This window comes from Sceloporus occidentalis, unplaced genomic scaffold (genome assembly GCF_023333645.1).
Source record: "Sceloporus occidentalis isolate IW3139 unplaced genomic scaffold, rSceOcc1.0.p SCAF_55, whole genome shotgun sequence".
NCBI classification, from domain to species: domain Eukaryota; kingdom Metazoa; phylum Chordata; class Lepidosauria; order Squamata; family Phrynosomatidae; genus Sceloporus; species Sceloporus occidentalis.
In genome coordinates this window covers 4,712,415-4,856,593 of record NW_028317035.1, presented here as the reverse complement: position 1 = coordinate 4,856,593, position 144,179 = coordinate 4,712,415, and the positions used below count along the sequence as shown (strand labels likewise).

At 40.5% G+C, this 144,179-nt stretch overlaps 1 protein-coding gene and 1 pseudogene across 1 annotated transcript; one reads left to right on the top strand and one right to left on the bottom strand.

The window, feature by feature from the left end:
• Positions 1 to 19,535: 19,535 nt before the first annotated feature.
• Positions 19,536 to 19,654, top strand: LOC149287966 (5S ribosomal RNA; annotated as a pseudogene).
• Positions 19,655 to 55,915: 36,261 nt separating this feature from the next.
• Positions 55,916 to 100,799, bottom strand: LOC149287965 (transcription factor HIVEP3-like). The gene is made up of 8 exons (XM_089492301.1): positions 96,030 to 100,799; positions 95,506 to 95,517; positions 92,335 to 92,468; positions 87,926 to 88,101; positions 87,638 to 87,736; positions 86,672 to 87,462; positions 85,670 to 85,837; positions 55,916 to 56,071 (listed from the first exon to the last, which is right to left on the bottom strand). The coding sequence occupies exons 1-8, from the start codon at positions 100,797 to 100,799 to the stop codon at positions 55,916 to 55,918; spliced, it is 6,306 nt and encodes a 2,101-aa protein (XP_089348427.1).
• Positions 100,800 to 144,179: the final 43,380 nt, after the last annotated feature.

Genomic DNA, 144,179 nt, shown 5'->3' with positions numbered 1-144,179 from the left:
GTAAGAGGGACAAGATTCTTACAGTGCTACGTGTCAAAATGATATTTTTGGGCAGGACCCAAGATTTCCCAGCAGGAAATTGCCCAATACATCGCACTGCCTCCGCCAGCTTGCCTTCTTCGCATAGTGCATCCTGGTGCCATGTGTTCTCCAAGTAAGCAACACACATGCACCCAGACGCAGCCCCATACACAACATACTGAGATGCACTGTGTGTTTTTTTTTATCAGGACCAGCATTAACTTTTCAGCAATTTGAGCTACAGTATTGTGTCTGTTGGATTTGACCACAGTCTTTGCCCCCCACATGCATCAATGAACCACTGTTTTTTTCATTTCTTAACAATAATTCCTTCCTATAATAATAATCATAATAATAATACTAATAATAATAAAGGGCACAAATCTCACTGTACTTAAAGGGGAACTGCTAGTGTTTTTTGGGGGGGGGTTTGCATGTGGCATATCAAAACCGTCAATAGGGTACATAACATTGTGTACTAAGTAGGTTCTGTTTATTGACGCAAAAAGGCAGGAAAATGTACGTAAAGTTTTGCATGGGTGTTCCTTATTTCATGGTTTTGCCAGTAGGATTTACATTTAGTACATCCCTTGTTTGCTACAGTTGTGTGTTGCCTTTTCTGGCTGTACTTCTGACACTAAGGTGCGATAGTAGCCTGAGATGACATCAGAAGCACAATATGTGAACCCAGACTATTATTGCAAAAACAGATGCGTTTTGCTATTTTAGCAACAATACATGGCTCATGTAGGGCATTTGAAAGCATTTGCAACATAAAAGCGATTACGTTTCACCCTGTGTCATGGGTGAGTGGATTGTGGTCCAAGAAGCTACTAGATCACAATAACTAGCTTTTCAAATACATAGAGTACTCATTTGAAACATTTATGGAATGGCAACTGATGCAATAATAGAAATGTGATATCACAATGGTGTAACTGGACATGTAAAACTAAACAACATAATATGTAATGTCACCCTAAAATAGGCACATTGTTTAAAACTCACAGGCAGTTCCTAAATTATCATTTAAGCAACAACTATTATAAATATATATTCCATATGCTCCGTAGTACAATAAAATAAGAATACAAAAGTATGGTGTTTCCCTTCAGAGTAAACATATTTAGTGATATTTTGGTTATTTATAAATTATGCAACTAAGCATTTATGTTTGGCATGGCCATCGCAAACTGGATAAATAATACCCTCACTTCAAAATCAGGCATAATCAAGCACATTATTAACCCCTTCACATCCCTGTTGACATATGTCCTGTCTTTTTTGCAGCCGCAGTGATATCTCCTTTAATAATAATAGATTATACTATATTCAATAAATAAACTGGGAGCCCAGTGATGCCACTGTGACATACATGATATGACGAAAAGTATGAGGACACCCTTCTAATTATAAATTATTGATAAGTGTTTTAGCCACATCCATTGCCAACAGATGTCTAAAATCAAGCACATAGACATGCCCTCTCCATAGACAAACACACAGTAGAATGGGCCGAACTGAAGAGCCCAGTGATATCAAATGTGACACTGTCATAGGATGTCAAGTGGAAGCATCTAGGAGTAACAACAGCCCAGCCACAAATCAGTAGGCCATAAACACACACAGAGTGGGGCTGTTGAGTGCTGATGCGTGTTGAACTTACAAATTGCCTGCCCTCTGTAGCATCACTCACTACAGAGCTCATGAAATGGGTTTTCATGGCTGCGCAGCTTCATACAACCTGAATATCACTACACACAATGACAAGTTTTGGCTGGAGTAAAGTAAACGGCACCTCCACTGGAAACATGTCCTCTGTGTGATGAATCATGCTTCAATGTAGAAGTCTGATGGGCAAATCAGGAAATGGTGGATGCCATTGTAAAGATGCTCCTCCTGGGAAAAAGGTCTCCAAAGAACTGCACCACCAGTCAGACCAGCAGTCATGATAGAAGGGAACACACTGGGCATAGTTTACAAAGGGAGGAACAATTGACAAACACAGGAAAACAGGAAATGATAAACATAATTAACATATAATACAATGACAACGGATCACGTTAAAAACATTGGCACCAGACTAATCTCATCACTGATGATGAATGATCAATGATGAATATACAACCAAGGTAAAAGGACTAGGAAAGTAATACTTAAACGTAGACTAGACTGTGCATTATTCTTAATACACATAGAAATAAAAAATATTATAATATAAAATTACAGTCCCGATAAATCTTCCTTAAATGGCAGTCCAGCATCTGTTACATTTCTCCCCCTCTGATGACAGATCTTAAACCAGAGTTGTGACACATCCTGTAGCCAGCTTTTGCTACAAGAAGGGTGGCGTTGATGACCAGGGATGTCCCTTTAGACCCCCTGGCTCCAGTTATACTTGTGGCAGCGGTGGGATCTGATACTCCTCATAGGCTGTCCAAACCACCACCCAGGACACTGACAGAGTATGGATGAACCCCCAGTACCTCCAATACTACTATGAAACAGACATATTTTCTGATCCTGGAATCCATGCTCACAGAGGGACATTGTAAATCAATTCTGGCATTACCAGGCCCAGTATGTCCTTTCTCTGATGTACTTAACTCATGTAGTGTGATGCCCTGTATGTCGGACAATTGCCGGGAATGAGGCTCCGGCACCCTGCATCCTTGCATCTCAGATTGCCTCTGTGGCTGTTCTGATGTTCCCCATACAGGCACTTCTGACTGCTGCTGGGGATGAGGCTCTGGCACCCCACAGGGTGTCTAATAGGATGTTCCTGGTCATCACTGCCCCACTTCCTTGTTACAATATGCTACAAGATGGTTGCCGCTCCAGTTCTTAGAGTAAAGGTGGTTCTTGCCAGGGTATGGTCCTCCAACAGATCTCCAGAGAGAGTCTTCTGTCCTGGGCCACTCTCTCTAGCTGGTTCTAGGTGTAGCCTATCTTTTTGGTGTCAACCTCAAGGTTGTGTCACCAGGGGTTTCTTTGGCAATCTATTTTCTGTTTGCCTTGAGCGATCTAGCGATGTTGGTTGGCTGCTTGCATAGATTGTGCCCTATCAAGCCCTATCTTCTCTTCCAAATATGGGTGTCTGGCCAGAGAATCTAGAGAATCATTCTGAGACCTTCCTGATTGTTGTTTTGGTTGTCCTCGTTGTTTCAGCTCCATACAGTACTGACTACAGTTTTCTGGAGCTCCAGATGTTTTTGAGCTGTAAAAAGGTCGCCCTTGCTTTGCCAATTCTTGCCAAGTCCTTCAGAATGCTTACATTGTACTTTGCTCTTCTGTCTCTTCCTGCTAACACTTGGCATTGTGCAAAGTGATCTTCAGCTTGTGTGCAGCTGCTCAGACATGAAAACCCTTTTCGTGAAGCTCCTTGATGCATAGTGCTTGTCCTGATCTTCTTACAAAAATACAAAATAACTGACAAGAAATATATGTAACAAAGTAAGAATATACGTATAAAAGATACATCTGGCAGAAAACACCACCATTTTTGCAATTGTCAGTTTAGTTTCTCTTATGGTGTGGAATAAAATTACTTTTTTTTCTCCCAATAATTTGGAGAAGAGCTAATATTGGTGTTAGTTCTAATTTAATTCTCAAGAGCTTATTTATGTGTAGGGAAACTTTAACCCATCATTTTTGAGTGTCAGACAATAGCCACCAAATGTGCATGAAATCACGAGGGTACAATCCACATGCTCAACAAAAATAGGACATATCTCGAAACATTTTAGATAACCTTGTTGAAACCAGATGCCATCTATTAGGTAATTTGTAATGAATTTCCACCAGATTTAAACAATGAACTGTGTTATATTACAATTTTAACAGACTGTTTCTAATCTTTTATGGAAATCTTTCTTTGTATATATTGTTCCCATTTACTAATGGCTGAATGTGTTATTTCCTCTTTACTTAATTTAATCAAGTCAAGGCATTTGGATACAAGATTTTTACACTAATTTTGCTTTAGTAATATTTCCCAAACCAGAGAGTTTAATAACTCTCCCCGTCTACTCATGCACGCTGTCTTGGTGTCACCCTTGACTCCGACCTTTTGTTCACCCCCCACATTCAGTCTGTATCTAAAAACTGTCGTCTCTATCTTAAAGACATTGCCCGCATCCGTCCCTTCCTAACACAGAACGCCACTAAAGCTCTTGTCCACTCCCTGATTATCTCGCATCTTGATTACTATAACTCTGTCTTAGCTGGTCTCCCTCTTAACTGTCTCACCTCTCTACAATGCACCATGAATGCTGCTGCCAGACTTATCTTCCTCTCACATCGATTTACTAACGTCTCTCTCCTCTGTCAGTCTCTTCACTGGCTGCCTGTGCGCTTCAGGGTTCATTTCAAAATCCTCACTCTTTCAAAGCCCTTCAAAGCAGTTCCCCTCCCTACATCTCCTCACTCATCTCTAAATATACTCCTAACCGGTCTCTCTGCTCATCCAATGATCTCCTTCTATCCTCTCCTCTGATTTCTAGCTCTCATGCACGCTTACAAGATTTCTCCAGGGCTGCCCCTATCCTCTGGAATGCCCACCCCCGGTCTATCCGTCTCTCCCCCTGCCTTTGGTCCTTTAAATCCCTCAAGACCCACTTCTTTAAGGATGCTTACAACATAGCACACTAACACCCTCCCATTTTCTTTTAGCTCACCTCTCCTAGTCCCTCTAATGCAATACTTAAACTAGTGTGGCGGGTCCATCCCTTACAATGGCACTTTTACGTATTGTGTAATACACCCAGTGGCGTCGCTACAGGGGGGCAAGGGGGGGCAATTGCCCACCCTGTTGCCCCCCCGCCGAATTTGGAGCCACCCAGGACAATCCCCTTGACTGCTAACGATGGCATGGTGCCGTCGCTAGCAGTCCCAGTCAGGTGCTAACGACGGCACCATGCCGTCGCTAGCACTATCTTACCTTGATGGAGGTCTGTGGACCCCCATCACCACCTACCCCGACGATCTGCCCCTCACACTGAAGGGCATCACCGGGGCCACCCGATCCGGCCGGTGACGGCACACGCAATGACGCGATGACGTCACCACGTAACTTTATTAATAACTGACAATTGTCAGTTAAAGCGGTATGGGGGCATGCTGCTTAGATGCCTGTATCTCAGGCATCTAAGCAGCTACAGACCCCCAACATATACCGTTGGAAAGGTAATTATCTCACCTGTCCAACGGCATATAGCTTGTAAAAAAAGAATTAAAAAAAATAACATTAAAAAAAAATGTAAAAAAATGATTTAAACATAAAGTAGTTAAACTTTAAAAAAAAAAAAAAAGTTTAAGTATTCTAGCTAAATGATCACTGTGGTAGCCAATGTTACCACAGCGATCATATAGCTATAAAAAGTCACATTCCCTTTTTAAAAATGGCCGATACTCATTTTTTATCCCATGATCCCTTTGATCATGGAGTTAAATTTAGCCAACGGTAGAGGGAGGCAATTTTTTAAATCCTGATGAACCGCAAATATTATTAAAATCAGCCATTTAGCCTGTGCGGTACGTGAGTAACCATCTCATCCCTGGAGCGCCTTGCATTTTTACTGCAAAACTTATTTTTGCTGTAAAAGTGATTTTTTTTTCTCCCTTTACCATCATTTCTTTGGGATTGTAAGGGGAAAGAATGGTGTGTGTGCTTCTGTGAGTGAATGTATGGAAAGTATGGTGTGTGCTTCTGCGAGTGAATGGAGATATGAAAGGCGTGTGAATGATCAGTAATTAGGGTTGAAGCCTTGACGTGGTATTACTACTCATGTAGGAAGTTAAATTATGGCACAAAAAGTACACATTTGCAAGAACTACACCCCTTGGCGCAACAAATGAGGGGCTGCATGTGTTTCTAGTACAAACCTGGAGTGCGCAAGACACAAATGAACATGTCGCTAAGGATAGAAAAAACATATTTTCTAGCCAAAGCGATACATTCCATCATTATTTGAGCACTCAACTTTTGTCCTAGAAATACATTTAGCCCCTCATTTGAAGCTCCAAGGGGCGTAGTTTCTTAAAATGGATGAATTGTCTGAATGAGGGAGAGCATGAGTTAATGTGTGGATGAATTGTCTGAATGAGGGAGAGCATGAGTTAATGTGTTTCTGTGTATCATAGATGTATAATTGTGGAAGGGCAAAGATGGCACTAGCAGGATGTTTGAGCCTTGGGGACCGAGATGGCACAGGCCGGTATATATGGGACAAAGATGGCAAATCGTATGCGTGTTATCTGGGTGCTGACCAGGTTCTATGTGGGCAGTGTGGACGCCAGGGCTTGCTTTGGGGTGTGCAACCTGTGATCTATGCCTGTAATTTAGGGGGTTTTAAATATACCTTTAATGCTGTGTTTTTATGTGAATTCCAATTGATCTGTACCTGCAAAGCTGGGTTTCTGTGTTATTCTGTAGATCCATATCTGCTATGCTATGTTTCCATACATTATTTATGTATACCTGCAAATACAGGGTTTGTATGTCTTTTTCAGTTGATTAATACCTGCAATGCTGTTTCCATGTATTTATTTGATCTATATCTGCGATGCTACGTTTCATATATTATTATTGTATACCTGCAAATACAGGATTTGTATGTCTGATTCTGTTTATTTGATATATACCTTCAGTGCTGAGATCACAAGTGAATTTCAATTGATCTATACATGCAAAGCGTGCAAATTGTGGCTTCAGGCTTCCCATGTTGAATGATCAAGTATTGTATTGTCCAAAAACAAAAGTATCATTCCATAGCACATTACTTTTGGCAATGTATATATATATATATATATATATATATATATATATATGTTTTTTCAGTGGTATGATTTAATGGTGGAAATTATTAATGCCCCCCCAGTTTGACTGTGGTATCTTGTGTGCCCCCCCTATATACTGTTTTTAGAGTCGCCACTGAATACACCCTAAATCCCTCTAGATTGTAAACTCGTTTGAGCAGGGCCCTCATCACCTGCTGTGTCTGTAAATCAATTTGTTATGTTACATACTACTTGTTATGTCCTGTCTACCCATTTTACATTGCTATGGAGTTTGATGGCGCTATATAAAACAATAAATAATAATAATAACAAAATGAATAAACTTTAAAAAAAAATCTTTGTATGTAGTTTAAATTCTAGCTGTAATCTGTGGAAGGTTTTCACTTAAGAGCCATTTAATAAATCAGATATTTTACCTCTACCATTCCTAATCCATAAAAATAAGTCCATATTTCCTATTAAGTTTGTTAGAATCTTAACAGGCAAAACAAATAAAATACATAAAGAAATATTGCATAGATAAACTATGCTTTAAGACTAAGCTATCTGTGTTATTTGTAAGTTGAGGAATATTTTCATTAATAGTCCAAATTCTAGAGACCAATACTTCCTGGTGCCTCAATTTTCCCTTTTATAGTTTAAACCAACCAAACCAAACTATTTTGAGTATTTATGGCATGAGCCAACATATTGGCGTCCTAATAGTTTTTATAATTCAGGAATCCCCAGCCCTCCATTTTCTCTTTTCTTACAAAGCAATAGAAGACTTAAATGCTGTTTTTTAACTGACCATATCAACCTAGAACATGTTTGGATCAATTTTAACCAACCTGGTGAGACACTCATTGAGATCATTCTGAACAGATATGTCCATTTAGGAAGAATGTATGATGTTATCATATTAATGATGAACCACCAAGCAATGGCAATGTCAAGATTTTTCTATTCTTTAAAGTACCTGCTGATATATATATATATATAGATATATATATATATCGTGTTGTGATCACTTTAATGTATGTGACTCCAAGAGGTTATTGCACATAGTTGCATTAGAGAGACCTGGATTAACAGCCAAATCACTCTGTCTGCTGTTTTGTTTGTGTTCCGATAAAAGCTTGTATCCAGTGACGTACATAACATTGTCAACATCAACCTTTCTCAATGCATCTGGGGGCAGCGTGGGCATGTATTATCAACAGACAATGCTGTGAAAGGAATCCACCTTATTCTGTGATGTTGCAATACAACACTGATACCAGTTGCTTCCCTGTTCTATTCGCTCCATTTGTTGTTTTTTTTCCCCAGTGTTGAGGGTATGGCATATTATAAGAGCGGACTACTACAGCCTACTGAGTAAATGCATCATCAGCAAACTTCAAGAATCATCCTAGCAAGACTTCTCTCGAGGTGTCATGTATGTTCTCTAGTTTGCAGATTCGTAGATGACCTCAAAATGGGTGTTTATCTTGGCTAATAACTACATATTTTATGTTATTGGAGATACTCATACACTGATATGCTTGTGACTGAGTATATTGTACATAGTAACAATACTGGCCTGTACTTTTAAACAATTGCGCCAGAGAGAACCTAATCTGTATTCTTGTTTTTTTAAACAGCAATCATTAAAAACATTATTTTTGGATTTTCTATGTTGTCAGGCTTGACAGATCCAGGCAATCATAAAAAATAAAGTTATTTTCCCTATTACCCTATTTGCTCAATTATAAGACGAGGTTTTTTTCAGAGCAAATGCTGTCAGATATTTTATCATAGAAAACATGTATTTCACATATTCTGTATTTTACATGAACACAAAATGGAGTCAGATCCATTTTATTTTACTTAATCATGTAGTGATTATTTCTTTTTGTCCTTGTTCCCTCTATAATTGAGAACAAAGGAGTATTCATGTATAATGATGTTTCAGCGTATATATGATACAATTAATGTTATCTTCCATGAGAAAGTTAAGGAGTAGACACTGCATATCCTTAGGAATGTAAATTGGAATGGGGGATACATGGTAAGACTACCAAGGCCTGAGTTACTATCTAGGAGGTAACACCTGGCGATTAGGGTGACCACGGATAAATTCCAAACACATATGTAATGGTTTTAAATTAATTCTTAGACCAGAGCGTCTCTCACAGGTAAATTAAGAAATTACAATGGTGTAAATATGAGTAGAAATCCTAATTTTAATGGGTAAAACCCACCGTTATGATTGGAGAATTGCAATCAAGAGGTGGAGGCTATGATAATAAGCCCTGTCTTTAAAAGCTTATGTCTTGAATAAAAAAAGAGGGACCTTAAAAAGATCGCACCCTGAAACAGACAGACCCGGACGGACTTATTCACCAAATTTACCCTAGAGAATTCCCTGTTTCTGGGAAGTACTATATTGCATTATTGTATATGACGGCTTGTGAGACTGCAGCTTATAACCCGTGATAATAACAATAATGAAAAGGTATTTTTACCTGTAGATGAAGTTTGACATCATTTGCATCTATTAGGAATTTCACTAATACTCGTAGATATATTAAATTACTTTTTAATTTGTCATATTAGTTAAACTAATATAAGAGAGATATCTTTATTACTGCCCTGATTATTATCAATTTTTGGTTGCTGAGTGGACTGGAAATTAATTGTGTGTTAGACTCATATAGTACTAATTCATATTGATAACTATCGATAATATATTGTATTTGAATTGATTCATTTTTGACATGTTTTAAGAACGTTGTGTTTTATATTATGCACTGTGTGACTCATACATAGATTTTATAAATTGTATTCACAATAAATAAATATTTTTGATTGACTATCGTGGCGATATCTATCTAATTTGAATTATAATTTTCGGCGATCTGAAAGAATTTAGGATCGGAGATAAAATATAGGGTATCTCCTTAAATTAATATTGTGGATGTGGTACTACAATATTTGGTAGCGTCGTTATTTTGTGTGTGTGACGAAATATTGGTTTTGCCTATTTTGTCTCATTAATATCCCTAACAATGCTCTGAAAAATACCCCTCGTCTTATAATCGGGGTCGTCTTATAATCAGACCTCAAATAGGTCTGACTATGAGACGACTAAGATCCAGATCCCCCGCAGATGCAGGGGACCTGGATCCTCCTGTCCCCCCCCCCCGCCCCACTTACCGGTACTTCTGAGTCCCCGGTGTGTAGCTGGGGCAGCGTGTAGATGTCTACGCGATCCGCGTAGACAACTTCCGCTGCAGCAGGAAGGAGGTGTGGCTAGCAGCGGGGGTTGTCTGCGTCCATCGCGCAGACCTTCCCCGGCTGTCAGAGATCAGAGTTCCCCGCGCCGGTGCCGCACCCTCTATACGCCACTCTGCCTCCTGAATGCCTTAAACCTCCCTATATGCCACTCTTCCCCATAATATGCCTTTTAACCCTCTAAATGCCAGAGTGGCATATAGGGGTATAAGGCATTTCTGGAGGCAGAGTGGCACATAGGGGGTCAAAAGGCATATCATGGGGCACAGTGGCATGTAGGGTTAAAAGGCATATCATGGGGCACAGTGGCATTTAGAGGGTTAAAAGGCATATCATGGGGCACAGTGGCATTTAGGGGGTATAAGGCATTTCTGGGGAAGATGTGCATAACTGGGGGGCAGGTTGGAAAATAGAAGGAAATAAAACCAAAATATTTTTCTCAATCATAGCTTTTATTAAAAAAAATAGTTTAGATGAATTAACATTTACTGGTAAAACTTTTTTCCTATAGGGTCGTCTTATATTCAGGCTTTTTCTTTTTTTCCTAAATTAATATTCAGATTTGGGGGGTCGTCTTATAATCAGGGTCGTCTTATAATCGAGCAAATACGGTACGTTTCATGTTACTAATCCCTCTAAAATAAGGGGTGGTTCTATTTTACTCCATAAAATTGTAGCGTTCACATTACATACCAAATATAACAATTCAGCTATCTAATATTTATCTGTTACCAAAACAATGTAGAATGTATAATTGTAAAGATTTATGCTCCAACCGCTAGTCCTGTGTCATATGTCATATGTTAGTAAAGGTTTTCAGTCCTCTCAGAAACAAAGAAAGTGCTTGCCCTCATATTCCAATATGAACTATGTGACACTTGGAAAGTTTACCATCCTTTAAATAAAGACTTTGCATTCTATCCAATGCCCATATGACGTACTTATGAAAATATTACAGCCGAGTAAGTCAATAAGGCACTATTGCAACAAGCAGGCTGGGTTTTCCAATTATATTAGTGAGTATTTTAATATGAACCTCTCCACCAATCTTTTAATCAACCATCTATCAGGTGCACAAAGGCGTTTTAAGGAAACAACATATCGAACATGCAGCCACAGTTAAAAATATTGGACTGAAAATGTATCGTCCTGTGTACATAAGTTGCAACCACCAGAAAGAAGGCTCTTCAAATACTAGTGCTTAACTGCTTCCGTACCACAGCTATTTTACACTACAGGACCAGAGCAATTTTCATGTTTCTTCAATCATAATGCATCTCTTTCTCAATTAGTGTAACCACACAGATTATATATTGCTTTTCTCAGCGCGAGTAGGGCTTTATTTTGACACCATAATCAGGCCAGGACTGGCACACTGGGTAACATTGCTACACAAACACGGGATTCAGTGCCAGATTGGTGCTGTAGTGTTGCGGCCACCAGCTTAAAAACATAGCATGTGGCCTATCAAATCTGGCCGTGCTGATGTCATTAGGCTGAAGGTCTTAATGTGCCAGAGCCACCTCCTTATTCCCAGTCTGGCCCTGACCCAATTTATATATATAGCATCTCACAAAAGTGAGTACACCCCTCACATTTTTGTAAATATTTTATTATATCTTTTCATGTGACAATACTGAAGAAATGACACTCTGCTACAATGTAAAGTAGTGAGTGTACAGCCTGTATAACAGTGTAAACTTTCTGTCCCCTCAAAATAACTCAAAACAGGCTTGACAGATCCAGGCAATCATAAAAAATAAAGTTATTTTCCCTATTACCCTATTTGCTCAATTATAAGACGAGGTTTTTTTCAGAGCAAATGCTCTGAAAAATACCCCTCGTCTTATAATCGGGGTCGTCTTATAATCAGACCTCAAATAGGTCTGACTATGAGACGACTAAGATCCAGATCCCCCGCAGATGCAGGGGACCTGGATCCTCCTGTCCCCCCCCCCGCCCCACTTACCGGTACTTCTGAGTCCCCGGTGTGTAGCTGGGGCAGCGTGTAGATGTCTACGCGATCCGCGTAGACAACTTCCGCTGCAGCAGGAAGGAGGTGTGGCTAGCAGCGGGGGTTGTCTGCGTCCATCGCGCAGACCTTCCCCGGCTGTCAGAGATCAGAGTTCCCCGCGCCGGTGCCGCACCCTCTATACGCCACTCTGCCTCCTGAATGCCTTAAACCTCCCTATATGCCACTCTTCCCCATAATATGCCTTTTAACCCTCTAAATGCCAGAGTGGCATATAGGGGTATAAGGCATTTCTGGAGGCAGAGTGGCACATAGGGGGTCAAAAGGCATATCATGGGGCACAGTGGCATGTAGGGGTGGTTCTATTTTACTCCATAAAATTGTAGCGTTCACATTACATACCAAATATAACAATTCAGCTATCTAATATTTATCTGTTACCAAAGCAATGTAGAATGTATAATTGTAAAGATTTATGCTCCAACCGCTAGTCCTGTGTCATATGTCATATGTTAGTAAAGGTTTTCAGTCCTCTCAGAAACAAAGAAAGTGCTTGCCCTCATATTCCAATATGAACTATGTGACACTTGGAAAGTTTACCATCCTTTAAATAAAGACTTTGCATTCTATCCAATGCCCATATGACGTACTTATGAAAATATTACAGCCGAGTAAGTCAATAAGGCACTATTGCAACAAGCAGGCTGGGTTTTCCAATTATATTAGTGAGAATTTTAATATGAACCTCTCCACCAATCTTTTAATCAACCATCTATCAGGTGCACAAAGGCGTTTTAAGGAAACAACATATCGAACATGCAGCCACAGTTAAAAATATTGGACTGAAAATGTATCGTCCTGTGTACATAAGTTGCAACCACCAGAAAGAAGGCTCTTCAAATACTAGTGCTTAACTGCTTCCGTACCACAGCTATTTTACACTACAGGACCAGAGCAATTTTCATGTTTCTTCAATCATAATGCATCTCTTTCTCAATTAGTGTAACCACACAGATTATATATTGCTTTTCTCAGCGCGAGTAGGGCTTTATTTTGACACCATAATCAGGCCAGGACTGGCACACTGGGTAACATTGCTACACAAACACGGGATTCAGTGCCAGATTGGTGCTGTAGTGTTGCGGCCACCAGCTTAAAAACATAGCATGTGGCCTATCATATCTGGCCGTGCTGATGTCATTAGGCTGAAGGTCTTAATGTGCCAGAGCCACCTCCTTATTCCCAGTCTGGCCCTGACCCAATTTATATATATAGCATCTCACAAAAGTGAGTACACCCCTCACATTTTTGTAAATATTTTATTATATCTTTTCATGTGACAATACTGAAGAAATGACACTCTGCTACAATGTAAAGTAGTGAGTGTACAGCCTGTATAACAGTGTAAACTTTCTGTCCCCTCAAAATAACTCAAAACACAGCCATTGATGTCTACACCTTGGCAACAAAAGTGAGTACACCCCTAAGTGGAAATGTCCAAATTGGGCCCAAAGTGCCATTATTTTCCAGCACTGCCTTCACCCTCTTAGACATGGAGTTCACCAGAGCTTCACAGGTTGCCACTGGAGTCCTCTTCCAAGGCAGTTTCAAACTATAAAATGAATACTACAAAATCATCTATAATGGGATTAAATATAGATAGCGATAACAAAGAAAAATACAAATTTTTCTGGGTCAAAAGAGACTTTTATTTACCTAGGTATTCATATAATTAAGATATTTTAAGAATCATGGAGATAAATGGTGGGGTAGGATCAACACGCTGAATGCATATATCATACCAAAATGGCTCTATTTCAAATGCTGCCTTTTATATCCGAGATAGCTGATTATCATTGATTCAATCAAGTCTCACAAATGTTATTTGGTTGGGAAAAAGACCAAGGTTAAGTCAGATTATGAGTCAGACAGATTATGAGTCAAAATCCAACTAGAGGTGCCTTAGGAGCACCTTTAATAAAACAATTATATCTTGCAAATATGATAGTTTATGTCCATAGACTACAACCAACTCCTGCCTAATCAGAGATATGGTATGAAATAGAAAAAGAGGGGGCACGTTGCTTTGGAACATAGGAGGAACCAATAAAATGAAAAGATTAATGAAGGGAATTTGATTTTGTAGCAGGTCACTAACAATTTGAATAAAATAAATAAAAGTCTTGATATGCAAAATAAGATACCCGATTTCTTACTCGTTGAAATATTAGAAGGGGTTATGAATAAACAACTATGTAATAAAAGAGGAGATCAAGCCCTTCTCCCAGATCCAACAAGAATATATGCTTCCTAGCAACAAAGTATTTAGATACCTTAGGGTTAAAAATGTATTGATCCAAAACATAGACTCTTCCTAAAGTTATCAGATTTTTAAACGAACAGAGTATTACGTATCAATACCCTCAAATAAAAAATGGGAAAGAGAACTATCAAAAAAAATAGAAGCCGATGAGTGGTGCTAGGCCTTTTTACGGTCTGACTAAGTCTGTACACAATCTAAATCTATTGGAGACACAATTCAAAGTCTCTAATAGATGGTATTTGGTGCCTACCAGTATATCTACAATGTACTCTGATAGCTTCTCTATTTGTTGGAGATGCAACAAACCATATTTACATGTGTAGTGGAACTACAAGGATATTATCCAAGTAAAGAAAACACAAGGAGTGGCTCTAATGCATGTAAAATTGCCTAAAATGAGAAGAACTGATCTACAATTTATTACCCACTGCCTAATGGCTTTAAAAATAACAGTCGCGCTAAATAGGAAACAACCTCACCAGCTGCTTTGGTCTACTGCTATACAGCAATTTAGCCTCTAGATTAAAATGGGAAAATCATTGAGTTGGCCATACTTAAATTCTCCCAAAAATGAAGATGAAATAGACAGGAACATTTCGGCTGATGCACAAAACTAGTAATGACTAGCAAATATTAGCTAATATAACTTTGGGTAAAGCGTTACCACATCTGCGATTTTCCTCCATGCCTTGTGAATCCACTGTTTGTTCTTTTTCTTTCTTCTGTTATTTTGATATTGTTTGAGTTTAAGTAGTCAATACATGATATATGGTATTTCTGGTCTTACATACAGCACCTGGAGTATTATATGAGGTTATCAAAAAAGTCATTACACGTGTTACAAGCATTGAGTTAGATAAGTACAGACATAGGTACATTCCTATCAGCACTAAAACTGAATTTTCAGACTATAATAGATTTTTAGTAAGTATATTTTTATGTAATCAAACTAACAGATGTTTACAAATTAACGATTGGTAGTAATCTCAAACCAAGGCAACCAATTCCGGGCAGTGTCCTTAACTGTACTTCCAGGGTTAGGCAGGGTTTAGTGCTAGGACCCACGGAATATTGGAGTACTTTGGCGTAGTTGTGGGCTAAGCATACTATGGCCAAATGATGTGACGGAATCTCCAATTGTTGTCACATAGTCCTAGGCTAGTTCTTGTATTCATTTTTGTCTATCTCTTATGTACCCTTGCCCTCTTTTCCCTGAATCATCTGAGGATTTCGGTTCCACTCTCCTCTCCCCATGTCCCAGTTAAGATATCGTATCCTAAGATATCGGGTTCCTTGTTCACTGTCCTTTGTTGTGTCCTGTACATGTATATCTTGACTGGCTATGTTTATTGCTCGGTCTCCCTGTTCAGTTGCCCTTGCTCGCTCTGCCCCCCTTGCTTGTTATGTTTCAGCTGTTACTCTGCTTAGCTTCCATACTCCTAGCCTGCAACATCCTGCACATGATTCTAGTGCTTTCTCTCATGCCTGCTCCAGAGTGCCTGCAGGATATCACCAAGTTCTGGTTTGTTCTGGACAACATCCGGTGCTATGTCTGGGCCCTGGTATGTGGCCGCACAACCCTAGATGCCCACCTGGGAGAGTGCTGTCGCCCTGCACCAGGCCCTGTCCATCTCTGCTACTGCGCAATAACTCCCGAACACCATCTTTGGGCGCTCTGGGTCATTACAGTAGCCTGTATGGACCCGTTCGTGACAATAACAATGTATGAGTTATTATTCCCTTACTTGCGATAATACAATATGTAGACCAATACATGGAAATACAAAATATTAGTGTTGCATTATATTAGCTCCAAAGGTTTAATAACAATTTGATTATATATGTTAAAATGAAGCTTTTAAACAATTTTCATCTCTCATATACATGTAATCCTATTTTGGGGGGAGGCAGTAATACCTGAAAGCTGTTGTAATCGAAAGACGGGAGAGATAATATAGATCGCTGGTTGCCTGTGCAAAGAAAAAAACAGTTTTTCTCATAACTTATCTCATGATGTTTTTTTGTTTTGTATGTCTTTATTTTAATTTTTGAAAACTGAATAAAGAAAAGCATAACTACACGTTTGTCTGTACTGAACTTCATTTTCCAATTGCCTGCCCGGGACCTACTGTGTCTAAGTCCTCCTCTAGAGAAGTAACATCAAGGTTAGACTGTATCACTCAACCTAATTTTGTATTATCAGCAAACACTGAGACTGAGAGATCATTAATAAACAAACTTTAAAAAAAGAGGACCCAGGGCCGACTCCTAAGATACTTCACTTAATACCAGTTTGAGAATTTACAATCACTCTTGCATTCTATCTGTGAAGGCCCAGATTTAATAGGTGCCGTCTGTGGTAGTTATTGTCTGAATTCTGTATGTCCCAGTATATGTGTGATTATTGTTATGCTTTTGTTCTCCCATCATTTGTTACCCTGTCCATGTGCCACTTGCCCTGCCCAAGGACTTTAACCCTGTATAGCCTGGACACCATCAACCCCACTGGAGCGCCCCTTTCCTGGAGTTAACCCACGGAGGGGGAGGTACGGACCAGGGGTGGTTCGGAGAGGGAGCCTCCTACAGATCCCTGGTCGCTGGGACCTCCAGGAGAGCAGAGATCAGCCGGCGCGGTTATCTCGTTGTCCGTCACGGGAAAACTTTGAACTGCTGCCACTCGGGGTCCCTTCGACCGATCATGTCTCTTTTTGGACAGGATATCCACAGGACTCCGAGCTATCATCGGTATCCCGGGATTGCCGCGGCTCCTTCGGGATCACCCCGAAAACAACAGTTTAAGGTTGTACGGACATTGCGGGGCTTGGTGGCCTAAGTGTGGCACCGGACTGTCTGGGCAGGGCGGGAAGATGTGGACATTATTTATGGCCTTTTTCTCAATTAACCTATATATATAAGCACGTGTGTTTCCCAAATAGAGTCCCTGTTTTACCTCACCACGAGTCTCGTCTTGTTATTGAGGTAAGCCTCAATGCTGCCCTTATCAGGGTGGTAGAGCGCTGTAACGCTATACTTCTGTATACTACAGTGCTGCCGAGGTTCCCGAAGAGCCGTGGCTTCTACTATGATCACTTATTGTCCTTTCAGGACAATAGCCACCCTGTGTAGCTCAGCGTCGGCTAGCCACAGTGTTAAAGCAGCCCCTTCTCTCTGCAACGCTGGTTCTGTCTGGCGGTGAAAGGGTTTATCTCTGGTGTCCTGGGAGGTGGAAACAACGATTAGTGGGAGTACCCATTCGGGTACAAGTCGTTCCTGTCACATTATGAATTTACAATCACTCTTTGCATTCTATCTTTTAGGCAGTTTCCAATCCAGGTATATACATTTGCCCCTAAACCTATTTCTTACTATTTGTACATTAATGTTTTGTGTAGAACCATATCAAAAGCCCTGACAAAGTCCAAATAGACCACACCTACTGCCACTCCTAGATTTATATTTTTACCGACCACTTCATATTGATGTAATGTGATGGGATTGGGACTACATCAGTACACTAAAAAAGTCATTCATGGGATTCCATGAAGCCACAATTTAGTGCCTAATCCTTTTAATAAAATATGCAGATTAAAATAGAGAAAACAACAATACCTTTACTTTTCCTCTCACTGATTCCTGGACCTAGAAAGTTTTGTCCTCTGAAGTGACTACAAATTCAGAAGGCCTTTTTATCTTGAGATAAGTAAAAATTAAATAGTTCAATTTATTCCTATAGTAAGTAAAGTGCCAGGAAATAGGTGACCAAATACATGCACCAGGACAGGCTCTGCCACACCGACACCCAAACACACACACACCAAGACAGGCTCTGCCACACCGACACCCAAACACACACACACCAAGACAGGCTCTGCCACTCCGACACACACACACCAGGACAGGCTCTGCCAAACTGACAACCACATCTGGATGGGCTAAACTACAACAATAAAAAAACATGTATTTTCCCCATTGCTTTGTTGTTGCCCCCCTTTTGTGTTTTTGCCCCCTTGTGTATCACCCACAGCCTGCCCCTAACTTTAGTATTGATTTATGTAATGGCCACACCTGCCCCTCTTGTGTATTGATGCCGCAAGCACAGATAAAATGCCGGCCTGCAGCATGGGGGATGTATATGTGACTAGTTGGTTCCTTCCATAAGTCTATTCATCCCTCATACGGCAGGGAAGCATTTTATCTGGCCTTGTCAGCAATATGTAAAAGTTATATGTGTCCTGGAAAACATGGCCAAAGTCACCCTAATGCCCCCTAACACCCTTGAGTATAGCCCCCAGCTACCCCCACATTGTATATTTATCCCACCACCTAGCCCTCCCTTTAGTATTGATTTATGTGATGTCCCAGCCAGCAGCACCTTGTGAATTAATACCCCCTTTAGTATCATGTCAGCCCTGGCATCCTGATGGCATCCACAGGGTCTGCCCAACTCGCTCATACATTCACCCCCACCCCCTTAGCTGAACTGCAGATCTCTCTGTGCCGCTGCTTTTCTCTGCATTGCTCTTGTCCCGCCTAGGGAAGGCACATTCCTTTATCTTGAGCCTCTTCCCCCTGGCCTCCTACAGCCATAACCACGCCTATTTTCTAACTTAAAAACTAGCTTCTCTTATTCCTCTTTCACCTCTTGTAGCTTTCCTGAAGCTCAAGAGCAGGGCCTCACAAGCCCACCATTCCTGCTAGGAATTTTGCATAAAGTATCAAAAGGCTAGATGGCAAGCTCACAGGCAGGGTTCTAAACTCCTGATGTGTCTGTATGTATTAATGTATATTTGTTATGTATGTGTTAACTGTCCCAATTAAATTCTACAGTAATTTATTGGCACTTAATAAATAAATGATAACAATAACAAACATTGGAGGCCTGGAAAAAGGAATGTTTTTCAGAAGAGACCATAGGGAACAGCTGAAACTGGTTATAAAGAAGGGTGTCTAGTTATAACTATTTGAAACCAACCCATGTCCTACATATTAATACTGTGTAGGTTCAAGTTGTTACCTTCTAAAGTAAAGTACAGTTATTCCATTTGTAACAACCTCTAGAAGGTTTGTCACCAGGGAAAGTGGAGAGACATTCATTCACCTACATCTTTTGAATGTCGCTCCACTTTCCCTGGTGACGGTCCGGTTGTTGTGCTCAGAGCACCCTATACATTTGGCCATACCATCCTGAATGTGCCCGATCTAATTTGATCTCGGAAGCTAAGCAGGTTTGGGTATGGTTAGTAGTGGGATGGGAGACCGCCTGGGAATACAAGGAGTTGTAGGGCGCTGAGACACTTCTGGGTTAGTCAGTTTGTTTTATTTTTTGTATATGTATGAATTGTTTGTTAGTCATGTGATTTTATGTAAAGATGGAGATTCCATCTTATTGGCGTATTTTGGTCATGTGAGCACATTGAGGGGAGGAGACTATCGCTTATAAGGAAGCATATGGACACTTTAAAACTGAACCACTCTGGATTTGTTAAGGAAGGTGTTCTATGTTATATCTTCGGGCAAGCTGCAAAAGAAAATCCTGATTCATCTGCTGAGGAAGCCGGTTTTCCGGTGAAACGCGTTGAGAGAGAGGGATATATTGGGAAGTTCTTGCTGCTGGACGGTGGACTTTCCTGTGCCTGGTTTTAAGCTGATTACATTGTGCACGCGTTTGTACATTTCATCTGTTCTACGAAGAATTAAAGAATATTTTATGATGAGCTCATTTATGTCCTTGGAAATGTGAGTGCATTACTTACCTGCAATACTGCTAAGCCTGATTTGCATACAGAGTTACATTATCTTTTGTCAAAAATCTTTTTTTCCCCTATGCGGATATGTGCCCCATCTGGAAGAGTTGCATTGTGACAACATGGGGGTACTGCAGGCAACTAACAACCTCTCTGCCTCCTCCCTGGCCCTGGTGAAACCTTTGAGGCATCTAGTGTTGCGGGGTCTGTGTACGTATATTATGGCTATACGTATTCTGGGTTTGACGGTTCAACGGCAGATGCTTTGTCCCGACAGGAATGGTTGCTATTTCAGCAGTTGGCTTCAGGGGTGACACTGTAAGGAACTACAGTACCCAGATTGGCAGCGGACATTTGGAGAAGCAAAAAATGATTTCACCGTTCCTTGGCCCCCCACAACCTGGACGGCCTACAAGAGGGCTTGGATGGAGTGGGAGGCATTCATGGTAAACATAGGCAGTCCAAACTCAGTAGAGGAAGGGGCCAAGGGTCTACTGTGGTACTTGAAGGAGTCTTTTAAAAGGGAGCATCATCATCATCAAGGGTTAAGAGGTTTGTTGTGAGTGCTAGCCTTTTATCGCAAATGAAACAGCAGGTTGATTTACCAAGGGTTTTATGGTCCAACAAGCTCTGAAAGGTTACAGATGGTGCAATAAGTCTGTTGACAGAAGGTGTCCTGTTTTCAGTTGCTAGGGCAATTGCAGAACACCTTGGATTGGGAGTGTACATCACCTCCCCGGTGTTAGCCCCCCATATTAAAGAATTTTAACAAAAGATAATTCAATTTGTTAGATCAACTGTTTTTTTGTTAGATCTACTCTAAAATATGCAATATTAACAATCTTTTTCAGGGGGCTAACCCATAGCCAGCCTCCCTTAACAAAAATTTCAACAAACTATTTTGTGTGGGGGGGATGGGAATACATACAGGTTTGCCCCCTCAACTGAAATGTGGAAAAAAAAATATTGATTTTGGTAGATACAGTATTCATTAGATCTGGTGAGATCAACTGTTTTTTCGTTAGATCTATCACGTAAAATTTATCTCCAAACCCCTGAAGCCAGTAATATTAAAAAATACGTAAAGCACAGATGTCGCCCTCTGGAGCATTACAAATATGTATGTGTTGTATGACTGTTATTAAAAGAAGGTCCTACTTCTCCCGAAAAAAAATGATGTATGATTTTTGTGGGTTTATCAAATATAGAAAAAAGGGGAAACAAATTTTGAATTTTAAGCAACTGAAACACAGTCACACTATGTTCAAGCCCAGTAGAATGCCTAGTTTTATGACCAAGGTCTATCAATGAAGATGAGGTATAATACATGATAAGATGGAGAAATAATACTAAATACTTTCTGTTGTCCACAAATTAGAGGTTTGGCTAGTAGTGTAAATGGGCAACTGTCTTAATCAACTAAATTCTGCTCAGGAACAGAACAGTAAACAACTAAAACACACTGTGTGCAAGCACAGTCAAATGTGCCGGTCCAGGTGGGAAGGGTCCATTCTAAACTATTTTGAACGGGTACAGGAACACAACGGTGTCAGGTTACGTGACCCTGCTGTGAAACCAAGGCTGCCTGCACACAGTCCAAGCAGCCGGACAGAACGCTGCAGATGAGAAGCGGGTGCGGACTGGAGGGGCTTTGTATGTGTGTGAGCATGAATGTCTATGCATAAGTGTGTGTGAGCATGGATGCCTATGTCTAAGTGCGTGTAAGCATGGATGTGGAAGTGTGCGTGTGGGAGCATAGATGTGGAATTTGTAAGTGCTGTAAGATGGAGTGTGTGTGTTAGCATTAATCGTGTGAGAGGAAGTGTGTGTGTGTTGCATAGTGAGTGAGTGCATACGTGTGTGTTAATGAGTATTATTAAGTGTGTTAGCATGTGTAATTTTGTGTAAGAGGTTTGGTGAAAAGGTGGTACTCACAAGCTGTTTGGGGCAAAGATGGAAATATGGGATATGTTGCTTGGTAAAGTTTGGGGGGCCCGGGACATACACTGCCCATACACACCTGCCCATACACATACATATACACATACACTGCCCTTACACACACACCTGCTCATAAACACACATATACACATACACTGCCCTTACACATGCCTCTCCATACACACTGCCCATAAACATACATATACACGTACAGTGCCCTTTCACACACACATATATATACATACACTGCCCTTACACACACCTGCCCATAAACACACATATACACATACACTGTCCTTACACACACACACACATAAACATATACTGCCCTTACACACACATATACATGTGCATTGTGCTTACACACACATATACACATACACTGCCCTTACACGCAGCTTACAAATACCTATACTGCTCTTACACACACCTGTCCATACAAGCTTACAAACACATACATTCATATACACTGCAATTACACCCCTTTCTCCCCATCTATTACCTCTTCCACCATCCTCCTTCCTTCATTCTTCATCCTCCACCGTGTGGTAGGAGCACGAGGACTCTCACTTCAGACCTCACTTTACTGCTCCCTCATCACTACGTGCAGGCTATTGCTGCAGAGTGCAGGGATGATGGCATATCCCCACGCTCTGCGTTATTTGCCGGCGCGTAGTGATGAGGGGGCAGTAAAGCGAGGTCTGGAGTGACAGACCGCACGCTCCCTAATGTTGAGCCGACTCCAGGGGAGATCCTGATCTCCCAACTTGTCCTGCAGGTGCTGATCAGGCGGCTGTGCACCCCCCCCCCTGCAGCTGCACCTGAGGTAAGAACGGCTCTAGCCTCACCCTACCTCTGCCCCTGCAAAGCAGGACAAAGGTAGGGATAGCCGGGACAGCGGGACAGAGACCCAAGGTCGGGACTGATAGGCGGGACAGTTGGGGATATACGCACACTCCCTTCCTCTTCCATTATCTGTGTAGCATGCCATCTCTTTTACACCCCCCTTACTTTTCATTGAGTTTGGTCTTTACTGCAGCTTGCACTTTATGTTAGATTTTATGAGGTGCTGTCGCCCCTACCACAATGGAGTTGTGTAACACATGTTACTTGACCCTGAGAGATGTCTTGGCTACTGACCACCTGTGTGCTATGCATTTGCTAATTTTTCCTATTTTTTATTTGCTGCAAAGTTGAGCTTTCTTTTGTGGCCCTCTTTCCTAGGACTGTTTAACCCTAAAGTAAATTTTGCCTCAATTATATTCTTTCACAAATAAGCAGGCACTGATAGATTATTGCCATAGAATTGGAAAATGCTTGATAAAAGTTTCTGGTTCTTTCTTTTATGTGAGATTATTTGCTTCACATACCAGAAGGTACAATAAATGTTTTATCTTTAGTGGAATCTTAAATATGCATGTTTGCATAGCAATTCTAAGAAGTTGAACATTGTTTCACAAGCTGCAGATTGCGTATGCTATCTATATCTACCTACCTAAACCCTAAACACTAGTCCCCAACTCACTAACCTCCCCCCACTAAAATCCCCAAAGTTGGTCACTGTGTTTAACAGACAAAAATCATGACGGAGCCCTTCTTGAGAGTTCTGATTCCGGTGACTTCTCCCTGCAGCATTCACATGATCAAACACTACACTGTGCTCCAACAGGTAGTGATGTGCATGTAACATGATGTTCCAATCACGGAGAAAGAGAGGTGCAGGAAGGCTGACCCATCTGCATTATTCTAACCTTTTGAGTACTTCTACAAAAAGGCATAGTAACGGTGCAGCTCATGGCGGCAGCCTCTCCCTCTTTCCTCCAGTAGGGGGAGAGGGTGTGTTTGAAGGCCTTTTGCAGAAGTGCTCTGGGATGCCAAGTTAACGGAGCGGATAGCATGGAGAAGCTGACCAATAAAAGAAAACAGAAGAAAGAATACAGAAGACAGCAAGAATAGGCTTGACAAGAATAGGAGCTGTGGAAAAGGAGATAAAGACGTAGAAGCTGTTGGTAGAGAATGTAGGGAGACATTGAGAGAGAGTGTGAGAGTGTGAGTGAAAAAAAAACAACAAAATGCAAACACGCTCTCTGCTTCGTCTTCCTTTGTTTGATTCGGGGTCCCTCCTCGGACATTCATACAAATTAACCAAATTGGCAAATATTCAAATTTGTATTTATACAAATCCGAAATCTATTGCACATCCTAAACATCCTGTAAGCTTTTTTTAAGCATATATTTGTTTAACCATAATTACCCTTTTTATTTCTTTGTGATTAATATTTCACATTTTCAGGCCTGGACTGGGAAGGAAAACCTGGAAATAATTGAATACAGCCCAATATTTCATGGTGCCGTTATTTTGCACACAGCATATACGCTATGTGGGGTCCCATCCATATTTGTTCAGAATAGTGTCAAACCATGCATTTTAAAGTATATTTGAAGAGCACATTAGTCATAACATATGAAAACACATAGTTCCTCATATCACTGTGGCCCATGTCATCAAGTAAGGGGTTGGCCAACTGGGAAAACACTGATATAGGTTGAATAATGAGAAAAAAATATATTTTTATGTGCGACCACACACTAGGGGATGGCTGGCACCTTGTGGCCTTGGGGGCAGATTAAGCCAATTGGCTAACACATACTTACACACAAACACACATTCATGCTACACACACTTACAAACTCATGCTAACACACATGTATACATATACACTCATGCTAACACACACTACACACTCATGCCATTGTACACACTTATACATAAACAGTTATGCAGGCCCCCTAACTGTCCCAATTTAGGCAGGACAGTCCTGATTTGGGGGCTGTGTCCCGCTGTCCCGCCTGTCCCTACCTCTGTCCGGCTTTGCCGTTCCATGGTTGGACCGGTGGAGCACAGAAACTGCAGAAGCAGCCGGCATGTGTTCCGTTCCTTTGAAGAGGCAGTGCCACGCTACAGGGGGCCGGCTCACAGAGTCAATAGAGTTCCCCATGTGGCAGTCAGTCCCGTGGAGCAAGCAGGAAAGTCAGAAAAAAGGTATTTGGCTGGCTGGGGGCCATGAGTACTCAAAGTGATGGGGGTAATAGGTAAAAGGCTGGAGCATTGTATAAATCAGGACTAAAGGGGCTGCTGGCTGGAGGCATACATACAAAGTGGGGGAAGGCAAGGGACACAAGGTTGTGGGGGCATTAATACACAAGGGGGGCCGGCTAAGGGCATCACTTACATCTATACTAAAAGGGGGCTGGCTGGAAACATAATAAGGCCTGACTGGTTGCAATACACAAAGTTATGGGGTCACCAATACACAAGAGGTCAGCTGGGGCCATTACATGATAAGTCAATACTAAAGGGATTAATATAGTTAAAAGAATAGGAGGGAGGCTAACATTAGAAGTTTTTGTAATTCTAAAAAAAAAATCTCTTCTGCTGTGGACTATTCTTCCAATGATGCTTAGCCAGCATCATGGTGGACACCTGGTTGGCTAAGCATCATGGGAATTGTAATTAACATTTGCAGCTTTTAACTGCATTTCCCATGATGCTCAGCCAGCATGGGTGTGCTATCTGGGTGCTGGCGGGGGCATTGCCTGGATGGGCAATTTGGATGTTTGGCAAGACCTGTGGGTGCAAAGTGGTGTTGCAATCGGGTACTGTGGGTGTAAGCGATGTGGGGGCAAACATGTAAGGAGGGCAGAAGAATTCAAGTGAAGGGCTCTGATATAGATAATACATGTTACTGTGTTATATTACCTGGCTGGGGCTCTGATATAGAAAATGCATGTTACTGCGTGATATTACCTAGTTAGGGCTGTGATATAGATAATGCATGTTACTGTGTGATATTACCTGGTTAGGGCTCTGATATAGATAATGCATGTTACTGTGTGATATTACCTGGCTGGGGCTCTGATATAGATAATGCATGTTACTGTGTGATATTAACTGGCTGGGGCTCTGATATATGATAATGCATGTTGCTCAGAAATATTTTTTATGTTAAGGCTGATATGCCTTTGCTGTTGTATTAGATTAATTTAAATATTTTTTATTTTTCTAATAAATTGGTTTGAATTCAATGTGTTGGTTATTTTTAATATGCATGACTGTGATGACAAAAATGAAGCGTCTTTTAAGTGGCGATGTGAGCTCGACATTGTAAAGTGCAATGCTTGTATTGGTGAGTTCCGCGAGAATGATTTAAAAAAAATGTCCCTCTTTCACATGTTGAAATGTTGGGAGGTATGCTTATGCTAACATACATACATGTACACAAACGCACTCATGCTAACACACATGCCAAGTATAGTTTTCACAACTGTGCTTTCACCTGCATTCGCTGCAGAGGACAAGAGGCAGTGCCGAAAGTTGCAGTGACTAACACTAGAGACAACTGAGCATCTTACTGAGTGTGTCAGTATTTTAAATAGTGCCCCAGGATTCATAGGGAGGCTACCCACCAAAATTGGGTTCAGGTCACTTTAACAGACACATGAGCATGCATCACAGAGACTCACTGAATACTGGCTGTAGTGTACGGACTGCGTGGGACAGCTTCAGGATGCCAGAGGACCGCTGGTCAGCAGGGGGGGGCAGAGGGGGCCATGGCCCCCCTACATCATGCTGTGCCCCCCAGTGTCCCCCCAATTGAAACGCTTTTTTATTATTATTATTGCTCAACCAGAAGAGAGAGAGGCGCCAGAACAAGGTCTCTGTCTCGGTGCCGGCATTTCACGCTGAGCGCCGGAATACGACGTCATATTCTGGCGCTCAGCAGTGAAACAGCGCACACCGCGGCCGAGCACAGAGACCAGTGGCGTCGGGATGTAGGCCCCCCCTACATCGTGCTGTGCCCCCTGTGTGTCCCCCCAATTGAAACGCCATTTTTTTTAATTATTATTGCGCAGCCAGAGGAGAGAGAGAGGCGCCGAGTGGTTGCTCAGGAATAAGTTTTCAGCAACCGCTCGGCACCTCTCTGCAAGGCCTCTGTCTCGGTGCCGGCTTTTCACGCTGAGCGTCAAAAAGGCAAAGATGGCACAAGCGGGGTGTTTATGGGACAAAAATGGCACAGGTAGCATGTTTATGGGACAAAGATGGTGTACGCTCGGCTGTTTGGGGACAATGTTGACTCATGCTGGGCTGTTTGGGGACAAAAATGTCACATCCTATGTGTGTAATTTGGGTGCTGGTTAGGATCTATGTGGGCAGTGTGGATCACAGGGCTGGCTTTGGGGTGTGCAACCTGTGATCTATGCCTGTAATTTAGGGGGTTTCATCTATACTTTAATGCGGAGATTTTGTGTGAAATCCAATTGCTCTATAACTGCAAAGCTGGGTTTTTGTGTTATTCTGTTGATCCATATCTGCTATGCTATGTTTTCATACATTATTTATGTTTACCTGCAAATACAGGGTTTGTATGTCTTAGTCAGTTGATCAATACCTGGAGTGCTGTTTCTATGTGTTGTTTATATACCTTCAGTGCTGAGTTTACATGTGATTTCCAGTTTATGTATACCTGCAATGCTGGATTTGTGTGTTCTGTTAATCTATACCTGCAATGCTATGTTTCCATACATTATTTATGTATACCTGCAAATACAGGGTTTTAATGTCTTATTCAGTTGCACGTGCTGTTTCCATGTGTTATTTATTTGTTCTATACCTGAACTACTGGGAGTAGGTAAAAGAGAGGTATGGTTTAGTGAATGGGGTAAAAAGGGACTCTGGGGATGATTACGGAGGAGAGGTCCTCTCAATGTCACGGTGCAGTCAGAAGGAGGGAAGACTGTACTGACTCTCACAGTCTTCCCCTAATCTGCAGTCAGTGTGGCAAATATTTATTTTTTGGTGTGATAGCGGAGGGAGTGATTGCATGCCAAGGAAATGCTTGGGTAGGGTCCAATTTTTTCACTATAAAATATATTGGCAACAGGGTCTAATATTGATATATATATTAGCAGTAGGGGCAAATATTTATATATATATATATATCAGCAGCAGGGTCTAATATGTAACGGCAGCAGGGGCTAATATTAAAAAATTAAAAATAACTGCCAGTTCAGCTGTTATTTTAAAATCATATTTCAATGAAGGTCTTTACTTTAAAGAGATAAGTACATATTATGGATGTCTCATATATATATATATATATATATATATATATATATATATTGTACATTTAGCATTTTATAATTGCCCCCCTACTTTGGTCCCTGTCCCCCCATGTGCCCCCCTAAATATGAAAGCTGGAGACACCACTGCAGATGACCCTCACCAGACATGCAACAGACTCACCAGGACGACGGAGGACTCATTGAGGGAGCAGCCAGTGACACAATGGTAACACTGCTGTAAGGGAATGCCTGAACAAAAGTTTGTGCACAGTTTTTTTTTTCATTAAAGTAACACAAAAGACATGTTTAAGACATTATTCCCAACAATGAGCACCGCCTGCCATACGGACCAAATCCACTAAGAGCATTGTAGATATGGGAAAACTCTTTTTCATATAAGGGTAAGCCTCCAGATACCAGCATTTTTACATTGAAACTAGAGTGACCATGTGTCCCTGATTTCTCAGGACAGCCTGAGGCAACAGAGCTGACAATGGAGGGGTCTGATTGGGGACAGAGGTGACACTGGGAGGAGCTGATTCCAGTGTCAGCTCTGTCCCCAATCAGCCCACTTTAAGATATGATCCTGGTAGGGTACTCATATTAGCCTTTACAATTTCCTTGCTGCTGTGTACTATACTTCCCATAATCCTCAGCCAGTATCATGGAGGGCATTTAACTGGCTGAGCATCAGGGGGACATTAGACGTGCTGTACCACCATTTGTGTCTGGATCACTATATAATGATATGAGTTATACTGTACCACTGTTTGTGCCTGTCTTGCTATGTAATTATAGGAGTAGTGCTGCACCATCGCCTGTGTGCCCCTAAAGTAAGTGCCCCTAAATGGAAATGGTGTCACCCTAACTGAAACATTACTCAGATTGCACAGAGACATAAACAAAGGTATGACTACTCCTTTAACTGGTGGCACAAAAAAAGTGTATAGTGCACAGCCAGACTGTAAGAAAAATGCTTATGTTATCGTAAATATTATTGTTGACAAAGACATAAGGAAGTAGAAAATGTCTAGTCTATGATATATGCACAAGTTTGCGCCAAGACGTCTACTCTATGTTATTATATATATATATGTGCAAAGGGTCAAGTCTAGGCCATTCTTAATTATGCAGCTTAAGAGGCGTAACCTGCTTGAAAAGTAACCAATCAGAATATATATATATATATTATTAGAAGTAGATAAGATGCTATATAAACCATGTAATCAAAATATGTAATCAGACAATGCTTCGACTTTTGTTTGTTGTGTGCCTTGTCTCGATTATGCGCATGATCTAAATAAAGGAAAACTCTTTCTGAGGAGAATTCGACCATTATTTCAACCAACACAGACTGTAGGAATTGTTGTAATTGTTTGCAATTGCTGGTAATTTAAGAACAGCAACTGGCAAAAGGATGATTCTTCATTTCCCCATTTACTGTCAATTAAAAAAGCACCTACATAATTAATTTGCTATTGTAATAATCAATATATCTGTACATAGAGAGCTTTTATTTACTGTTTTGTCTGTGTGTGCTGAAATCAAGTTGGTATTTTTTTATGGACCATGAGTTTAATGGAAGACCTGGCAACGATTCTTTAAATTTTTAATTTAGTAACTTGGTTTATAGTGTAATTGTAAAACATGCTTCAAAAATCAAGGTGCAAGGTTTATAAAAATAAATGGAAAAAACACAAGAGGTTATCAGATACATTTATTATGTGTGCCTTTCACAAGGGTGTATGCTTTCATGCCCATATGTGTTTCTCTAAACCTCCTTCAGAATTTAGGCAATAAATTCCCAAGCAGAAAATATTATAGAAAGTGACTTATTAAATACCTGCATTTCAATACAACTTTGAAAAAAAATCCACCTTGTTTAACTGAGTAGTCAATATGTTATTTATTTGGCTCTTCAAAAATTCAGCAAGCCACAGCAGGGGGTATTGGAAGTCAACCTCACAAGGATTATAAAAGCAGGAAGTCAATTTAGAACATGCAATGACGAAACATAGAATAAGCCATTGGATACCTAGGTTGGTAAGTGTATATTTTACCTTTTGTTTTGTAAATAAAAATCACAGTTCGACAAGGTGATTTTATCATAATCACCTTTTCACTCACGGCCAGGAATCTCCAAACTGAGATTGTAGGATATGAACCTGATTTTTAAGGCCTACATGTTGGTTTCTTAATTGAGATAAAAATGTTTGTTAATTATGCTATTTTATTATTTTAGATAAGGTGATTATTACGATAACCAATAGTAGTTTGATATTGTCTGCTTATTGTGATTTTAAAGTTTTGGTATGTATGTGTCACAGCAAACCACCATCTAAAACCAAGCACTTGAGTTTGATACTTTTGGTCTTTAGAGCCTGTCGCTCATCCACCGATCAGCTATAACATTAAGATCACTGACAGATGAAGTGAATAACACTGAAAAGTCTTGTAATCATGGCACCTGCCAGTAGGTGGGATAAATTAGGCAGCAAGTGAACATTTCATCCTCAAAGCTGATATGTTAGAAGCATGAAAAATCACCAGGCATAAGCATCTAAGCGCCTGACTGGGCAAGAGCGTCTCCAAAACTGCAGCTCTTTTGGGGTATTCCCGGTCTGCAATGGTCAGTATCAAAAGTGGTCCAAGGAAGAAAATGCGGTGAACCGGCAACAGGGTCCTGGACGGCCAAGGCTCATTGATGCACTTGGGGGTGCAAAGGCTTGCCCTTGTAGTCAAATCCAACAGATGAGCTACTGTAGCTCAAATTGCTGAAAAGTTAACGCTGGCTCTGATAGAAAGGTGTCAGAAATGGGGCTACATAGCCACAGACCAGTCAGGGTGCCACATGCTGACCCCTGTCCACTGCCGAAAGCACCTACAATGAATAAGAACTGGACCACTGAGCAATGGAAGAAGGTGGCCTGGTCTGATGAATCATGTTTTCTTTTACATCACATGGATGGCCGGGGGCTTGTGCGTCTCTTACCTGGAGAAAACATGGTACAAGGATGCATTCATGGAGGCCCGATCTTGCAACTTACAGGACTCAAAGAATCTGCTGCTAACGTCTATCACAAAGTAAATGGCAATTGGGAAACATAATGATCCTCCAAATAACTGGAGATTCGTTGAATGAGGAAGGCAAAGAAGAGGGGTGGTATCCATAATTGCAGAAGAAGGGAGAATTTTTAGAGGCTTCATGAGTTGTGTCCAGTCAAACTGGTGATCCCCTACAAATATCTGCATAATCTAGATAAAACTAGGACTCGTACAAACTTGCTTTTTAAAAGAAAATTGACATTTCGTTCTAATCTCCGAAAACGAGGGGGGGACAACGCATTGTAAAATTGCCAAAATGTTAAATTAATTCATTTGTTTGCTTGCTATAGATGAGCTATCACTCCATATACAGGCTTAACGAAGCTATGGTTAGTATTTTTGGCAGCATTCACAGAGAACGTGGGTGAGGTTCAAAGTGGGTACATGTGTCAAGCATTCAGAGCCCAATAAATCTAACAGGTGCTGCTTATAAAGTATTAGCAAAGGCAAACCCCACAGGAAATTATCAAGGACAAGGTGCAAAAGGTTACCTACAGAAAAAGGGGTTAACAAATGCAGTGCCAGATATATATATATATATATATATATATATATATATATAAATCTCAAATCACTTTCAAATGAAGCTTTTAATAATATCTTTAAAAGCAGCTTATATTAAAGAGGTGCAAAGATGAAGAAAAGATCTATCAATCTCAAGATTCTTCTCCTGGGAGACTGTTCAACATATCCACCACCCTTCTATTAAAGTTAGTCTTCCTTACATTAAGGTATACTTTATTGCATAAAATAAAAGTAAAACTCTCAGGAGAAGCCTAATTAATATGCAAATGACAATTAACCATTTCAGCGCCTGTGAGGAAAGATGTGCATTAATTTATCTCTACAGACAAGCAAGGTTTTTTTTTATAAATTTAGAGCAGCTTTTATTATAGTACTATGTGTGTGTACTACATGCACCTCCCCATCCCCATTTCTGGGGTTTCCTGCTAATTAGCCAGCCCCTTCTGCTGTGCTCTGAGAATCTGTTTTGGCTCCTGATTTCTGGAAGTTTATTTTGACTACATCTCTGGATTTTGTGATTACTTTGTTATTTAAATGTAATAAAGGTGTGATTATAGTGCACTGCATCTGCCAAGAAATCAGTGGAGATAAGAAAACAGCTGGAGGCAGGGCCAGCCCGACAATGGAGCCGAGTGGGGCAACAGCTCCAGGCGGCACTTTTGAAGGGGCGGCACTTTGCCGACCCAAGCATTTTTTTTTTATTTTTTTTTTAAAGCGAAAGAGAGAGAGAAAGGGGTGCCGAGTGGTTTTCGCTTACCAAGCGCCCCTCTCTCTCTCCTCTGTGGCGAGTCTTCCTGTTCAGTCTCAGTGCCGGCTTGTAATGCTGAGTGCCGGAAGATTTCCGGCGCTCAGCATTACAAGCCGGCACCGAGACCGAACAGGGAGACTCGCCGCAGGACTGCTAAAAGGTGAGTACAAGGGGGGGCGGCAGGGAAGGAGGGAGAGGAAGGGTAGATAATGGGGGGGGCGGCAGGGACGGAGGGAGGGAGAGGAAGGGTAGATAAGGGGGGGGCGGCATTTTAAAATTCGCCCCAGGCGGCATTTTGCCTTTTGCCGGCCCCGGCTGGAGGAGTCAGCAGGTGGGGCATAGATACAAAGCATGGGGAGGGTGCAGGGGTACAGACAGCACCGGGGGACCGGGTGATAGGTGTTATGCTGTACCACCATCAGTGCGTGCCTCCGTTTTTGTCTAATTTTGGTGTGTTACTTACTTTTAATAAAAGTGTTTTTTTTTTGTTTTTAAAGGTGGGGGAGGGTCATTTTCCGTTTCGGCCAAGTGAATGCTGAATTTTCAGTTTTGGTACAGAATTTTCATTTCGGTGCATCCCTACAGTATACTAAACCAGACACTGAAGTGGTAGGCCTACACCACATCAATGTTTGGTTTAGTATATAGAGATAGGGGTTATGCTGCATTATTGTCAATGTCTGGCTCAATTTATAGTGATAGGGATTACATGTACCACCGTCAGTGCATGCTTCAGTATATAGTGATAGGTGTTATGCTGTACCACCATCAGTGCGTGCCTCAGTATATAGTGATAGGTGTTATGCTCTACCACCGTCAGTGCGTGCCTCAGTATATAGTGATAGGTGTTATGCTGTACCACCGTCAATGTGTGCCTCAGTATATAGTGATAGGTGTTATGCAGTACCACCGTCAATGCGTGCCTCAGTATATAGTGATAGGTGTTATGCTGTACCCTTGTCACTGTTTGCCTCAGTATATATTGATAGGTGTTATGCTGTACCACCATCAGTGTTTGCCTCAGTATATAACGATACCACCGTCAATGTGTGCCCCAGTATATAATGATAACAGTTATGCTGTACCCCCGTCAATGTCTGCCTCAGGATATAATGATAACAGTTATGCTGTACCACCGTCAATGTTTGCCTCAGTATATAACGATAACAGTTATGCTGTACCCCCGTCAATGTTTGCCTCAGTATATAATGATAACAGTTATGCTGTACCACCATCAATGTTTGCCTCAGTATATAACAGTTATGCTATACCACATTCAATGTTTGCCTCAGTATATAATGATAACAGTTATGCTGAACCCCCGTCAATGTCTGCCTCAGTATATAATGATAACAGTTATGCTGTACCATCGTCAATGTTTGCCTCGGTATATAATGATAACAGTTATGTTGTACCCCCGTCAATGTCTGCCTCAGTATATAATGATAACAGTTATGCGGTACCCCTGCCAATGTTTGCCTAACGATAAAAGCTATGCAGTTTTAAAGTGTGTTGGGGGGTGGTGCCACATACAGGATCTGCCTCAGGTGCCAAATACTCTAGGTATGCCAGTGGGCGTATCCTAAAAGGAGACCCAGTTTTAAGTGACCAAATAGAGAACAAACCCCATGTTGTCTATTCCAGAGCACCAAATTTTAAGAAGATTCTGGCTCCTACAAAGAGATTAAGATATATTTAGAGTAAAGGTATATTATTAATAAAAAGGGAATAAAAAGATGTGGCCATTGCATGGCTGTAACAACAAAGCAAATATGCCCTTAAATAACCTTAACCCCCTTCGCGACCTTTGCCGGTTCAGGACCGTCATGACAGGAAGGTCACTAAATGACCTTTGACGGTCCTGAACCGTCAAAAAATTAAATAAGCTTAGGAAGTGATCAACGATCACTTTCTTCGCTTAAACGGCGTTACTGTAATGCCTCGATGTCGAGGCATTCAGTAACGCCGAGATCGGCATCGGGGGCCATGTCTGGCCCCTCCCCGGGGCGTCAACAGCCGCCATACATTGTATGGCGGCGGACGCCCGTTTTAAAAGCGTTTAGGAGGCGATCAACGATCGCCTCCTAAACTTAAATGGTGTCGCTGGAATGCCTCGATCAGGAGGCATCCAGCGACACCAAACACTTACCTTTGGATGGGCTGTGACCGCTCCGGAGAGAGGTCACAGCCGCAGCTGCCGGTGATCTTCGCCATCAACAAGATGGCGGCGGCCCGGGAAAAAGAATAATAAAGAAGAAAGAGTTCGCTAGACGGTCTCCTGACCCTCTAGAGAACTCTGGCTCCACTTGCAGGTTGAATACAGGTACTGCATTCAACCAAGCAAGTCAATGGAACCTAGCATTCTAATCACTATGTGATTAGTAAAATATTAAAAAAATAAATAAAAAAATAAAATAAAATGTGCTAACATTTAAAAATTATTATGCAGTGATGTCACTTGATGAACCATCCAGTACCAGCAAAATGTGTAAACAAAATATAAGTATTAAAAAAATAAAATAAAATAAAAAAATAAAGTTTATTATTTTGAGCAAGTGCTAAAATTTCTCAAAAATCTCAACAAAGAGTTAAAATAAAAGCACTTCAAATACCCAAGGGGTGTCTAATATATAAAAAAAATGGCTGATGGGGTAAATTGGAGTGGCCGAGCTCAAAGATAGGGCATAGGTACAGACTGAACAAAATGGAGAAAAAAAGCGCACTTCCCAAATGTGGCATTTTAAATCTCAAACAACCCGACAAACCCATGCATGTCGGGTATCACTGCACTCAGGAGATGTTCCTGAACACACATTGGGGGGTTGTTTGACAGTGACATATACCAGAACCTGTATATCTATAACTAAAGTACAATTTGTGTGGAAAAAAAAAATAAAAAAAATTACTATTACAAAGTTTGACAAAGTGTAGTTCTATAATTGGTGCATGGAAAGGGTTAAAATAACAGCATTTGGAATACCCTGGGGTGTCTAGTTTTCAAAAATATATGGTTTGAATGGGTCAAATTGAGTTAACCGGCTTCAAAGATGTTCCAAAGAGGAGATGGAGGCAGACTGACCAGATTTGTTAAAAAAGATTTGGAAATCATAAAACGCTGCTTGTACTTATTGCCCTATAACTTACAAAAAACAGCAAAAAAAACATAAAAACATTGGGTATTTCTAAACTCAGGACAAGTAGTAGAATCTATTTAGCTTGTTTTTTTACTTGCTTTTCTTAGGTGAGTAAAAGATTTTTCAAATAAAAGTCATAAAATGTGGGTTTTTTTCAATTTTTCACCATGTTTTTTTTATTTTTTTTATAGTAAATAAGATGATACGATCAAAATAATGGTATCTGAAGAAAGCCCATCTTGTCCTGAAAAAAACAATATATAACTTATGTGGGTACACTAAATGGGTGATGAGAAAATTACAGCTGAACACAAGCACCACAAAAGTGTCAAAACAGCCTCGGTCCCACAGGGTACAAAACGAAAAATGAGCCCGGTCCTTAAGGGGTTAAATTAACCTTTAAGAGCAAAACAACCCAAGAGATCCATAAAATCAAGGATTTCACGTCTTGTAATTCAAAAGGAGTCATTTACCTCCTTACCTGCCCTTGTGGGTTGCAGTATATTGGCAGAACTAAAAGGCAGCTAAAGAGGAGCCTCTGGGAACATATTATTTCCCAACCTGCCCGTCAGTTATGCACATCTGCCCACAGGCTTGCCACCCTGATTTGCCACTCGGCCCCCTGATAACCTTTATACCTCCTATATGTCACTCTGCCTCCCTGATATGCCACTCTGCCCCCAAGATATGCCTTATACTCCCTATATACCACTTTGCCCCCCACCCAGACATACCAATGCATCCCCAGACTTGTCCCCTGTGCATCAGACTCCCTGGTGTCAGCCGGGGGATGTCTGCTCAATGCCGGCAGTTCCGTTGGGGCTTTTATGACTGATCACCGGAAATTCAAGTTAAGCTGGCACTCGGAGGGTTGTGAGATTGCAGCCAGGGAAGGCCCAGAATGTGAGGAAACTTCGTAGAGGGGATAACACAAAAGGACATGGACTCCTGATGAAGCAGACCTATGCTGAGGAGTAGAGGTGAGGCTTGTTTGGTAATAGTAGCCGTGTGTAACAGATATCCATCAGTAGCAGAAACAGTAATAGGTGGAAAAATGGTAGTAAAACGAATATGATTTTCTACAACAGATGAAAAACCAAAGATAGAAGATAAAAGACAGAAGATGTAGAATATGAAGAAGCAGAAGTGGTTGGCAGAGAAAGTTAGGAAAATATTTAGAGGGCATGTGAGAGTGAGTGGATGAGAATGAGTGTGTGAGAAAGGGAGTGAATGCGGGCACCGGGCAATGAACTTTGTTCCCAAATTAAAAATGCCCCCAAATTTTTGGCGAACCGAATGGGCAGGGAAAACGTTTTTGGCCCATTTGCACATGTTTCATATGTAGTATAATGTAACATTGTATGCTAGTTCTGTTACACTCTACAACGTCTAGTTTCTCATTTGTCTTTCCCCTCTCTTATTGATTAAGTCTTTGTGTTAAATTCCCATTTAACTTTCCTGCCTTTTTCTTCCTTCTTGCATAAGAACTTGTATTAGATATGTGCTGGGTTTTCTTGTGGCCTATAATTAAGTTCCCATTACATAAATCATTTTTACATAAACTAATCTTTATGTAGTAACTTTCATTGAACCCCTTTCTGTGTAGGATGATCCAGATTATCTGTGTGCTGATAATAAACATTTTCTTACAAGTTCAAGGCCAAATAAAATCCAGTACATGAAGTTCACATTTGTAAATTTTATTCAAATTAATAATTAACTTCCTCAGAACTACATATTTATAATATATTATGTAATTTCAAAATATGCTGCAAAGATTTTAAAATCTACCACATACTCTTAGTGCAAATCAGTGCAAATTACTAAATAAAATACAAAATAATTACATTTTATTTAATCTTGTCAATACATAGGAATACATTAATAATTAGTATGAGACAGAGATGTCCCTCGGAGGCCCTAGCGAGGTATCTTATCAGGAAAATTACAGTGATAGGACCAGGAAGGTGTGGCCTGCTGTAGCTGATGCAAAAAAGTGACCTCTGACCTTTTCCTCCAACTCAGAAAGCCTGCAAGATGCATGACAACTATTTTATCAGAATTTTGACTGGAATTAGAAATAGCTGTAATATCGTGTTCTCTTAAAAAATTGCAATGTCATATATTCTGGTATTTACAGCAACCTTGGGTGCCAGATGGATTATTTTTACATAACCTTTTGTTAGTCACAAAAGGAAGTAGAGACTTGTCTCTGTAAGAGGGGGCATTCGTCTGCCTCATTAAAGAGTAATAGCCAAACCAATGGCCCAATTCATGCCATATAAGGTGAATAGAACCCTATACACCTTAGCCACCTGTTGGTAGTTGCACAAGTGAGAAATATTCACTATGGCATCCTAGGAAGCAGTTGTGCACCACTCATTTCTGTATCTTCCCTTGGCTATAGAGATTTAGGCCCAGTCCATACATTTCTCACTTTCTCTTTTCTGGAATTAAAATTTAATAAGGCAGCAATTTTGACTTGCTTGTTCCTTTCTTCCCACAAGATAAGGCATTTGCTGAATAAAGCTGCTATTTAGGTTCACACACTCCTTAGCAAGTTACCTATTCCCTGAATAAAAACTGGGGGACTAAATTGGATTCAGATGTGCTAGGCCATGCTCTGATTTCTAAAGTTCTGTCCTTGCACAGCTCTGCAATTTGTTTTTTGAAAGCATGAAAATAATAGTTTTCTATACTTCTGCTGAAGCACTTCTGCTGCTTAATGTGGTCAGTGCTTCTACTCATTTGACCTTGGAACATGTTGACTATAAAGAAGAAATCGCAAACTTAATCCTAACTCCAAATGTCTTATTATCAAAGCTACCTGTAAGAGAACTCTAAGGGAACAGATATGTAGTCATGGTTATGTCCACCATTGTATAGCTACCCTGCCTTTGTAAGGTCAAGGAAACCATTACTCTTCTCAAAATGGCTGAACAGCCTGAGATGGTCTTCCATGAAAGAATGCTTCCTTCGCACTGCAGGAGTTGAAGTCGTAGGGTGACTGATATCTCATCAACACTAGTATGATCATCACTTTTTATCTCTTCTTCTTCCAGGTCACAAAGTCCAAAGACACAGAAGGGAAGGTAGTTGAAGAACTTTGACGAGAGTGAGCAACGCCTATATTATGTGCTATAGCATCACTGTGGAAGGACAAATATAGCTATTAAAGGGGAAACAAATTCAGTAATAAAAGTACCTACTTTGTGTCTTCTATTTTCTCAATTAGTTTTTGAAATATGTAGCTAAAAGTTCACCTTATAGAAGCTGCACTCTGTCTCTTAGATAGGCACAATCAAGCACTATTTAATCAATTTCGTCTCATCAGTCCTCGTCACATACCCTTACAATAGCTACCTGAACCAGCTGACAAAAATCAGCAACTTAATAGGGTAGCGATAAGATAATTAGTTAAATAATTATACAGAGTATGAGAAAAGAATGCTAGTAAATTATTTCAGATGTTATACATATGTATAAGATATACTGCTTATTTTAACCTGTAAACACCTTTACATGTAGTGTATAAAACGAAACTGTAGGATTTGAAAAAAGTTACAGATCTGCTTTAAAGTTTGAAAGGCTCAGCTGTTCACAGTCTTTCCAACAGCAAAAGCCTCTGGGTGGAAAATCTCTTATCCTATATCTAGTCCTTTACAATCAAAAAAGAACTTGCTCATCTCTTTCTGCAATACTTAGTCCTTGAGATATACACCAAATGAATTAAATCTCTTATTTGTGTACATCTCTTATCTCTGCATTTTTTATAGAGCAATATGTGGATTTCAGCCAATCCAGTGTCTGTAAACCAGGGAGGATCGGAAGGTAAAAGTTAAATCTAAGGTGAGGCCACTAACGCAAACAGCAGCACTAAGCCATTTAATAGCTTATGTAACTTTTTACCGGCCACTTGGTGACTTAATTTGTTGTTGATCTTGTGAAGTTTTTTTTATCATCGCAGTGTGGCGAAAGTGACATTTTAACCCAAAGAGTACCAACGGCATAAGTGATACTTTCTTGGCAAAGTAGACACAAGGAGCCAATCACTTACATTTAATGTAGTTGGGCTGCACATTAACTGCAAATCCAGCTCTGGTGAAAGTCTCTCATGATGTAGTATACAAGTGAGACTTCCCATATAGGTGTTGTAGGGAGAAAGAATGCTGCTGAGCAGTCAGCGTCCAATTATCAGCTTTTCTATGTGTAAAATAATTTAGAATAAAAAATATCTGCCTGCGTGGAGCAGGGACATAAAAACAATGTCTTAGTTGTTGAAATCTGTAATTTCTACCTATATATTGTTTCTTTACTATATCTATGGTGAACATTATGTATGCCTACTTTGGGATATGTTTGTCACAAGTTAGGAATACATAAGGTACAGTGAATGATATGTACTGTCACCTACATGAATGTATAGACAAAGAAATTGTTTTATGGAACCATTGTGCAAATGAACTGAGAGATACCTAGATGTACTTTGCTGTCTCCAATCCTTTTAATGTCTTGACCTTTTGGCCTATTGATGTTTAATGTACATTGTAATAGTCACTTCTCTTACCGAAGAATATACAAGAGTTGAACTTGAGATTTCTTTACTTTTAGGAAGTTTTTTCTTTGCAGCCAAGTCTGCTCTCCTGATTTATCGTCAGCGGTGTCCCTAATGAAGATACCAGTTAAATAACATTTGCTGTTTCTGCAGATTATCGGAAGAGCAGAGGGAAGGAAAAAGCAAAGGTTCAAGCTGTGACGTTCATAGATAGATCCCTCCTTCAGTTAGTCTTTCATAGATATAGAGGTCATATATTCATTTGTCTATGTCAGTTTGCCAAGTGGAGCATGTTCCATGTTGTGTCTTGTTGTGGTTAAGTGGTTAAATCTGTGGAATGTGGTGTTGTTCTTTCCATTTTAATTGCTTTATTATGCTTTATTGGGGCAATAATACATTGGCATTTTGGGCCTTCCTTTTCTGACTCCTCCTTTTAGCTGTGTCAAACAAAATTATCACAATCCTTTTGGTGAAGACTGAGGACCATGTTCAATGGCTTTATATTGTTTTACAAAAATGTAAAAAATTAATAAATACTTGCACAAATATCCAGGGGAAAATAGGACAATCTGGTAGTGTTGGTAAAACGACTTGTATAAATAAAGTATTTGGCAGGCTTGTCTCTCTTCATGTGGACAGCAAATTTATTTGACAAAGGAAAGCATCCTAGACCTTCCAACTCACTGATTGACACAGATGAGAGAGATCTACTAGGTCATAAAAACAAACTCTCCAATCTTCTCTAGTATAACAACGTTTTACACAAATTTACACCACTCAGCCTCAAATTGTGCAACGGAGTAGATATTCCAGGTCGACTATGACTAATGATTTAGGTGGTTATACTATCTTACAGATCTATGGATAGACCATAAATAGGGTATTGTGTACAGTTCTGGAGAAAGTTCAGACAAGGGCTACCACAATGGTGAATGCTATGCAGGATCAAAATAGGAAAGAATACTACTGAGAGAGTAGATAAGTGGACCAGCCTTTCAGCAGAAGTTGTAGAAGCTAATATAGTGCAGCAATTTAAAAATGCATGGGATAGGCATATTGCTATCCTGAATCTAAGACATGACCACAGATTTATTAAAGTTTCAGTCTTTACGTCAGGAAACGGGATTAGACTAGATGGGCCAAATGGTTCTTATTTGCTATGTTTCTATGCAAAGCCCGTTGGCTGTACAATGTTTCGCACAGAAAACATTCTAAAACATGGGCAAGGATTTCTTTCCACGGTACAATACAGTAATTTGTCTATTATTAACTCTATATATTAACTAAAATAATAATGTTGTTGGGTTAATCCTAAATCATGCTACAAGGACACATAATTACCCATAATTAGCAAATCACCAATGATATGGCGTTTTTTTATTTTATTTTATTTTGGGAAGATCACATAAGAAGAATACATGACACATAATGCACAGAAATCATATCAAAGTAATTATGGAGTAATCAAGTTGTTACCATAGTGACAGACTGACAACTCCATGGAACAACTCTAAGCATTTGTCTCTAGGAATTAGTTAAAACCTTCATATGCACCCTACACAAATAGTATTTTCCTTTTTAAAGAGACAGTGATGCCTAGGTTCAGCATAAAAGACCATAGTACTGTGCAAACGTTTTAGGCAGATGTGAAAAAATAGTGTAAAGTAAGAATGAATTTACATTAATAGTTTATTTTTATCATGAACAAAGTTCAAAGTGACTGAATCTACAAAAATCTGGATAAAATCAATATTTGGTGTGACCACCCTTTGCCTTTAAAACAGCATAAATTCTTCTAGCTACGCTTGCGCAAAGTCAGGGATTTTGTAGGCATACAGTTAGGTGTATGATTGAACAATTATACCAGACAGGTGCCAATGATCATCAATTTAATATGTAGATTGAAACACAATCAACACAATAGGTTGAAACATAACCAAAACTAGACGTTCTGTCAAAGGTCTTTTGAAAATGCACAAAGGAATGAGCAATGTTGAGGACCGTAGATAAAAGTTGCTCTGGATTGATGAGTGAAAATATGAAATATTTGGCTGTAGCAGAAGGCAGTTTGTTCAGCGAAGGGCTGGAAAGCGGTACAAGAATGAATGTTTGCAGACAATCGTGAAGCATGGTGGAGTTTCCTTGCAAGTTTGGGGCTGTGTTTCTGCAAATGGAGTTGGGAATTTACTTAGAATTAATGGTCTCCTCAATGCTGAGAAGTAGAGGCAGATACTTATCCATAATGAAAAACAATCAGAGAGGAGAAACTGCTTGTGCCCAAATCTATTCTGCAGCAAGTCAACGACCCCAAACACACAGACAAAATTGTTAAGAACTATCTTCAGTGTAAAGAAGAACAAGGAGTCCTGGAAGTGATGGTGTGGTCCCCACAGAGCACTGATCCCAACATCATCAAGTCTGTCTGGAATTACATGAAGAGAGAAGCAACTGAGGCTGCTTAAATCCACAGAAGAAATGTGGTTAATGCTCCAAGATGTTCCTTAAAAAACTGTGTGGAAGTGTACCTAGAAGAATTGATACTGCTTTGAAGGCAAAGGCATCAAATATTGATTTGATGTAAATTTTTCTTATATATATATACACGTATGCAATTGACCACCTACCCATCTCTGCGTGCTGTTTTATACAGAATCCGCACAATAAGGTATTAAAAACACTCTAAATACAGTATTCTTTATCAGCACAGTTTTCTAACATCTATTCGGTCTTACCTTGATTCAGGTTGACAGAAGATGGCACATCTCCTATCTTTTATGTCCTCACACTGACAACGTGGTGGTGTTCCCCTTTTTCTACGTATTGGTGGTCTCCCTAATCCATATGGTACAGTTTGTCTACACAAAAAAATAACATGGTTTACAATGTACTCCATAGGGTGTTTTTAATGATGTGGCATACATTTATGTACAATAACTGTAGAGCAACATATTGGTAACACAACAATTGGCAGTTGCCATTCTACAGTCTGTTTACCAGATTTAAATATTTAAAGTCTTTTCTGGAAATGTTACCTATTTAACAGTACGGTGGCATCACATAAATGCCAGGGCTTCCTGTGAGACTTATGGTGGGGCCACTTGTGTTGAGGACTGGTACCTTCTGGCTCAAGGGACAGGTAAAGCCAATTTGCCCCATCAGTGCCCCCCATAACTCAAATATGCACTTGCACACATATTTAAACACACACTTTTAGACATACATTAACTGCCTCTCTAACTCCGTAACCTTATCACTTTCTTACTCCTTCACTCTCTTATCCCCTTACCCTTTTACCTTGGCTGCAGCATCTTTTCTAGCTGCTCACACACTGCTTCCCGCTTACAATAAAAAAAATGGCCCTGGGGCCAAATTGTTATTTTTTAGACAAATCATATTTGTCGTATGGACAAATATGATAGACTTGAGCTTCCATAGCCATCATCAAGCTGGTTATTACTGATCTCCTAAGTGTATACTCACTATTTTTTCCTATGGGTTGATTGGTTTAAGGCTATAGAGTGTGCTTGATTTTTATTTTGTTTTTCTTTTTTTTATCGACTGTACTCACCCTCCAGTGTTCACCCAAATAATATCCAGGTGACAGAAGTATACACACTCTTTGTCCTTCCAGCTATTACAGGAACATCTCTTACTGCGTGTGTGCTGGTATTTTGATGGAAGAGAAGATACCCCTGGGAAGGAGGAGACCTGTGTAACTGCAGAGTTAATGTACTTAGTATCTTTTAATCTATACAGGGCAGAAAACCTCTTTCCTAAAGTATTCATACTGATTAAACCACAATCAAAAGGTCTGTAGACTACTGTACTTAAAGTGCTAATTAAAAATGTTAATTCAAAATAAACATACATATAAAAAAGTTGTGTGAAAAAAGAAAGTATACCCTCTTTGTATTCTATGGTTTTTATATATTAGGTAGACAAATTAGGTAAATACAACCTCAGATGAACAACAACACATGACATATATGTGCCATGATTTAATCAACAAAACTAAAGCCAAAATGGAGAAGCCATGTGTGAAAACCTAAGTACACACTTACTGCTTCCATATGAATAAAGAGGCTAAGTAGCAGACAGGTGCTGCTATTCAAACGCCCTTGATTAATTGATCATCAGCAAGTGTGACCACCTCTACAAAAGCCGAGGATTAAGCATTCAGGTGTGTGTTAATACAATGTCAAGGTGGAAAGACATCAGCAATGATCTTAGAGAAGCAATTGTTTCTGCCCATCAATCTGGGAAGGCCATTTTCAAGCAATTTAAAGTCCATCATTCTACAGTAAGAGAGATTATTCAAAAGTGGACCCAGCAAATTCACCCAATGTCAGACCATGCAATGGTCAGAGAAATTGCAAAAAAAAACAAAGTTACATCTCAGACGCTACAGGCCTCAGCATGTTAAAAAAAAGTTCATGACAGCACAATTGGAAAAAGAGTGAACAAGTATGGTTTGTTTGGAGGGTTGCCAGGAGAAAACATGTTCTCTCTTAAAAGGACATGGCAGCATGGCTTAGGTTTGCAAAGTTGCATCTGAACAAACCACAAGTCTTCTGGAACAATGTCCCTTGGACATGCAAGATGTTTGGCCATTATGAACAGCACCACATTTGGTGAAAACAGCAAAAAAGCGCAAACACCTCATACCAACTGTCAAGCACGGTGGTGGGAAGGTGATAATTTTAGCTTGTTTTGCAGCCACAGGAGCTGTGAACCTTGCAGTTATTAAGTCGACTATGAATTCCTCTGTATGCCAAAGTATTCGAGAGTCAAATGTGAGGCCATCTGTCCAACAGCTAAAGTTTACTAAAGCAAAATTGGGTCATGCAACATTACAGTGATCCCAAGCACACCAGCAAGTCTGCAATAGAATGGCTGAAAATCAAGGTGTTAAAATGGCCCAGTCAAAATCCAGATCACAACCCAATTGAAATGTTGTGGCAGGACCTTAAGAGAGCTGTGCATAAACAAATGCCCACAAACCTTAATGAACTGATTCAACATTGTAAAGAAGAATGGGCAAAAATTTCTCCACAACAATGTGAGAGAAAAAAGTCACACAGAAAAAAGTAACTAAGTTATTGCTGCTAAATGCTGTTCTACAAGCTATTGAAGAGTAGTTTTGGTTGGGAAAATATTGTAGGGGAGATTTGGGGCATAAAAAAAATGTACTGTCCTTTACTGTCCTTTCCAACCTGCCCCTTCCATATGACATCAAAAGATGGAGTGTTAAATCAAGTGTAATGTGAGTAAGACCCCCCACATTAGTGGTATCTATCATATGATCATACTATGGAATTACAGACATGTGCTTTACTATCCCCACAATCAACAGTGAGATCTTCTGTACAAACACATGATGATAATCTTCTATTTGCAACTAAATAACAGGGAAATTACTTCCTGACAGTTACTGGTTTTAAGCACGGACACATCCGCTTTCAAGTCAGCCTCTGTATGACAAGCCTGCCACAAATATCTGAATTATGTAGAATACCTCTGAGATGTCTGTCTTTTTAGTATACACAGCAAACCATTAAATTACTGTAACAGAATTAGTTGTGATGCAATATAAAATGTGCCAATCCCTCGTGTTTTATTCCATTCTCCTTACCTGTTTTTATCAATTTATCTATAGCCAAATACTTTATAAATTACATATATATATATATATATATATATATATATATATATATATATATATGCTACCTTCAAATCTTTGAAATGTCCTTGCAAATGACTACTGTAACTTGAAAAAGATTATTTTTAATGTAATATTTTCATAGGCGTACAAAGGCCCTTCTCCATCTGGATTAAGTTTCTAATGAACTAGTAACTAAACTGTGGAGCATGAACCACCATTGGTCCCCAGAATAATTCATGATGCTCCTCAGTATGGTGAAAAGTGTGTGAAAAAAAAGAATATACTCTTTCTATACTTGTCCAGAAGTAAGGAAAAAAGGCAAGCAGGAGGAAAGAATTTATTAAGTAGACATTTAAGTTTTGAATTCAACTATTGATACACCATCGTATTTTATTTTTGTTGCTTTTAAGTGGCACAGTATGGGGAGATGGTCCTTGGTGTCCAAAGCCATTTATAAGTGGTCCGAAAATGTAAGACATTGGAAAACAACAACACCTACTGATGATATTTTTATACATAGAGACTAAACATATTTTCTGGTAGTAATGATAACATGAATACCACCTGCATATGCACTATTGAAATAATTGGGAAAGAGTCCACTCTGAGTAATCTTGGGTATAGTTAGCTGAATCTGAAGTTCAGCTAACAAGCATTTGTATTAATCTCATTTGGGTACTATTACCTGTGGACTTCTTTCAATTGGGACCTGTAGTTCTATTAGTCAGAAATTTGGGTTACTGTACATGACCTTTAACATGGCTTCCAAACTTGTTCCTAGAGGAACATAAATAGTCCAGTTTTTATGACTCTACCTATTGGATTAAAGTGGCAATAAGTAAATATTGCTCCTATATAATGCTTACTATATAATGCCCCTAAGGACTGGGGTGGAAGCCACTGACCTTCACTACACTTGCAAAGGATGGTTATTATTTAACTTTAACACTTCACACCATCCTCTACATCTCTACAACAGTATCCCACAAGCATTTGTAACATTGTGAACTGAGTTGGAGAAAAGAGTGTTAGCTGGTAGCATCCTTCCTGTGCTCTAGCAGTGCACACAACTTTATATCTCATTTAAATATTTTAAACATGCAGCAGGTACACATGTCACAGTTCACTGTACAGCCTGCATTTATCAACTCAATGTTGATGAATATGTAAACTTATGTTCTCATCTTCACTAGTCCTCTAACCTAGAGAACGAGCAGTCATTTAACAGCGAGTCAAATAACAGTTAGCACTCTTGCTCAACCACAGCGTCGGTTGAAGCTGTACTTCAGGTAGGCTTAAGGGTTGACTGTCAGCTACCTGTGTCTTAGATGTATAATACATATACCATTCCTCCTTCATGCCTTCCCTCTCGGTCAGGATGACAGAGCTACAGAGAATGGTAGTGGCCTGTGCGCTAGCTTTGTATTCCAAATTAGAATTATAATCACTGCCACCTCAGAAATCCTATTCTACTTTTTTATGTCTGTGTACAAATTAACAAAAACACCTTCTTCACATTCATTGAGATGGAGACCTAAACTAGCTCTCAGATAATCTGTACATACACCCTCTTACAATGTCCACTGAATAATCTGTTCATTCCCTTAATCTTCCTTTTATTTCTCAAAACATTTTGTAATATGAGTTGTAAGGTTTTATACACAAGCATGAAAAGTACAAGACTCACCTGCCACGACAATACAGACTATAAAGAGTAATCCCTGCATCTTGTGTGTTAACAGGTTCTGAGTATTATAAACCTGCTGTCATCTCAGTGTTTTATACCCTTCTTTCATTCCACACCTTTTTGTGTAGTACAGGTGAACGAACTCCTCCTAGTAACTCCCACAGATAGGATCAGCCTGCCTCTTTCTTGAGAAAAAAGGCCTTATCGGGAGTGTTTTGTTTTTTAAAGGAGAAATCTAAAACACAGAAAATAGAGGACTTAGCTCTGCTGAGGGGCAGGCATGGGGTTGAGAGAGGAGAATATAAATGATGGAAATTTGAGAAAGTAAACAGGTGATCTCATAGTTTACGCATTGCTGAATATATGTACTCTGACACATTGTATAGTGATGCTATGTGAACAAAAATGGTGCATTGTAATTGCCAAGAGCCACTTATGCCCCCCGCAAGGAACAATTTCTACGTGCTACAGATCAACGAATATACAATGCTGCCATGCAGTATGTTATTATTTATTGATTATACTGCATACCCTTGTTTCTTTCCCTGAATGAGGCTGAGATTGCACTTTAAATTGAATAGTGAATACTCTGACATTAAAATCCCAAAACTATGGCAAAGAATAGTTACCTCAAATCCAACCATCTAGAACATCTTTTTTGGTGACAGGGGGGTTTATTATAGTGTGAGACATCAGAATGGGTAACAAAATGTACAAAATATTGATACACAGAGCTAGTTTAAAGATAAATTGAAGCATTGATAATAAAGTAGGTAAGACTGCATATATTATATTTACTGTAAGCCTAGAAAATCTTAATGTTATGGTTGGACAGAAATGGGCTTGACAATATATTTTAAAGGAGTTCTCATTTCTTATTATGGGTTAATTACAGTAATGTGTTGCAGTGCCCCAAATTGTGTACAGTGAAATAGAAAAGATTAATCAACATTCATATAGGATTGTATTCTAGGCTGATTTCAATGGGCTATGGCAAGTCTTACACACAAAATAATGAAACACATAAATGTTAGTGTGCCACTAACCCGGTATTGCCCATTTAAACATGGTTAAAAATAATTAGATGCAACAACTTTTTTTCACATGCAAATGTTGATTGGATCTTATACAAATATAAAAAAGATCTCATATGATCTAAATAAGATCTTAATTCCAAATTTAGAAAAAGTGTGTCTGTAAATGACTGTAACATAAGTTAACTATGCTTGGCTGAAAATATGTATAGTGCCCTCCACTAATATTGGCAACCTTGGGAAATATAAGCAAAGACACATAGGCCATATTCCTTTAGTCATTCATCATAATGCAGAGGCGTCCAACCTGCGGCCCACCAGCTGCTACAGGACTACATGTCCCATAATGCTCTTTCAGCTAAGAGGCTGGCTGAGGAGGATGGGAGATGTAGTCCTGCAGCAGCTGGAGGGCCGCAGGTTGGACAACCCTGTCATAATGGGTAAGACCAATGAATATACTGTAGCTGTGATGTGCAGCAAAAGGTTATTGAGAGGTTATAAGAAAGTAACAAAAGCATCAGGACAATAATTAAGAAGTTCTAGTCAACTGGAAATTTTATGAATCAACCCGGAAGAGGACGTATGTCTATGTTGTCTAAACACACTGTGAAGAGGATGGTTTACGTGGCCAAAAAATCTCCAAGGATCACAGCTGGAGACTTGCAGAAGTTAGTTTTGCCAGACACTACTGGAACTTAAAAATATGTGATCGGATTCTTTTTGACAATAAATACCAGATTTGGCGCACACATATTTGAGAGGTAGCCATATGGAAAAACACATTTAAATATGATGGTGGCTCTCTAATGTTTTGGGGCTGTTTTTCTGCCAGAGGACCTGGACATTATGCTAGGATACATGGTATCATTGACTTCTTTACTCTTTCAATGCATTCATTCTACAACTAGTCTTTGTCAAACGTTGTGGTAGCAGTTTCTTTTGTGTTTTTTCTCCCACACACATTGTACCCAGGGTATTTCAAATTTTGGTGCTTTAACTCTTTCCATGCACCAATTTTACCACAAGCCTTTGTCAACCACATCCTTTGCAGTAATATTTGTGTTTGTGTTTTTTCACACATATTCTACTTTAAGTATGAATTTACAGCTCATAGAGTGTTGCCAAACAACACTCCAATATGTGTTCAGCAACATCGCTTAAGTATAGTGATACCACCCATGCATTGGTTTGTCAGGTTATTTGATGTTAAAAGGCCACATTTGAGACATGAACAATTTCAAACATTCTGCCCCCATGTCCTATTTCAGACATCTTTGAACTCAGCCATTTCAATTTACCCACTAAGTTTACCACTAGCCTTTGTCAAGATTTGCAGTAGTATTTTGTGTGTTTTTTTCATACACATTGTACTTCAGGTATGAATTTACAGCTCCTGGTATTTTGCCTGGTTGTTTGGGGCTAAAAGACCACATTCAGAAGGTGTGCATTTTTTAATGGTGAATTTTGACATTTGGTCATCGTGTGTCCATACTCTATTTGGGACATCTTTGAATTCAGCCAATTCAATTTATCCAGTGAAACCATATAAAAAACTAGATACCCCTGGGTATCTCATATGCTAATATTTTAACTCCTTCCATGCCAGGAGTTTAGGGAATTTCCAGCACCAATACATTTTTTGGATATATTTGTTTTAAACTGAATGGTTCCTCTTATGGTGTTATGGTGACTGGGTTTTTTGGTTTTTTTTAATTTTATTACATTTTTATTTACTTTTTTAATTTTTTTATTTTATTTTACTGATCACTTATTGATTAGTGAGCTGGGCTCCATTGACCTGTATGTTTGGCAGCAGTACCTGTAGTCAACCTGCAAGGGGAGCTCAGAGTTCTCAAGAGGGTCTGGAGAGACATCTGCATCAAGTGGCAGAGCCTTCTTCTTCTTCTGTATCTGTCTTACTTAACTTGTGTTAATATTATTGTCAAATTGTATCTTGTCAGTTGTAATGTTGTTAGCTTTCGCTGCATTTAAAATTATTATTAATTAATAATTGATTCATAATTATTAATTAATTATTTTACAATAAGGAGATTATTGTCATAACTCTAGAGAATCTGCTGGTGTTCTGTAAATCTAAATGTTTATCCTAAAATGTTTATAGAGTAAATGCTTACCCTGTCTATTTATGTTTTGTGTACCTTAGAAAGTAGACGGAGAGCTGATATGTGTGACTTAACTATACCGTATAATACTGTATACATAAGCTGTATCAGTCAGAATTAAAGTGCTGTGATGAATCACGTAAATAAGACTACTGAGAAAACAAAAAGAGCTATATTTGGAGTTGATATAATAGTACTGAGTGAGTAATAAAACAAGCAACCTGATCCCAATTTGTTAATACTAGAAGACATGCCTAGGATTAGCTCAGCTAGGCAAGGAATTGGAACGGCCCCTGCACTTTGCTGCACAAAAGGGATTACAGATCTGTTCTGCTGTAGCGTAGATCGATGTGATATGCTGCCTCCCACTACTGCCAGATATTTTGTTATCTGAGTGTTCCACACTGTACAAACGCTAACATTTAATTATAATGTTTTAGCCACTTTTTTTTGCATTGTGTATGATTTTAAAAGAGACTCTTAAAGAAAGGGTAAGCTGCCAAGTTTTAGTCTGTAGCAAAAAGAAATCTCCAAGGGCATCTTGTTTTGATGGAGTTTTAAAACAATTCAAAACTTCCTCTGGGTGGCGCTAAACAAACACATTTTGATTGATTTTATTTTTACCAAACTTTACATGTTTCGTAGGATTGTTTGCACAGATTACATGAAACTGCAGAAAAAACATCAAAATGTCTTTAACTGCATCTATCGATTACAGAAATAACCCACATGCATAGGTTTTTTTATGGGTTTTGGAAAATACGGGGCATAAAAAAATGGAAGATCCTCATACCACTTTCCAAACTTGAATTTTTCAAATTTTCATAAGCTTTCTGAAGCTGAAACAAAACAGCTCCCACCTTGCTTTGGATTCCGAAATGCAACCCCCTTCTTATACTTTAGGTTAAAGACAAAGGTATATATTTTTGGATAGAAGACAACCCAGGGTATTTTACAAAGACCATTTGGACACTTATCATGCAGCCATTTGGTCACAAATCTCTGTTGCTTTTTTCCATCAACCTTTCTATGTTTCTTAAGATTGTTTGCATAGATAACATGCAGCTGCAGATAAACACACCAAAATCTATTCAACTGAATGTTTAGATTACAGAAATACCACACACATAGTTTTTTTAATGGATATTATGTCTCATCATCAGCAGTCACAATATAGGAATGGAAGTCTCGCCCTGTGTGATGGGACTGACCCATACCCCAACTTGGTACCCCCCACCAGACGCTGCTTCCTTCTCCCCATAGTCACCAGGAATACAAGACTTCAATCAACAGGTGGAACTAGCGTCGAAGACAGCAGGAGCCTCGGTGGGACTGTAACATATTTATACAGTGCTTTACTGTCCTGACAAGGAGAGTACCGAGACTCACCACAATAACAAGACAAAACTCGTATTGAGGTAAAACAGGAAATTACTTTATTGGGTAAAGCACAAATACTTATGCACACAACATACAGTATTTGCTTGATTATAAGACAAGGTTTTTTTCAGATCAAATAGAGGTCTGACTATGAGACTAAGATCCAGATCACCCACAGCGCTGCAGGGGACCTGGATCCTCTTGTCTGGTAACCTCAGCTGCTGCCGGCAGTGCGGGCGGCAGCAGAGGTTGTCTACTCGCATCGCGCATAGCTTCCCCGGCTGCCAGAGAGAATTCCCTGCAGCACTGCACGGAATTCTCTTCTCTAGCAGCCGGCGAATGTCTGCTCAATGGATGCAGACAACCCCCGCTACTGCTGGCACTTCCGCCGGGGCTTCTATGATGGAGCACCGGCATCACATGACCTTCCGGTGCTCAGTCATGCCACACTGCCTCCAGAAATGCCCTTTAACCCCCTATATGCCACTCTGCCTCCAGAAATGCCTTTTAACCCACTATATGCCACTCTGCTTCAAGAAATGCCTTATACCCCCCTATATGCCACTCTGTCCGATGATATGCCTTTAACCCCCTTTATGCTACTCTGGCATTTCAGTGCATAACTGGGGGGCAGGTTGGCAAATAAAAGGAAATAAAAACAAAACAAATATTTTTCTCAATCATAGCTTTTATTAAATATGAAAAAATAGTTTACATGAATTGATATTTACTAGTAAAACTTTTTTCCTATAGGGTAGACTTATATTCAGGCTTTCATTCCCAAATTAATATTCAGATTATTAATCTGCCATAGTGACCTTCAAACCAGTTGCCTCAGATTCTGGTATTGTTCTGTAGGCAGAGAAGTAGTGTAGCAGGAGAGGATGACCCGCAGCAGCCCCTGGAACTCTGATGTCACATCCATGTCCTCGTCAAGGCGACCAAAGTCTGCCGTCCTGCCGGTTAATCCTGGTAGAAAGGAAGTGTCCCTCAGACTAAGAAGTAATCCCACCGCTGCCACCAATGTCACGGAGCTGGATAGTCTGCCCGACTACCTATGCTGACTTGTGCTCCCTTAGCCTGGGACACACACACTTTTCCCGGTTCCCCAGTCGCTAGCCGAGACTCAGTGTAGGGTATAACCAAACAAAAACTGATTTATTTCTCACACACAGGGCTGGATATATCCAGCCAAACACACATTAACATAAAACAAGATATTGGGATACAAACCGCCCCCTTAATCTGCCTCCCAGAGACAACAGGGGCAGTAACGGGATTAACAATACAATAGGGATTAACAATACAATTCCAGGGATGGCCGGAGTAAATGTCTGTAGTAGTGGAACTGAGGGAAAGGGAGGGGGGACAACATAATAATGCACCATGAGGTGGAGGGGTTTGATATAAAACTAAAACAATGGCAGTCACTCCCTGCTTGCAGATCCTGGCTGTCTGCTGGAGATAATCCCCTCAACCAGTGATGGGATGATATACTGCTGGGGGTAGCCACAGAAGTCTTTACAAACCCAGGGCTCATAGTCAATTGGGAGAAGGCTGGCGGTCAGGCCTCTCCAGTGGCCCCAGTGATGGAGGGTTCCATCACAGCAGCCCTTTTGGCAGGGGACGCGACTTGGAAGCCCTTCTGGCAGGGCACATGACTTGAAAGCCCTTCTGGCAGGGCACACGACTTGAAAGCCATTCTGGCAGGGCACGCGACTTGGAAGCCATTCTGGCAGGGCACGCGACTTGGAAGCCACTCTATGTAGCTGAACTGGCAGGGGCCCGCTCTGTGTAGCTGGGCTCAGAAAAGCCAGATACAGTATGCAGGAGAGTGGTCAAAATCAAGCCAGGTCAGAAGCAGAATTCTGCTAAACAGCAATGCAAAGGCACCCAATGGAGGAGGAAGCAGCTATTTAAGGGGTAGGGTTACACCCAGGTAAGCAGAGGCAGCTGGTCAGCTCGTTAGTCTACATCAGGGGCGTCCAACATGCGGCCCGCGTGAGATCGGCAGCCAGGATCACATCATCACAAGCCCTGCCGTTTACTTGTGGGAGGGTCTATTCTCTGCTCCAGTCCTGGCTCCTCTGTAGGGAGAACAAGGGAGGTCGCGCCCCCTTCTGAAGTCTGTGAGCGGCATCGAGAGCTGTAATAGGTAAGGGGGTGGGGGAGGTTGTTTGAATGAGTATGCCTGTGAGGGAATGAATGTGTGAATGAATGAGTATATGAATGAATGAATGAATGAATGGAGTGTGTGTGTGATAGCATGAATGTGTAAGTGCTGGAACCTAGGCATGATGGGACTGTGATTGCATATAGCAATCACACTCCTATCATGCTAAGTCAGCCAGTACATACTGAAACCTGGCTAGCTGCCCCCCTTGTGTATTGATGCTGCCAGCAGTATGGGGTCTGCACTTACAGCCACCCTGTACCAGCATGTACTGGCTGACTTGGCATGATAGGAGTGTGATTGCTAACAGCAATCTGCTAACAGCAATCACAGTCCCATCATCAGGTTCCAGCATTTACTGGTTGCCTGGGTATAAAAAGAGTGTGTTTGCTGTTAGCAATCACACTCCTATCATGCCAAGTCAGCCAGTACATGCTGAAACCTGGCTAGCTGCCCCCCTTGTGTATTGATGCTGCCAGCAGTATGGGGTCTGCACTTACAGCCACCCTGTACCAGCATGTACTGGCTGACTTGGCATGATAGGAGTGTGATTGCTAAGAGCAATCTGCTAACAGCAATCACAGTCCCATTATGCCTAGTGTCGCAGTCCCGGGTCCCGGCCGGCACCGGCAAGTGTTTGCCCGTACGCGGCAAACTCCGGGATCCCGGGCTGCACCCTCAGGTCCCGGCGGACACAGGCAAGTCGATGCCTGTGAACGCCGGGTTCCGGGGTCGCGGGTCACGGTCTCGGATCCCGGCAAACACAGGCAAGCCGATGCCTGTGAATGCCGGGCGCCGAAGTCAAGTGGCACAGACTCAGATCCCGGCAAACACAGGCAAGCCGATGCCTGTGAACGCCGGGCGCCGAAGTCAGGTGACACAGACTCGGATCCCGGCAGACACAGGAAAGCTGATGCCTGTGATCCACCGAGCTCCAGGTCATATAGGGCGTCCTCCGGGGATCATCCTACCAAGCTGCAGCAGCCTGCCTGCAGCAGTGGAGACCCCCGGAGTCAGAGACTTACCCGTACTCGGTCCCTTCCTCATGGCAGGAGCATTTCGTTGCCACGCAACTGGAGGCGTGGTTTGGATGGCGGACTGGAGCTTCAGCGGTGACGTCATCTTGGGGCGGGGTTAGGTTCTGGCGCCAGATTTAAAAGTCAGGAAGTGCTCTAGCCAGTTACCCTGTTGTGGTCTTTATGCTCGGTTGTGTTTGGAGGTGCTTCCAGTTATTTTTTGACCCTTTGCTTGCCTGACCTCTCTTTGCCTGCGGATTTTGTACTGTTGCCTTGCTGATCTTATTGCTGAACCACGAATTGTCTGACTACCCTCTCTGGATATCGACCACGGCTTTCCTTGACTACCGTCTCTGGATCTCGACCACGGCTTACCTGACTACCCTCTCTGGATATCGACCACGGCTTACCTGACTACCCTCTCTGGATATCGACCACGGCTTACCTGACTACCCTCTCTGGATCTCGACCACGGCTTACCTGACTACCCTCTCTTGATATCGACCACGGCTTGTTGTGTTCCGGTGTCCGTATCCAGTCTTTGCTAAGCCTTTCACCTTGTACTGCCAACTCCGTATCTTCTACCTATACCTACCTTATCTGGCCTCCTTGCTGTTGGGATCATCTAAATCCTGGAGTGCTGCTGCCAGGGGCTCCTCCTTTGGTCTTAGTGTTCCAGGTGGAATAACTTCCGCGGTGAGTGCCAGTGTAAGGGAGGTCGTGACACCTAGGTTCCAGCATTTACTGGTTGCCTGGGTATGAAAAGAGTCTGTTTGCTGTTACAATGCCCAGCCAACCAGTACATACTGGAATCTGGGTATGCCTGAGATTGCTGTTAACAATCATAATATATAGTTTTTTTGTACAATTTTGGTGTGCAACTTACTTTTATTAAAAGTATGTGGGGGGTGAACCAGGGGCGTACCTAGAGTATTTGGCACCTGGGGCGGATCCTGTATGTGGCACCCCCCCACACACACACACTTTAAAACTGCATAGCTTCTACCGTTATATACCGGCGCAGACACTGAAGGTGGTACAGCATAACACTTACTGTTATCATTATATACTGAGGCAGACATTGACGGTGGTACAGCATAACACTTATCACTATATACTGAGGCAGAAATTGACGGTGGTACAGCATAACACCTATCACTATATACTGAGGCAGACATTGACGGTTGTACAGCATAACACCTACCACTATATACTGAGGCAGACAATGACGGTGGTACAACAAAACACCTATCACTATATACTGAGGCACACATTGACGGTGGTACAGTGTAATCCCTATCACTATACATTGAGCCAGACATTGACAATAGTGCAGCATAACTCCTATCACTATATACTAAGCCAAACATTGATGTGGTGTAGGCCTACCACTTCATTAGTAGTAGGGATGCACCGAAACGAATTCTGGACTGAAAACGAAAATGCAGCATTTACCTGGCCGAAACCGAATATGACCCCCCCACACCATAAAAAAAAATCTAACACTTTTATTTCAAGTAAGTAACACACCAAAATAGGACAAAACAATTAAATAACAATATTAATATATATATATATATATATATATATATATATATATATATATATGATTGTTAACAGCAATCACATTTCTATCATGCCCAGGCATACCCAGATTCCAGGATGTACTCGCAGACTTGGCATGATAGGAGTATGATTGCCCTATCTACCCCTTCTCACTCCCTTTTGTCCTACCTACCCCTTCTCACTCCCTTTGGTCCTACCTACCCCTTCTCACTCCCTTCTCCCTATCTACCCCCTATCCCCCCGTCTCACTCCCTTCTCCCTATCTACCCCCTCCTAACTATCTACCCTCTCCCACTTTGAAGTTCACTTACCTTTCAGGAGTCCTGCGGTGGGGGTGCAAGGCCTCTGTCTCCCAGCTCTGCCACTGTATGGAACAGTATAGAGTGATGGGAGTTATGATGTACTAGAGCATAATTATATAATGAAAAATACATTGGAAATGGTACAGCATTTACCAATCCGCACATATACCAATCCACACACACACCAATCCACACACACACACCAATCCAGACACACACACACCAATCCACACATATACCAATCCACATATATACCAATCCACACATACCAATCCACACATATACCAATCCACACACATACCAACCCACACACATACCAATCCACACATACACCAATCAAGACATATACCAATCCACACATACCAATCCACACATACACCAATCCACACATATACCAATCCACTCTCACTCACTGAATGCTTTCCTACCTTTCCTCTTTTCTCCTTACAGCTTCTTTTCCTCCTCTTCGCTCCTCTTCTTCAGTTCTTCTGTCTTCTTCCGGGTCAGAGGGCACGGACGGCAGTGGGCGCGGCTTCAGTGTTGTGCGCCGGGATCTGACAACAAATCCCGGCGCACAGCAGCTGTTGCCGCGCGGATCGCAAGGGAGCGATATCGGAGGTCTTTAACAGACCTCCGGTTCCCTTGAGTGGTTTTAAGCCGGGTTCAAGGGTTGAACCCGGCTTAAAATCACTCAAGGGAGCCGGAGGTCTGCTAAAGACCTCCGATACCGCTCCCTTGCGAGCCTGCTCCTCCAGCGGCGGACATTACTGTCCGTCTCTGGAGGGGTGCCGGCAAGGTGGCACCCCCCTGATGAGCGGTACCCGGTGCGGGCGGTCCGCCCCCCGCTAGGTACGCTACTGGGGTGAACCCTGAATTTTCGGTTTTGGTCCAGAATTTTCATTTAGGTGCATCCCTAGGATAAATAGAACTATTTCATTTTAACTTATCCAGAATCCTGAATTTGTAGTCACAAAACTTTCTAGGCCCAGAAATCAGTGAGAGGAAAAGTAAAGGTTTTGTGTCATTTACTTTATTTTAATCTGCATATCTTATTAAAGGCCATATTTTCACACAGTGAAAAATGAGTGCGGCCCGTGCACGTATACAATTCTGATGAAGTGGCCCACTGCAGAAAAAACTTGGACACCCCTGGTCTACATGGTGCTGTGTACAGACAAGTGGCCTCTAGAGGCTGCCGCGGAAATGACACCTAGAAAATGAATACAGATTCCTGGCTGACAGGGTGGAATCCTGATACTGGGAATTGTCCGCGTGGTAGCCAGACCAGAGTTCCATAGCGGGGGCTGGGTAAAGCCCAGTCCTCAAGATGGGTAATAAAACCAGGGTTCTCAAATGAGAGTTGGCCACCCTGGCACATACTGTATATGCAGACACACTGACACAAATTACACACTTACTCATACTCACTAACACATACATTCACAATCACAAAATAACACATCCATGCTCACACACACAATGACAGCTTTCTGTCTGGCTGCTCGCAGCCTCAGTTTCACGATTCTATCTCCCCGTGCAAGTTAAAAATAGTGGTGCGGTCCAGGTCGGAAGAGCTCTTTCTAAACTATTTTAGATCGGTACCAGGACATGAGGCCGAAGGACCAGGTGTCAAAGTTCCAAGTTGAAAAAGGCGCATTTCCCAAATGTTGCGTTTTTACCTCCCAAACAACCTGACAAAAATTTACATGGATGGTATCATTGTACTTGGAGATGTTGCTGAACAGATATTGAGGTGTTTGACAGTGACATATACCAGGAGTGTTCATACCTGAAGTACAAACTTTGGCAACGGCTGGTGGTAAAATTTGTGCATGGAAATACCAGCATTTGAAATACCTTGGGGTGTCCAGTTTTCAAAAATATATGGTTTGATGGAGTAAATATAATTGGCTGGCTTCAAAGATGTCACAAATAGCACATGGGGCAGAATGACCAGATTTGGAACAAATGGTTTTGAAATAGCAAAACGCTACTTGTACTTATTGCCCTATAACTTGCGGAATCTATTTGCAGCTAAACACAAGCACCGCAAAAGTGTTAAAGCAGCCTTTGTCACAAAGGATACAAAAAGTGAACTGGGGGGGTAATAACTTTTACATGTAGTGCTAGGGCAATAGGATTTATTAAAAAAAAATTGTAGTGTTATTAGTGCAATATAGATAAAGATCCTTTTAGGCATCTCGTACATATTATGTACGCAAGTGATATACAATTACATCACAGATTTCACTGTATTGTTTATTTACTTTTTATTTTACCGCCGACAAATGGGTATTGAAGATTTTCTGCAGAGGTCTTCAATTGCCTCTCATAAGGTTTCTCTTCCTGAGAGCCAGTGGCGACTCTAGAAACAATATATAGGGGGGCACACAAGATACCACAGTCAAACTGGGGGGGCATTAATAATTTCCACCATTAAATCATACCACTGAAAAAACACACACACACACATATATATGTATATATATATATTGCCAAAAGTAATGTGCTATGGAATGATACTTTTGTTATTGGACAATACAATACTTGATCATTCAACATGGGAAGCCTGAAGCCACAATTTAGTACGACTAATCCTTGAAATCCTTTAAACAACACAATACCTTAACTTTTCCACTAAATGATTTCAGGGCCTAATATTAGTCCCTGCTGCCGATATATATATAAATATATATATAAATATTAGACCCTGCTGCCGATAGCAGGTATAGATCAACACATTAACACACAAACCCAGCTTTGCATGTATAGATCAATTGAAATTCACTTGTGATCTCAGCACTGAAGGTATATATCAAATAAACAGAATCAGACATACAAATCCTGTATTTGCAGGTATACAATAATAATATATGAAATGTAGCATTGCAGGTATAGATCAAATCAATACATGGAAACAGCATTGCAGGTATTAATCAACTGAACAAGACATACAAACCCTGTATTTGCAGGTATACATAAATAATGTATGGAAACATAGCATAGCAGATATGGATCTACAGAAGAACACACAAACCAAGCTTTGCAGGTACAGATCAATTGGAATTCACATAAAAATGCGGCATTAAAGGTATATTTAAAACCCCCTAAATTACAGGGATAGATCACAGGTTGCACACCCCAACCACGCTGCCCACTTAGAACCTGGCCAGCACCCAGATAACACACATAAGATTTGCCATCTTTGTCCCATATACACCCTGCCTGTGCCATCTTGTTCCCCAAGGCTCAAACATCCTGCTAGTGCCATCTTTGCCCTTCCACAATTATACATCTATGATACACACAAACACATTAACTCATGCTCTCCCTCATTCAGACAATTCATCCATTTTAAGAAACTACACCCCTTGGAGCTTCAAATGAGGGGCTACATGTATTTCTAGGACAAAAGTTGAGTGCACAAATAATGATGGAATATGTCACTTTGGCTTGAAAATATGTTTTTTCTAACCATAACGACATGTTCATTTGTGTCTTGCGCACTCCAGGTTTGTACTAGAAACACATGCAGCCCCTCATTTGATGCGCCAAGGGATGTTGTTTTTGCAAATGTGTACTTTTTGTGCCATAATTTAACTTCATACGTGAGCAGTAATGCCACGTCAAGGCTTCAACCCTAATTACTGGTCATTCACACGCCTTTCATATCTCCATTCACTCACAGAAGCACACGCCATTCTTTCCATACATTTACTCACAGTAGCACACACCATTCTTTCCCCTTACAATCCCAAAGAAATGATGGTAAAGGGAGAAAAAAAAAAATCACTTTTACAGCAAAAATAAGTTTTGCAGTAAAAATGCAAGGCGCTCCAGGGATGATATGGTTACTCACGTACCGCACAGGCTAAATGGCTGATTTTAATAATATTTGCAGTTCATCAGGATTTCAAAAATTCCCTCCCTCTACCGTTGGCTAAATTTAACCCCATGATCAAAAGGATCATAGGATTAAAAATTAGTATCGGCCATTTTTAAAAAGGGAATGTGACTTTTTATAGCTATATGATCGCTGTGGTAACATTGGCTACCACAGTGATCATTTAGCTAGAATACTTAAACTTTTTTTTTTATTTTAAAGTTAAACTACTTTATGTTTAAATAATTTAATTTGGGGGTCTCTAGGCAATTTTGATCTTTTTTTATCTGCCTTTAGAGACCCCCAAATCATTTTTTAACTTAATATTTTTTATTCTTTTTTTACAACCTATATACCGTTGGAAAGGTGAGGCAATTACCTTTCCAATGGTATATGTTGGGGGTATGTAGCTGTTGTTAATAAAGTTGCGCGGTGACGTCATCGCATCATTGCGCGAGACGTCACCGGGCAGATCGGGTGGCCCCGGTGATGCCCTTCAGTGTGAGGGGCAGATCGCCGGGGTAGGTGGTGATGGAGGTCCACAGACCTCCATCAAGGTAAGATAGTGCTAGTGACGGCATGGTGCAGTCGTTAGCACCTGACTGGGACTGCTAGTGACGGCACCATGCCGTCGTTAGCAGTCAAGGACTGTCCTGGGTGGTTACAAATTCGGCGGGGGGGCAAGGAATAACCTAGGGGAGGCAATTGCCCCCCCTGTAGCGACGCCACTGCGGAGAGCACATTACATAAATTACCCAGAGACTAACAACCCTGGTTCAACAAATACTTTGGGTTTGCTACATGTGGACAACAAATATCTGTTATTTGTGTCTAGAACATTGGACATGGGCCTTAGACAATAACATAACCACAGTGAATGCTTATGTTCCAGACCAGTCAAACTATTTTTTTTAAAAAGGAAAAAATATTAGCCCCTGCTGCCAATACATATACAATAATAAAGTATGGAAAACATAGCATTGTGGATATAGATCAACAGAACACACAAGCCCAGCATTGCAGGTATAGAAATCACACGTAAACTCAGCACTGAGGGTATAGATCAAATAAACAAATGGAAACAGCACTGCAGGTATTGATCCACTGAATACGACATACAAACCCTGTATTTGCAGTCTGATGGGAGTCTGGGTTTAGCAGATACCAGGGGAGCATTACCTTGAGGGCATTGTGCCAACTGTAAAGTTCGAAGGAGAAGGGATAATGGTATGTGGCAGTTTGTGAGGGGTTATGCTTACAACTTTGTAGGAACAGTTTGGGGAAGGTCTTTTTGTATTCCAGCATTACTGTGACCAAGTGCACAAAGTAAGGTCCATAAAGACATGGTTGGATGAGTTTAGTATGGAAGAACTTGACTGTCCCGCGCCTCAAACCCTTTGATATGAACTGGAACAGAGTTTTTGACCCAGGCCTTCCTGTCCAACATCAGTGACTGACCACACAAATGCTCTACTGGATGAATGCACAGAAATCCCCACAGAAACACTCCAAAATCTTGTGTAAGGCCATCCCAGAAGAGAAGAAGCTGGTGTAGCTGCAAAGGGGGGACCAACTACAAATCGATGTCTATGTATTAAGAAAGTGATACCATAAACCTGTTGGTTTAATGGTCAGGTGTCCCAATACTCTTGTCCATATAGCAGGGCTCTCTCCACCTAATGTATCTGTTTGTCTTAGTCTGTCAATTCTCATCTTGTCATACCCTGCGTAGGCCAGTAGGGGGAGCACAATATACAAAGATTCTGTTAAGGCATTGTTTTATAAATCAAGATAAAGAGTTGTGTCTTTCAAGACTCATCTCCAGGTGTTACATGTATGTCACATATTAAAAAAAATTAGTTGGAGATCTCAATAGTATATGTTACTGTACATCATGTTTCATCAATATGTTGGCCCTCAGAAAAAGGAGCACAATCGTTTGTGGCGCCAGCAAAGCAAAACCTATTTTTCTGTATAGTAGTGGGAATGAGAAAGAAAAAGTTTATTAAATACAATGTATTTGGATATGATTATTGTTCTTAAAAATTGTAGCGTTTTTTAGATGTATTTTTAATGTCCCATTCTCTTATCAAAGCCATACAACTATTATTTGAAATAATAAATGACATCATATTTTTATCCCAAATATATACTGTAGCGGTAGCCATAGACTTAATAGGGTGCTTAGTGTAGCTTTCTTACATTTTGAGATAAGATTCTATTTGTCTCATGATGTAACACACTCTGGTTTAGAACCAGATGTTTAGTTAATTTTGGGAAATTTAAAGAAGCAAGCTAAAGACATGGGTGTTTGGTAACTCTCATTGGTGGAACAAACCTTCAGTAAGGCAAATAGCTGAATGTTAGGGAAGCAGAACAAAGATATATGTTTCAAGAATCAATCTATGCATTTGTATGCAAAAATTTAAAATATAAGATGACACTCGGGTTGTATGATGGTGGTATATTTAGCAATGTTACACTTTGATTTTGAGCTGTTGTTTCCCCTCTACACTGCAATGAATCCCCATCACCCTCAATACACTATTTACTTCACCAAACTCTGTCTAACAAAGATCCTTCAGCTAGTCCTTCTGATGTGTTTTTATTCTTTATTGGTCCTGCAGATGGCGATATGTAACAACTTCTGTGTCACCTTTCTGAGGTCAAATGAGTACAGTGTCTCAAAGTAAGGTGAATAATATTCTAGAATTTCAGAATTGTAAACATGTGGTCCTAAATGTATATCCGCAGCATATAATCTCAGGTATTCACATATAAATATTTTAAACTTTCACAGTGGTGAAGATATGGACCACAGCTGATTTAGTGACACATCCATGTGATGGCCTATATACTGTACGTGTTTATTTGTGTGTATTAACTCCTTCTTTGTCTGAAGACTGTCTATGGCGTTTTTCTTTTAATTCCCAGACATCAAAGTTTCTTTTAAACCTGACTTCAAAATTAATGTTGCTAGCTCTAGGTTTGTGAATAAAACACGTACCCAACAGAAACTCTCACATGGAATAGACAAGGGCACATTCATATTCATACGAATTGCAAACTTAACGAAATTTACCAATTTAGTCAAATCATATGAATTTCTGAAAAGGATCCCATGAAATGGAAGAAATTTTTTTTTTTAAAAAAGCACCAAAGCTTTTTCACTCTTAGTCTCTCACACACTCTGAATGGAAGATAAAGTGGTTGGCAGAGAAGGTAAGTAGACATTCAAAGAGCATAAGACAGGGGTGTCCAAGTTTTTTCTGCAGTGGGCCACTTCATCAGAATTGTATACGTGCGAGAGCCGCACACATTTTTCACTGTGAGAAAATATGGCCTTTAATAAGATATGCAGATTAAAATAAAGTAAATGACACAAAACCTTTACTTTTCCTCTCACCGATTTCTGGGCCTAGAATGTTTTGTGACTACAAATTCAGGATTCAGGATAATTAAAAATGAAATAGTTCTATTTATTCTAGGGATGCACCAAAAAAGAAAATTCTGGACCAAAACCGAAAATTCAGGGTTCACTTAGCCGAAACCGAAAAAGTAACACACCACAATTGGACAAAAAAATCAACAATATGACTTGGCATGATAGGAGTATGATTGCTAACAGCAATAACACTCCTATCATACCCAGGCAACCAGTAAATGCTGAATCCTAGGCATGATGGGACTGTGATTGCTGTTAGCAATCACACTCCTATCATGCCAGGTCAGCCAGTACATGCTGGTACAGGGTGGCTGTAAGTGATGTGCAGACCCCATACTGCTGGCAGCATCAATACACAAGGGGGGCAGCTAGCCAGGTTTCAGTAAGTGAGAGTAAATGTGGGCATCAGGCCACAAAGTTTATTCCCAAAATTAAAATGGGTCAGATTTTTCTGAAAGGAATGAGCAAGAAACAGAATGCATTGTCCAAAAACGAATCAAAAAATTCCTGCCAGTGGTTAGCTGCTTCAAGCAGCCAAAACCGGTGTAAAATTCAGACAGAGGTGGGGGCATTCCGTTTGGAGCCAGAGTGTTTTCATGGGGTTGTTTGTTTTTTACAGGTAAGGAATGCATATAAAAGTATTAAATGTATGTATGTATGTATGGGACATATCAATTGTTCTTGCACTAAAGATTATTGCACCAACACTAGTTATTCAATATGTTTTGTGCCTACGCTTTTCTTTTCCAGGAAGCAGAGTAGCCAATGTCTCATGGGGTCCAAGCTATGCTGACTAAGCTAAGTCTAGCTACAACTGTGAAATAGTTTTTGAACCCATGTGTTTGTCTGGTGATGTCACCCTTGCAGCACATATGTTGTAGAGTGCTGAACCATTAGGCTAGCCTTTCTATCTGCAGAAGCCAACACCACAAATGCTTTGGAGGGAGCTGCAACATTATGGGGCAGCAGGAAGCTCATTAATGCCAGCCACCATCCTGACAGACGGTAGGATGTGAATTTCTGCATGAAGCACAGGGTTGCTGATGTGGGAAAAAGGAAACTGAAACCTGCTTTTAAAAATAATTAGCAAAAGCAGACTTCTTACTTAAAATATTTTGCTTAAACAATAAATCCAGATTTATCTTGACCATTTCCTCAGTAGAGGATCTCTTTTTGTGAAAATATCCCTTTAAAAGAAAAATTATCTGTATATGTTTTATTGAGAACAAGAAATCCTGTTTCCATGGAGATCTCTCACTGAATTTCACATGCACCAGGCCGTTTCCTTGCACGTGTCAGCAGCATGACAACAGCTCAGTTTCCCATACTTTTATTTCCTTCTCCATCTGTTATCTCCTCACCTACCATCTCAGCATTTGCTTTCTGTGTTCACCTTCTTACTTTGCCATGATTTTGTAACCCAGTGCTTTTAGTAATCTGTATGCATTGATACCTGGGAATAGATAGGTGGCAAGGGAGATATAGATATTGTGGAAAGAGGCAGAGAGGGCTAGCACCGGATGTGGGAACTGCAATGGATCTCCCTAACTGGCCCACAGTAGCAGGATTGTCCCTCAAAAAATAAGTCTGTTGGGAGGTAACGGTATGCAAACAGCCACAGCTCTTAATTTTGGTTCTGGTTCTGCAGTCATGCACAGATGTCCCTATGTTTTTTACATATAGATAATTTGAAAAAGATATAATAGTAACTATTCTAAGTCTATACCTACGTAGTCCCATATTTGTATGAGTGTAGATTTATAGCACAACTAAATATTTCCAACATAACCTGCCAAATTGTTACAAAATGAGCTCACGTTATAATTTTAGAACTGCTGTCATTGGTTCACTTTGTACCCATGTGCAAAATGTCTTTACTATACTTTACAAAGAGCAAAATCTTTATCTGGATCCACAGATGAAGACAAGTGGATATTTGACCCCCACCTCATGGAATTTGGCTCAATGAACGTGAAGTGAAATTAGAGGTTAACAGTCTGGATTAAACGGCAATAACAAGATAACTGATGCTTTTCCCTCAGTTTATGAATATTGGCAAACACCTGTTTTTTTCAAAATAGATTGAAATCTATGCAAGGATTGTAATTTTACCCAGCCCAATCATGGCAAATTACTATTAGGTGTGTTATATAAAACATTTTAGGTGTAAAGGTGGCCCAGCTGTACAGGGCCATGCCCGGTACTTAGGAGTGGGTTGGGCAGGGGGCTATTACCCACTGTGCTGGGTCTAATTCTCCTAAAGTCCACTTTGGGTTGGCCCAATTTGGAGGTGGGGCTCAATGGGTCAAATAGCAAGAATGTATATGACCCCATAGTAGTAGCAGTGCAGCAGCTTACACCGTGTGTTACAGGGACTTAGCTTTACATCTAACGTTTGTGCATAACGCCGTTATAGGAACTGTGAAAGCCTTTAGCATTTTAAGAGATATGAGCATGGGTGAAAGAGAGGGGGAAGTGAGGAATCTACATCAGAAGATGAGAAGCAGTGTACTGGGGGGTGCAAGTGGATACTGCAGCAAATGTGGTGGGATTTATTGGGGGTTGTGACAGTGAGGGGGCAAGTTTGTAATTTGCGATGTTGTTATCACTACTATCACTGTTGCGGCTTTTGTGGTTGCCTATGAAGTGGAGTGATACTTAGTATGTGATTGCAATATATTGCATGTTAGAGCTCTCTGCCATTTATGGGGTTAATATGATTGTAGGCCAGAACTGAGCAAATTGTAACATTGCTCGACTGATACCATTTTACCTTTCGCATCTGACCATTACACCAACAGTGACTTTTATCATATTCTAAACACATAGATGTTAATATGTACATTGTTATTAGCATCTATAACACCTTTCACTCTTCTGGAATGGCTTTCTGCAAGATTTTGGATGTTTTCAGTGGGAATTTTTGTCCATTCATCCAGTAGAGCATTTGTGAGGTCAGGCACTGATGTTGGACGAGAAGGCCTGGCTCGCAATCTCCGTTTCAGTTCATCCCAAACGTGTTCTATCGGGTTGAGATCAAGGCTCTGTGCGGGTCAGTCAAGTTCTACCACACCAAACTCATTCAACCATGTCTTTATGTACCTAGCTTTGTGCACTGGGTCTCAGTAATGCTGGAATAAAAAAAGGGCCTTCCCCAAACTGTTCCCACAAAGTTGTAAGCATAGCATTGTCCAAAATGGCTTGGTATGCCCCCTTCAGCATGGGGACATAAAAGTCCCTGTTGGTGTACTGGTCAGGTGTCCCAATACTTTTGTCCATATAGTGTATGGTAGATGTATCCACAAACCTCACATTGTGTAGCTGTTGCAGGACGGGCCCTTTTCCAGAACATGATTATTCTAAATGCTTGCATCTCATTTCCAGAACTGTACCAAGCGTAAAATAGACTAGTTCTGAAACTTGCATTAAAATCTTAAAATGTATGCATCTATGACACAAACAGTGGCCACACAAATGTCAACCTACCTGTTGAAAAAAACTGTTTTCTTTGCCCACAGTGACTATTCATCTTCATCTACTATTTTTTTTCTTTTTTCATGATTTTGCTATGTCTTTCTTTCTTATTTAGTGTACGCAAACAAATTATATTTTCCGGGACAAGTAGGGCTTTTAAAAAAATTGTAAAAACATTGTTACGTACCTGCAAGTGTCTTCTCTGTCCTCTTCTCACAGCTGCCGCAGCAGCAGCCACCGCAGAGAAGAGTGAGACCCCCCTCCACTCTGCGACCACCACAACAGCCGTTCAGGAGAGGGAGACTTTGTTCCTCCTCCCTGCAGCAACTGGATTCTAGGGCGGCAGGGAAGGTTTCTGCTAGAGGTTTCTCTAGTGGCCGACTCCAGAACTGTAAGCCTTTATAATGGTAGATTACCCCAAACACAAGATGGCCACGGGTCCTGACAACCGGAAGTGACATTTCAGACTGGGTTTTGGCACCAAATCCGGTATCCTGACTTTGGCTTGTTATCTGCTAATCCCGATTCTTGATACCCTGACCTCGGCTTGTTTGACCACGATCTCATACCCTTGGTGTTCTACCTGACTTCAGTGTCTCCAACTTCGCTGTGTGTGAGACAGTATCAGGGGACCAGCATGAGACCTGCTTTGGTGGGGCAACAATGGTAATTCGAGGCTCGTCTTGATGAAATGGACCATCGCCTAGACCAATTTGCTCAAGCTCTCGAGCGTACAAATCCAGGTCAGCATACTTCTCCACCCACAAGGTTGCCACTTCCTGCTCCCATGGCTCGCGCTCCAACAAACCTACTTCCACCACCCCTTGCTCCACAGTTTATTCCTCCACTCACGGTTCCATCCATCCCTGTGGTACCCATGCAGTTGGGAGCCACCAGACTCACTAAGCATGAGAGGCCTAGAAGAAAATGGAGGGACTATGCATGTACTGTGGAGAGGCTGGACATTTAGTAAGATCCTGTCCCAAGAGACCGGGAAACTCTGTGACAACCGATAACTTACCTTCCACCCACCAGAACCGCCGCCATTACGAGGTCCCTTAACACCAGCAGCCGCCGCCAGGCTCCTCTGACACCGACAGCATGGTTTCTGGCTCTAACAGGCACGCGCACCCCGTATGGCCAATTTCGGCTGTATGGAATTGCGTCTTCTCCAGGACCTGTACAGACTCTTAAAGGGACATGAACCTATGCGTTCCAAGCCTCCATTTCGATCCAGGGCAGAAGATTCAATTGCAAGGACTATTTAAACCTGGTTCTTATGCGGTATCAGTATCTGTGCATTTGGTTGCATATCATAAATTCTTATAGATTTTTCGGTTCTGACCCTGGCTTGTTTGATGTTCCTGTCTGTCTCCTGTATTTGATTATTCTGTCCTCGCTAATCCTTGATTAGTGTACCAACTACTCTTACTGAACATTTACATGATCCAGTTTCGCCCAGCTTGTATTCCCACTTGTCGTATTCACCTGGTGTCCTATTCACCTATTCACTAGTTCCTGCACTGCTGGTCTTCAAGCCATGATAAACACCCGCACCTAGGCAGGCTCTGGGGACCTGCTATGGGTGTACTAGAATTGTCCCCTGATACCCTTGCCATTCACATGATTGTTCCAGTTCTTCTGACCTGGTCCACGGGGTCTGTTTATCACTGGAGCCTTCTTGGACCTATGGGTAATTTTATCGACCCTGCTTTCTGCAATCAGCATCTTATACCTAGAGAAAATCTCTCCATCCTGCTCAAGTTACCCTTAGTACAGCTCCACTAACGATGGCAGTGCCCTTTCAAAACCTCAACAAGTTCTCAAGAGGGTGTGGTACAGCATTCAACCATTAATTTCAATGGAGCTCAGATTACTAATCACAATGTTAAGAAAAAGCATAAGAAAAAAATAAAAAGAGTTAAGAAAAAATAAATAATAACGTGGAAACATGTAACAATTATTCCCCACTGATGTCACCATGAGGGGAACCTTTTTCCATCAAAAATGTAACAAGAAGTCCACAAATATATATATATATAAATAATATAATTATAATAATAATATAATTATTTTCATGAGCAAGTCCTAAAAATAGCGCTATATCTTCACTGAAAATCCTTGCATGAAAAAGGTTTAGATACTGACACTGGAAATCCATTGGGTGTCAAGTTTTCAAAAATTTATCATTTGAGGGGGAAAATCTAAATGGCCGAGTTCAAATATGCCCCAAATAGGACATAGATTCAGATTGACTATGTAAAAAAAAAAAATGCACATCTCCCAAATAGGGCCTATTACCCCCCAAACAACCCAACAAATACATGCATGGGTGGTATCACTGTTCTCAGCAGATGTTACTGAACACATATTAAGGTGTTTTTTTTTGTCAGAGACATATGTCACTGCATATATGGAGCTGTAAATGCATACCTAAAGTACTATGTGTGTTTGAAAGATAAACACAAAAAACAATTATATAATTGTTATAATTATTATAATTAAGTATAACATACATACACTGGCCACTTTATTAGCTACACCTGTTCAATTGCTTGTTAACACAAATAGTAAATCAGCCAGTCACATAGCAGCAACTCAATGCATCTAGCCATGTAGATGTAGTCAAGACAACTTGCTAAAGTTCAAACTGAGCATCAAAATGGGGAAGAAAAGGGATTTAAGTGACTTTGAACAGGTTGGTCTGGTTATTTCAGAAACTGGTGAACTACTGGGATTTTCACACACAACCATCTCTAGAGTTTACAGAGAATGGTCCGAAAACGAGAAAACATCAGACTGGGCAGACTCGTTACAACCAAGATATGCAGAATACCATCTCTGACTGCACAACATGTCGAACCTTGAAGCAGATGGGCTACAGCAGCAGAAGATCACACCGGGTGCCACTCCTGTTAGCTAAGAACAGGAAACTGAGGATACAATTCCCAAATGCTCACCAAAATTGGACAATCGAAGACTGGAAGAACGTTGCCTGGTCTGATGAGTCTCGATTCCAGCTGCAACATTCAGATGGCAGGGTCAGACTTTGGAGTAAACAACATGAAAGCATGGATCCATCCTGCCTTGTATCAACGGTTCAGGCGGTGGTGGTGGTGTAATGATGTGGGGGACATTTTCTTGGCACACTTTGGGCCCCTTAGTACAGCCTACTTGAGTATTGTTGCTGACCATGTCCATCACTTTATGACCACAGTGTACCCATCTTCTGATGGCTACTTCCAGCAGGATAACGCACCATGTCACAAAGCTCACATCAAACAGGTTTCTTGAACAAGACAATGAGTTCACTGTACTCCAATGGTCTCTGCAGTAACCAGATCTCAATCCAATAGAGCACCTTTGGGATGTGGTGGAACAGGAGATCCGCATCATGGCTGTGCAGCCGACAAATTTGCAGCAACTACACGATGCCATCATGTCCTTATGGACCAAAATCTCTCAGGAATGTTTCCAGCACCTTTTAGAAAGTATGCCATGATGAATGAAGGCAGTTCGGAAGGGCAAAATGGGGTCCAACCCAGTACTAGCAAGGTGTACCTAATAAAGTGGCCAGTAAGTGTATGTTTCTGGCAAAAAAATTAAAGATCAACATTTTTAGATATTCAACGTCAAATGTCACATCATGTTATCTTGAAGTTTAAAAAAAATTCAAGAACTATTTTTAATGTTTTTCCGTAAAAGCAAGGCCAGTATGATTTTTACTTTGGTTTTTTGAGCTTGTGAACAAAAATATGTTTTTTTATTATACTGGCAACCCTGCTGTATGATATTGCGCATTACTAAGGTCCAAAATTTGGCATGTACACGCTACTTCACATACTCTAACCTCCTACCAAATTTCATGTATATCTGAAATGGTCAGGTTGGGAGCTGTGATGATTTGGCATTGACCCTCATAACTAAAACATACACATATAATAACCAGCAAACTCATTCTAGCACCCATTCCCTCTAACATACACTTAGGCATTCATAGACACAATGTCTACTCTCACTCACAGCAATAACCATAGGCTCACCTGACACATATTCATAAGCCAACATCCTCCCACACATTAACACCAAACAGTAACAGACACATACATCTGTATTTTAATATTTTTAGGAAGGCTGCACTTAAGGAATCCTCTTCTATTCAATTGACAATATATCTTAGAATAATCACAGGTATACTTTGGTTATTGATTTCCAATACTTCCAATACCATTTCTTTTAATTGTATTTGTTCCTTTTTATTTTTTTTATTTTTATTTTTTTACAATTCTTTGCATAGGTTACCTTCCAATCAATTGGTATAGTTCAGTAATTTGGGTATATGCTCTGGTGTAGCCAATTATAGGTCATCAACTTGTTTTTATTGAAAACTAACGCTGAATTACAGAATCAAGTTTGAACAGATTCCTACATGGTGACATCAGATCCACTACAGATTATGGGTTATCCTAATTCTTACAGCTCTTTACACACTAGCCCCTTCTCTTAAATGGGAATTGTCACCATCACAACCTTTTAGCAAATAAACAAATTCATTTACACCATCTATGCATGTTGTTTGGCAGTCACTTTGGAAGTTTTTATTTTTTTAAATATAGTTATATTACTTATTTTAATCTGTAAACAATATTGCATACGTATAAAAGTATGAAATGTAAGAATGTAAGAATCTACATGCGGTGTGACATGTTTTAAATTGCTGGCTTGTCCTTAGATATCAAAATATAATGGCTTCTAACAGGAGCTGTACAGCTGTAAACAACCTCTAATGCTAGATGTTCATGTAACTCACGTCACATCAGTAGTATTCCAACGTGGTTGTTATTAAAAGGACATGGGAAATGAAGGAACCATTGCATGTAATGCCTTTGGTAGAGACACGAACAATGGCAGCAGGTGAAGTATGGCACCCTCTCTTTTAAGCAAATCCTTGTGGTCCTACATCCCTGTATGTGCATTTGTATGTAATTTTTGGAAACAAGTAATTGAACTTTGAACAATAAGTGTGTGTATGTGCAAACCTGTACAAATAAACAGATGTTTTTACACAACAAAGGGAAATAAATTACCACTGGACCTGTCATCCACACTTGCATGAACATCAGAGTTTATATCCGGCCTTATAGTAAACACTGTCATTCATGCAATTGTGGATGACAGGTCCAGTGTTAATTTATTGTAAAAACATCTGTTTATGTGTACATGTTTACATATAATATGTACATGTCGTGTTTTGATGTGCATGTCTTTGTACAAGTTACTGTGCATCTTTTTTATATGGTATGCAAATAATGTGAGAAGCAGTGCTTTGACTTAATTAGCAATATAGATTGTTCAATACATTTTTTTTATCACGCCTCTGCAATAGAACAGACCCCAATAAAAGGGTGACTTTGTCACATGCCAGTCCATCTGCTGTCAGGGGGACACATTGGTGGTGACAGTCTCTTACGAAACTAGCATATATAGGCATTTCCTTCCTCTTTAGCTTCCTTTTGAGAAGCCCGGCCCTTGTAAAAATTAAACTCCTCACTATTACCATGTCAGAAATGACTAAATGCCCTTCCTACAGTATGTGGTAGCTTCTAAAAACAGGATGTCAGATGATCTCACCCACTCTCCCGGACTTCCACCAGATATTGTTTCAACCTCCTGCCTCAACCTTGTACTCCCTTAAACTATCGACAATGTTTGTTGACTTTTGGGGTTGAATGTAAAAAATGACAAGCATCTCAGTACAGCATAAGTGAAACTCTGTGAGTTCATATGTCTAGGAAAAAGGGCACAGTAGGCTCTTGTAACACCAAGCTAATTGGGATAGATGACTGCAGAACTCTCTGCTTAATAAATTAAGCCCTTTATCTTTACTGTAGAACAAAGTTGATTTTCATCTTTGAATTAAGTACTTTGGGTTAAAAAAAGTGATGCTTCTGATTACTGTCCTAAAGCATATACAAGAATCTCCACACAATTACAGAAAATTGACCTTGGAAGTAAATGGCGCACTCTTCTCTCCATCTAAAATCCATATACGGTAATTACCTACATTTTTTCATCAAATAAATTGCCCATGTAAACTTAAAAAGCAAGGTTTAAAATAAGAATTAAGCATTACGTCAAATGCCAAACTGTCCATTAACCACACTTTTTCCAGTACGTTTCCAAAAGATGGGCGCTCAGAGTATTGCTGGTGCAGTAGCTCCTGCCTCTTGCAAGGCGCAGTGGAGCCAGGTGTAAAACAGGTAAGAGGATTTGTAATTTGGCACCCCTGCCTAGGAGCTTCACATGGTCCTAATCTGGCATTGCTTGAATGATAAAACCACATAAAGTAAGCCTCCACAAGGCCTGAACTTCCTGTGTGCTTTTCACAGCACCAATGCCTCTGACCTCCACCTGCCCTTCAGCCCCCATGACCTTCATCATTCTTCTGAACGCGAGTCATGGGAGGCGTAATCCATAAAAGTTAATCAGACATTTCTTTAAGTAAAAATGTTTTATTTAAAATATATACCGTATTTGCCCGATTATAAGACAAGGTTTTTTCCAGAGCAAATGCTCTGAAAAATATCCCTCGTCTTATAATCGGGGTCGTCTTATAATCAGACCTCAAATAAGTCAGACTATGAGACTAAGATCCAGATCCCCCGCAGCGATGCAGGGGACCTGGATCTTCCTCCTGTGTTATGCCCCCCCCCCCCAATTTAGAGCTCTACACGCTGCCCGGACTAAGCACCAGGGACTCAGGATCCTCCTGTGCTATGCTCCCCCCAATTTACCGGCACTTCTGAGTCCCCGGTGCTTAGTCCGGGCAGCGTGTAGAGCTCTACGCGATTCGCGTAGAGCTCTACGCGCTGCCCGGACAAAGCACCGGGGACTCAGATGCAGGGGACCTGGATCCTCCTGTGTTATTCCCCCCCCCCAACTTACCGGTGCTTCTGAGTCCCCGGTGCTTAGTCCGGGCAGTGGGTAGAGCTCTACGCGATTCACGTAGACAACTTCCGCTCAAGCGCGTAGAGCTCTACACGCTGCCCGGACTAAGAACCGGGGACTCAGAAGCACCGGTAAGTTTGGAGGAGGGAGGGGGAGGGAGTGTCAAATGGGGGGGGGGATCTTCCTCCTGTGTTATGCCCCCCCAATTTAAGTTTGGAGGAGGGAGGGGGAGGGAGGGAGTGTTATATGGGGGGGGCATAAGGCATTTCTGGAGGCAGAGCGCTCTTTTAACCCCCTTAATGCCACTCTGCCTCCAGAAATGCCTTTTAACCCTCTATGCGCCACTCTGCCTCCTGAAATGACTTATACCCCCATATATGCCACTCTGCCCCATAATATGCCTTTTAACTCCCTAAATGCCAGAGTGGCATATAGGGATATAAGGCAATTCTGGAGGCAGAGTGGCACATAGGGGGGGTCAAAAGGCATATCATGGGGCAAAGTGGCATATAGAGGGTTAAAAGGCGTATCATGGGGCACAGTGGCATTTAGAGGGTATAAGGCATTTCTGGGGCAGAGTGGCAAGCCTGGGGGCAGATGTGCATAACGGGGGGGGCAGATTGAAAAAAAGGAAATAAAAACAAAAACAAAGTATTTTTCTCAATCATAGCTTTTATTAACAAACAATTGTTCACATAGTTTACATGAATTAACATTTACTGGTAAAACTTTTTCCTATAGGGTCTTCTTATATTCAGGCTTTTTCTTTCTTTCATAAATTAATATTCAGATTTTGGGGGGGTCATCTTATAATCGAGCAAATGCGGTATTTAAAAGCGGTTTGCCTTTTTTTAATTTATGAGGGAGGATTTCACACTGATTTTTTGGACTGCCATTTTAGAATACCTGATCCATGCACGAATCAGATTCAATTCATTTTTTAAAATTAACATTTAGTGAAGCTGCCAATCAATCCTCATGAAAGTGTAAATAAGACTCACTTGTACATTAAACATTGTGAGTGCCTGGGGTTGAGAGTTTCATAGATTAGCTTTAGTCCGGTTCATTGACTGATCCAGTAAGGCTACTTGAAAGGTCATGATGTAATATGTGAGGCTAGCCCCGAGTACAAGCCGGTTGCCAACCGTTTCCATTGCACTTCAAAAAATTACCTGTTTCAGATGCACATCATGGTCGGTAGGAGAAGCATTGCAGCCATCACTCTAATCACACCCCCTTAAACAAAATTGCCCCTTTTTGGCCATTGGAAATTTTGGGAAGTGTGTGTAAATGTCTGACTGGTTTGCAGGGAAAAGTATTGGGGTCTTGCATCTAAAACTACCATGATGTCCATAAAAGAAAAAAAACCATGGCCCAAACCACACCTGTTTAAACAAATATGATATTCCTATTGTCTACCCTTATATCATAACATCTCGAACATTTTTCTTCAATTATAAAATGGCCTAGGCAATAATTTAAAAGCCATCTTTGTCTAATGTCATGTCATGCAGTGCTTCATGAAAACTCTATGAAAGATTTATAGGGATGTTAGCAGGGAGTTATCACTTTACCGGCAGGCATTTAGTTCTCTTACCAAAGCTCTCATAGAATTACATATATCCTTAAATTTCCCATGGTCTACCTCCATGATAATCACTTTCTCAGGTGTGCCTGTGCTGTGCCACAAAAGGATTCATCATGACAGAAAGTAATTACACTGCCTAGGTAAAGACCTTCATTGAAAATAAGCCAAAATGTTTTGAAAGCTCCCAGTTTACATAGTTTAAAAATGAGGACACAATTACTTTATCATTGGCATAGAGAATAGGGTAATCTGCGAAGAAACTGTCCCTAATCTACATTATAAAACCAAAAGCATGTAGACACCTGACCATCACATCTATATGAGTTTGCTGGACATCACATTTCAAAACCATGGTCGTGAATAGAGTTGGCCCCCCCTTTGCGGCTGTAACAGTCTCCACTTTTCTGGCATGGCTTTCTACTTTTGCAGTATGTCTGTGGGAATTTGTGCTCATTTAGCCAAAAAGCATTTGTGAGGTTAGGAGCTGATCTTTGATGAGAAGGCCTCATCCCAAAGGTGTTCAGTAGGTTTAAGGTCACATTCCTCCACACCAAACTAGTCACACCATGTCTTTATGGACCTTGCTTTGCAAGAAAACATTTTCACTGTTCCAGAGTCCTCTTCAGTAGATGCATGGCATTGCACATAATCTTTGGTTTGTGAGGAGCTGCTCAGTAACAGAAATGCATGATGTATTTCGAGACACTTTGGAACTCTGTAGTGAGTGATGCTACAGAGGACAGGTGTTTTTTACATGCTATGCATTTCAGCACTCGGCAGCCCCGCTCTGCGAGCATGATCTGCCACTTCGTGGCTGAGCTGTTTTTACTCCTCGACACTTCCACTTCACAATAATAGCACTTGCAGTGGACCAGGGGAGATCTAGCAGGGCAGCAATTTCACAAACTGACTTGTGGCAAAGATGGCATTATATAACAGTGCCACGTTTAAAGTCCCTGAGCTCTTCAATACGACTCATCCTACCGTCAAAGATTGTCTGTGGAGATGGCATGTCTATGTGCGTGATTCAAAACATGTGTTAGCAATGGGTGTGGCTGAAACTCCTAAACTCAATAATTAGGAGGGGTGTCCACATACTTAGTAATATAGACTATATGACCAAAAGTATGTCCAATGTGTTTACCATCTCATGCTTTACGCAAAGTTTTATTGATTTGGTCATAATCTGAGTACACATAAGTGAGCACTAATTTCACACATTTAATACATATTGTAAGCCATATTGACATCCAAATCTAAATGAGGAGAAAGGGCACCTTAAACACAACTTAAAGGGAGCATCCAGGTTTTTTATTATCCCATTGTCAGTGACCTCCACCTGAGAGTTGCTGTCAATTCAAAATATAAAAACTCTTCTGTTTAAGGACAGCTGATCAGGTTAAGGCTCTGGACGAAAGAGAATAGCAAAAAGTATTGTACTTTATCAGCAAGTGAAAGCTGCATCATACCACGCATGCATCATCCCAGTGCATTTTTAAATAAATAAAAACCTACATGATCCCACATAGCCCCCCTATGTCCATGGGAGCAATTGACGCTCCCTGCTGTCTCACCCCTGTCCACATTGCACGTCACCTGACCTGGTGTCACATTGTAAGCTTGTGCGTGTCTACTTATTATGACCGGACATTGGAAAATAAGGTTAAAACAAACATACCTTTTGGCTCACCCCATTACCACCAAATTCTCCTTTTGAAACTGTCCATTTTTTTCATTTGTAAATGTATTCCGGATTTATTGAAACGCATGTATCAGCCAATGTAAATGTGACATTCTGAAACTATGCAAAGGAGCAGTTATTAAAAAATAAAGGAAAATGGATGTGGGTAAAATTCAGGGAAATACTGCAAGAGAACCGGCTTAAGTTCTTAAATTTTTTTTTATAAACAATAAAATAGCGATTGTCCTTGAGTCAGAGTTCTGAACTCAATCTGTGGCATTATTATTAGGTTCAAGGCTGTAGTCACCGGTGCACCCAACTGCCAATAGCAGATATAAAAACAGGATATGACTCTACACCAACAATAAATGAAACGCTGGGCAACTAGAGGCTTATGCAAAAAAGTGCATTCATTTTCGGTGCTTACCAGTGCCCTTGTCCTGGTGGAAAGAAACAATTCCTTACATGTTTCGGGTCCTCAAGCGCTTCATCATAGGCCGACATCATAGGCTGGGTTCAATACTATTGCAAGCAACATATTTAAGTTTCCTCAGGACTGGACTGGCCATCTGGCTCAGTGGTCAAATGACCAGTGGGCCACTGGCCAGCATCGCTCCATGCACACTTTATATGCCTTTCTGGCAGCAGATAGGGTGCTGCAGTGTGTGGCCACTAGATGGATTTGCCCAATCACACACCTCCTGAGCATAAAAACATAATGTGGCGTCTCTCATATCCAACCATTTCCAGCGCTTACATAATTTGATAGCGGCTGGGAGCTACCTCTTCATACCTTCTCTTCATCAAAAGTAAAAGCTTTTAAAGTTTATATCTGATTTACTGAAACAAGCAATAAACACAATACACCTTTTTGGGAATGTAAAAATTTATTCCACATGCTCTTTTTCATAGTATTATTTTTCCATAAAAATTTGTCCCATACCAGTCTCCTAGCCGAGACATATATATAAAGAGGCATATTGTACAGGGATAGATTGGTAATCATGGAGCAGGTGTTATACAGAAAAAAGGGGTTGTTTACATACTCAAATACTGACACAGAAAACAGCCTATCTTTTTACACCACCCATTTTAGCTCCCTTTTATAGTTATATGACATTCTGTGCTTCTTTTCCCATCCGCTACTTTTAAAATCTGCTAATAACCCCACCCAAGCACAACAAATGAACCCACCCAACTATCCACAGATTTGTATTTACAAGGATACAGCACCGGAGCTCGTGCACATAGGAATGTATTGCCATTTCAGTTTGGGAAAATAAGTAAAAATCTCCCCTTACCCCAAAGAGGGTAAATGAGAGAACTCAGCCGAGTTAACCCTTCTGTGCCAAAGAGGTGGGCAAAATGTGGCCAAGTAAGTGCACATATAGGAAGGAGCAAAATAGTAAAGTAAGCAAAGTGCAGGCTGAGCATTTTATACAGAAAGAGGGTGTCTTATGTGAGGTTATATGGAGATTTCGGTGATAGAGAGTTTATACAGAGTTTTGTATAAAAACAGGTCACAGGCTAAATGAAAGTGTAAAATAAACTTGAACCTATCTAACAGCTCTTTGTTTTACAGAATGCATAAAGGCTTTTATTTCAGACATTACATCAATGTAAGGATGCAATAACAGTCCATTGAAGAGAGAGGGCCTGCAATACATCTTGTAGTTCCTCAAGCAGAAGGAAAGCTCTAAAGGAATGTAGCATGCAGAGACTGGCAAGGGATGGAATGGTGGGACTGATCCTGCCAGGGGGAGCAGGCGGATTCTATTGGCTTCAAGAAAGCCTACTATTGTACCATGGGTCTACATAGTTGGACTGACCCGACTAAAAACAAGATGTCCAGTCACATTAATTCATACAGACTAACAGAAGAAAAAAGTATTTCTTCACCGTTTATAAAACCAGACATCATTTAATGTATTGTGGATTCCTCTAAAATGGAGACTCAGGCTATATACACAAAACAATTTGTTATATCAAACAGTATGCCTATTATCCAACCATCAAGATCATTGATGTATTTCTAAGTGGATTACGAAAGCATATTTATTATAGAATTAGAAACATAAGTGCTATTTATCCTTTACAATTAAATCGGTTTCTCTGTACCACCAAATAATACTGTGCTTATATACTAATCCCCAGGTTCTCCACATGGTGCTTCTTTATCTAAGGCTTGTGCAGACATCATGGCCTCCTCCTTAGCTATGGTCCCATGCAACACAGGTAATAATCCATGTAGGTGTGAAGCCTCCTGAATTGCAAACTGTCATCACCATAAATGTCCAATAACACAAGCTCTATCTGGACTTCAAAGACCCCATGTTTCGTGTAACGTACAGGATTAACATAATGTAATTTAAATTATGTCTTATTGCATTAAAGCATCAAAGTTGCAAAGTATAGTCATGGTAAGGAGGGACCTCGTCTCTAACCCTCTCACCTGACATGTGTCAGGGGTTGTAGAATGTTACTGCCAGACAACCAACTTGAGAAATAATTATATACATACATTTTTGAGTATCCTTTGAAGACAAGTACATTCATTGAGTTATATTTTAAATTCAAAAAAGGTGCCAGCAAAAACCTCTTCAGGAGCAATGGCTCCTTGTCTCCTGGGATATTGCATGGTAAAATCTAAAAGGCCGTTCTAGTAGCTTGTGATTATATATACTTCATATAGCTAACAAATAAGTCAATAACGAGCATGTTAGGTGCCTTGGATAATTAGCATTTTATAATATACAAAAATTAAACATGTCATCTTTAAAGGGAAATAAAAAAGTAAACAAAATTATGATTAATTTTAAAATCAAATTAGTTAATTTAAAAAACAATCTTCTCCCCTGTCACTGTGCAACTTCACAGTCATAAGAATAAGTAGCTGCTTACTCTTCGAGCAGTGCTGGGTTGTGATGAGAATTTCTTCTAGGAGATCTTTGGCTGATACTAACAAGATAGTGATCTACTACTTACCCCACCTTATTACATATGGGCATTTTGTCAAGAAACATATAGGTACTGCTTTATGCTATCCATGGATGTCTATGAATAGGCCAAGGTATTTAATAATTAGGGCTGTGTAGTTCTATAGCCCAAGGTCATTTAATATATAGTCCTTTCAACCATAGCAACCTGACATATTTAATTCCCATACGGAATGTATTGTGAATTTAAATGGAGAGAAACCGCAAATTGAACTAGTTTATTTCTTTAATATTTCCTTTTAACTTTTCATTATAAACAGCTAAGCTTTGATGCTAAGGATGAGTTGCTCTGCAACTAGGAGTTTCTCTAACAATCAGATCCTTACAAATGGCTAGATAGGCTCAGATTTTGCTGAAGCCGTCCTTAGCTAAACCAGTCATCTAAGCAACCTTTTTTTTCTCTTTTTTTCAGGGCCAGTCATTTCTTCTTATTATTTTACTTCCGAGTCAGTGAAGTAACAGTAGTTCAAATCTGAGCAGTATTTTTGCTCTTATTGTGGTTTATTCACTAAAGGGATGCTTGTCAGGAGAGTTGGGTTTCAGCATCTTGACGTCACTATTTAACTATAAGTTATGAGCCGGCAACCCCAATAAACTTCTGCTACACTTTGGATAGCCCTGTATAATGTACGGTTATAGCAATGAGATTTACTCATCTATTGCTAGTGTTGACTAAGTGAGAGCATTAATACTACAACTCTCATCAATGCACTTACATTCACCGGCGCTTTCTCCTTGAATCGAGGTTCAGCAATAAACTCAGCAGTAACATGTCATACCAACAGCACACTAGCTTGTTAGACATAGCAACAGTGTGGGATTCAGATTTCGGAAATCATGAGCCACATAGCTGTAAAAATGTCTTGTAATCAGTGATTCACACACATTAAATTGCTATCTAAAAGCAATCTAAAAGGGCACACATCACAGCTGCCTCCTGTAACATGTGAACTTGATCCTTCAAGAAGATAGTTGTGGATGCTGGGATGTATTCTGTTGCCAGGGTATAAGAACACAGGTGCTCTCGTTTAAATCACTTTTAAGGCACTGGTGGGCCATATACCAAACTAGTGGGTCCTATTCTCTTTAATCCTCATCCATATTTAAAAGCTATGAATACATTTTTACTACTAAAAATAAAAATAGAGGGGTTGCTGCCTCTGAGCACCTTCGCTTAGCCCATCTTTTCAATGCTGATAGGATAACCTTGTACTGGGCAGGAGCATGTTTCTATCAAGCCTCTCTTATCTGAGCCTGGTTTCTGCCATTGTTTCTTTAAAGTGCATCACTTAAGTGCTGTGTGAAGAGTCTGACACGTGGGAATTCTTCTGGCATGGTGAAATCTTAATATTAAGGCTTTCTCAGAAATATCATGCAAATATTGGTGCTACATACTGTTGTTTATACAATTAATTAAAATGATGCAGGTGCTTATTATTGACAAGGACTGCTTGCAGAATTAAGATAATCATAAAAGGTTCTGGTACAGGTAAATCTAAGTTCAAAATGATTCAAGACAAGACCAACTGGACCACTTTAGGACCAGGATATATGGCCCTAGGACTCTAGGAAAATGTTAACAATGATTTAGAAAAATGTTCAACAACTCCTGAAAAAAGTTTGAGTGCATGACTTGCACAGATCTTAGATCATATTAGGAGGACGTTTTTGACAAGATCTGCATTATCCAATGCAGAAAGGTTTAAGTGAAAACAATAAAATATTTCATATTTAATTGACCTACTTAAAAGGAGATAAATCACACAAAAAGGGGTCTATCTAAAACCCAACAGAAATGCTGTTAGGACTGAAAAGTAAAACCTGTTAAGCTAAAATATTTCCAAAAGCAGCAGTCTAGGATTTTTTCACTTTTTCCCCCCTGCAAACACTGCCAGAGTTTCAGTATTTTTCCCTTTGTTGTCATTGACCAGAAATGTCCTAATAGCAGCAAGCTAGAAGAAAGACAGCAATGGCCAGATAGAGGAAAACAACATAAAGCAAAACTATGGCAGTACAATATGGAGTATTATAATTTTGCTATTACAGCGGCAGCAAAAAGTCTTGTATATGTCTTTTTTCCCTAATAGCCAAGCACAAACAAGATGGCAAACTGCAGAAGCTGCAGTCAGGGGAATTGGTAGTATTGTGGGAAGTTTAATAGAATGGGGAGAAGAAGATTGTGTGCAGTTGTACGAGAAGAGTAAATGAATTGGAGAGAAGGAATGACAGAAGTCAATAAGTGTGGGATGCCAAGCAGATAAAAAGACATGAAAATGGATAATAAGGTGCATGATGCAATAATTTTCTATATAATAAGTGCTAAAACATGAGCTTTTAGTTCAACTAAGACTATGAAAATCAGCATGGTGTACAGTACTACAGCTGTGGCTTTCTATGCAGATAACAAAAATGTGGTTCCACTGAAGAGATTAACCAGACTGTTAAACCAAGGCTGCTTGGGAACATCTCAGGTGCTAGCCATTAATCACAAAATAAAAGGTATCTTCAATAACAAGTCAAAGCACTGCGTTTGTACTGTACTTTACATAGATGGTGAGCAGGTGCTCAATGCAAGATAATGGAATGGTATATGACTACTTTGCTGTGCAAGGCCATGTATCCTCTAGTGCGGTGTACATAATCTGCATCACTTTACCGCACAGAAGGCTCATTAACAGCAAACAGACAACTAGCATCAATATACATCATTACCAGTTTATAGTCACCCAACACCATTGCACAATGCAGCGCTATCACTGAGGTTTATGCACTAAAGTGGCAACTACTAGGTGAGTTTGTAGGAGAATTGTGGTTTCAACTTCTTGAATTCACTATGCGTGAAAAAGGATTTCCATGGCCAATCTCTCTGCGGGAAAGGTTGAGGTGGTTCTGTATAATGCAGAGTTCAATCAGTAAGATAACTTGCAAAAGAGCTCACAGATTTATAATGTTGAATTCATCTGTCCAAGTGGCTCTTCATAATGTAAAGTGAAATCAGGGTTATGAAACTGCAATGCTCCTGTCAACTCCCTCTTTGGTGAATAAACCCCATTATCTCTGTACAGATACTCAAGATCATTATACAGTGCAGCACATTTACCGCACAAGTAGACACTCATAACTATAAACAGCACTGTGTTTGTTATGAGTAGATACCCAATATCACCATAAAGTACAGCAGTGCCACTTTCAACTACAGCTGAAGTAAAATAAAGCTTTTTTTTAACCCACATCTTTAAAGCAGAACAGAAAAACAGCGCAAATTAAATAAATCCATAATATAAATATATCTCTGTACACCACTGCAGATGCCTCTCCCCGTTCAATATATATAGATATATGTTCTGAGATATATACATACGTTAGGTTAGAAATTATACATATTTAAAAAAAAAAACCAAAAACAAACATACATTTTCAGTGCATGTCCTACCCAGAACTTAGGACCTCATTAGGGTAACAAGGGTGAAGTTTTGGACAGAGGTTGATATAAAATCATCCCGGCCCCAAGTAATATTCATCAAGAACAGGTGTTTGTTTAAAATAAAATAAAATAATAATAATCACATTATTTCACAGCATCAAAAGTTCTGTTTTCATTTTTGGAGCAGTGATTTTTTTTTTTTGCATTTCAAAAGCAAATCATGTATAAAAAGGCACAGATAAACAGCATGGGAGGGAGATGGAATGAAATGAAGGAAGTAGCTCTTTCCCAGTTCAAAATGGAACACAAAAGTTTTATATTACATATGCTAAAAGGTTCCTTCCTTTTTTATTATTAAGGTGCCAGGTCAGCACCCTGAAATCCTTATTCTGTATCTTACATGAATCTTTTATCTGTACCATAACAAATGCCTTTTCCTAAGGATATTTGTACCCAGGACACACCCAATATAGATAAAAGGGTGCCAAGTCATCTTCCCTAGGCTGATTCATCCATTTTCCATACAGGATGCTTACTTCCCCGTATTCTAGGAGTCATACCCTGTATCCATAGAGGACCATAACTCATGTCTAGGGATTTTTATCCTACTGTAACCTAGGACTGTTATCCTGTGCCCTAGAGGGACTCCTTCCCTGTATCATTAAAGGATCCTCATCCCGTATCATGTATGGGGCACATGTTGTAGAGAACTCTGTAAGAGGCAATATTCCCTAGAAGAAAGTGTCCAGTCACCCATCCCCTTCGGTCTCCCCTTGGTGGTGGCAACTGCTGTCATGAGACGTCTCAAGATGAGGAGTGCAAGCGTTTTGGCAGTAAGTGCTTGTTGGGGAACGCTGTGGGGCTGTACTGAGGGGAGATATTTCCCTTTCTCCCTTCTCCTCCCCTTTTCTGTTAGTCCTGAGCTGCTCCTCTCTTCCTTCTTGTTGTCGGGTGTGGGATTGTACCACTTCTGGACCCTCCCGTTTCACTTCAGACAAGAGTGGCCCAAGTAAGGAGGGTTGGGGGCTAGGCCTAGCCTGTACCATCTGAATGCCCCCAATAGGGATCATTGGATAAGGGGTCCTCTGAAGATCCTGTGAGTGAAGAGGCAAGTGGGTGAACAAGTTCTCTCCGCTTCTGGTAGTGGTATGGGGCACATGAGGAGAACGCAATGGCCTGAGCAAGGCCAAGAAAGAAGATGATCCCGGCTTCTAGAATAATACAGCAAAATGAACATTAAAAATCTGCAATTAGTTAAATATTGGTATGGCATGTTAATTGTGGTCATCCATGTATTCTGTACCAGTTTTGTTTATATTTAAAGTGTGATCTCCCCAGTCAGCCCATTTACACTACGGAGCACCAAAATCATATCCTGGTGCTCCGCAGAGAAGGCAGTGGTTGTGAACAGGGTGGCTGGGGCCTTTGCCCTGTGTCCAGCCTAGAGCAAAACCAAGAGTAAATATGTCACTGCGTATTATACTCATTATAAAGCACAATCATTACCATTCATTACCATTCAGTAGTAACTTCAGGGTATAGAAAAGACACAGCTTAAAATGTCACGATCGAAAATCTCTCATCCTCATCAGTGCAGTTCGTATGTATGAACAATTAGTACCATATCCCTTTTGATTCTGTTTTATGCATTTCATTTCATATGATAATAAACTAGAAAGTAATCGCACATAAATTTGGGTTAACAATGTCACAGATCATTACATTTTTAAATCAACAAGTTTCTTAATATGTACAATGAAGCAAAATTAAATTATTTGCACATTATACAAATATATAATGTTATATAAGTGTTTTTTTTTTCTTTTAGATAAGGTTAGATTTAAGATCTCAGGGATAATCATTTTATTAACCCCTTAAGGACAATGGGCGGTCCCTAAACCCATTGAAAACAATGCATTTTGAGCCCGTACATGTACGGGCTTTGTCATTAAGGGGTTAATATAAGCATCACAGAATTTTACTGGTACATGCAATAGTATCTATTCATGGAACTGAGCATATGTTTACACGCTCACAACTCTTACCAGTTGCTCTGCAATCTCTGGAGTCCTGTGAGGTAGCACAACTGATGGGAACAGTCCATGTTGAACTTTTAACTGGGTTTGGGAATCCAACCTACTCAAATGCTGCTCCTCCCTGCCAGGGGAATGGTATCGCGGTGGAGTGGCCAGCCCACTTCTGAGGGCAGCATATCGGACGCTCATCATTTCTCTGCTGGGAGACATGTGCCTAACTGGTGAAGAGGCCCCACGATCTGGTGACATGTATGAATGAGGTGAAAGGTCACGATGGGGAGACACGTGCTGTGGAGATACACACCGCAGAGGGGACAGTTCCCTGGCTGACTGCAAACGTTGGCATGGTGACATACCCCTGCGTGGAGAAGAAACACCTTTCGGAGAAAAACATCTCAATGGCGTCTCTTTCTTTTGGAGGAGGTGTCTCCTTGATGGTCCTGCTCTACTACTTATGTCTTTGCCAGGTGACCACTGCCTGTGGGATAATGTCTCTCTGGGTACTGTATGCTCAGAAGCTAACAGTGTTTGGAAGTCTTTTTCTGGAGGATCTGTAGCAAACAGTAGGTTGGGAGAAAACTGGTAGGCTGGTGATGTTGCAGCACTCTCAGGATCTTGATTTGGTGAACGAGTGGTACCCACTGTTGGTGACGGATCTCTTTGTTTCTCCTCCTGGCTCTCATCTTCATCCTCTTCCTCATCCTCCTCTTCATCAGAGTCTTCCTCATCTGTGTCTTCCAAGTCTGAAAACTGATGCTCTTCCACTACATCACTGTCTTGCCACCGATCATCGCTGGTCCCTGGCAAATTAAAACATGAGGAACATTATCCAATGACTATGAACCATACCAGAACCTAAGCTACGCAAAAGCGGACTTAAGAAACACTAAGATCATATCCTCTTAAAATTGGGAACACATTTTTCTATTTAGTGTTACAGGCATCACTTAAAATGTACTCATGCCAAAGTATTACCTTCTTCTGTCTCCAGCTCTGCCAGTGATGGTGGCACCAATCCCAGCTCTTGGCACTTCTTACTGTGGGCTTTGGATTTCATGTGTTTAGTCAGATTCCCTTAAATAAATAAGAAAAAAAAAGAAAATGTTTCAGAATCATCACATAAATCATTAGGAAAGTGCTAATGGAGTGGTATTTTCATAAACAATCTTGCAAGTATGTCAAAAGGCTATGGATGGTTAAAAAAAATACCCACATTCAAGACTTCTGTCCTAACCACTTTCTTATAGGAGAAAAATTGGTCACCTTTGGTTTTGAAGGCAAAGTTACAATGTTTGCAGACATAAGGTCGGAGGTCAGTGTGTGTTCGAATATGTTTCTTTAGCATGCTTGGCTTCTTACACCGGATCCCACATTCTTCACACACGTACTTTCCACGGCCACGACCTCGTACATAAACATATTCCTCATTGGATTTGTACCTGCAGCAGGAAAGAATTTGCTAAGAATTTGGAGACTAAAACTAAACAAAAATACAGATGTTATAGATTATACATTATTGTATATGGGGGCTTAGAAACATGGAAGGGTTGCCCCTATCATAAAGAAAAAAGAATGTTCAGGATATCTTACTAGAGTGCTAAAACAGAAGATGTTTTGATGAAAGGTGATGGGCTACTTACTGATCACCCAATGACCATGCCTGTGCAGATGTGGAGAGGTGGGTATGGATTGGCGAGTAGGCATGGTTATGTTTAGGAAAAAAGAAAACTTAACCGGTCAAACAAAATGTAGTTGCCTTACAGGTATGCGCAATACCTGCATCTAACATGCCAAGCTTAGAATAAGAGCTCACAGAGAGACTTTGATTACAGCTGTGTATAAGGTCAAACATGTGTTGCACTTACACAAAAAGAGGGCAGATGTGAACGTTATTTCTAAATATTATTCTTATCTGAATCTATTCATAGTTTTTTGAATATCACATGTGCAATTTTTTTGAAAACCATGTATTTACCGTATTTGCCTATAATCTAAGTTTAGTGCAGGAATGCGCAATTTGTATCGCCCGATGCCGAGACATGCAGTTCCGGGCATTAAAATGGCAATTGGTTTTCTGTTTGTATGTAATATATGTTGGCTAACTGCATAATAGATACCAAAAATGTTAATACAGTATGTTTGGTAGAATACTGTTTTACTATTCCACTGAAATTTTTCTTTAAAAAAAGCACCTAACTTTTAGAGTGCGGCCTATAATCGGGTGCGACCTATAATCGAGCCAATACGGTACATGCTTTTTCTTTCTCATCCTCATGTGACATTGTCTGCCCTGTCCTCCCCCCTTCTCTGGTATTCCCCAGCCTGACTGTTACAGTTACTATGTCAATGCTCTGACACCAGCTGGCAGCCGGTATGCTCCAGAGGAAGTCGGGGGCGGGTCAGTAAGACTTCAGTCCTCGGCTACAAGCCAGCTGCAGAGGTGTGTGTTGCAGTGAGGTAAGGGGTGTCAGATCTATTTAGCCGTTTGTATGAAGGAGGATTTATTCTGCTTACATGACTTAAATATTTGCATCGGTCAGGGGAAGGAGGCATTTTAGAAAACTCCTTGGACCCTAACAAACAAAGTAAACTGTTGCTCTCAAAAATATTAACACATCCCATCGATAGGGAAGTTAAGTGAACAAAGTGAGGAGGAAATAAACTACTATGCGTTCCACAAAGCTTGGTAGATACTTTCAGTGGAAGTAGTACAGGCAAACATAGTAAAGGATGTCAAGTAGGCTTGCATACAACAAGCTATCCTAAAGAATTCACATGAAAATGGAATTAAAGAAGAGGAGGCTAGATGGACAAATTGGCCCCCTTCCTCCATTGCTACCATATCCTGAGACGACAGGAATTGGACATCAATTAAGGACATTTTATTTGGGTTAAAGAGACATGGTAATGCACATTGGTAATGCACAGAGATGCAACTAAAAGAATACAAGTAATGGAAGAAAGGTCCCACAAGGTGTGTGATCAGATATGGGGATGAAATCCAGGAATTGCATGTTTGCCAAAGTTATGTATAGGAAAAAAATCTATAATACAATACAGGAAAAATACACACGGGACAATACCAGCCACTCTTTAATTACCTGTTCATTAATAGGAATATGCAAAGAACAAGCGGTCATCCATTCAGACTTGAAGAAAGGAATTTCCACTTAAAGCGGGGTTCTTTAAAGTAAGAACAATAAAGATGTGGAATTCAGCACCCACAGATGTTGTACTATCAAATTTGATAGATGCCTCTAAATATAGGCTAGATGAGTTTTTAGCACATATGAATATACAAGGATAGAATTGGTTATAAGGACAGGATTCCTTCAGCTTGCTGATCCAGTGACAAATCATTTTTCAAATCCAGAAGGAATTTTACTCTGAGGCACAATTGGATAGAGTTTTGGTTTTATTTCCCACACTAGTCATATTTAGTATAACAAGGAACTGTATAAAAAATGATGTCCCAAAGGAACATACGTTTTTAGTAAGCGGTCCAACAGTTTTATCAACAGGCATTTAAACTATGAGAGGGGGCAATAGTATCCCCAAACTTACTACACTGGTAACAAGTGAGAATGCGGGTCAAGTGACAATTTTTGAGGCCCGGTACAACATGCAAAATACTAAAAAGGATAGAGAAGGCAGAGAATGAGGCGTTTTACATAAGAAATAGCTTAATGTTAATCTGATAGAAGGAAAGATATAAACAAAGTGGCTGTTTGCACTAGTATGATATATAGGGACCCCAGACAAGTAGAGGAGTTTGATTATGAGCTAGTTGAGTAAATAAGTAGGATGTCAATGAAAGGTGACTTTATCATTAGGAAGGACTTTAATATCTAATCTGGACTGGAGAAACCAAGTAGTCAGGAGTAGAGAAATCCTAAATTCTTTACATGGATTGTGTTTTAGCCAGTGGGAATGCCAACATGGAAGGAGGCTATGCTAGATTTAGTATTTACAGATGAAGACTTAATTTGGGATGTCACTATAGGAGAATGGTCGGGCTCCAGTGATAATCAATCAGTGTGGTTTAATATGAGGATGGAGGTTTCATTGCCCACACTAAAACAATAGTTTTAGATGTTATGCCTAAAATGTGAAGGTATGTAGGTAAGTATCTTCAAATGGAGTCCAAGAGAAATGGTATTATTTAAGAGATATTCTGCTAAAGGCAGCAGAATTATATTTGTATTATAGATATTACATTACCATTAAGATCTTTTTTTTTTTTTTTGCAGATGATACAAAGGTCTGGTAGACGTTTCTAGTGGAATATGCAAAATGGCAAATTATTTAAATAAATTCGAAAGAAGGTCCAAAGTGTGGCAGACATTATTAAATGTTGATAAATGTAAAATAATGCACTTGGGATGTAAAAATCCAAAGACAGAATATAATGTAGCTTTGAGAGCATTATTCTAACAGTAACAACAGAAGAGTGAGACTCAGGAGTATTTATTTCTGAGGACTTAAAGGTAAGAAGGCAGCGCAATAATTTAAGGCGGGTGCAGGGTTGTATAGCTAAAGGTATTATTAACACGAAGAGAGAGGTGGTTAGGCCACTTCACAGATCTCTGGTCAGACCTCACCTAGAGTATTGTCTATAGTTCCCAATGTCCAGTAGGATATTGACATTGTTGAAAGGAATGCTACTTAAATGGTAAGTGGTTTGCAGAATAAAGATTATCACGAAGGACCAAAGTGATCTTCATATGTATATCTTGGAGGAAAGAAGAGAGAGGGGTGACGAGAAACAATAAAATACATTAAGGGATTTAACAACGTACAGGAGGGAGGTTTATTTCAAAGAAGGGCCAATATTACAACAAGAGCTCATAATCTAAAACTGGGTTTAGATCTAATGTAAGGATGTTTGACTTTACTGAGATCCTGGTACATAAGTCACCTGGCAGAAGTGGTAGGGGCTAATACAGTGAGGACATTTCAACATGCACAGGATAGGCATAAAGCTATGTAAACTTAATGCAAAGTACTGATTAAGGTTTGAATCTTTACATCAGGAAAAATGGGCAGACTAGACGGGCCGCATTATCTGCCATCAAATTCTGTTTCAACTAATGTATGTAAGTGGAATAGACTTGATCTTGCTAAAAACAACTTATCTAGCAGACTGGTTCTTCCTCTGACAATGAAAATTAGGTGGGAGGGATCTGGAGTAAATGTGGTAGTACCAGCCTTGTTAATATGATACAATTACCTTGAGGACAGAGAGCAGACGGCTCTCTGGTGTGTGAATGTGTGTACACATTTAGATGGGGGAAGGGACGGTGAGATCATTGCAGAGAGATCCAGCCAGAGTTAACGTTTGTCTGCGGTTGCATGATGTAAGATTAGGAAATGCAGCCACCTCTGCTCACAAGGACAGAGGATGAAGAAGGGGAGGAAAGAAAAGGGAGCTAGGTAAAGAAGGGAACAGGGAAGTAAATAATAAGGGAACAGAGAGGAAAAGATTTTGTAGAGGAAGGAGGGAGGATACTAATAAGAATAAAAAAAGAAACAATATATAAATTATTTTACTGGGGTCTTTTTAATGCATGGACCTGGCTAAACAATATTTTCTAACAATGATACAGCTAAAGCATCGCCTAATAGGATAAAATGTAAAAATAAACATTTTTCCAGCAGAAACATACACTCACCCTCCCTCGAAGATCCGTATACGTGATGGCTCACTCCGCCTTGTGGCTGTGCCCGCCTCCTCTGACCTCCCTCGTTTTTCGTCCTCTTTTTCTCTCCTTGGGGTCTCCTTATGAACTTGAGGAGGCAAGTGAGCCTGTGTTTCCACAATGGGGCAGGAAAAGGGATGGTACCGTTATTATTGACATAACATAATCATGTAATCATACATATAAAGCAATCATATGGTTTCATTGTGTAATAAATCAATGGCTGGCTTCATCTAGGAACATATAGGGAAACACACATGACATACATATACACACACACGCACGCACACAAACCTACACTAGAAACCACAGCTGAGCCTAGTATTGGCTCCTTCCCTGACTCCTCCACAGCTTGTCTCTGTGGTGGCAATCTCCAAGTGTAAAGCAGAATGATCTTTACTTATCAAAATAAGTTTGTTTAACCAACACTTAACACTTTTTCTATTATCTAAAATAAGCGTCCCTGCTTTGTAAGCTGTTTTATTTAATGACTCTTGTACTATATAGCTGTCACAGTTTCTCTTCTGTATGCTTTCCTATATCAGCTACATGATTTCTACTCTCTCAAATCCATTTAATTTACAAAAACATATAATCTACCTTACTCTCACTTTTTAAGGAGGACCAATTAAATTCAGTGTAGGGTCCGATTAAACTGGCATGAGACCTCTTCCTCAGTGAATATTAACTATATACCTGTTCTGTCTCATAATACTGACATAAGGCTATTTAGTATGTTTACCAGAATAAAGGAAGTGCCTGTTTCCATAGTGAGCACATATTCCCGCAAATAGTGACCACTCAGGAACATCTGGAACCTAGAATAGGTATCCCAAGGGTCACATGAATGCAGTGAGTACTTTGGAAAAATCCCACTCTCCAGTTTTTGCCACTTCCAATGAAGGGACTGTGAGGACCACAGAGCTGCGGTTGGAAGAAGATATAATCATGTGGTACCGCCCAGCCTTACCTCAACATAAGGCCTCACTGAGTATGACAGTACAATACTTTGCAACTAAACTTTCCCTGTTTAATGCCGCAGACCCAAAATAAGCCTGCTAACCACATTAATTTATAATATTCCAAATATGGACCATAAACTTCTCTGTGGCTTAGGAGTCACATTGAGCCAATAACGAACTTTATAGGCAATATAACTAAATGTTAACCAACACTATCAAATCTAAATTTAAATGGACATCTAGCTGTACAATAACCATGTAAACCCACATCACCTTCCTGTGGATCAGTTTACTAGTTATCACTTCATAGGTATCATTCTCTATTTCATAGAGGTCCCTAATCACTAAGGAAGACAATCTGCACTTTTGTATCACACAGACGATTTTGAGTCATGTTAAGCGCGCAGATACTCAACATACATTGCCTTTTTTGGTAGTACTGTACATACATACACACATACCGTATATTAGCTGTATTTTTTGTCAATGGGGTTTATTCACTAGAGGGAGCTTTGACAGAACAGTTGTATTATGGCTCCCTTACTTCACTACACATTTGAAAGAGCCAAACAATCAGTTAAGTCTTCTTACAATGAAGTTCGCATCATACAGGGGCCAGCTTAAAGTATGACACTAGTGCTTCAAGGGTAAGTCCCAAGGCAAAAATATTTTCTCCTTAAGCATAGTGCTGCATAGGTGAGCATTGACAAAAACATGCTTGTTCCAACTAACATGAATTTATCTGTAGACCTGGAGGTTACTATTATTGTCAGTCATGTGATAATTTGGGGTGACTCTCGCAGCACAAAAACCACACTGAGATGACTCTTTTTGCAATGCTATTAAGTCTGGGTATTTGTCTAGTACAGTGGTTCTCAACCTGTGGGTCTCAACTCCTTTGGGGGTCCTTTTTCACAGGGGTCGCCTAAGACCATTGGAAAACACATATTTCACAATATATAATGACATTGTTTTTGTGATTAATCACTATGCTTTAATTATGTTCAATTTGTAACAATGAAAATACATCCTACGTGTCACATACCATATTGGCCCGAATATAGGCCGCACTTCCCCCCCAACTTTAAGTCTTTAAAGTGGGGGTGCGGCCTATATTCGGGGTCTAGCAGGGTTAGGATACAGATCCCCCGCAGCGGACCTGCATCCTACTCTCCGATGCGCTCTGACAGCCTCCCCTGTCGGCACTTTCCACGGGGGGAGTGCCGGCACGGGAGATTGTCTAGGCGCATCGTGCAGACATTCACCGGCAGCGGCGATGAGCGTTAACGACCTCCGCTGCCGGGAAGTCTGCTCCATGTGCTTTAACAATCTCCCTTGCCGGGAATTCCCACGAGGGGAGTCCCGGCAAGGGAGATTGTTAAAGCACATCGTGCAGACGTTCCGGCAGCAGAGGTCGTTTACGCGCATCGCCGCAGCCGGTGAACGTCTGCACGATGCGCTTAGACAATCTCCCGTGCCGGCGGAAGTGCCGGCACCGGAAGTTGTCTACGCGTATTGTGTAGGTGTCCCCTCCCGGCCCCGCAAGACACACGGGAGTTTGCTTTGGTAAGTCGGGGGGCACATCTTGGGGGCAGAGTGGCAGCGTATCTCGGGGGGGGGCAGAGTGGCAGTATATATCGGGTGGAGGGCAGAGTGGCAGCATATCTATTCTACGTTTTTTTTTAACTAAGAAAAAATTTTCCTTTAAAAAAGCACCTAACTTTAAGCGTGCGGCCTATATTCGGGTGCGGTCTATATCCGAGCCAATACGGTATTTACATTACGATTCATAACAGTAGCAAAATTACAGTTATGAAGTAGCAACGGAAATAATTTTATGGTTGGGGGGTCAACACAACATGAGGAACTGTATTAAAGGGTCGCGGCATTAGGAAGGTTGAGAACCAGTGGTCTAGAAGATTGGGCTAAGACAACATAGTTAGAATAAATATCAGTCTGCCTGAAAAAAACATAACCAGGTCGCCATGGTGACTAGAAAACTTTTTATGGGCCCTCCTGCTTGGGTACAGAGGGGTGCTAAGGTGGGTGTTGTGGACACATGGCACCCAGACGTCTGTGTTACATGACACGCAAAGTACACAGATCTGATGAAGTAAGCAGGAGTTGGATGTGTGCTGCAGTCAGTGGGTATGAGTGCATGTGTGTGTGTAAGTATACCCACCGGTAACAAGACCTTGTGCCTAATATACTCCATTGCCTACAACCCTCTGTTGTCTGTCACTCACTGCCTAATCCATTTAACAATAATTTCCATTAATTTCTGCATTTCTGATGCAAGACTCGCAGGCCTGTAGTTGCCCGACTGCTTTATACTGCCTTGTGAATGGGCACAGCATTTGCTAATTGCCAATCTTCTGGGACTACTCCCATTAACAATGATTGGTTAAATAAATCTTTTCTTTTCCAGGTTAAAAAAATCTGTTAACACACAAACACACACATATATATATTTATTTATTAAGGAGACATATAATGAAAGAACATTAAAACAATTGAAACCAGCACAATATTTTTTTTTGGCACTTCTCCAACCAATATTTTTTACTACTACTAGAGTAGCTACTACTAGATTGTGCAGCTTTTTTAAAACACTACCAAGAGTTATTGCAACATTATGTTTTAAAGAAGAATATGGAAACAGGGTCATGCCTTAAATATTATATTTAAGAAATGAGCAATTCTCACCTCTGTCATTTTGGGTTTCCGGGCTCTGGAGGGCACTAGACGTCCTGTATCCAAGTGTGGAGCATCAGCTGTGGTGTAAATCTCTGTGCCTGCCGTCTGCTTGGAGCGGAGTAGAGACAGTGCTGTTCTGGTAGAGACACCAGGCAAGTTTGGGTTGTATAAACTGATACACCAGCTAGCGTAAACAGAAGCCCTTCGATTGCTTTGCTGGGTGTGATTTGGCTTGACATACTTTAAGTAGCACCAGCTGACATTAGTGGTTGTGTGGAGGGTTGGGAAAAGTACCTTTTTAGTTTCTGTACCTTCACTGTGGCCTGAGACAGAGAGATTAACAGGTATCCTAGAGACTGGAGGTGTACTTGAAGAGGAGGACTCAAAGATATCACCAGAATCCTCTGTTTTGACAGTCATGCTACTTGTGCATTTCTTCAATTCTCCAGGTAGTTTTAAAGTTGATACACCAGCAACACTTGGAGCCAATGCACCTTTGGTTATTTCCTTCACTTGTGGCTGATCAGTAGTTGCTGTTGGTGATGTAGTCAAAAGGTCTATTGTGCAGGGCTTCATGGTAACTTGAGAAGCTACAGTTGAAGTCCTTTCATCTTCCTGAACTTTCGTTGCCTTTGATGTCTCTTCATGAAAAAAATCATCCTTTACCTCTTCCTCTTTTACCCTCTTCTGCTGTTGGGTTTCCATAGTAAGTTCTAAACTGCCAGCAGGCGATAGCATTCGTTTGCTGCCTCCAACAGATGAGCTTCCATCATATCCAAGTTCACTCTCTGCTGACAATGGTATGTAGCTGCTAAGTTCAACATTTGGAAATGGAACCTGCAGGAAGGGCAGATGGCAGAGGCTGCTCCGATCTTCTGGTAAAATATGTTGAAAGTCAAAGATTGGATATCCCTTAGATTTATGGACAACAGAGGATGTGATGCACTCAGGGTGGGTGACTATGATTTGGGAGAGGGTGGTGTACATTGCACTACCATATAAAGGCATGTATGTCTGGATCCTCACTGGGACAACAAGGGAAACCACAGGATCTGAACATACAGGAACTGCATGGGAAGACTCTGAAGCTGAGGAACTTTGGGAAAGGGGTTGAAGACTTTCTGAAAAACCGTCATTTGTGGAGAGGCTTGATGTGCCCACTGGAGGTGCTAGCATTTGAGGATAGTGCCCAACAACTTGTGCTGGCTCTGAATAAGGAAATTGAGATTGTACAGGCAAGCAGAAAGTAGGGGGAAACAGAGGGGCTCCAGAGCATGGCAATTGTATGAATGGAGATCGATGTCTCAAAGGAACATCTACTGTGTCTGGAGATAAATCCTGTGGAAGTTCCGGATGAATGTGAGTGTGCTGCAAAGGTAGTGGTGAAGTACGAAATACAGATGAAGTGATGTGTGAAAGAGACAATGGACCAGACAGAACATCAGTCATTGCTTGGGATTCCAATGTTTCTGAAGAACGTTCTGGCAAGTGAAGTAGAGGCTGGACTGGAAAGGGAGAAAGCTGGTGTGGTAAACTGGTCTTTTCCAGTTTTTCAGTTACAGGATTTTGCTTTGACTGGGGAGAACTGCTAAGCCTTTCTCCATGACAAGAAACTGGAAACTGTGCAGGGAAGCCTTTGACAGAAATTTGGCTTGCAGTCTGTTCTGTTTCCTTCCAATCCCTTGGTGTCAAGTCTGGTTCAAGTTCCAAACGCCTAGTAAGAGAAGCCTGTCTGACTGAGAAGCACTTCCTCCTCTCCTGTGCTGTTGGATTGGATGTTGAAGCTGGTGAAGATAAGCTGCCATAGTCAAAGGACTTGCTTCGGTTCTCAGATATCTGAGATAAATGTGATACATTTGGTGCCTGTTCAGAGGCTGATCTTCTCATTTCTCTTCCATGGTGAAGGTGGGAGGGTACAGTCAACATGTGATGCCCAGGGGACTTGGCAGAAGGCTCTGAAATCTGTCCGGGCACATCTGCCTTGAACCCCTCTTCCCTGTCTAAAGACACAGAATGGCTGGAAGTGTGTGAAATACTGCTCTCCTGGCTTGGACTGCGTGTGAGAGACACAGACTCAAAACTTGACTCTCCAGATGACTGGGCCATTTCTGCTAGACGCAGCCTTTTCTTTTTTGGAGGTAGCTTCTCAGCAGGAAGCTGAGCGAGAGTTTGACTCCTCTGTGGCCACTGAAATTCCTCTATTTTTTCTTGCTCTTTAGGAGGAGGCTCAAATTCTGCTTCTGGTTTGTCTGGTTCCTCAGTTACTAGGATTTCTGGTACCTGAATATTGTGTTGACGAACCAGTTTTGCCTGCAAGGAATGAGATGAATGTTGCTGTGTTTTCACAGTGTGAGAGGCTGCTTTTGCTGCAGTCTTTACTTCCTCTTCATAACTCCCCAGCTGTTCCATGGATTCTGACTTCTCAAATGAGCTTGTGTGCTGTATCACAGAAATCTCTTTTGAAATTGCAGTCCTCTCCTTAACTTCTAAAACTTGTGTCCGAGAATAGATATCTGGCAATGGATTAAGATCACTATCAGCAGAATGCTTTAATGCATCTATAGCCAAGTTTAAAGGTGCATCATGTGTAGAAAAATGGGAACCTGATGCTGTGACAGATAGTGGATACTCGGGTCGATCAAAAGACTGAGATTCTTCCTCATCTCCAAGACTCTTCTCTTTACGTCTTTTACGTAAAGTAGAGAGTTCCTGGCTAGGCCCTTGTGTGTAATGTGGCATTTGAGGCCACGTTTCATGCTCTAAATGTCCCTTTCCAGTATCAGCAGAGCTGTAAGGCACTGCTGCTTGAGGTTTTAAGATCTGTAAGTCTGAGCAGTAATATTTTTTATGAGTTTCATAATTGCCCTTTTTTTTGTAACAAGCACCACATATATTACATTCATAGATCAAACCCTTCCTTCCAAATTTCCGGGACTTTTTGGAGACATCACTTTCTTTGGCTTCCAAGTGATCAGATGTTTTGCAAGAAGTCTCTTTCACTGTTAAACACCCTTCTTCTGAGGCATATTCCATTCCCAAAGGCAGCTCTATTGCTGGTTGTCTCTTTAACAGCCGTGGGTGTGAAGAAAGCACATGGCTGTGACTTAAGACTTCAGAGTCCACAATCCTTTCGTCAAATGAGTAGCTAGCTCTGAATGGTTGCGGAGAGCTTATAGTGCAGGCTGAGGAAGGCATTGAGTGGCTTCGGAGAAGAGGCACCGTCTCTGTGGCACTGTGGGATTGCTGATGTGACAGGAATAAATGTTCACCTTTCGTTTTGTCAACTGTGGTCTTGGCATCTAGTGGTGGGATAGAGCCAGTAGACTTGACATCAAATTGAAAAGGTTCTCGGGTCAGGGATGCCTTTGGAGACTCAATGCTGCTTCGTCTTGACAGTGAGCTTCTTCTTGGTTTCACGCTGTCAATTTCACTGGTATCTACTACTGCCTCATTAATAGTAATTAGTTTTGTTATGTGTTCAATTACCTGTGTTCTGGGCACAGACAGAGGCACTATACTTGTTTTTTCCTCCTGAAGAGGGGCAGGAGTAGCTAACAAAGAAGTCCTTTGCCCAATTCTCCCACATTTACCCAAAATAATTTCAGCATAGGACTTGGCATTGGTATTGGGAGAACTTATTTGTTGCTCTGCACTTTCTGAACGAGAAAAATAACCTGACTCTGTGCTTCCTTTGCTCCCTGGACTGAGGAACATCTGCTCTTCACTGGCCTTCTTCCGCTCGCTAAGACGCAGAGCAAGCTTCTGTTTTATAGTATGTGTGTCTTCTGATTTCTGGATAAGATCCAGCAGTGGATCTGCAAATGACAATCCTTCCTCAGATTTGACTGACACATTTGGTTGGGAAAGAGAGAAAATATCATGGCTTGTAACTTGTCTACTTCCTGCTACTTTATCACTGCAAGACAATAACCCATGCTTCTGCTGCGGTGAAACCTCCACTAAGTGTGACATTGTGCTTGTCTCATCCTCAGAGTCTGTGCTTTCTCCTTCAGTTGGATCTTCAAGTTCCTCTCCTCCAATATGCTCCATCTCTAGACTGGATGGATAGGTTTCTGCTCCTATCTCTGTTGCCAGCCCAGCTTTAATCCTGTGAGCATGAGACTTCCTATGTTTGTATAGATTGCTTTTAGTTTTGAAAGAAAACCCACAAGGGATACATGGGTAAGGACGCTCCCCAGTATGTGACCTGATATGCTTTTGAAGGACGCTTGGCTTGGCGCATGGCCGACTGCAATACTGGCAGATATATTTTCCTGGCTTTTGGGGTTTCTTCTCCTTTTTATGGGGTTCCTCTGTTTGTTTTACAGAAACCTGAGTTGGCCGATACACATAAGCTTTCTGAGTTGAGTCTTCGGCTGGACGAGAAAGCCTGGCATGTAGTGCAGAAGAAGAGAAAGACCTGGACGGACCTGGTTGTATTGGATCTACAACTTGCCATGCTGGCCCATCAAGGCCACTTTCTGAAGTTACCCGAGGAGCCATGAATGCTGGTGATGTGGGCTGTGGCTTGGAAATGTGGAGCTGTTCTTGAAGTGGACCTTTTGGTTTGCAAGGCCTCCCAACCCTCCTGGGAGGACCCTCCCTTGTTAACTTCAAAGAGCTAGGGAAGTGCTGTTGTGGTAGTGGGTCTCCCTGACAGCTGGGGGTATAGTCTCCAGCTGGAGATGTCCTGCTTTGCAGCACCTCCCCTTTGGTCAGCCTTTTCCTCACACCTTCCTCCGACTTCCTTGTGCTCTTCTGCCCTTGCTCTGACTCCATCACCTGTACGAAAGGCTCCCCGTGCTATGTTTGTAAAGTCCAGCGGGGCAGAAATTACTAACAACCATGGTAAAATCTGCGGAGAACCTGCATCACAACTATTACGGTCAAGCTTCCAATTGACAAAAATGTTTTGGGGTTAAGTCTCAATATGTAACATGAAATAATAAAAAAAAGAAAGTAAAAAATCCCAGTATCAGCATTTGTAATCCATAACTGGTCACTGCAATGAGAAGAAAGGTTGCAAGTACAGCTGAAATAAACTTCCAGGAAACCCAGTGTAATGTTTGATTCTTGTCATTGTTAATGCATTCACATTTCAGGCTTTTAAAGTCTTCCTACTTAAATGAAGCTTTGGAAACTCAAAACTTTAGGAATCATAATGGAAAACTTTTCTTCATCCGAGGAGTGTTCAAGTGAAGTCAACAGGGTATATCTAGGAAATCAACAGAAAAACAAACAAAAGGAAATATATTAATTATAGTGAAAATATGACTATAGGGAGTCATAGTAGTAGTCAAGTAGTCAAGTAGTCAAGTAGTCAAATGTCAAAAATTAAACATGACACAATTATGGGGATATATTTCATTAAAATTAGAAGTTATAACAGGTTATGTTGAATGAGTAGGCCATTCATGACTGCAGTCATAAAGCTGATGAGTTGACCTGCATACTCACATTTTAGTGGGTACACCTGAAAGAGAAACAGTGAGCAGAGAATACAGGGATCATACAAAAAGGATAATGGATAAAAAATACACACAATACATTGTAAAGGTGACATGGGAAACAATGTTAAAAGAAAGATGTTATTTATCTTTACATAAATTATTAAATAGTAATAGCCAATGGGATCAAGGGAAAATAATGCAGCTAACTACTAAAACTCTTATCTCTTATTTACTGTCCAGTTTCATATACAGCTTTCATGACTTATATTACATAGTCCCAGTCCATAAATAACAAGAACAAGGTATTTATTTAATATTTCAGCTACTGTCTATCTTTATTTTCCATCACAAATAAAGTTGATCTATGACGGAATCTGACATCCGATGTGTTTCACACTGTACTCGGTAAGAAGTAGTGTGGAATTTAGTTTGTGGTTTTGTTACTAAATGTGATGTAACCCCCCCTCAAAAAAATGTACATTGTAGAAAAGGTTTAATTGTATCCGTTGAGTCATTATGATGAGTAAAACAGCTGTCACACCTGTCCTGTCAAAAGCATCTAATCACAAATATCTTTAGAGGAGGTATGTAAGAAGTATGTAAGTATCAATGTGTTGGGGTGTCCTCCTTCCTGTCTCTGCTGGGTGGCACCTTTTCACGCGCTGCTTTCTTTCGTTTTCTGTCTGTCCTTTCCGCCACTTACACTCCCTTGTCACCAAAGATTAGGATTGCCCAGTTAAGATAAGAGTTTTCAGCTAGGACACAATTTAGGACCTTAAATTGATTAACTACTCAGGGAGATTCTGGATTTAAGTGCCTACTGAAATCAAGTTCTGTTATAGATTACTTTAGCTGCAGATTTCATAAACTTACATTTTAGACAAAAAAAAGTGACCTGAAACAGCGGTTATGGAGTGAAATCAAATGTGACAAGCCTGCTCCAAAGTGTCTGCAAAATGCACATGTTCACAAGGTACTTCCGTATACATTATGACCCAAGGGTTTGATTCAAAGTGGAGGATGCCAAGTGACTTTCCTGGACAAGATCATCTTTTTCACATTAAAATTAAATGGTCCTCAACTTTGAGCCCAGGACTATGCACTCTCATTGCTCATTGTGAGTTTAACCAATGACGTGTAATATTAAAAGTATATATAATATACACACACATATATACATACATACAGTGAAGGAAAAACATATATGATCCCCCTGCTGATTTTGTACGTTTGCCCCCTGACAAAGACATGATCAGTCTATAATTTTAATGGTAGGGTTATTTGAACAATGAGATACAGAACAACACAAAAATCATATATATATATATATATATATATATATATATATCACACACACATTTATACATTTTGCAAACATGATTTATTATCAATATAATTTATCGATGTAGTCTCAAACATTTAAGAAGAGTTCAACATAGTTGATAAGGTATGATACATTTAAACTAGCGTACAAAAACAAACACAGGATATAAGGGTCCTAACTTATAACATGGTATTGGATATGATATATCTTGTATTCACCATATCGGCCATATTTTCTAGGACACAACTAAGTGTTATTGAACACCATCTAAAAAGTGTTTCCTGCATTAGGTAGGGGTTATAAACCCACAACAGGAAATCAATAACTTTACATTTTCCCTCCAGTGAATGGAAGTGCTTTATTGGTGTTGGTTAGTGACATGTAAAAAAATAAGATGATACCCTAGGTATCTATGCAGCAACCTATTCTGTCTTAGTAAATGACCCTCATGGAGACTGCTATTCACTTAAAGTGTTAATTTCTGCATGTGTGTCTGATCGCTAGCAGATGCTAATTAGTACATTGCTGGGTAATGATATCTGAAATATTCAGTGTAAATTAGAGCAGATAGATGTCAGGAGGAGGTCAGATTATAAGAAGAGCTGTTTTTTTATGTTACCTGACTACATAATAATGCCAAGGAAACAGGATGAGATATTTTAGTCACTAGTGAGAGTGAGAAATACATTATCTATGTCTATATGTATGTGACATATTTGTGCTCCACACTCCTACATTAGTATGTAGAGAGGAATGTACGGGCTGGAAAAATTCCCAGGAGCAACACTGCACTGGCTCCTAAAATCTACACGGATCTGTCAAGCACTGTGTATGGTCCTAGTGTCTGCGCTTTAGTAGGTTACAGATGCATTGTCGGACATCTCTGTATTAAGAGAGGATGGCTATATCTGTCCTAATATGCTTTGTAATATAATAAAGGGTAAACTACATGCTGTTTGTGTGTATATATGCATAAGCTTGCGAGCAGGGCCCTCTCCACCTAATGTATCGGTTTGTCTTAGTCTGTCAATTCCCGTCTTGTCGTACCCCTTGAATATATGTATTGTAAGAAGCCCTGCGTAAATTGTTGGCGCTCTATAAATAAAAGATAATAATACTAGTATATATATATATATATATATATATATATATATATATATATATATATATATACATACACACACACACATATATATATATATATATACATACATATGTATATATGTATATACCTATATACATGTGTGTGTATATTAAATATATGTGTATTTGTTGTTTCTGTAAGAATTTTTTTTGTTATATATTGCTTGTTATGTCCTGTTTATCCATGTACAGTGCTGTGTAATACGATGGTGCTACATAAAACAATAATAATAATTAGTTCCTGATGACTACATGTTAGCACATTTTTCTCTCACATAGAGAGAAGATACCAGAAAAGTGAATAACATTATTGCTGGAAAGTCTCCGCAGACTACATTCCATACAAATGACTGGCTAAAGCAGGGGGTAAATGCTTGTGTCGCTCACAATACAATTCACATGAATGTATGTGCTCGAGTGTAGTGATGGTCTGCTGCATGTACTAACCACTCTCACACATAGTTCTAAGTGGTAGTGGTTAGTGGATAGCTGTTTTCCTAGAAAAGGTGGGGGAAACACAAAACATGTGAATTGTGACATAGCTACCTATTGGCAACTGCCGCAAACACAACTCAGATTTGTAATGGGTAATGCTTAAACTTGTCTGTGAGTCGCTAAAGTCACTTTATTCAGGTAGAGATATAAGAAGGCTGCCAAGAGAACATATGGATAAATATTGTGCCTATTCAAAGGCCATATTACTACTGGTAATTAGTAACCATTGGTCACTTGGCATATTTGCTACTAGATTTTTCTTGTGCCACAAAACCTTACAGATATCTTTGTGCCAATAGTGAGTTATTTACACACTGTACGGCCATCGGGCACAAAAGCAGCTATCCATAACATAACATGTACTCAGCAAGCACATAGCAAAATTCCTTTAGCATGACCAGAACATAAAAGTTACATCTGCCCATCGAGAATGTGTCTCACGTTTATGAGTGATAATGGTCCAGAAGGATCCTCATGGGGGACTTTCCGTCCCTCTTGGTGACACAAACACCATATGGTGAGCACATACATGCATTAGTGTAATATTGTCTGTTCAAGGACAGGCCAGGGTGACGTGTATAACACAAAAGGTCATCTAGCACAGTGTCTACCCAATCCCATACACACATAAATCTACTATGATTTTAAGAGCAAAGTAATCTAATGACAGTTACATGGTAAATGAACCAGAGGGCCACGAGTTGTGCCTAATGAATGCCCCCTCTCACTCCTCCAGTCTGTGTGTGTATGTGGAAAGCACTGGTGAGGGAGGCAGGAGGTTCCCCTACAGCTTGACTGAAGCTGCAGCTCCCAGCAGGGCTGTAAAGTAGCCAAATAACAAGCAGGGCTTCTCATCCCAGGACAGAGCCCCACAGAGGAGTCCCTCCCAAATACACCCTCCTCTGCATATCTCACACAGGACTACTCTGTTCTCAAGAGCTCACAATCACATGTTCCTACAGCAAAGGTATATGCAAGACTCCAGAGATTACAGAGCTCACATACAGATTAGAGACATGGGACTCCTGTGTTGCCAAACAATATGAGATAATTCAGACACGGAATGCAGCCTCAATATGTACATACAGGAGATATATCATCGTAAACATACACACAGTATATATGTTGCATATTTGTCTTTGGACTAAACTATTTTAATATGAACCTTTATTTCTGCCCCTACTGCATGCATGAATTATACAAACACCCAAGACAAAGACGGCAAGCTTGTCCTACACAGCTTGTATTGTATTACACGATAGATATAATACAGAGAAAGACTGTCATATCTTGCCGAACAAGTCTGCACGGCGATTAACAGAGAGATGCATTACAACAGGGGGATTCGTATCCCTATATCATTATATACCCCATGCTTAATTACGGAAGAAATTCCCATAAATGGCATAAAATCAAAATACAAATATTCTCCCATTTGTGGAAACTCAGACCCTCTTGCAAAACATACTAGGGAGAAAGCTTTACAAATGGACGCAAGAACCGCAAAGGGTGAGATATAGCGAGGGATACGAAAAAAAAAAATAAAGGAGCGCAGGGAGGGTGGCAGAGGGGGGATTTTTGTGTAAATATAGACAGGGAGAAGAGAGACGGTGGAAGCAACATGAAGCTTCTGAGAGAAAAGAAGACTAAATGGAGAGATGTATATAACAGAATATGAGTATGAAGATGTGACAACCAGATGGTCCATCACACAACTTATTAAGAAGGGTGCATGGGTAAGTGACAACTCTATGTCTATACAATGAACAGCAGGAGAACAGTACTGCAATAACCCTGTACAATCCATGTTGCCAATACCCCCCCCCCCCTTGCAGTAGACAGGGGGAACCTCAGCTGCTACCCCCTCCCTTGCACAGTCTGAACTCACACAGCACCTTCATTTAAAGATGTTGTCTACTGGGAACCTTGCTGGGTTAACCCTTCACCATCCAATAGGTGAGGTTCAAAACAGAAACGAATAGGCTGCAATATATCTCACCTGCTTTCTGCCTGCGTCTGATCTGCCTGCAGTGTATCTTCGTTGTCAAGAGGAAAGCATGAAAGAAAATAACACACGTTTATTTCAAAGCTCCTTATTTGGGCCGTGATGTCAGGGGGAAATTGCTAATCTGAGAGCCGCCCACAGCTCCCCCCCCTCCTCCTCACTTTCCCCCTCTTCCTCTATCTCCCTCGCTCGCTCTCTCTCATTTCTTTTTTGTCCATTCAATTCACACAAGCCCTTGCTATGAGATGCCCCCATAACAGAGCCCACAGACAAGAAAATCCTTGAATGAGAGAAAAACAACAGTTTCAGGGAGGTGTCAGACAGAAGACAAGGAAAGGAGACAGACAGGGTGAGAGGTACGGGTGTCAAAAGAAGACGACAGGAGAGAAACTGTCACTCCTGGGTCATTATGGACCCCAGGTGGAAATTCAGCCTTGGGGCAGCACCATCTATACACCAGTAAAGCTAGATTTCTGTGCAGAGAAAGGTTACAGTAACTGGTCAGTAAAAAAAAAAAGTGACTCGGGGTAATGGCACAAAACCTGTAGGCATGTCTATAATAGTTCATATACCATTTGACACACTAAGCAAAGTGGCTAACAACTGCTTCCTTAAACTACAGAAAATGAATGTGCTCTAGAAACCTCAAGAAAGTGTCTAGGAATGACAAATAATGGCAATTTGTTTGAGAATTTAGGATCCATTAATAAATAGACATAAACATAGAGCTGGGTGAAAGCTAGTTAACCCATGCATACGACGTTAGGTTAGCCTAATCACAAACACATGATATATATAAAATATGTGTTTGATATATATATATATATATATATATACACACACACACACACACACACACAGTTCTAATGTGTTACAGTAATCTAAAACTGTATTACGCTTACATGTAACAGACCAAAGGTGGAGCACAAAAGCAGCTTCTATGGTGCTACTGTGTGCACACACAACACTGTTTAAAGATGTGGGAAAGCCTGGTAACTTTGTATGGATGCCCAATAAATGGCTTTCCAAGAACACGATGAGTCACAGCAGTGCTTACGAAGCAGGGACACTGGCACGACCAACTAGCGTTCTGTGTACAACTGGCACGACGCATGCATGCATGCATTAGTCACAAATCTAAACTCAAAAACACACTAATCACGCAATACGAGGTAATGGCTTCCAATGCTTCAAAGACTAATCAGCTTTCAACAGTGGTGAAAATATTTATAAAGTATCTTAAAATTGGTCCACAACTTTTCTTTGTGGTCGCTGCAAAGATTGACGTTTATATCTGAACTCTAGCAACCCCATATTAATCCAAGAAATATTGTATTTTGTATCAATTTCCTGCATACATTGTGGCAAGAACCTTCAAAAAAATCCACATTTTATTTTGGTGAACATGTCAATGCATTCCAGTGTGATAATCAATTCAATGCATTAGTGCTATCAACTTCCACTGCGGTTGGTTCACAACATTTCTGCGGAGCCTGTCAGGCATGCATTTCCAATTCAAATATAATTAATTTACATTTAAAAGGCATTACCACTATTGTATTTTTTGGTTACTTTATATCACTAGTGACACGAGTGGCACAAGGACACCTGTTCAAAAAATACTAGATTTGTGGAGCTGTGCACTGCAAAAAAAAAACTAAGTAAATGAAAGAAAAAATTAATGGACTGGAGGAGTAGGGTAACAACTGGCATTAAGAAGTGAGTGGGAGTTGCAAGTACAGGTTATAGGATATTACGACATGAGCAGCAGAAGGCGTTAAAATGAGACAGCCACCTACTGATATTTTTTCTCAGACATGGGCAAGGTCATTGTCAAAAATCAAAGGCAAGTTGTCAGACTTGCAGTATCTCCAAGGCTCCTGTGGTCAAATAGTACAATAGAAATTCACCATGGGTGGCACAGGCTAGTCTAGATAGCAAACATAACACAATGTATAGAGGTTCAGTTTTAATGTCAACTTAAATTATGGGGTTTAATCAACATGACATCTCTGAGATCAAAGTGTCGGCCATTGTGGATCTGGTTGTCGCCTAACTTTTGTTGTGCAAGCAGATTGCTCTTTACGGCTGCGAAAAGTTGTTCACGGCAGGAAAAAGTCTCCTATACTGCACTGTGTGCCTTGGTCCTTGAAGCAAGACAGAAAAGCACAAACAAAGGGAAAACACATAGAAGATAATGAAGCTGTGACATTTAACACTTACACCAAGACCATAACATGTCTATTGATACTACAATAGTAGGTAAAGTATTGCCCTTCACTGTATCATCATAATTTCCGCTTGTTACACACTATATGTGTTGGGTGACCATTACCTTCACACATTAGGAAGCAGACACTCATAACCATACTTTCCAGATGGGATGACACAGACTCTTGAAAGATTAACTCTTTAATTGCCCATCGTGACGATTATATGTAGTGACTTGCCAAATGTGTAATTTTTTAAAGATACACTTAATTAAGTCGTCTGTGTTCAAGCAGGGATATCAACCACAACATATTGGCAGCAAAATAGGAGATATGATCACAGCAGTGTAGAATAGGAAGGAGTCAAGTTCCAGATCGTGCGACCCTAAGAATCTGCCCCTTCACCCTGCGACCCTGAAAGTGGGACAAAAACCTTGAAACTTGGGATCAAATCCTGAGAGCATGCCCATAACTTTGGAGACCATATATATTTTTATTGTTTATTTTTTTTATAGCACTATAAACGCTGTACAATGGGTAAACACGACATAACAAGTAGTACACAACTTAACCATTCGAAACAAGAGGTAAGGAGGGCCCAGCTCAAAGAGCTTACAACACAGGCTCACTTTTTACCAGTGCATTCGCAGTGGCTGGCAGGTTCTGTCATGGGTAATTTAAGGACATGTAGAAACCGCCACAGAAATATCTAGAAACCTGTTATTATTTACCATGCTGGTTTAAACAGAGTCCTTAGAGTGAAAGAGGCCACTTTTCTGCATAGTGAACATGTCATAGGATGCGTAAATATTTTTGGAACCTTCAGCTATAAAAAGAAGATACAATACAAAAACTCTCAACGCAAAATAGAAACATATGCTCATTTTGGAAGTGATTTTTTTTTCCTAAAGATGAAAAACAAATTTCCTTTCCACCGGTACAGGTTAAAACAAATAAAGGACACAGACCATGCAACGATTTAGAAATTGACAAGGGGGTTTTGAAATACTAAAATATCGTGCCAATTTTAGAAAGTATTTTTACCTGTGTTATACTGGTTGAGTAGATTTTCAGTGCACAAACATGCTGGGCCTAAACCACTGAAATTTGACCCTACCAAAAGAATCTTTTTTTATTCCAAGAATAAAACTTCCCAGTCTTTTCAGCGCAACAACTACGCGTTTTCTAGGGATCCTAAGGATAAGCAACAACTAAGACTGATTACTAACAAAACAGCAAGAGCATCTTAGTTTTTTTTCCAGCTACAGTTGCGGCCAAAAACACTGCAATAGTTGATAGCTGTATCAGTCCGAGAGAAGATGTGCGCCTTTTGTAGAAGGTGATGTTTAATTGGGCAAACATAGAAAAAGAGGTAGAGTCGCATAACATTATGGGACATCTCCTTAAAATGAAGAGTTTAAGCATTTTTAACCAAAGACCATTGAGGTACTAAAGGCTTATGTAATTCTACATCTTTTTTTTTTTTATATGGCCCAATAAAAACCATATAAAAAAAGGGAATACTCTGGAAATATTTTGCGCAGTTGTATGATTCTATGTTAGCACAGAATCCCAGAGGGGATATATTATATTATCACAAAAGTGGCAGCTGATGTATTTAATTAAGGGCCTTACCAGTGTCCCTTGAGAGAATTTCCCTTAACTAGAGCTTATTTCATGCCATAAACTGCTACACACACACATACACACATTAAGCACACACTTGTAGTTCCCCAACATATAAACTGGGTATCTTCAACAGGCTGATGAAGACAAAATATGGCTTTAAAAATTTCCTTTTAACCACTTTACCTAAACAGATTTTTGGAACATGCCCTACAACCAGTTGTTGACCACTGTAATGTTAACGTTTGCTACATCTGCCAAGCAAGTAAATAATCTAATTACTTAGGTCTTACAAACATTAGAAATAATTTGTTAATTACTCCTTGTTGCCATTTATTGTATGTTTTTGGGGAAACGAAGCTCTCAATGAAGACCTGTTAAAAAATAATTATCAAAGTCTAGGCTGTGAAAAACAGTGTTTCTATGTAATATATCTGCAGATTTGAATTTTATTATGCAAGCTGACTAATATATAAACTATTTCAAAATTATCACAATATCAATGTAAATATGCAGACAAAGCTGAGCAAACAAAAAGAAACATTGTTATCCAACCGTCACTAGTGTCACAGATATACGCAAAAAATGGACAGCCAACGTAGGTTTCGATTCAACTTTGTCAAACGAATAGCTGTATCTGGTTTGTAAACAGCCCAACACATCTCCTGCCTACCAGTAAGCATATGCAGTATACGCATTGCCTGCTAGCTGCAGTAATGGCTCGCATGAGAATACCAAAAGTTATTGTAGTGTCCCATTAAGATGAATCAATCTCTGTGTGTATTAGACGGCATTAATAAGGACAACAATGTTAGTTCTACTATAATTATATGTACATGGCACAAATAGTTCTTTGACATTTACCAAGGCCAATTTCCCACAAAGCTCCTTTGGTCAAATCCAATAGATGAGCTACTGTAGCTCAAATTGCTGAAAAAGTTAATGCTGGTTCTGATAGAAAGGTGTCAGAACACACAGTGCATCGCAGTTTGTTGCTGCAACGGAACCCTCGATCACTAGGGCCACTGGAGAGGCCTGAGAGCCAGCCTCCTCCTGATTGACTATGGGCCCTGGCTTTGTAAAGACTTCTGTGGCTACCCCCAGCAGTATATCATCTCATCACTTGCTGAGGGGATTATCTCAGGAAGACAGCCAGGATCTGGGAGTGACCACCACTGTTTTACTTTAATATCAGACCCCACCCCATGGTGCACTACTATGTTGTTTCAGTACCCCCACCCCCAGTTCCGCCACTACAGACATTTACCCCGGCCAATCCCTGGAACTGATTTCGGCCAGTAATAGATAGTGGAGGTCAGGACCCCATTGTATTATTAATCCTGTTACTGACCCTTTTGTCATTGGGTGGCAGATTAAGCTGGTGGTTTGTATCACAACATCTTATTTTATGTTGTGTGCTTTGTTTTTGTAGTCTTCGTTTTGGTTATACCCTACACTGAGTCTCGGCTACTGACTGGGAAACCAGGGAAAGTGTGTTGTCCCAGGCTAAGGGAGCAGAAGTCAGCAGAGGTAGTTGGTCAGACTAGCCAGCTCCGTGACAGTTGCGTATGGGGCTGCATAGCTGAGACCAATTAGTTGACCATGCTAACCCCTGTTCACTGCCGAAAGCGCCAACAATGGGCATGTGAGCATAAGAACTGGACCAAGGAGCAATGGAAGAAGGTAGCCTGGTTTAATGAATCACATTTTCCTTTATATCATGTGGATGGCCAGTTTCGCGTGTGTCGCTTACCTGGACACATGGCACCAGGATGCACTATGGGAAGAAAGCAAGCTGGAGGAGGCAGTGTGATGCTTTGGACAATGTTCTGCTTGGGAGCCTTGGGTCCTGCCCTTCATGTGGATGTTACTTTTACACGTACCACCTACCTACGCACTGTTGCAGACCATGTACACCCTTTCATGGACACGGCATTCCCCGACGCCATTAGCCTCTGTCAGCAGGACAATGCGGCCTGCCACAAAGCAAAAATGGTTCAGGAATGGTTTGAGGAACACAAGGAGTTCAAGGTGTTGACTTGGCCTCCAAATTCCCCAGATCATAATTTGATCGAGCATCTGTTGGATGTGCTGGAAAGGACTTAAAGAATCTGCTGCTAATGCCTTGGTGCCAGATACCACAGGACACCTTCAGAGGTCTAGTGGAGTCCATATCTCCACAGGTCAGGGCTGTTTTGGCTGCAAAAGGCTGTCCTACACAATATTAGGCAGGTGGTCATAATGATATGGCTGATCAGAGCCAGCACACAGTCCTGTGAAAAAGTATTTGCCCCTTCCCAATTTCTTGTATTTTGCTTATAAAAGTCACATTTAAAAGTTTCCAATCATCCAACTAATTTTAAGTTAAGACAAAGACAATGTGAGTAAACTATTTATTAAGGGTAAAGAGTTTATCACCTATGTGAAAAAGTAATTGACCCCTAAACCTAATAACTGGTTATGCCACCCTTGGCAGCAGCAACTGCAATCATCTGTTTCTGATAACTGACAATAACTCTTTTATATTGCGTCTATTTGGCAGAATTGTTTTAATTAAGGCACATTGGAGGGTCTTTTATGGTCATGCCATGGCATCTCAGTTGGATTAAAGTCAGGAATTTGACAAGGCCACTCCAAAGCCAGGGCTGAAGGTTTTTTTTTTTAGACGTGTTAGTCTGGGTTCTTTTATGAGCTCCTGGATGATTGCTCAATGTGCTCTTGAAGGAATTTCGGTATCCCGACCACTAATGAGAAGGGCTAACACTGTTCAAAATTTTCCCCATTTGTAGGTAATGGCTCTCACTGTGGTTGGCTAGCCTTAGAAATGGCTTTGTAACCCTTTCTAAACTGATAGATGGCAATTTATTTTTCCCTAACTCTGCAAATTTGATTAGATCGCGACATCAGGTGCTGCTTTTTGACACCTTTTAGCCTACTTCGCTTTGCAAGACAGGTTCTATTTAATTAATGTTTAGATTCAACAGAGCTGGCAGTGATCATGCCTAGGTGTGTCTAGTGAAATTGAACCTAATTATGAATTCAATTTGGTTAATTGGTTGATTTAGTAACTAAATGGACAATTACTTTCTCACATAGGGCTAGGTAGCTCAGCCAGTAACACTGGAGTTGGACCAGCTCAAAACCTGGGATAATTGGGGAGGGAGATTAAAACACATTATCCTGCCACTTACAGCTTCAGGTCAGGGAGAAAGAATAAAAGACGAGACTGTCGTTGCAGGCTTTGGATTAGGCTGACATGCGTGTTCAATTGAGATATCATATGTAATAACCATGTCACAATGTATACAGGTACTGTATCTTTTTATAAAATGAAAAGTCATAACATAAAATGTTGTACAGTGCAATATAATACGATTTTTATAAGGCATATATTTGCTACCGTGAGGTAAAATCATTACTTTGTGTATATTATAAAATTAAATATTTTGCACATCACCCTTTTCACTGACTTACTGTAATCTATTTATTTCTTTATAACAAATAGACATACACATCGCTCTATATATTTATATATAAAATAAATAAAATTTCTATAGATTGGTATCATTTCAACCAATTGTCTATTCAGAGGTTGAATGAGGACACACTTAGGTTTGAGCAGTTGCTGTCCCTTTAATGAGATGCAGCTTTCCAAGAGAGGTGATAGAGATGCTAAATTAGAGAATCATTGTCCTGTTACCATAGCAATCATGTCACAGAACGGATATTGCATCCTGTTGTTATGGTAACAGGAGCTCACTTAACCAGCTGCGCACCAGAATATGTCACTACAGACTGATAACAATGAATACTCACAATGTAGGTTTTGCGGGAATAATTGAATGGGTCTGATGTACTACGGTGCATTAATACCGAATATGATTTGCTATGGTATAACTGCTGTGTAAGTTTGTGAATTCATCAGTTTAAAATATAAAACACAATTTCAGTGTATTGCTCCAAACCAAAAACCATTGGCAACGTGGCAATATTACACAGCACTCATCATTTACAGTCTACCATTTCACAATTCATTTCATTTGAAAATTTGTGTAACTGGCACTGGAAAACTTAATGTGCCAAAAATATATTCTCAAGTGTCTGCACTAGATACAAATGTGGTGGCTGGGCGGTTGCAAACATAAATCTCCCTGGGCTTTTTTTAATGCTGAAAACACATTTTTGGGTAATGTAGGGCAGGTGTGTTGATACACTTTAAGGATGTTATGCGGAAGGAAATACAGAAAAAGCTATATATAGAAAAAGAAACCTAGAACAGTTTAAAAATAGTCCTGATTCATGTTTTCAGCCTCATTTCCCCTTTAACTATTGTTCAGGGTTTAAACTGTAATAAACTAAGCGATGAAGCAGTGAGTATACCTGGTTCATAAAGTTAACACATTCCACATTCACATCTATATGTGTCTATACTGGCTTGTACTCACCCATGAAATAAAACTCTGCTGACCTCACAAAATTAACATTACATGTGGAGACCTGCACTGGCCTTGTAGACTATCTGTTCAATTCTAAATATCTGTAACATACCGTGACAAAATGTGTATTTGAGTTTACAAACCTTGCAGGTCTTTATTTCTATACCTAATTTTTCAATATCATCTTACCGAATCTCCTCTTCATGCTTTTGCTGTTAACCAAAGTGACCTACCTCCTTTTTATGAATCCCGAAATAAAGCCAAACAACTGTCCCTTTGCTGTTCAGGTTCAGTTGACTAGTTCTGTCTTCCTCCTGTATTCCCTTGTATTCCCAGTGGTTCTTCCTCTAGTGAGATTTGAAAATGATACTTCTCCAAGCAATGTTCCCCAGGGCTACTACAACATGGCCTTCATAACAAAGCAACACCTTCCTTCATAGGTACAGCCTGGATACAGGTCACAAACACCTGTATTACAACACATCTTCTGCTGATGCATGCTAATTAGTGCGGCATGCCCATAAATAAGGAAAAAGAAAATAGTACTAATACGGTACATTCAAAGAATCCTCTGGGTGACTGACATCTACAGCCAACTTTCTAATTGAGGAGTACCAAATGAGAAATCTTTAATTTCAAGTAATTGTATCGATATTTAAGATAATTTAAAAATACACACTTCCCTCTTAGCTGATGACAATTTGCATGCCTTGGTTATAATAATAATTTAGGAACACAATTATTATTTGGTTAAGTGCTTCAGTTTGTCAGAGAATGCCTGTGCAGCTGCTGCAGGCCTAGGGAGCCTGCATGTCTGTGCGCAAATCGTTGTCACCAGATGAATGGGGGACATGGGGTGACAGTCACAGAACAGGCCCAGCACAGCAATGACAAAGGGAGGTGACAGCAAACTAGAGAACTGGCAGATTTTCTGTCTCTTGAATGAGGGACAATACACACCCTTTGTCTCCTTTCTTTGCCCCAACTCTACCATAAACTCTTTCTGCTAGAATGCAAATAACAAATCAAGCCATTTCTTTACATTTTATGAATATAGATGTTTCCATCCATAATCGAATGAAACTGTAGCAACCTTACAGTCATCTTGTATTTATATAACCATTATTGCTTGAGTTTTTTTTCCCCCCAATATTTTTTATTGAAGTTTTGATTTCATATAGTAATTTACAATAAACTTTTGAGTTGAAGAAAATACATTAGAAATGTGGTACAACTGATATTCAATTCAGAATTGGTCTCCAATTATTGAATTGGCTCCAGTATATGAAAATAAATTAATGATTAAAATAAGAATATATTAACTGGATACAATATGAAGAGAAAATACTCCTGACTTAGAAAACAAAACCAAAAACGACTGACTGGCCTTGTTTCTACCGATTATTAATATTACTTGTTAAGTACACACTATGTTTCAGACTGTACAGGCTGTATATCCAAAATACCTATCCTGCTGAGACCACACTGTAGTAAGGTATAAAAGTGGTTTTTTTTAAGCTCTGTTAATAGTTTAAGTTTGTTCATTTCTGATAAATACGTGTTAAAATTATGCAAGATTTTAGTGGATGCATTTTTTTTAATAATACTTGAAGAAAAAGAGTCATACCTTGGGTGTTCAATGATACAATACCGGCTATACTTTATGATCAAAAGTATGCAGATGCCTGACGATCAGACCTATGTGAGCTTGCTGGACATCCCTTCTACACACAAACATACATAATACACATATATACATATACGCATACTCCCACACACAAATACAACACAATTTTTAAACAATGTTTTCATGTATAGAGGGGGGGGGCAATCCAATCCTACCTGGCTCTACGTGAAAAAAGTTATTTACCCTTTAGTTCACTTGACACACCCAGGGATGATTACTGGGAGCATTGTTGAATCTAAACATTAACTAAATAGAACCTGTCTTGCAAAGTGATGTAGGCTAAAGGGTCTCAAAAAGCAGCACAGGAAAGATCTAAAGAATTCAAGAATATATGAGAAACAAAGTCATTGACATCTATCAGTCAGGAAAGGGCTACAAAGCCATTTCCATGACTCTAAGAACAGAGGGGAATTCTTGAGCACTGATTCTGCACTACTTCCAGAAGAGCACTTTATCTTACGGAGGTGTCCAGTAACCCCAATTTTATTAATGCGCATTTTGCTGGTCCTCAGTGCATGTTTGTTTGTGAGTTTATTCATAATTAATTGTATACAGTTATACTTTTTAACCCCTTCGTGACAAAGGCTGATTTTACTTTTTGTACCCTTCGTGACAATGGCCGTTTTAACATTTCTACGCTGCTCGTGTTTAGCTGTAATTTTCTTCTTTCCCGTTTACTGAACCCACACACATTATATATTATTTTTTTCAGGACAAGAAGGGCTTTCTTTAGATGACATTGTTTTGATTGTATCGTATTATTTACTATTAAAAAAAGTATAAAATATGGTGAAAAATGTAGAAAAAAATGAATAACTTTTAGTTGAAAAATATTTTACTCATCTATAAAAGGTAATGAAAAAACCTGCTAAATAGATTCTACTATTTGTCCTGAGTTTAGAAATACCCAATGTTTTTATGTTTTTTTCTGCACGTTATGGAGCAATAAGTACAGGTAGCGTTTTGCTATTTCAAAGCCATTTTTTCCAAATCTGGTAATTCTTCCCCCATGTGCCATTTCGGGTATATTTGAAGCCGGCCAATGAAATTTACCCCATCAAGTCATATATTTTTGAAAACAAGACAGCCCAGGGTATTCCAAATGCTAGTATTTTAACCCTTTCCAAGCACTAATTCTACCATCAGCCTTCGTCAAACTTTATGGTAGTAATTTTTTTTGCATTTGTTTTTTCACACACATTTTACTTCAGGTATGAATAAACAGGTTCTGGTATATGTCACTATCATAAAACACCCCAATATGTGTTTAGCAACATCTCCTGAGTACAACGATACCTCACATGAATGATTTTGCCTGGCTGTTTGGGGGCAAAAGGGCCACATTTGGGACACGCGCATTTTTCAATGTTGAACTTTGGCATTTGCGGATCCACTGCCCATGCCCTATTTGGTACATCTTTGAGCCGGGCCATTTCAGTATGCCCAATAAAGCCATATATTTTTGAAAACTAGACACCCCAGGGTATTTCAAATGCTAGTATTTTAACTCTTTCCATGCACCATATCTACCACCAGTCTTTGTCAAACTTTGTGGTAGTCATTTTTTTGCATTTGTTTTGTCACACACATTTTACTTCAGGTATGAATTAAAAGGTTCTCGTATATGTCACTATCATAAAACACCCCAATATGTGTTTAGCAACATCTCCTGAGTACAGCGATACCTCACATGAATGATTTTGCCTGGCTGTTTGGGGGCAAAAGGGCCACATTTGGGACATGCGCATTTTTCAATGTTGAACTTTGGCATTTGCGGATTCAACCTGCAAGTGGAGCCAGAGTTCTCTAGAGGGTCTGGAGACCGTCTAGCGAACTTTTTCATCTTTATTATTTTTTTTTCCCGGGCCGCCGCCATCTTGCTGATGGCGAAGACCACCGGCAGCTGCGGCTGTGACCGCTCTCCGGAGCGGTCACAGTCCATCCAGAGGTAAGTGTCTGGTGTCGCTGGATGCCTCCTGATCGAGGCATTGCAGCGGCACCATTTAAGTTTAGGAGGTGATCGTTGATCGCCTCCTAAACGCTTTTAAAACGGGCGTCCGCCGAGGTCGAGGCATTACAGTAACGCCGTTTGGGTGCAGAAAGCAACGTAGATTGCTTTCTGCACCCGTTTAAAGACGTGCCGGTTCTGGCACGTCATTTGTCGTAAACGACTTGTTTTTCCGTGTCGTGCCAGAACCGGCAATTGTCATTAAGGGGTTAAAGAAACAGTATTACACTATTTTTGTCCTCTCTCGTATATGTCCACCCGTGTCCCCGAGGGGGTCATCCAGTCCGGTCTTACCAAGAGAGCTATTTTTGTTGAGATATTCTGTTGACTCTAGGAATCCAGCCAACCACTGTGAGAGCCATTATCCACAAATGAAGAAAACTTGGAATAGTGGTGAACCTTCCCAGAAGTGGCCGGGCTACCAAAATTCATCCAAGAGGGCATCAATGACTTATCCTGGAAGTCGGAAAAGAACCAAGACTAAAATGTAAAGAACTCACTTGCCTCAGTTATGGCCAGCATTCATAATTCCTCAATAATAAATAGATACCTATGGGTGAGTTGCAAGGTAAAAACCACTGCTGACCAAAAAGTCTCACATTTGCCCAAAAAACAAACATTCTCATGAATGCCCCCAAGACTTTTGGGATAATTTTCTGGGGGATGATGAACCATGAATTCTGCCACAAAATCCTTTAAGAAGAAGTCTGGCCATCAGTTTGCAACCTAAAGCTCAAGCACAGTTGGGTTATTTAGCAGGATAATGTACCAAAGCACACAAGTCCTCCTCTGAATGGCTCAAAAGTGGAGTAGTCTTTTCAAAGTCCTGACTTGACTATGAACAAGTATGCGTGATTGAGGGAATTAATGAGTATCTGTGAATGAATGAGTATCTGTGAATGAATGTATGTGTGATAGCATAGATGTGTAAGTGGGAGGGGGGAGCATGATATAGGGAGGCTGTAAGTGATGTGCAAACCCCATACTGCTGGCAGCATCAATACATAAGGGGGGCAGCTAGTCAGGTTTCAGCACATATTGGCTGCTTGTGCATGATAGGAGTGTAATTACTATATTCAATATATATGATTGCCAACAGCAAATCACACTCCTATCATGCCCAGGATGATTGCAAAGTGTGTTTTTTTCTTCGGTTTCGGCCAAGTAAATGCAGAATTTTCGGTTTTCGGTTAATCTGGCCATGCTCCCACCCATGCTTGGTAGAATTTCTATTTTACTAAATGGAAGCTGAGCTTCCATTGAACTCAATGAGAGTAGCAGCAGCCAATGACACGTAATCAGAGCACACAGTTTTGTAAGCATACATCCATTTGGCTATTGCTTTAGTGATTTAAATGTAAATACTAATGAACTCCAATAACTAATCAAATTGCAATTTGCACAAATTAAATGCACTAGAGTCCATGCAAAATGCACTCCAGGAGACAGCAAAAAATAAATATCCAGTTATGAGCGCTAGACTTTTTCTTCACATTTCCTACAATTTTTATTGCCACTTGATTTAGTAACAATGTATTCTTGACTGTTTTCTTTCTATATGTGCCTGAATACGTTTCAATAGTATTAAATTCAAAACTACTAGAGATATCAATACATGCAACGGATACTATTACAATTTCCATTACATAATCATTTCAGCATAGATTTTCTTTCGTAATTCATGATAGTAATTTCCTTCAATGTATTTTTCACAACCTTGTAAGTATTCTCAGCCTACGTTACCCATGACATCCTGGGCGGGAATACTGAATCTAGTTTCCACCGACCTGAATCAGATGGGTAACAGCTTCACGGGCTGAGAATAGCTCCCCTTTTTATTTTCTCTTTCATGTCTAATATACAGCAACATAGGCACCTATAATAGAGCAATGATATCGGACAGCTAAAAAGTTTTAAAGCAAACATAGACCGCTATAATAAACTGGACGTACAATAATGCTGACATTTTAAAAACCATTAGTGATCTTACAACTATTATATTATATTATATATATATATAACACCGAGCACATAAGGAATCATGAAAATAAAGCATTATATAAGAAAGCAAAGTATACCTACATTGATAACGTTCCACTCTATAATGGTGCTGATTTTATGATGATAAAAATAAATTTTGAGGGAAAGTGCTAAAGTATTCCTCTAGTTTCCATGGTGACTGCTGCACATTTTGCATGATGATCCTGGAAATCCTTCTTATTAGCATGGCCTATTGTATCTATATGGCTTCCAGGCAACAGGTAGGTTCTGAGATGTTGCACAGACATGGATAGTAATGTTTAGTTACTGCATGACAGGACAGAGTATTTATGCACACTGCCCTGTCTCCTGTATAAATTATGTGGATAAATCACCATACACATACTTAACAGCTCAGTCTAGCGAGTGTAAACCGATTTTAAGCTAAGAACGCGCTTCATAACATGACTACACCATTTTATTAAATAATATGCTAAAGTTTAGCATCTATATGCTGATAAAGCCCATTCTTTTCTTTGTAGTGATGATATCTCTGTAGCATTTCCTGTCTTGTTATTTTTTTATGAGTGCAGGGGAAGTAACTAAATATAGCTAGGTTTCCACCCCCGCATCTCTCTCTTGTGCCCACGCACGCCCTTATCCCCAGACTATATTTAGCTGCCTGAGAAATAGCTTCACCGTACACTAGAGACAGGTGGATGTGGTCAGAAAGGAGGGATCTTTATGAAGCTGCAATGTGACTCAGAGACGTGGGACTGATGGCAATCATTACACACCCAATTAGAGAGACATCGTTTTTTTTTTCCCTTTCTTTCTATAGACTATTCTATAGGCATTAAAACCTCATCCCTATACGATACTATTTCAGATGTTTTTATTTGAAGAAGCACAAATACACGTATATATGTGTGTCATATATATATATATATATATATATATATATATATATATATACATACATACACAAATACACACATATACTTGGGCTTCTACAAATGAAAACATCTGTAAATCCCTTTTTTGGCTTAAAATTTGTATCTAGGAGACACCATACAGATGAAATAACTACCTTGTGTCTTGTTGGTATGCTCAATCTTGCCATTGAGTGTATGTATATTATATATATATATATATATATATATATATATATATATATATATATATATATATATACACACACACACATACATATATATTATATATGTATATATATATATATATATATACATACATAGCGTGTGCAAAAGTTTTAGGCGGGTGTAAAAAAAAATGTAAAGTAAGAATGCTTTCAAAATATAAATGATTGTATTTATCATTTAACAAAATGCAAACAGAAGAAAAAACTTAATCAAATCAATATTTTGTGTGACCACCCTTTGTCTTCAAAACAGCATCAACTCTTCCAGGTACACACAGTTTAAGGAGCTTGGCAGGTAGGTTGTTCCAAACATCTTGGAGAATTAACCACAGTTCTATGGATTTCAGCATCAGTTTTTTTTCATGTAATTCTAGACTGACTCAATGATGTTGGAATCGGTACTCTGTAGGGGTCATAGCATCACGCCCAGCACTCATTCTTCCTTATGCTGAAAATAGTTATATGGTTGTGACTTTGGTTGTATGTTTGCGGTCATTGTCATGCTGACTCCCTGATGGTATTGCATGATGGGAAAGTATCTGCCAGTACTGAGGATACCATTCATTCTGACTTAATCCCCAACTCCATTTGCAAAAATGCTGCTCCAAACTAGGGGCAAGGATGCCATGCTTTACTGTTGCCTGCAAACATTCATTCTTGTGAAGCTTTACGGCCCTTAATTGAACAAACTGCCTTCTGCTACAGCCAAATATTGAAAATTTTGACTCATAAATCCAGAGCACCTGCTGCCATTTTTCTGTGTCCCAGTTCTGTTTCCGTGAGCGGTTGAGTCTCTTGGCCTTGTTCCCAAGTCGGAGGTATGGCTTTTTGGCCGTAACTCTTCCATGAAGATCACTTCTGACCAGACAGCAGATTTGTACCAGGGTCCCAATGTTTTCTGTCAATGCCAAACTGATGGTTTCTGCTGGACATCTTCTGATTGCATAGGGAAGCATCACGTGTCTTTCATGTGTCTATTTTCCTCAAAATTGCCCGTTTCTATGTGCTGCTTCAAAAGAGAACACCTGCAAACCGCTGTTTGAGTGCTCATTGTATGGTTTATTACTTTTGACATTAACCCCTTGATGACAATTGCCGGTCCGGGCACGTCATGCACTTACTGTAACATACAGTTAGTGACAATTGACTTGCTAGGGCCGTCATGGCTTTAAAGTGGTGCAGAAAGCACCTGTTTGGCCTCTAATCACCTCTTAAACTTCAATGGTGTCATTGAAATGCCTTGATAGCGAGGCATTCAGCGACACCGAACACCCAAACCCCAAGACGCGCTGTGACCGCTCTGGAGAGCGGTCACCATCGCCACTGTGAGTGATTTTGCCACCCGCAAGATTGCGGCACGTCCTTTAAAAAAAATAAACGAGTTGGCAAAGTTTCCGAAAGGGTCTCTTTAGACCCTCCTGAGAACTCTGCCTCCACTTGCAGGTTGAATACAGGTACTGCATTCACCCATGCAAGTCAATGGAGCCCAACATTCTAATCACAATGTAAAATAAAATACTAATTTTAAAAAAATAAAAATAATAAATAAATAAAAAAATGGTAACATAAAAATAATTTCCCACTGATGTCACCATCAGGAGAAGGTTCCAGTTTCAAAAAATTTTAAAAGGGCAAAAAATATTATATTAAAAAAAAAATTTATGAGCAAGCCCTAAAATTAGCGCTTTATTTTAAAACAATTCTCGCATGGACAGAGTTAAAATACTGCAATTTTAAATGTCCATGGGGTGTCTACTTACAAAATGTATGATTTGGGGTAAATTGAATTGGCCGGTTCAACAATGTCCCAATTAACTTAGAGGGAAGGATGACCACCTCTAATTTGCAAAAATTCTCACGTCCCAAATGTGGCCTTTTAGCCCCCAAACAACTCGACAAACCCATGCATGTGGGGTATCACTGTATTCAGGAGATGTTGCTGAACACATATTGGGATGTTGTTGACAGTGACATATACCAGGAGCTGTAAATTCATACCTAAAGTACAATGTGTGTGGGGGAAAAAATAATACTGAAAACTTTGACAAAGGTTGGTGGTAGAATTAATGCATGGAAAGAGTTAAAATACCAGCATTTAAAATACCCTGGAGTGTCTAGTTTTCAAAAACATATGGTTTTATAGGGCACACTGAATTGGCCAGGCTCAAAGATGTACCAAATAGGGCATGGGCAGTGGATCACCAAATGTCAAAATTCAACATTGAAAAATGCTGCCCTTTTGCGCCCAAACAGCCAGGCAATCCCATGTATTGCTGTACTCGGGAGATGTTGCTGAACACATAATTTTCTAAATTTTTCAACATATTTTATACTTTTTTATATATAGTAAATGATATGATACAATCAAAATCATCTAAAGAAAGTTGTGTCAGTAAGGTATCCATGCAAAAATCCTGCTCCTTATGTCTTCTCATTGAGCATACAAAGCTTACGTTGCACTACAACTACATTGTTGTACTGCTGCTCTTTCAAAATTAACCCCTTAAGGATAATGGGCGGTCCCTCAACCCATTGAAAACAATGCATTTTGAGCCCATACATGTACGGGCTTTGTCATTAAGGGGTTAAACCCGGTTTCTCTCTACTTACGATTTATATTTTGGTTAGCTCTACACACAACTTGACTTTGCCCATGATTCATTGTTTATCTTGAATTATAGCAATGAATCATTTTAAAATACAGTATAATGTCCTTTGTTTTTAATCTATATGAAAATTATACAGCTTGTCTTATTCTAGTAAAGACATACATAAGACCATCAAAGTCTTATAGTGTACCTGTGCTCACTGTAGGTTATGGGGCAAAATATGAGCATTGGCACTACTTACTGAGACAGAGAGGGACAGATACCTAGCTGGTATATATATACACATTGTAACATCTAAGACAGCCCAAAGGGTGTCATATACACGAAATGTGTACTTTACAGTCCCCATTTTAAATGTGTATATCGTACACTTCCATACACAACACACACGATTTTACCAGGAAGCACCACAAGCATACAGAATATGCAAATTGAAATGTTTGTGGATAGCAGGGGAAAGGCTGTCATAGTATTGTTTGCTTATTTTGTGAGCAAATACCCTTTGCTCGGTAAAAGTGTTAATCAATTGTGATTTGTCACCTGAATTATGTTTGTACAAAGATGGTGTCTAATAGAATAGACTCACTGTTAGGGAAAGGTGCTTAATATCGGGGGGGGGGGGGGACAAGTCTACCACGTGCCAAGGACATGTTTGTGAGACCAGGTGAGACTTCACCATAAAGATTAAGTGATCATGTGACCACTCCACCATAATCAGTATGCACAGCTTTGTCAGTTTACATAAAAATGTAATGTCTCACCTTCAAACACTTATCTTAAACCAAGTCAGAGTAATCTTATCTTTGCATATGAAGAAATTACCCAAACCTCAGGTTTAACACACCTTAGTGTCATTACATCACACTCATTTTACAAACAGTTCAATTACCAAGGTGGAACAGGGTTGTGCTGATTACCAACAGGAGAAATGTTGTCTCCTTAAGGTTACCTAACCTTATAAAACTCTGAGACACTCAAGGCTATTGTTGTCCTCACACGAAACACATTTATATGTGTAAATTAATGTAAACTAACCTGCTGTTGCCAAACCAGACCTACAAGTCTAACAATTTTACACTACTTACTATGTACAATCATTGAAACTTATTAAGTCAACACGAACATACTTCTATTCTGGTTGTATTACTTAATATTAAACAGAGAGTAGATGTATGCACGTACGTATTACTTTAACCCCTTTGTGACAATGGACATGATAGTTTGAGCTTTCACATTATGGTATTTAAATGCCCAAACTTCTGTTCTGGCATTCCCTTTCTGGTGATGTCATCCATATAGGATCTCTAGTTACAGTGCACCACTCTATTCTACAAAGCAGTGCAAAAAATTCTATATATAATGTAAAAAGCTTTAAAAAAGTAAAATATTTTTCCAATTTTGGCCCGCAGCTTCCCCAAAACATACCAAACCTATGCATCGTTGTACATAGGGGATGTTGCTTGTGTTTGTTTCTGCAGCTGGACATACCATGGGCAGGAAACCCAAAGTGGGATTACTAAGTAATTTTTTTTACTGCTTATTTTGGATGAGGTTGGTGGGGAAATGGATGCACAAGATATGTCAAAATTATCCTAGTGGGTTGTCTACTTTAAAATAAAAATAAAAATAAAAAAATAAAACAAATTCCTATTTTCCTAAACGGGAAAGAAAAATTACATTTGAACCAAGACACAGCAGAAATGTATAAAAATGCCTTTGTCCAAAAGGAGTTCACAATAATCTCCTTTTTATTCAAAGTTCTATCTTCAGTGAGATTTGCAAATTAATGTTTAGGCTGCTTAGAAATTCTTCAAAAAACAGTTTTTTTATTTTTATTTTTGTTCCAAAGGAAATGATGGAAGTTATTTGTCGTCTTTTGCCATCAAGACAAAGTGTTGAATGTCAAGTAGGTTTTCTATTGGAATGGGCCATTTTTAAACTGCTCTAGGTGAGTGGCATACCACAAACATGATCAACTTCAGAAGCTTGAAAGGTGAACTTATTGCACACATTGGCAAAGACTGTTGCGGACTGTATCGATAATGACGCTGACCTATCAAGGCAAAACAGTCCCTCTGCCTTGTCCCTCTAACAGCAAGATGTATTAAAATGCTAAAAAGCTATCCTGGCAAATCAAGAAGGCCGAATTTAACCAGAGAAGATAAGAAAAGGAAAATATTGACTTACCAATTGTATATTGCTGGACACAAACGCAGTCCTCTCTTTGGCAGCTTTAAGAAGAGGCAGTACCTGGAATAAAAAATGTGCATTAATAAAAACAGTACTGAAAAACAAATACCTGTGTATCTGTAAAGCCACACAGTTATACCACCTAAGGAACACTGTCTCTCAAACTGAATACATAATGATTAGGGCTGCAACTAACGATTTTAATAATCGATTAGTTGGCCGATTATTTTTTCGATTAATCGATTAATCGGATAAAAAAACAATATGCAAATTTTTTGTTTATTTAAAATTTAATGAACTGAATGTTAGAAAACAACTTAAAATTTACATTAACATTTTTATTTTGTTATGATGTAATAAAAAAACAAATATGTTCAAAGTACAAAAACCCAAACACAATATTTATGAAACAAAATAACCCCAAACATTCTGAAAAGAGGTGGACTATTACTGTTCAAGAAACTTTGCCCCAGCCCTGGCACTTTGCACCCAGCACTTTGCACCCAGCACTTTGCACCCAGCACTTTGCCCCACCCCTGGCACTTTGCACCCAGCACCCAAGCCCTGGTACTTTGCACCCAGCACTCAGCACTTTGCCCCAGCCCTGGCACTTTGCACCCAGAACTTTGCACCCAGCCCTGGCACTTTGCACCCAGCCCTGGCACTTTGCACCCAGCACTTTGCACCCGGCACTTTGCACTCAGCACTTTGCCCCAGCCCTGGCACTGTGCACCCAGCACTTTGCACCCAGAACTTTGCACCCTGGCACTTTGCACCCAGCCCTGGCACTTTGCACCCAGCACTTTGCACTGTGCCCCTGCACCCAGTCTCCAACTCTGCCCTGCACCCAGCCCTGCCCCCACATTCTGCCCTGCCCCCACACTCACACCCTGCACCCACTCTGCCCTGCACCCACACTCACACCCTGCACCCAGTCTCCAACTCTGCCCTGCACCCCCACCCCCACTCTGCCCTGCACCCAGTCTCCTGCCCTGCCCCCACACTCACACCCTGCATCCCCACCCCCACTCTGCCCTGCACCCAGTCTCCTGCCCTGCCCCCACACTCACACCCTGCATCCCCACCCCCACTCTGCCCTGCACTCAGTCTCCTACCCTGGCCTGCCCCCCCACCCCCACTCTGCCCTGCATTCCCTGAAACCCCACCCCCACCCCCGCGAACCGCTCTGTGCGAATGGAGCCACTCGCACAGAGCGAACCGCTCTGTGCGAATGGAGCCACTCGCACAGAGCGAACCGCTCTGTGCGAACGGAGCCACTCGCACAGAGCGAACCGCTGTCACTATGTCACTATCAACATCTCCTGAGTACAGCGATACCTCACATGAATGATTTTGCCTGGCTGTTCGGGGGCAAAAGAGCCACATTTGGGGCATGCACATTTTTCAATGTTGAACTTTGGCATTTGGGGATCTACTGCCCATGCCCTATTTGGTACATCTTTACATAGTAACATAGTAACATAGTTCATAAGGTTGAAAAAAGACCAAAGTCCATCAAGTTCAACCTATATACATATTGTGTCCCTACTGTGTTGATCCAGAGGAAGGCAAAAAACCCTTATGAAGCAGATGCCAATTGCCCCATACCAGGGGGAAAATTCCTTCCCGACTCCAAATATGGCAATCAGAATAAATCCCTGGATCAACGTTGTGTCCCTATTAATCTAATATCCATAACTTGTAATATTATTGCTTTCAAGAAACACGTCCAGGCTCCTTTTGAACTCTTTTATTGAGTTTACCATCACCACTTCCTCTGGCAGAGAGTTCCATAATCTCACCGCTCTTACTGTAAAGAACCCCCGTCTGTGCTGGTGTAGAAACCTTCTTTCCTCCAGCCGTAGAGGATGTCCCCTTGTTATAGATACAGTCCTGGGTATAAATAGGTCCTGGGAGTGATCTCTGTACTGTCCCCTTATATAGTTATACATAGTTATTAAGTCCCCCCTAAGCCGTCTTTTTTCCAAACTAAATAACCCCAATTCTGATAATCTTTCTGGGTACTGTAGTCCTCCCATTCCCCTTATTACTCTGGTTGCCCGTCTTTGAACCCTCTCCAGCTCCACTATATCTTTCTTGTACACTGGTGCCCAGTACTGTACACAGTATTCCATGTGTGGTCTGACTAGTGACTTGTACAGGGGTAGAATTATTTCCTTGTCGTGGGCATTTATGCCCCTTTTGATGCACCCCATGATTTTATTTGCCTTAGCAGCAGCTGCCTGACACTGGTCGCTACAGGTAAATTTACTGTTAACTAAAACTCCTAAGTCCTTTTCCATGTCAGTCGTCCCCAGTGTTTTCCCATTTAATACATATTCCCAGCCTGGATTTTTCTTCCCCATGTGCATAACCTTACATTTATCTGTGTTGAACCTCATCTGCCACATCCCAGCCCAAGCCTCCAACCTATGCAGATCCATTTGTAATCGTGCGCTGTCCTCTATTGTGTTAACCACGTTACAGAGCTTAGTATCGTCTGCAAAGATTGATACTTTACTATGCAATCCCTCTACAAGGTCATTAATAAATATATTAAAAAGAATAGGACCCAAAACTGACCCCTGTGGTACCCCACTAGCAACAGTAACCCACTCAGAGTATGTACCATTAATAACCACCCTCTGTTTCCTATCACTGAGCCAGTTACTTACCCACATACACACATTCTCCCCCAGCCCAAGCATTCTCATTTTATGTACGAGCCTTTTATGTGGCACCGTATCAAATGCTTTGGAAAAATCAAGATATACGACATCCAGCGATTCACCCCGATCCAGTCTTGAGCTCACCTCCTCATAAAAGCTGATCAGGTTAGTTTGACAGGACCGATCCCTTGTAAACCCATGCTGATATGGAGTCATACACTTATTTTCATTGAGATACTCCAAAATAGCATCTCTTAGGAAACCCTCAAACAGTTTACACACAACAGAAGTTAAACCAACAGGCCTATAATTCCCCGGGTCACTTTTTGTCCCCTTTTTGAATATTGGCACAACATTTGCTATGCGCCAGTCCTGGGGAACAGACCCTGTCACTATAGAGTCCTTGAATATTAGAAATAGGGGTCTGTCTATTACATTACTTAACTCCCTTAGAACGCGGGGGTGAATGCCATCTGGACCTGGTGATTTGTCTATTTTGATTTTTTTTAGGCGGCACTGCACTTCTTCCTGGGTTAGACAGGCGACATGTACTGGGGCATTTATCTCATCCTGCTGTATATTACCTGGCATTTCATTTTCCTCTGTGAATACAGCAGAGAAGAATATATTTAATAGATTAGCTTTTTCCTGATCCCCGTCTATAACTTCTCCCTCATTACTTTTTAAGGGGCCAACGCTTTCATTGTTAACCTTTTTACTATTTATATAGTTAAAGAACATTTTGGGGTTTGTTTTACTCTCTTTGGCAATGAGTCTGTCTCCAATTTTGCTGCTTTTATCTGATTTTTACATATTTTATTTTTTTCCCGATAGCTTTTTAGTGCTTCCTCACTGCCTTCCTGTTTTAGTAGCTTAAATGCCTTTTTTTTGCCATTTATTGCCCCCTTTACATTTTTATTTATCCACATTGGTTTTCTCTTGTTCCTGACTCTTTTATTCCCATACGGTATGTACCTTTCACAGTGAGAATTTAAGATATTCTTAAAAATCTCCCATTGAGCGTCTGTACTCTTGTTTTTGAGGACATTTTCCCAATTTACAGTGTTAAGGGCTTCTCTTAGTTGATCAAACTTTGCCCTCCTAAAGTGCATAGTTCTTGTGGCTCCTCTAAGAGTTCCCTTATTGAAGGACAAGTTATAATGCATCATATTGTGATCACTATTTCCTAGATGTCCCCTGACCTGCACATTAGTTACTCTGTCAGGTCTGTTGGTTAATATTAAGTCCAGTAGGGCACCCCCTCTGGTCGGGTCCTGTACCATTTGGGACAGATAATTATCCTTACTTACAGTCAGAAACCAGTTTCCTTTATGAGATTCACAGGTCTCGGTTTCCCAGTTTATGTCGGGATAGTTAAAGTCCCCCATAATAACCACCTCATTGTGATTAGCTGCCTTGTTTATTTGCTTTAATAATTGATCTTCTGCTGCTTCCATTATATTTGGTGGCTTATAGCAAACCCCGATCAGTATTTTATTATTTTTCTTTCCATATATTTCTACCCATAATGACTCCACATTATCATTTCCCTCACATATATTCTCCCGCAGTGTGGCCTTTAGGCTGGACTTTACATAAAGGCAAACTCCTCCCCCTTTTCGTTTTTTCCGATCCTTCCTGAATAGACTATACCCCTGTATGTTAACCGCCCAGTCATAGCTATCATCCAACCATGTCTCTGTTATACCCACTATGTCATAATTTTCTTCAGACATTATTAACTCCAGTTCGTCAGTTTTATTGGTCAGACTTCTGGCATTAGTAAGCATACAATTTAGAGGTGTATGGTTTTTTTCCCTATGAAGCCTATCCCTATTAACTATTCTAACCCCTCCCTCTGCTCCACCCCAGGTACATTTATAAGCCCCAGCTCTCTATCTACACTATCTTCCCCTTCTATATTGTAGTTTCCCTCCCCCCCTTTCCCTAGTTTAAACACTCCTCCACCCTTCTGACCATCTTCTCCCCAAGCACAGCTGCACCCTCCCCATTGAGGTGCAGCCCGTCCCTACCGTAGAGCCTGTATCCGACAGAGAAGTCGGCCCAGTTCTCCATGAACCCAAACCCCTCCTTCCTATACCAGCTTCTGAGCCACTTGTTTAGCTCCCTAATCTCCCGCTGCCTCTCTGGTGTGGCACGTGGTACAGGTAATATTTCAGAAAATACTACCTTGGAGGTCCTTGCCTTAAGCTTGCTACCTAAGTCCCTGAAATCATTTTTAAGGACACTCCGCCTCCCTCTCACTTTGTCATTGGTGCCAATGTGCACCATGACTGCTGGGTCTTCTCCAGTCCCTCCCAGTAATCTGTCAACCCGATCCGCGATGTGCCGAACTCGAGCGCCAGGCAGACAACACACTGTTCGGCGATCCCGGTCTTTGTGACAGATCGCCCTGTCTGTCCCCCTAATAATTGAGTCCCCCACTACCAGCACCTGTCTGGCCTGCCCTGCGCTCCTCCTTCCCTCCTTACTGGAGCAGACACCCCTCTGGTGGTCAGAGGCAGTGACTTGCTGCAGTACTGCTAACTCTGAACTAACATCCCCCTCATCTGCCAACCGGGCAAACTTGTTGGGGTGTGCTAGATCAGGACTAGCCTCCCTGGCGCTTTTCCCCCTACCCCGCCTTCTAACTGTAACCCAGCTAGCTGCCTGACTGTCCTGTACCTCCATCCCACTATCCTCCCCCACCTCTACCTGCGAGAGAGCTTGCTCAGTGAGCAGCAGACTCCTCTCCAAGTTGTCAATAGATCTCAGTGTTGCCAGTTGCTCCTCTAGACTCAGGATTTGTGCTTCCAAATGAGCAACCCGCACACATCTCGCACAGCAATATGCACCCTCGAAGCGCTGCTCAAGGATTGCATACATTGAGCAAGATGTACACCTGACCGCATTGTCAAACATGGAGGACATCTTGGCAATGGGGATAGCTCCAATAACTGGCAAAAACAGACAGTAAGGCGCAAAATATATATAAATATATTATATGCAATCACAAGGATTTATACTTTACCCTCCTTCTTGCTTTTTAACTCCTTTTTGCTTTTTAACTCCTTCTTTGCTTGTAACTCCTCACTTAGAGATGTCACTTAGGAGATTCGCCCCAGCTCAGGATTCGCTTGTGTGTCCAAGCTAAATGCAACTGCAAAAGCCAAGCAGAACTCACAGAACATCTTTGAGCCGGGCCATTTCAGTGTGCCCAACAAAACCATATATTTTTGAAAACTAGACACCCCAGGGTATTTTAAATGCTGGTATTTTAACTCTTTGCATGCACACATTTTACCACCAGCATTTTTTCAAAGTTTGCAGTAGTATTTTTGTGTGTGTATTTTTCCCACACACACCTACTTTATGTATGAATTTACAGCTCCTGGTATATGCCGCTGTCACACGACACCCCAATATGTGTTCAGCAACATCTCCTGAGTACAGTGATACCCCACATGCATGGGTTTGTCATTTTTGTGGGGAACTAAAAGGCCACATTTGGTACGTGTGCATTTTTCTAATTGGAAATTAGATGTGTGGCCATCCTTCCCCCCGTGTTAATTGGGACCTTGTTGAACCCGGCCAATTCAATTTACCCCATCAAATCATACATTTTTTAAAAGTAGACACCCCATGGGCATTTAATATGCCAGTATTTTAACTCTTTCCATGCGAGAATTGTTTTAAGCTAATATGCTAATTTTAGGACTTGCTCACAAAAATATATTTTTTATATATATATATGTATTTTTTTTTTGCCTTTTTTTAATTTTTTTAACATTTTTTTTCAACTTGAAGGTTCCCCTGATAGTGACATCAGTGGGAAATAATTTTTACATTTTACTGGTTTTTTACTATTTTTTTTCTAATTATTATTAATTTTATTTTATTTTTAATTTATTTTTTCTAATCACACTGTGATTAGAAAGCTGAGCTCCATTGACTTGCATGGTTGAATGCAGTACCTATATTCAACCTGCAAGTGGAGCCAGAGTTCTCTAGAGGGTCTGGAGACCGTCTAGCGAACTTTTTAGACTTTATTGTTTTTCTTTATTGAATTTTCCCGGACCGCCGCCATCTTGCAGATGGCGAAGATCACCGGCAGCTGCGGCTGTGACCGCTCTCCGGAGCCGTCACAGTCCATCCCCCGGTAAGTGTTTGGTGTCGCTGGATGCCTCCTGATCGAGGCATTCCAGCGACACCATTTAAGTTTAGGAGGCGATCAACGATTTTAAAACGGGCGTCCGCCGCCATACAAAGTATGGCGGATGTTGACGCCCCGGGGAGGGGCCAGAGATGGCCCCTTTGTGCCGATAATGGCGTTGCTGAATGCCTCGAGGTCGAGGCATTACAGCAATGCCGTTTCGGTGCAGAAAGCGAAAATAGATTGCTTTCTGCACCCGTTTAATGACGTGCCGGTCCTGGCACGTCATTTGTTGTTATCGACATGAATTTCCGTGACGTGCCCGGACCGGCAATTGTCATCAAGGGGTTAACAATAAATAAATAAATAAAAATGGGCTGCTCAGTCTTAAATGCCCGGGCCTATTTTTTGTCCCAGTCCAGGCCTGATTGTATACCATCTCTCTTTAAACCTTACAACACAGATTGCAGAAGTCCATCAGCAGCATCTGCTTTACTGCACAGGAAATCTGAAAAAAGCAATATATAGACCGAAGGCAGCTATGGGACACAGTGTCTGCAGTGTGATCAACTAGCACACACTTGAAAAATATTTATGTCCTCTCAGTGGAGGTGGTGTATAGGAACGGGAAGATGCAAACAGTGCAGTCTCCAATTAAAAACCCCAATCAGTGGTTCATAAAATGAAAGATCAGCAGTATCTCTGCAAAAAAATGGATATACTGCAGAAGCATAAACTATAAGACTACTCAGGTTCTTCCATACCAAACCTGTCAAATCATGTCTTTATGGTCCTTGCTTTGTGCACAAGGGCACAGTTGTGCTGAAACAGGAACTGACTGAAGTGGGAAGCAGTCAATTATCTAAAATGCCTTTGCATTTTATAGCATTAACATTTGCCTAAGCGACATAACCTAAACCCTGAAAACAGCCCCAAACTATCACTTCAGAGAAAACATTTCCACTGCACCAGAGACCAGTGATGGTGTGCTTTTACACCAGTCCAAAATACACTTGGCATGGAATTGTGCATAGTGCCCAGCTGCTCAGCTATGGACACCCTTTTTTATGAAGCTGATGTTGCTTCCTAAGGCAGTTTGGAACTCTGTAGTTAATGACACTGCAGAGGACAGGAGATTTTCATAAAGTTCTGCACTAAGCAACACCACTATTTGAGTGTCTGTGGTCTAGAGCTTCATGGACGAGCTGTTATTGTTCCTAGATGTTTCCACTTCACAATATTATTTCATTTATGCAGATAGGTGCGTTTAAATAGTATTTATGGGTGTGCACTGATGTTGTGTGTCCATTTTTTCACTTCCTAATTATCCAGTACAATGCATCTTAAACCCTTATGGGGCAAATGACCATTTATGAACCTCAACCAAGGTCATAAAGTTACTGTTTCCAGCATTCAACATGCTTCCTATTTGTCCAGACTGTGTACAACTGCTTCTCATAAATAAGTGGGATAGTGCGTATCAGCACAGTGTCTTTAGGTATCACATTTTTATAATTTTTCCCTAAAAGATTAGCAGATCAATATGGTAGATCATCCCAAAATTCTCCTTTACCGATACCCAGTTTCTCAACATTAGCTTGTTTTACCCATCATATGCAACCATTCACCAAGTTTTCTGCCTTATTATAAATAATATCATCTATAGCTTTCATTCTCAAAGTGAAATCCATAGAATATAAGCTGACCCCAAAAGGTATTCCAAAAAAATTTGGAGATCATCGAAACTCATCAAAAGAGGTCTATGATGAAACACATGATATGGTTGTTTAAAATCTAATAATTCAAAACCTAACATTTAGGAAGCTACAATTACTCATATTCTGTGTATCTTTGCGTCCTTAGTTTTTAGACCTCCTTATAGGCGCAGTCATCTACATATCATTAGTTTGCTGCTCAGTGGTTAAGAGCTGCAGTGCAGCGGTACTTTATAAATATATTATATTAAAATAAACTCTGTATAACTGCTGCATGTTTTATATGTCAGTTAAAGATGCTGCTCCCACCCTTGCTGTCCTCTTCCTCTTCTCATCACACTTAGGGAGCAGCTTCTTAATGAGATGGCCCCTGGCTGCCATCCTTCTGATCAGACACACATTCAGCTTGCCTGGAAGCTGCTTGGAGCAGCTGCTATTCCCAGAGACCTGACTCAGCACATTTCAATTTCTTGAAAAACAAAATAAATAAATGTACAAGAACGAACAGAGAGAAAACAGTTAAAGGAAGTGGAAACTGTATCCAATGCAAAACCAATGGGAGCTATTTTTAAAGCACCATTCCAAAGTTTGAAAATAGGTGTTAGCAGCCAACAAAATTGGTCCAATCAGCAGCAACATTGTAGTGGTTGCTATGGTAATGAGACCACATTTAAAAGTTTATAGAATTTGTTTAAACATAAGCCCAGTTCGGGGATTTCACCAAGACTGAATGTAGTAATTGGAGCGTTGAGGTTAGAGGAATGTAGTCTTGTAGCATTATCTAGCCAGCATGAAGTACTAATTCATCCCTTCTCAGAGTAGAAACAGGCTGGTGCCACTTGTGCACTCAGACCCAGTGACAAATATTAAAGTTAATCCTGCAGCCTTTTAATAAAGTCAATCTGTTCCTAACAAATGGAAGGCATAATGATATTTCTGAAATATTGAGGATTTTAGTGACAGAATGTCAAGCACAACAGACATACTAAAAAGTAGTAATCAATGCATGGTACTCATGCAGTTTAGTATTTGACTATTGAATGGAATAATTCTAAAAAAATTATGTAATACTAAAGTGATTGGAGAAAAAGAAATGTACAACTAAATTGAGTCATATACCAAAACACAAAAGAAATTGTTATATGCCCACTATGGTAAATAAAGGCGTTAATTTTATGTACGTTGATGTCGACAGGAAAAACATGCATGGAAAGACCAGAGATATCCACCTCCTTGGTGCAATGATTCTTACCACTGATTGGCTGCTTGAAGCAGAAAAATCAGTGGCAGGAAAGTGTTCCCACTGAAATCAAAAGCAGGAAGGTCACAGGGGAAAACTCTCCTGCAATGTTTGTCAAGTGCTGGAGAAGACTTTCACATACATGGAAATTGACACTATAAGCAAAATAAACAAATAATTTTTTTTTTTACAATTCTATACTGACTAATGTGAACGTGTTAGGTCTGTTGCTCAAAACACAAATAAATTATAAATGCATTAACACCTAACACTAGTTACAGCAAATATCTATATATACGAATTGGGAATTTGCGAAAGTACTCATATGACCACCTCATTGGCATGCTTTCTGAAATGTCTCTTGTTGAGAGGCCAAGTGACAGAAGGTAACTATTTGGGCCCCAGATATGTATAGTTATCCGCAGATGGATATGTAGTGAAGAAAGATCATCATATCAGGAAGATTTCTAATTCAATTATTTTGTGTTTAAACTAACCAAGTTTTTTTTCTGTTAAGCCCACATGTGTGCATTCAATTCGGTTTCCATTGTTTTGGACACCAGTACTATTTATCATCATCTGTTTAAGGCAATCTGTCGTTTTTTTCCAAATCTTACATTTTACAGTTCTATACCCTAAATAAACTCATATAATGGTTTATGCATATAAAAGACTTAACGTATACAATAAAAACTCACCGAATGTGTATACCACAGGGAACGTTATCCTACCTGTCATGCAAAATGCCTTAAATGTTTAAGGGTTAGCAAGGCATCTTGCATGAATAAGAGAAAACAAACCCTTTTCTTAAATTTCTTACCAAACCTGGAAACCTAGGCAGACCTCATCATAAAACTAGTGAAACATGAAGAGAACCCATGCAGGGGTCTCCCCAAAGGATGTCAGACATTCTCTCCAGGGTGCCACAAAATCTTTAGGGCTGCAACTAACGATTATTTTAATAATCGATTAGTTGGCCGATTATTTTTTCGATTAATCGGATAAAAATTTTTTTATTTTTTTTCAATTTAAAAAAATGTAATAAAAAACGTACAATTTACACTTTCATCTCTTTATCACAATGGCCTCTCTCTCTCTCTATTCACCTTCTTATTTTACTGACATAATAATAAACGCTGCAAGAACCCAAACACAGTGTTTCTCAAACTAGGTTTTAACCCCTTCAGTACCGGGACGTACCTGGTACTTCCTGGTTAACAGTCACCGGTAGACCGGGACGTACCAGGTACGTCTCCTCCAAAAAACGCCCCCACATCACCACAATCGCGGTGATCGTGGGGGCGCTGCTGCTGCTGTCTGCCCAGGAGTCCTGGGCAGACAGCACAGCCTGTCTAAGCCCGCCCCCAAGCCCACGATCACTCCCACGGAGTGATTCTCTAGGCAGAAACTGCGATTGCAGAAAAATCTGCAATCGCGGTTTCAGCTGCCACAGGCAGCTTCAGGGAAGGGTGGGGGGGTATTGAATGGGTCCCCACACAAGTGTGGGGACCTGATCCAACACCCCCCTGCTGCCTGATCGCTCCATGAGAGCGTCAGTGCAGCGTTAACCCCTTCAATGCCGCATTGAATGGGGTTAATTCCCGTTTTTTAGGGGGCTCTGCTGCTGGTGGTCTGCCTGGAAGCCCAGGCAGACCAACAACAGCAAAAACGAGCCCCCAGAAGGCCTCTGATCAGTCCTGTAGGACTGATCAGAGAGACTCCTCCCCTACAATCTCCAGTCTATGGGAGATTGTGTCCCAGCTGCAAGAGGCAGCTTCAGGGACAGGGAGACAGGGTTCTTTGGTCTCCACATGTGTGGAGACCAGACCACCCCCACCCTACCTCAGTTAACCCCTACCCCCTCTTCCTCAATTAACCCCTTCAATGCTGCGATTGTGTATGACCCCCATCGCAGCATTGCAGGGGTTAATATTAGTCCCCACAAGCTTGTGGGGACTAAATATCAATCAATGCTGTGCTTCAATGGAGCATCAGCATTGAAAGAGTTAAAAAAATAATGTAAAAAATAATAATAATTAAAAATAAAAATATAAATTAAAAAAAATTAATAAAATAATAATAATAATTAAAAAAAAAATAACAGCACTGACCTGAAAGTCCAGGGTGCTTCCAGGTCAAATGCTGGGCTGATCAGATCGCTCCTGGCCAATAGGAGTGATCGGATCATTATGGCAGCCCACGGATGACCCTGCTCTACAAAGAGAGAGGGGTCATCTAGGGTAATTATGAAAAAACACAAATTATTAATAAATGAAAAAATCATAATTATTACCTGATGACTTGTCGGTGACATTTTAAGTCGCTGATTATTGATCGGTCTCCCTGATTGATGTCAGCGGCCTAAACCTGTCACTTACAAGTAATCTGATGAAAAAAAATATTTAAAAAAATGTAAATGCACATGTTCCAGTTTTGCCCTCATAGCTTCCTCAAAAAATACATGAACCATGCATGTGAGGCCTTGTTGGAACCGGGGGGTGTTGGTGAACAAAATGTGGTGTTTTTTTTCCAGTGTTACACATATGCTGTGCAAGAAATAAATTGCAACATTGAAATGTATGCGTTAAAAATGCAATAAAATAATTTCCCTGTGAAGTTTGGCAGACATCAGTGAAGAAATGGCTGGCTGAAAATTGTCAAAACTACCCTAGTTGAACACCTTGACTCGTCTACTGTTCATAAATATATACTTTTATGGGGTACTTTACAGTGGGGGGGCTTCCAAAATGTCCCAAATGGGATATGGGCCCAGGAAACCAATTTCTGAAAACTTGCGCATGTTCCAGTTATGGCCTCATGGCTTCCTCAAAAAAATGCATGAACCATGCATGTGAGGCCTTGTTGGAACCGGGGGGTGTTGGTGAACAAAATGTGGTGCTTTCTTCCACTGTTGCACATATGCTGTGCAAGAAATAAATTTTAACATTGAAATGTATTTGTTAAAAACGCGATAAAATAAATTTTCCGTGAACTTTGGCAGACATCAGTGAAGAAAAGGCTAGCTGAAAACTGTCAAAACTACCCTATTTGAACACCTTGACTTGTCTACTGTTCATAAATATATACTTTTATGGGGTAATTTACAGTGGGGGGCTTCCAAAATGTCCCAAATGGGATATGGGCCCAGGAAACCAATTTCTGAAAATTCCAAATGTGAAAACGAAAATGCGCATGTTCCAGTTTTGCCCTCATAGCTTCCTCCAAAAATGCATGAACCATGCATGTGAGGCCTTGTTGGAACCGGGGGATGTTGGTGAACACAATTTGGTGTTTTGTTCTGCAGTTGCACATATTCTATACAAAATATAATATAAAATCTAAAGCAACATTGCAACATATGCAAAAAAAAACCCCCAAAAATATAAAAATACCTCAAAATTTGGCAGCAATTGGCGATAAAATCCCTGTTTGAAAAGTGTCAAAATGACCCTAGTTGTACACCTTGACTTATCTACTGTTCATAAACATATAATTTTGGGGGGGTAATCAGTATCTGTGACAACTATTGCAGTTATTAGACTACCATGCCAAATTTGAAAAAAATTACATTTCAAAAACGTGATGCATGCCTTGCAATATTTGCCCTATACTGGTCAAAATAGATAAAAATCCTGGCCATGTTGGGTGGTTTCCAAATCAGGACAAGTTAATGAATATATTTGGGATCATTTTTTCCCATTGGTTTAATGTGTGTACAATTTGTATGTATACAAAACTGTAAAAAAATGCGTTTTTTCATTTTTCCCCCACTTTTTCCAGTTTTTTTCAAACAAAACAATGTACTACCCAGCTTACTATGGTTTCAAATGAAAGCCCTACTTGTGCTGAAAAAAACAATATATGATTTGTGTGGGTGCACCAATTGATAAGAGAGAAATTACAGTTGAAGAAAGACATGGCAAAAACACAAAAACGGCTCCGGTCCTTTAGCGACACGTTAGTATCAAAATCCCGGTCCTGAAGGGGTTAATACAAAGTTATTAGTAAATATTAATTCATAATTTAACTATTTTTCATATTTAATAAAAACTATGAGAAAAAAGCCTTGTTTAAATTTTTTTTATTTAGCAAACTGCCCCCGGTTATGCACATCTGACCCCCAGCTTGCCACTCTGCCCCCATATATGCCTTATACCTCTTATATGCCAGTGATATGCAACTGAGCCCCCTGATATACCTTTTACCCCCAGATATGTTTTATGCCCCCCTGACATGCCTTATACCCCCTATATGCCACTGAGCCCCCTGATATACCTTTTACCCCCAGATATGTTTTATGCCCCCCTGATATGCCTAATATCAATATGCCTTATACCCCCTGAAATTCATAATACCCCCCATACAGCCACGGAGGTTCACAAGACACCAGGGAGCCGGGTGGAGAGGCAGAGTGCCGTATGGGAGGGGGAGGAGCCAGAGTGGTGTATGGGAGGGTGGCTCCCATACACCCCTCTGACTCCTCCCCCTCCCATACACCGCTCTGCCTCTCCACCCGGCTCCGTTACTGACAGGAACTTTCACTGCAGCTTCATAGAAGCCTCAGCGTAAGTGAAGGTGAGTAACGGAGTCATCATCAAGTGGAGACAATATGGCACAACAGAAACATTACCAAGAACTGGACGCCCCTGCAAAATTGCTGAAAAGAGGAAAAGAAAAACTGGTCAGGGAGGCTTACAAGAGGCCTACTACAACATTAAAGGAATTGCAGGAGTTTCTGGCAATTTCTGGCTGTGTGCTACATGTGACAACTATCTCCCGTATTCTTCATATGAATGGGCTATGGGGTAGGGTGGCAAGAAGGAAGCCTTTTCTTACAACGAAAAGCATCCAAGCCTGTCTGAAGTTTGCAAAAACAAACATCAAGTCCCCCAAAAGCATGTGGGAAAATGTGTTATGGTCTGATGAAACAAAGGTTGAACTTTTTGGCCATAATTCCAAAAGGTATGTTTGGCACAAAAACAACACTGCACAACACCCAAAGAACACCATACCCCCAGCGAAGCATGGTGGTGGTATCATCATGCTTTGGGGCTGTTTTTCCTCAGCTGGAACTGGGGCCTCAGTCAGGGTGGAGGGAATTATGAACAGTTCCAAACACCAGGCAATTTTGGCACAAAACCTTCAGGTGTCCGTTAGGAAGCTGAAGTTCACCTTTCAGCACGACAACGACCCAAAGCACACATCCAAATCCACAAAGGCAGGGCTTCCCCAGAAGAAGATTAAACGTTTTGGAATGGCCCGACCAGAGCCCAGACCTGAATCCAATTTAACATCTGTGGGGTGATCTGAAGAGGGCTGTGCACAGGAGATGATATTCTTTCATGCCTTTAATGAACCCACCCATTAGACATTCACAGTCCTGGAGGAAAAGTTTGGATTTAATAACCGGCCAACCTCCTTTGGCAGCAATTACCTCAAACAAGCGCTTCTAGTAGCTACAGATCAGACCTACACAACATTCAGGAGGGATTTTAGACCATTCTTCCTTATAGAACTGTTTAAGCTCAGCCATATTCTTAGGATGTGTGGTGCAATGTTTTTTTTTGGCAAGCAACGGCTTTGTGCGCGGTGTTCTCCCATGGACTCCATATCTGTTCAATATTCTGCAGTGTGTCTTTGGAGTCAACTGAGCCACATTTCTAAATTGTCTCCACTTATAAACAATTTGTCTAACTGTGCATTCATATATAAACTCATTGAGATGACTTTGTAACCCTTTCTGGCTTTATGTAAATCAACTAATCATGATGGAAGCTCTTCTGAGATTTTTTGTGAGGTATGTTTACATCAACAGATGCTTCTTGAGAATAGCAATACTTTATACACACATCTATGCACAAATATCGGAACCCTTGGTAAATATGAGCAAATAAGGCTGTAAAAAATGTCTGTTTAACCTTTTCATCTTTTCTTCAAGCAATACACAAAAATACTCTACTCTTGTGGATATCAAACAAGTGCAAACATAACAGGTTTATCTAATATAATGTGTTAAATATATGTGTGCCACAATTATTGGCCCATATATAGTCAATAGTCCCTTTGGAAAGATAAGAGCTCTGAGTCTTCTCCTACAATGCTGGATGAGGTTGGGGAATGTATGGCAGAGGATCTGAGACGATTCCTCCGTACAGAACCTCTCCGGATCCTTCAAATTTCAAGGATGGCGACATCTGTGGACTCTCCTTTTCAGTTCACCCCACAGGTTTTCTATAGGGTTAAATTCAAGGGACTGGGATGACCATGGTAGGACCTTGATTTCAGGGTCAGTGAACCATTTGTGTCGATGTTGAGACTTTCAGACCCCAAGAAGCAACTAACTTCTGCAATTTGCTTTTGCTATTTCTTATAGACACTTCTTAGACAATTTTTTAGAGAATTCTTTGCTCATATTTACCAAAAGTGACAATATTTGTAGAGAGCACGGTAAGCGTGCTCATGCATATGCAGATCACTCAACAGCTCAAGAAAATGATTTGGGCAAATTTTTAGTGAAGGATTTGGTCCATTCATTCTCGGACAACAAATTCCGATTCCTTCCTTTTTGGTTCTAACAATAATCAGAGGGCATTTTATATTCAGAAACGTTTGTTGTTAGTCACTCTCCCATGCTCTTTCCATCAAACAAATATGGTAAATGTAAATTGTCACAATTCCAAATTGAAAAACTGAATTGGGCATGCCCCAAATCTGCCCTATTAGCCCCCAAACAACCCAACACATCCATGCTTGGGTGGTATCACTGAACTTGGGAGATGTTCACATATTCAGGTATGAATTTACAGCTTCATACCTGAAGTAAAATGTGTGTGTGTGTGTGTGTGTGTGTGTGTGCGCGCACGGAGGGGGGGGGGAATACAACCACAAAGTTTGGCAAAGAGTGCATGGAAAGAGTTAAAATACTAGCATTTGAAATACCCTACTATATATAGTTTGATGGGGTAAACTGCATTGGCCAGTATCAAAGCTGTCCCAAATAGCACATAGGGCAGAATTACCAGATTTTGAAAAAGTGGGTTTAAAATAGGAAAACGCTACTTGTAATTACTGCCCTATAACGTGCAGAAAAAAAAAGTAAAAACATAAAAACATTGGGTATTTAAAAACTCAGGACAAATAGAATCTACGTAGCAGGGTTTCCATTAGCTTTTATAGATGACTAGAGGATTTAGCCCGTAAAAGTCAGAAAAAGTCCTTTTTTCTCAATATTTCACCATATTTTATACTTTTTTTTTTTTATAGTAAGTTATAGGATACCTTTTTTAATTGTATCAAAAGAAAGCCTTTCTTGTCCCGAAAAAAAGAATATACCGTATTGGCCCGAATATAGGCCGCACTTTTTCCCCCCACTTTAAAGACTTAAAGTGGGGGGAAAAAGTGCGGCCTATATTCGGGGTCTAGTGCCGGGCAGGCAGCAGGGTTAGGATACAGATCCCCCGCAGCGGTGCAGGGGACCCGTATCCTACTCTCCGATACGCTCAGACAGCCTCCCCTGCCGGCACTTTCCACGGGGGGAGTGCCGGCATGGGAGGTTGTTTACGCGCATCGCCGCAGCCGGTGAACGTCCGCATAATGCATTTTACCTCTGCCCCCAAAGACTTACCAGAGCAGACTCCCGGGTGTCTTGCGGGCCCGGCGGGGGACATCTACGCCGCAGTGGCAGCATATCTCGGGGGGGGGGGGGAGGACAGTGGCAGCATATCTCGAGGGGGAGAGAGCAGAGTGGCAGCATATCGGGGGGGGGACAGAGTGACAGCATATCTATTAAAAAAACGTTTTCTTTAAAAAAGCACCAAACTTTTAGGGTGCAGCCTATATTCGGGTGCGGCCTATATCCGAGCCAATACGGTATAACTTGCGTGGGTTCAGTAAATGAGAAACAAGACAACCACAGCTAAACAAGAGCACCACAAAAATGCTAAAACAGCCATTGTCATGAAGGGTACAAACATTTTAATCAGCCATAGTCAGGAAGGAGTTAAAATGCCTTGTGTCATCTGTGTGATTACAACCTCACTTTATGACCACTGTATCAGGCT

Excerpts from the sequence above, each read along its gene's own strand:
- LOC149287965 (XM_089492301.1), bottom strand. The coding sequence starts at position 100,799 with ATGGAGTCAGAGCAAGGGCAGAAGAGCACAAGGAAGTCGGAGGAAGGT. Across the intron at positions 87,737-87,925 it reads CTTTGCCTTCAAAACCAAAG|GGAATCTGACTAAACACATG; the intron begins GTGACCAATTTT and ends TATTTATTTAAG. Across the intron at positions 56,072-85,669 it reads CTATTGGGGGCATTCAGATG|GCAACCAGTAAATGCTGGAA; the intron begins GTACAGGCTAGG and ends TTTCATACCCAG.